The sequence below is a fragment of the Pomacea canaliculata genome, linkage group LG9 (assembly GCF_003073045.1).
Source record: "Pomacea canaliculata isolate SZHN2017 linkage group LG9, ASM307304v1, whole genome shotgun sequence".
Lineage (NCBI taxonomy): Eukaryota > Metazoa > Mollusca > Gastropoda > Architaenioglossa > Ampullariidae > Pomacea > Pomacea canaliculata.
Window position 1 is genome coordinate 26,402,272 of NC_037598.1, and position 144,179 is coordinate 26,546,450.

A 144,179-nucleotide genomic window follows, 5' to 3' on the forward strand; every position below is an offset into this window, starting at 1 on the left:
GTCAATGGGGTCCCCTTCAAATTTGGGCAAAGAACAGGGACCCCTTAAAAATCTGAAGTAGGGGTCCCTGGGACCGCAAAGAATTTAGCCTTAGTAGAAGCCCTGCCTGAGGCTGTTGTTAATACAGACTAAAGTGCTGCTGAGACAGACATTAGTGTTACTGCTGAGACAGTACAATGATAGTAGAGACGACAGTGCTGCTGTGGAGACAGACGACACTGCTAATGCTGACTGTGTAGTGAGGCTGATGGGAGCCGACCGCTGAGCACACTGCTCACCAACGTGTCCTGACGTGAGAGTCTGTGAGAGACGAACCATGGGGACTGTGTCACGTGTGGGTAGATTATACCACGGAGGCAAAGTCGGGATGTAGCAACATCTACAAGTCGTGGCTGCCATTCTCTCTCACCCTAAGACATGTTGTGACACGTCATTGCCAGACAAAGACGGAAAGTTGCGGACAATAAACCGCGCACGCACACACGCACACACGCACACACACACGCACACAAACATGAACACAGTGGAGGCTAATGCTGGACTTTGGTAGAAGTTGTTGTAATCCAAGCAGCGAGCCACACGAGCAGTATGCGGACCGGAAGTGCATGGTGCGGAGTGAGGCGCGAGGGTGACTGGGGAGGCATTAGGCCAGCAGCAGACCGGTGTAGGGGGCGCTAGCGGGCAGGGATCAATGTGATCTGTCTAATGTTTCCCTGGCCACCACTCTGTCGCGAGCAGGACTACCAGCCACCCACCCCATCCCCAGAACCTACCCTCCCTCTACCCCTGCGACTTCGGAATGAGAGACGAGTGTGGTGGTATTGTTGGTGGTGGTGGTGGTGGTGGTGGTGGTGGTGGTGGAGGAAATGATGAAGGTCCAGAGGTAGGTAGGGAGCTCTGTCAGGTCCGTCGTCAAGCATGCAGTTAACATGGACAACAGGACCACACACGTGAGGTGGTCACTGCCCCAACATCAGCCATTCAGCCACTCCCACACCGGGCACCTCTCATGTCCAGCTGTGTACAGCTGTGTACAAAGTAAAGTCTCAGCTGAGTATTTTTACCAACACCCCGGAACCTGAAGATGCTTAAAATCCAAGTATGGTTGTGTCCAATGTAAGTGCAACAATAGTATCACATAGAATGAAAAGCTGAAATTGAACAATCAAGCTCATCATAATCAATTATAATGAACAAATAATCACAGAAAACATGAGGCCCACACCGGACAGTGAGCCAACATACAACATACAACATACAACACTCGGACAAACAGGTCACACGATAGTGAGGCTAGGGCAGTGACAGCAGTACAGACTTTACAGGACAATAATAAAATAAGGTTTACATCAATATTGAGGCTTAAATAAGATAAGCTCAGCTAAGCAATCAGGCTTAAGATAACATTATCCAGCTTATGATAACATTATCCAGCTTATGATAACATTATCCAGCTTCATAATGACAACGCGCTCAGTTGTTTGACCCAAAGTCTGTTGTCACATGCTAGTGTGCTGCAGGTCACATGACTTCATTGCTCCATCATCCACACCATTGCTGTCAGCCTGACAATGGCAGCTCATCGTCAACAGTGGCAACAGCAGACAAGTGCCAGTCATGTGTACAGCAATGAAAGCCTGGTTACTAGGCTAGCACTGTGGCCATGATTATCGCAGGTTGTAGAGGTCTCAACATCGCCCACAGTGATGTCCACCCAAGCCATGGCGACCATAAAGCAGTGTGTGAAGCCAGAGTGACTACAGCAGTAGACATTGTGTTTAATGGAACACAATCCACATACTCCACGTGATGGGTGGCGTGGCTCGGCCAGTGCCGGACACCCGACTGTTAATATCTGTGGGTTAGCAGCCACAGCGCCTCAGTCGCCTCCTAACACAATCAAAGGCAGCCGGGGGGAGAGGCGAACTCTCTGCCATCGATTGGATGGTCGGGGGGCGAGATTGGAGGTCTTTACGGACTGGAGTCACGCCAGGCGAGGGCCAGACACAAGGACAGGACCGGCGATAATCGCTTGGTCTTCCTCCCTCCCTCCATCTTCGAGCTGCTTTCATTCCTTCACACAATAGTCCTACCATTCACATCAAAGAACTAACCACGCACACACGCACGGAGGCTCACACATACGTGGACATAGACTTACACGTGTAAATATGTAAATATGAAAATAAGTTTAAGAGATCTAAGTGCAGGAGGTTAATGGAGGTCAGTCTATAATTAGACATGTCGACGTGGCTATAAACAGTTCAAGATAGCTACATCACATCTATAACAGCCTCCACCTCGTCATGGTCTCGCACCACTCGGCATCAACTTTCGTTTCTTCAAAGAAAGGTAATAATAAATATTTCTGTTAGAGATTGGTCATCGTCATTACCATCGGCGTTATTCTCATGTGATGTGTTATATTACAAGTATTTTGTGGTTGATCTTTATCACCAGGTCGTTATTGTCAATGTTCCGTGTGTTGTCAATCAGCTGATTGCCAATTAAAATGTCGAATGACGAGATGTCATTGTATAATCAGCTAGTGTACTTTTTCAGTTGATGTGTTCGACTTGTAGTAGACTGAAAACGAGGCTGAGGAGCAGCTACTGACCGCGACACAGACACGAGGCTGACGATGAGGCTAACGATCTGTTTACAAACAATCAGAGATGAATTGCATGGCAGGAAACACGAGAAGACGAGTCCACCTGTCACAAGCAAACATTGTCACTGCTCTTGTCAGCCTGCCATCGCCACACCTTTCTACTACCTGGCTACCTTCTGTAGTCGGCTGCACCTGTCCTACCATCGGTATCTGTGATGTTATGTGTCGTCATTACACTTTGTTACACTTACCCCGTCATTGCTATAGTATAATTCCTGGGGTATCTTGGTGACAGTCATCTACTGGCACAGTATCAACTCATAGCTGTAGTCTGTGTAGTTATTGCTATAGTCTGTGTTGTTATTGCTATAGTGTATGTAGTTATTGCCATAGTTTGTGTTGTCATTCTGTCATTGCTATAGTCTGTGTTGTTATTGCTATAGTCTGTGTTGTTATTGCTATAGTCTTTGTTGTCATTATTATAGTCTGTGTTGTTATTGGTGTAGTCTGTGTTGTTATTGCTATAGTCTGTGCTGTTATTGCCATAGTTTGTGTTGTCATTCTGTCATTGCTATAGTCTGTGCTGTTATTGCTATAGTGTATGTAGTTATTGCCATAGTTTGTGTTGTTATTCTGTTATTGCTATAGTCTGTGTTGTTATTACTATAGTCTTTGTTGTCATTATTATAGTCTGTGTTGTTATTGGTGTAGTCTGTGTTGTTATTGCTGGAGTCTGTACTGTTATTGCCATAGTTTGTGTTGTTATTCTGTCATCACTATAGTCTGTGCTGTTATTGCCATAGTTTGTGTTGTCATTCTGTCATTGCTATAGTCTGTGTAGTTATTGCTATAGTTTGTGTTGTTATTGCTATAGTCTGTGTTGTTATTCTGTCATTACTATAGTCTGTGTAGTTATTGCTATAGTCTGTGTTGTTATTGTGTCATCACTATAGTCTGTGTAGTTATTGCTATAGTTTGTGTTGTTATTGCTATAGTCTGTGTAGTTATTGCTATAGTTTGTGTTGTTATTGCTATAGTCTGTGTAGTTATTGCCATAGTTTGTGTTGTTATTGCTATAGTCTGTGTAGTTATTGCTATAGTTTGTGTTGTTATTGCTATAGTCTGTGTTGTTATTGTGTCATCACTATAGTCTGTGTAGTTATTGCTATAGTTTGTGTTGTTATTGCTATAGTCTGTGTAGTTATTGCTATAGTTTGTGTTGTTATTGCTATAGTCTGTGTAGTTATTGCCATAGTTTGTGTTGTTATTGCTATAGTCTGTGTAGTTATTGCTATAGTTTGTGTTGTTATTGCTATAGTCTGTGTAGTTATTGCCATAGTTTGTGTTGTTATTGCTATAGTCTGTGTAGTTATTGCTATAGTCTGTGTTGTTATTCTGTCATTACTATAGTCTGTGTAGTTATTGCTATAGTCTGTGTTGTTATTGTGTCATCACTATAGTCTGTGTAGTTATTGCTATAGTTTGTGTTGTTATTGCTATAGTCTGTGTAGTTATTGCTATAGTTTGTGTTGTTATTGCTATAGTCTGTGTAGTTATTGCCATAGTTTGTGTTGTTATTGCTATAGTCTGTGTAGTTATTGCTATAGTTTGTGTTGTTATTCTGTCATCACTATAGTCTGTGTTGTTATTGCTATAGTCTGTGTAGTTATTGCCATAGTTTGTGTTGTTATTCTGTCATCACTATAGTCTGTGTTGTCATTCTGTCATTACTATAGTCTGTGTTGTCATTACTATAGTCTGTGTAGTTATTGCTATAGTTTGTGTTGTTATTCTGTCATCACTATAGTCTGTGTTGTTATTGCTATAGTCTGTGTAGTTATTGCCATAGTTTGTGTTGTTATTCTGTCATCACTATAGTCTGTGTTGTCATTCTGTCATTACTATAGTCTGTGTTGTCATTACTATAGTCTGTGTTGTCATTACTATAGTCTGTGTTGTTATTGCTATAATCTGTGTTGTTATTGCTATAGTCTGTGCTGTTATTGCTATAGTTTGTGTTGTTATTCTGTCATCACTATAGTCTGTGCTGTTATTGCTATAGTCTGTGTAGTTATTGCCATAGTTTGTGTTGTTATTCTGTCATCACTATAGTCTGTGTTGTTATTGCTATAGCCTGTGTTGTTATTGCTATAATCTGTGTTGTTATTGCTATAGTCTGTGCTGTTATTGCTATAGTTTGTGTTGTTATTCTGTCATCACTATAGTCTGTGCTGTTATTGCTATAGTCTGTGTAGTTATTGCCATAGTTTGTGTTGTTATTCTGTCATTACTATAGTCTGTGTTGTCATTGCTATAGTCTGTGTAGTTATTGCCATAGTTTGTGTTGTTATTCTGTCATTACTATAGTGTGTGTAGTTACTGCCATAGTTTGTGTTGTTATTCTGTCATTACTATAGTCTGTGTTGTCATTACTATAGTCTGTGTAGCTATTGCCACAGTTTGTGTTGCTGGTGTGTCACTGGTGTATATTGGAAGCACGTCTCCCCTGACGTGACAGGCCGGCCAGTCATACCTAAGCGCTATCGCGGCTACCGGTATCGACCCCCGGCACGTGGAGGGCTGAGGCTGAGGCTGAGGCTGAGATCGAGAACTCGTTCCGACAGAGGGCGCTCGGCGGCCAGGAGGTGATGGACGTGGTATTAGATACGAAATTAGATATAGCCTGGGTGCTACAAGTGTTTGCTCGCGACTGTAAGCGCCGCCAATACAAGCACGTGGCGCATTCATACATTGTCAATCTTCACCACCTAATGGCCGCCAGCCCGGCTTCTACACCTTGTGCTGCCCTCTGGTGGACAAGGACCAGCAACTCCTACAGGCTCACGTTTGATGGCGGGACGGTGGTGTGAGGGAGGACGCGATCAACCCGTGGAGCTCAAGCCTGGATTGCTGTGCACGCCCTCCCCGAGACATTAGGTGATTGAAACATATCCCCAACAAATTTTGTCTCTGTCCGGTCGTTCCCCGGGGGCTGATTGTGGTTGACGAATTTGCTGACGACTCGTACATTGAAGATTTTGTCGGCTCTCAGCCTTGGTAACCAGTCGATCAAAAAGTCGTCCACACGACGCTGTGGTCATTATTTTCCGCCTGCAGCAAGTCCCGGGGGATTTTTTTCCTTCAAATTGTCCACACCGCTCCGCTGCTCTTGTCTGCTCCACCTTCTCCATTTTAATGCAAAACAACGTTGAAATTTTCCACGACGCCGCAGAGCGACTTGCACAGAAGAGCAGGACCCCCGAGACTTTGTATCCCATAATATTCCAAACAAGCCTCCATCCTTCAACTGGCACATCAAGCCCTCCTCTCCCAGTGCTCACAGAACATCTTCATTCCACTTACCTGCTCCTGTCTGTCTATCCTACAGCACACACTGTGAGACGCCATGCATGTTACCTCTGTAGCCCTGATTACAGGTGAGACCTACCTGTGCATATCTCTTCATCCAACAGTTTCCAGGTACAACTGGCATACACACTATAGGAGACCCGAACCTCTGTATAAAAGGTCAAACACAATGTCGGGAGACAGACGAGTTGATATGACCTTGACCTGTGTGTGACATTGAGTCTCAGAAAGAGGCTCAGGTGGCATGACCTTGACAATAGGTGAAGAACAGAGAGAACAGCATTGACACGTAGAGCCCCACAGTAGTGCTGAAGGGTAGAGAAACACTGCCGCACGGCTCGCTGTGAAGGCCAGTGAGGACAGAGAAGATGTCAGAGCTGAGAGGCGGTGGACGGTCAACCACGTGACTGCCATCCACCTGCCCTCCACACCCAGTCTCCACAAGCAGACACCACAAGACGGAAAGGATAAACACGGAACGGGAACGTGAGCGAGAGAGAGAGAAAGTAAGAAAGGTATAAAGAGTGAGCACCGCTATCATGACAAGGGAAGTAACTGCCATGCGTGAAAGCATCCTGCGGTTGTTTGCTCACGAGACGAGAGCGAGGCTCTGGATGTGTTGACACAGGGTGAAGGCCGTCCCTGTGGACTGATGACAGATCCATCGCTCCGCCTCTCATCACTCAGCTTCCGCTGTCCACGTCTTCTGTTTGAGCATCTGAGCTGACCTGACCTTCCTGAGGCTGAGAGTTGTCTGCACAAACACAGACTTTGCCCACAGTCCGCCACAGTCACAGTCACAGTCACATGGAGTAGCATCCGACACAAACACCAACACCTACATCCAGTCCACCCAGTCGTACTGTCTAGTACCCGACTAAACACCTGGCCAGTCCACCCACTCGTCCTGTCTAGTACCCGACTAAACACCTGGCCAGTCCACCCCACTCGTCCTGTCTAGTACCCGACTAAACACCTGGCCAGTCCACCCCACTCGTCCTGTCTAGTACCCGACTAAACACCTGGCCAGTCCACCCCACTCGTCCTGTCTAGTACCCGACTAAACACCTGGCCAGTCCACCCACTCGTCCTGTCTAGTACCCGACTAAACTCCTGGCCTGTCGTCTATTTTCAGTTACACGCTGTTCGTAAACTCCATGTGAAGTATGTCTGAGACATAATGTTTTCCTGGCCTCATTAACAAGAGGCATTGTTGTTGTTGTTGTTGCTGCCATCACACCATCCTGTAAACTAGTTCTGCTTAACACTGTACTTCACGCCACAAACAATGTTGTCGCCTGTAAGTGGTTCACCGTGTCCACTCACCTTAGTAGCACTTGCTGCACGTGTTGACGGAATCACACCATCTTGCAAGTCATTCAATCGCTCTTACCATCCCTGGCTGCCATGTTCTGTCAGTCAGTCCTTTCAACGGGCCAGTGACGTACCACAACAACGTCACTCCATTCAGCTGTACACCAAATGACGTCAGCAGACTCCATGAGCACCAACAGCCACCACTGGTGTCGCCTGCTGACGTCACGGTGCTCAGACACCACACCTCCACTGCCGCAAGTTGCAAGACTTCCAAAATGCGATCCCAGTTTGCACCGCGAGTTGTAAGCTGCTTTATCCCAGACCCTCCCTCCTCCTCCCATAAAAAGTGTCATGGCGCGGATGTGAAAAGACTTTCATTGGTGTTGATGTAAAGGAGGGATTGGATGGTGAGCAAGGAGGGGCCACACCACAAAAACACACAGCTCTCAGCTCCTCGCTGTTTTTTCAAACTCGCAAACATGGGCCCGAGTCGGTGAAGGAAGGAGTGAATGGAATGAGATCTCACACATCGCCACGTCGCAGTGGTTACCTCCCTTGCCTCTGCTTATCCTTCCTTGTAATTTCAGGCAGGAAGTTATCAGGGAAATAGCAGGCCCGCTTTTAAGTGCATTCAATGCAGCAAATTGAGGGAATTGAAACGAGTGCTGCAATGGCGGCTTGGGGGGTGTGGGGCGAGTGGGGTGGGGGCTGAATGCAATCCTCCGAAGGGCAACCTGCTGGTGTAACGGTGGCCGGAAGTTGTAAAAACGTCGTCGGCGAAGGGCAAGTAGGGTCTGGCTTATCTGATTCTCTCCCTTGTTTACGGTCTCCACTCGCACGCACTCAGAACAGACCGGAGCGCCACCTTGATGCCAGCGCGTCTAAGCTTTCAGCAAATCAATTCCTCCCTCGCCCCCCTCGCCCCCCTCGCCCCCCAAAACTGCAGACCCTGATGATGGCCCTGGTCCTGACAGCGTGACGAGAATGTTCTGCTTCCAGTAGTCTGTTCTGACTGATGGCGACACCGTCTGCACCTTTAGCCAGGTGTGTCGTCATCAGTATAGAGTAGTGCTTCGTGTCTCCAGGTGTGTTGTCATCAGTATAGAGTAGTGCTTCGTGTCTCCAGGTGTGTTGTCATTAGTAGTGCTTCGTGTCTCCAGGTGTGTTGTCATTAGTATAGAGTAGTGCTATGTGTCTCCAGGTGTGTTGTCATCAGTATAGAGTAGTGCTATGTGTCTCCAGGTGTGTTGTCATCAGTATAGAGTAGTGCTTAGTGTCTCCAGGTGTGTTGTCATCAGTATAGAGTAGTGCCATGTGTCTCCAGGTGTGTTGTCATTAGTAGTGCTTAGTGTCTCCAGGTGTGTTGTCATTAGTAGTGCTTAGTGTCTCCAGGTGTGTTGTCATTAGTATAGAGTAGTGCTTCGTGTCTCCAGGTGTGTTGTCATCAGTATAGAGTATCTTCAGTGTGATAAGTAAGAACACTTCCGGCTGTATTGCAAAGACTAGAAAGAAAACGAGTTCCATCCATCCCACTGCTAGCCTTATCATCCTCCCCGTCAGCTCGCGCTCAACTGCAGAAGCAGAATGAGAAGCTCCGGTCTTTGTGTTTCGCAGTCCACTAGTTGGTCAGCAGGTCGACTGACGACTGAGCCACCACAAGGTCCAGCCCTCGCATGGTTGGCATGGCAATCACCTCGCCTGCCCTTGTGACGTCATTCACAGGAAACTTCCGGTGTGTCTGAGGAGCAGACAACTGGACCGGACCCGACACACCCTTGCTCCTGCGAGTGTTATCTCTCGTTAATGAAGCTGCGTGCGACATTACACAGCTGGTGTCACAGAGTCGCCTCATTACACAGCTGGTGTCACAGAGTCGCCTCATTACACAGCTGGTGTCACAGAGTCGCCTCATTACACAGCTGGTGTCATAGAGTCCCCTCATTACACAGCTGGTGTCACAGAGTCCCCTCATTACACAGCTGGTGTCACAGAGTCCCCTCATTACACAGCTGGTGTCATAGAGTCGCCTCCTTACACAGCTGGTGTCATAGAGTCGCCTCCTTACACAGCTGGTGTCACAGAGTAGCCTCATTACACAGCTGGTGTCACAGAGTCGCCTGAAAGACCAGAGGAAACTCACAGATGCGTTGGCAGCATCACAAGATGGCGGACAGCTGTATCAGGTAGCTTGCCGGCAAGTTGCTGGATGTCACGCAGACTGGAAGCTTCACTTGAAGATCCATTTTCACCTTTTATAAGGCTAATGATAGTAAGTGTCTGTGTCAAGGTCCACGTGGTAGTGTAGTCACTGTATCTGTCCATTGGACTCATGTTATAAGGCTAATAATAGTGTCTGTCTCAAGGTCCACGTGGTAGTGTAGTCACTGTATCTGTCCATTAGCACATAAGGCTAACTGCTAATGTAGCTAATTACATGTGTGAAGCCTGCAATGTTATCAGTTGACTGTTGAATGTAGAATGCAGTGTGACTGTTCATATGTAACTTGCGATGTTTACTTTATTGTGTTGTTTGTAAACAAAAGTACTTTAGCCTGTGAAGTGGGCCGAGTGCCTGCTCAGATGTCAGACATACAATTCTGTTTCTCTCTTAGTCCCTGACCCAAGCAGCCATTTTGGAGCAGTGACCTGGTGTTAGATATGCTGGGTGGATACAGTGGTGTCTGTCTGTCTGTCAGTCTGTCTGTCTGTCTGTCCACATTTACCGTGTGGCTTCTTGCTTCTGTCAGTCTGCAAACAGCCTCCCCCCTTCTCTCTCTCTCGTCTATGTTTTGCACCAACATGTGCATTGTCAGTCAGTTCCTCCAGTTCTTTGTATTGTGGACAGTCAATCGCCCTTTGACCCCGTGACAAACAAGCGGCCCAGGGCACTGGACACCACACTGCGGTCCCTGGTCACGACTGCTTGGTGACTGATGTTGTCTTGTCTCCCTTTCTGCCCGATTGCCGAGAACTGATCTCAGTCCCTGTGCGGACATCACTCCGGTCTGGTGACTGGCACATAAACAGTCAGGGAGGGGGACACTGGACAGACCTGTGATGGCACATTCACCTGCTATCCTCATGCACAAGTAGAGAGGCCACCATTTTGTTGTCGCTGTCACGTGATTAGTGAAAGACGAGGGTGGAGTGGGGACAGGGAGGAGAGAGAGAATGTGTTGTGGGGAGGAGGAGCATCCTCTTGTATCAAGTTGAACTCATTGTCAGAGAGAAACATCTGTAGCAATTGCCCTCTGCTGTCATGACAACCAGTCAGCCATCGTTTGACAACAGTGACACACATCCGTTGGCATAAAACAACAGTGAGGCTGAGAGTTAAATTGAGTGATTTATTTCTATGCAAAATAAACAAAATATGTAAAACACGGACTGTACAAACTCTGACTCGTTCTGTAAGCTGCTTGCTACAACTACTACAGCAATGTCTACAATGACCCTTGCATGACCCTGTAATACTGACAGCTCCAGCACAGACACTGGTGTAACAACCTTCGTCAGCACGCGTGTGAAGTGTGAAATGTGTGACAAGCCGAGGGTGAGTCTGCTGTAGGACGCTCGCAGGAGGAAGCAAGTGAACTCGCGAGGTGGGCGACACTCTAGCTAATGAAAGTCCTCCTACACCCGAGGTAAATGTCGGGGCTGCTAAACAACTGCTTATTTACCCTCGAAGATAAAACACAGATTTTGGGCCGCCATGTTTGGTCACTCTTGTGCTGAAGAAACAAAGTGACTCTGATGACGTAGGCGGCGCCACTGACAAGAAAAGTGTGGAGCGATGTTGAGACGGTGTCAGCAGTTGTGGCCCTGACCAGTGATGTGTGATGTGATGTGTGATGTGTGATGTGATGTGATGGATATATGTGATGTGTGTGATGTATTTGATGTGTGTGATGCATATGACGCATGTGATGTGCGTGACGCATGTGATGTGTGTGATGTGAGTGATGTGATGTGATGTGTGTGATGTATGTGATGTGAAGGCCTGGGAGGTGGCGGTCTGTGGAGAGGAGCGTGTGAGGGAGATGAGCACAGACTTGTGTGGCTGTCCTCCCCCTCCCCTTCATGTGCATGGCGCGTGCGAGCTGCGTGTGTGTGTGTGACAGGATGGACATGCTGTCTACTGTCGCTTCCTTCAGTGTTTAACGACATCCTGTTGTCACACGCACACACAGACTGCTGGCCCCACAACGGCTTCCATAACAACTGCCACAGGGAGGTGTGAGGTCAGCTACAGAGACTGTTTGTGCACCTTCTTCTCTGTCTCGCCATAGTCTCCTGTTCCTTCCAGCTTTTCATCACTGTGCTATTTCATCACTATAACATTTTCATCACTGTGCTATTTTCGTCACGGCACGATATTGCAGGTGGGCGTGTAAAGGACTTCACTAACAACTGACAGGTCCGGCACGTGACGGCTCAGTGACGTGTACACCACACGACGTCACGTCCTATTTCAACCGCCGCAGTTTCATCTTCCACACGCAACTGTAAGTAAACAATTGTTTTGCAGCCCGAAATTTGGATGTGACCTGATTGGGCACGTCACTATCTAGTACTGAAGCTCAGCTTGACATTGAATTGCTTGACTTGTACCTGTCATAAGCGACCAACTGTTTACGCGTCACGTGATCCAGGAGTTACAGAGAACTAGTAAAAAAGCGGCTAGTGCACACAGGTCACGCTGTAGTCTGTCTGGGGTCAACAGACTGAACCCAAACTGACGTGAAAATGACAGACAAACGAAGCCAAAGTGACGTCAAAATCCAAGCAGGACGAACCCATAATGACGCCATCAGTGATGAGGCTGATACAGTGACGTCATCAGTAAGTAGAACCTACTAGTGACGTATTAGGTAGATAAACTGGTCCTAGTGACGTTAACTACACGTCAAACCTAAGAAAGAAGAAAAGAAAGTGAACCTGACAGACTGTGGAGTGCGTGGACAGACACCCTTGTGCCACGTGTCAGTGGCAGAGACAATAATAAAGATGATGATAATGACGATAACGATGATAATAGTAATAATAATAATCATCATGTCTGCATTTGTACAGCGCTGTTCCCCACCTGTCCACAGTTGACGGCGATGGACGAAGCGACAGAAGGTGGCGGTCACAGGTCATGTGACGAGACAGAAAGTTCTAGCGAACAGCTCGAGTGCTGTTGAGTGAAGTGACGTGACGTGACAATAACATGTGTACACGTGACACAGGACACCATCTTTACTTGTATCGAGCCATGAGAGTGGTGTGTAAGCTCTGCTGACTCCAGAGTAACCTTACCCACCTCTATAGACGTTGCCAAGCTCTACCATCACAGTCTACCCTGTGCTTCACGGCGATGTCAATGATTGTCTTCACAATCACGTGTCCATTATCGTCGATCTCACGAGAAAAACAGCTACGTCACCACAATTGCTTGCTGATTACTATCATCATCGATGTAAATAAAACGCTGTGTCACCCAAGCTGTAAAAGCTCGCTTACTTCCACGTGGTTATTGCTACAGCAGTTGCGTCCCCTGGCTTGTGCACTGCTGCGCCGACTATGCAAAGGGAGACAACTTCCTCAGTCAGCCGTCACCCTAACAACGGTTGTCTCTCTCCCATCTCGCCCCCCACCTACATGTAAGGGGAGAGTTGTGGTACCTGACGACACCTGGCCACAGGCCGCACCTGTACACGACTAGTCTCCTGATCTCTACAGTCTCCTGTCAATCTACACGCACCTGTCTGTGCACCTGCAGACACTACCTTTGGCACAACTGTCTCACGCGCCTACAAAGCCCGCATTTCAACTTGTGTGATGATGATGGCGATGATGATGATGATGATGGCGATGATCCTGTGTAAAGAGCAATATGTCGACAGTAAACGACTCAATCACTGAGTAAATGACTCACTAAATGACGCTTGATGTGCTGTGTCCATGTCTGACAGTGCCAGATGACAGTGCCAGATGACAGTGCTGTCAGCCAGTGCTTGTCAGCATCACCAGTCATTACCAGAGAGAGAGAAGGAGCTACAAGCCGAGAGAGGCGAGGAGGGAGTGCGGGACCACTGTGAAGAGAAAGGAATGTTCTGGATTGCAAGGCCGCCAGGCCGCCAGAGGGCGGTAGCAGGCGAAACCTGATAAAGTCTGTGAGTCGTGGTCGTCTGCGGAATGACCCGTCCTCCGTGTACGAGCCCTGTGAGCGCACTGGTGGAGCTTCCATCTCCTCCGTAGACATCTATTTCCTGTTTGACTCCTTGGAGCGACAAATAGAAACCTCGACTGCGCAAGTCACTGGCTGTGTACTCGTGTCATTTTCTACCCGACTGTACTCTCCACCCGCAGACTGCGCGCCATGACAGATTAAAATTTAATGGCTTCTGGCGTGACCCACTCTCGTAATGAGTGATGAGTGAAGGAGTGAGGACGGGGAGAGAGACAGAGAGAGACAGAGAGAAGCTACAATCTTCCCTCTCGCCGACACCAAGTAGATCTGAGTGTCCGTCACGTGATGGCCGTGCAATGACGTTGGCTGCTGAGTGTGGCACGTGCACAAAATGGCGGCGGTGACAACATCCGGCAGCTGCTGGCTACAGATGACTACACAGTGAAAACCGTGAGATGAGGCGAGAGTGTGTCTGCAGCTGATTTCAAGGGACGGCGGTGGACAGCCTGCAGTATGTGTGGTGAATATATCAGTAGGTACACAAGCACTCCACAGTCAGTCGTCGCTGACAGGAAGTGGCACTGAGTATTACAGTCAGGTAGGCAAGATGGCCGCACAGACCCAGCGAGCAAACACAACCCTGAATGTCGTGGCCTCAACAAAAGATGAACGCCAACCACTCTATTATGCTCAAGTCTAATACAGCCGCCATTTTGTGCTCAAAGTTGCTAAAAATAGCACAGTAAAATGGCGTCAGTCGCAAATCTCTACACAGACGTCAGGACACGTTATGAGACATCCACAAGACTTCTCCCAGATGATGATGATGATGAAGGCGATGTTAGAGGTGATTTAGAAGACAACGATTTCTTCTGAAGTGGAGAGCGATGTCTGCTGGTAGGAGCGAGGTGTCGCCACCAGCATTGGGGTTAAAGTGCATGAGGGGGATGATGAGATCATTAAGAGCGAGCGTGGTGTCTGTGTATACAATACAACATAGTGTGCATGCTCTACAAACGTCACCGTGTGCACATCACGTTTGTAACTCATTCTAACACATCATTCTACCAAAACAATCTACACCTGATGTGGACATCTACACCTGATGTGGACATCAACACCTGATGTAGACATCAACACCTGATGTGGACATCAACACCTGATGTAGACATCAACACCTTATGTACACATCAACACCTGACGTACACATCAACACCTGATGTGGACATCAACACCTGATGTGAACATCAACACCTGACGTAGACATCAACACCTGATGTGGACATCACTGACGAGACACCGAGGCTGCGCGCAATACAAGAGCCTGCACACAGACGCTGGGAGACCACAACCATCTTTGCTCAAAAGGAGATGACATGTAATTTAGAATGTATTTCTCAAAAATACTATGTGCGCATTTCCGTTAATGCTTGTGACAGCGAACATTCACAACCGAGCGTGTTGGTAGAGTAGTCCTAAAATGGTCAAAAATAGCATTGAGATAAATATATGTACACAACCTGGTAGTTTCGATGTTACTGTCGCCCCCGATTGTGCTCACAACCATATCATTGCCTGCTGCGGTCATCGTGAAATAAGTGAAATAACGGGTTGCTTGCTGACCTGGCAGTCTGAGTCGCACCAATCAGCGTGGGGGAAGAGGTCAACCCCACCCCGTGTTCACGCTGATTGAAGTACCAGTGGACTGTAAAGGAGGGTAGTCTTCTCTTCACGGATGAATGCAGTTGTCTCGGAAAGGTCGCGGTCAACCTCCAAACGACTTAGAAAGAGAAAAGAGTTGGATGTGTGTCCATCTGATGCTCATGTAAATTTCTGTCAAAGGTAAAGTGGACACAGCTTTGTCAAACACTTCCATGGAGGGAAAGAAGTGTTGCCGGGGTGATGTCTGTATTTCACGGTGACCACAGCAGGTGAAGCAAGAGTCCGCAGCTGGCGCACATTACAATATCAAAGTGGAAATATAATTATCATGCGGCACAACCACTAGACTAGGTCACGTGTGCTCACGGCTTCTACTCAACCAGCTACAAGCTCATCAGTAACACAAAGTACAGTAGAAACAAAGAGGTGGCTGCTGTAGCAGACATATCACACATCTACATTGAAAACAAATATTTGGTAACATTTCACATTAACTCTTTCTTCAAAGAGTTTTATCTGCGGGACGAAGTAAATGGAGAATAAAGTAGGGAGGAACACGTGGCAGTCCGCTCCTGAAGTCCTGGCAGCTGTTAGAGCAGGCTTCAAAACTACAGACAAACAAACAAACCTTTACCTAGCTAATTCATGTACATTTGTTCATAGTGACAGTTATCTGAAAGAGACTACACTCACCTAGGTAGATACGCAGAGAGAAACGGTCCATAAAATATGGCAGCGACTTTGTATCAGAAATCTCGTGATAAAAATACTTTGAGTGTGACATGTGTGTGACATCACACCCTGCAGGACACAACCAACCAAAGGACGAGGAAAGAACTGGGTGAGGACATCAGAGGTCAACAGGGAGGTCGGACCTTGTGGGACAGACTCGGACCTTGCTGTACATTGGCGGCTACATACGGGGATGTGGTCACGAGGTCAGCATCGCACGACCAACACGTGACCTCACACAAGCTTTGCTTCAAAACACAAGAAGACAGAATGAGTATTTGTATCAGCAACAGTTCTCCATAAAACGAGTTGTTTGTAGGAGGCTGTCAGACAATGGCCAGCCTGCTAGTCTGGAACTACCTTCACAGGTCCTGCCAGACAAGCAGCCCCTAGTCTTGAGGGCAGCCCTTGCATGTCCACACGCTCGTCGCTCCTTCTGTCCTGGAGGAACATGAACTAAAACTCTTACAGCATAGCAAGTGGACAGGGCCTTCCTGCATAATGTGTGGAGAATGCATGTTTCAATCCATGAACACACCTAAAACTTACAAAATAATTAACATCTAATTGCTGTCTGCAGACATCAGAATATCATGCAGACAGAAAAACAAACTGTCATCTCGCAGTGATTTCCCGTCATCACGCACAGGTATTTAAAGCTATCTGTGTGGTGCTCATCAGTCACGTGACCACATACACTTCTCCCTTGTAATGAAGTCGGTCACGTTTCCACAAGCTGTCTTGCTATTGTTTCTCTCTATCCATACTCAGGGAGGCAAGCAGCAGGGAGCGGATACAAGTGTTGTGGAGGTCAGCAGCAAGTAGGATGACCGTTGGTAGACAGTCCTGCCGTAGTCTGTAGTGTCCACCCTTCAGACCACTGTAGCTGGATGTTACACCATCACTCTAGCTGGGTGTTACACCATCACTGTATCTGGGTGTTACACCATTACTCTAGCTGGGTGTTACACAATCACTGTATCTGGGTGTTACACCATTACTATAGCTGGGTGCTACACATCACTCTAGCTGGGTGTTACACAATCACTGTAGCTGGGTGTTACACCATCACTCTAGCTGGGTGTTACACCATCACTGTATCTGGGTGTTACACCATGTTTTCTCACTGTGATGCGATCTGGCAGTGGACATTACATTTTGAGACACTAGAGAGAGATGTAACAGCTTGCATGTTGTCACGCCAGGTCGCGACCATGTCCAGCAGGTCAGACAGGTCAGACAGGTCAGACAGGTCAGACAGACGTGTACACGAGCAAAGGGCAGGTCACAGCAGTCAACACATTCTGATGGCGTCCCTGTGATAAAAGTCAAGTAGTTCATGCATCATGGACACACTCCACAGAAAGCTGTTTACGCGCACAGCACGTGCCAAGTGAGCCTGGGCCAGTGAGTAGTCAGCAGTATCAGTAGATCAGTCGATGATGAGTAGATGATGACTACATCAGTATCCACTGGCCAGACGTGCAACATGTGTCTTAGTCCCCATTCAGGGGTCAGGGTCAGGGTTCACTGCCTTATGGACGTGACACGAAAGCAGGTCAGTAGGACACCTTCTGTACATGTCCCTGGTTTGTACAGGTGAGAAGTCCGCAGCACGTGCACACACACACACACTCACCTGTCTTCTCCATCTCTCTACCTGCTGTCGTCACATTCAATCAACAAGCGCGGTCAGCGCGTTGGCACGTGCAGGTACGTGCATCTACAGGTTGCACGTGCTGAGCTCCAGGGTAGCGGTGCCACTCCCACCCAAGTGCAGAAAGTGAGTGGAGAGACACCTACAAGTCTGAGTGCATCGTCAGTGTCACAAGCGGCTCAGCAAATCCGCTAATAGGCATTATTTCTGTGAATGAACACAGTGAACACAATGAACACCTTTTGCAATGAGCACCAGCTTTTCAAACTGATGAAACATACACGCACTCGCGTACACACACACACATACACACAGGTACACGTAGATGGACACGCAGGTGGATGTCAGTCATGGCAGTGAAGTGTCGTGTGACATGACAGTACAAGACATGAAGTTCTGTGCTTGTGAAGATGTCCGACAGCCGGGTGTGGCCAGTGAACAGTGTCAGAGCAGCAGATGAGGAATGGTTAGCATCACGAAAATCAGGAACAGCAACTGAGCTCCCAAAGGACCGATAACTCTGCAACACGCGAGGTGCCGAGTTGTCGCCCCGCTTTTGGCATCTCGTCCATCCAGTCTGTAGTAATAGCTTCCCCCTGAAACACAAGGACAGCTAGTCTGTTACACAAACCTTTTTATTTCCATGACTTTATTTATGTGTATAAACTCCACAGTCACTGATTGTTGTCATCTTTCTCTCTCCTCCACTCCTGCCCCCATCTGCAAGCTGAAACAGCCACAGCAGTTCAGTGATACAGCAGAGCATAACATACTACATCATAGGTACAAGCTAACAGTACAGAGGAACAAACAACCACACACATCATAGGAACAAACAGAGGAACAAACAACCACACACATCATAGATACAAACAGGAACAAACAACCACACACATCGTAGGAACAAACAGGAACAAACAACCACACAAATCGTAGGAACAAACAGGGGAACAAACAACCACACACATAGGAACAAAACACAACAGGAACAACAGGAACAACAACCACACACATCGTAGAGAACAAATAGAACAAACACCACACACATCGTAGGATACAAACAGGAACAAAACCACACATCGTTAGAACAAACAGAACAAACAACCACACACATCATGAACAACTGAACAACAGAACAACCACACACATCGTAGGAACAAACAGAGGAACAAACAACCACACACATCGTAGGGACAAACAAATTGGCGCAACCAGTAAAGGCTCGGGTACAAATAACAAAGAGCAACAGGACAGCCAGGTGTTACACAACGTCACACAATACACAAGCCACTACGACACTCCGAAGCCATCATTGACACAGGTCAAAGGTCAGCGTACGCCACGACACACTCTACTTTCTCTTTGTCCTCTTCTGGAAGCCGTTACTTCAAGTACGTTACAGACTGCGTTACAGACAAGCACTTACAGACTTCGTCATCAGGTTAACAGGAGGGCGGGAACAAGACCGCCTACAGAATACACATAGTAACACACAGTCCACAGTGTAACACACAGTAACACACAGTGTAGCACACAGTAACACACAGTCCACACACAGTAACACACAGTCCACACACACAAAGTAACGCAGTCCACACACCGAGTAACAGTGTACACACAGTGTATCACAAAGTAACACAGTCCACACACACAGTCTACACACAGTAACACAGTCCACAGTGTAACACACAGTAACACACAGTCTACACACAATAACACACAGTCCACGCGGTGTAACACAGTCCACAGCGGAGTACAGGTGGCGACAGACTCACTCACAGACCTCGTTGTCATGTTAAGCTTTGTCACTGTGTTCGCTTGTCTGTCTGCTTTATGTTTAGTTCCTACATGCACTGCATGCTCCCACCTCTCGTACAGTCACCGATTAGGTCACGTGACAAGGGTTACCATGGCGATTATTGCTGAACTTGAGGATGCTGCTGGTGGACATGTCGCCCAAGCGGTTTCTGGCCAACAGTCGCACCTCGTAGTCCGACACAGGATCGAACTTGTCCAGCACCACCAAGGACTTGTTCCAGATGTAGTCCACGGTCCGCCAGCTCTCGCTACCTGCACAGCGGGGTCAGAGGTCAGTCATCCAGCAGTCACGTGACAAGTGGCTACTTCAACGTGCTTCACTCTTCTGGCGGTATTCAAGTAGGTGTGTTTGCTTGTTCGCGCGTGTGTGTGTGTTTGTGTGTGTGTGCTTGTGCGTGTGTGTACGTGTGTATATACGTGTGTGTGTGTGTACTTGTGCGTGTGTGTGTACGTGTGTATATACGTGTGTGTGTGTGTGTGCTTGTGCATGTGTGCATACGTGTGTGTGTATCGTGTATATGTGTTTGTGTGTGTATATGTGTGTGTTTGTGTGTGTACGTCTGTCTGTCTCTCACCCTCCTGGCGGTACTCCAGCAGGTAATGTGTGTCTGTGTGTCTGTGTGTGTCTGTGTGTGTCTGTGTGTCTGTGTGTCTCACCCTCCTGGCGGTACTCCAGCAGGTAGTGTGTGTCTGTGTGTGTGTATGTGTGTGTTGTGTGTGTGTCTGTGTCTGTGTGTGTCTGTGTCTCACCCTCCTGGCGGTTACTCCAGCAGGTAGTGTGTGTGTGTGTCTGCGGTGTGTGTGTATGTGTGTGTGTCTGTATGTGTGTCTGTCTGTTGTCTGTGTGTCTCACCCTCCTGGCGGTAACTCCAGCAGGTAGTGTGTGTCTGTGTGTCTGTGTGTGTCTGTGTGTCTGTGTGTCTCACCCTCCTGGCGGTACTCCAGCAGGTAGTGTGTGTGTGTGTCTGTGTGTGTGTGTGTATGTGTGTGTGTCTGTGTGTGTCTGTCTGTGTCTGTGTGTCTCACCCTCCTGGCGGTACTCCAGCAGGTAGTGTGTGTATGTGTGTCTGTGTGTGTCTGTGTGTCTGTGTGTATCTCACCCTCCTGGCGGTACTCCAGCAGGTAGTGTGTGTCTGGCGCCTGGTCCGACTGCCACGTGACGTTGATGCTGGAGTTGACGAGCTCTGACACTCGGAGTCGTGGAGGGTCTGGAACTAAAGACAAGGACGACAACCGTTAAACGTCTGGTGTCCACACACAGTTATCTTAGCTTCTTGCTTGTGGTCGACTTACCTACACTAGTCTTTTGTCCTGCGTGTGGTCGAGATGTCAGGGACAGCAGCGCTTTAGTGTTAGCAGTGGATATTGTGTGGATATCGTGTGGATATCGTGTGGATATCGCGTGGATATTGTGTGGATATCGTGTGGACAAATAAAGTTGATCGTGGTTACTATTTATACTGACAGATGAGGATGCTAATTATCTACCTGTATGTTTACTGCTGACGCTTGCTATTTCTCACTCACACATACTCTCACATTTTCTCTCTCACACACAAACACACACACAAACACACACACAACACACCACAAACACACACTCAAACACACACACACACCACACTCAACACACACACACACACACACCACACACACACACACACAAAACACACACACAAACACACACAACACACACACACAAACACAACACACACACACACACACAAACACACACACACACAACACACACACACACAAAACACTCACAAACACACACACACACACAACACACACACCACAAACACACACACACAAACACACACAAACACCACACTAACACAAACACACACACACACAAACACACACACAAAACACACACAAACACACTCAAACATACACACAACACACACACAAACACACACACACACACCAAACACACACACACACACACTCACAAACACACACACACACACACACTCAAACACACGACACAACCACACACACAACACACACTCAAACACAACACAAACACACAACACACAAACACACACACACACACACACAACAACACACACAAACACACACTCAAACACACACAAACACACACACACACAAACACACAAACACACACACACACACACACACAACACACAAACACACTCACACACACACAAACACACACACACACAAAACACAACAAACACACAACACACTCAAACACACTCAACACTCACACAATACACACACACACAAACACACACACGCACGTTTGCCTCGCATGGTTCTGATCTCGGTGAAGGCCGTGTGCCCCCTGCCGGCGTTGGTTCAAGCCCACACGTAGAAGCGGTACTGGTGGTCGGCGTGCAGACCGGAAATGCGCGCACCCAGGGTGGAGGGGTTGTTGATCTGCGGCGTCAGCCCCTTCAGCTTGCCCACATCCTGCCGTAGGACTACAGACACACACACACGCCACAAACACACGCGAGCACATACATGCACACACAAACACACACGCGCGCACGCGTACACGCACACATACACACACGCACACACGCATGTCAGTACACGGACACGGACACGCACACACACACACACGCACCAGCATGTCAGTACACGGACACGCACACACTCATACACAAAGGCTGCTGCACTAACAACACAAGACCTGACAATGAGATGGGAGGAAAAGTAGAGATGCGGTGAGTGTGATCGGCTGTGACCTGTCGTCTGCTGCACGCATTCCATTCAAAGTACAGCAGCAGCAAGTGGTGTTCACATCACCGTTCACAGCCGCTGGATGGTGAACACGCGCTGTCAGGGCTACAACAACACCTCCCCCGCCCTGCAGTCAGCAAAAAACAAAATCTCTTTCTCGCCCTCGGCGTTGAAACTAATCAGGGAATCTGCCAAAGCCCGGGTAATGAAAACTGCAGACGTTTTTGTCGATGTTTCTTCAGGTGAGGAGAGAGAGAGAGGAGGTGTTTGCCGGAGCCGACATGTTTGCGAGGCGCACACAGCGGCCTGTCCACGACAGCCAGACTGGAAGGTTGTGATGACACACAGCAAACACTGGCGTGGATGACACCGACGCCTTCACCAACACCATCACCAACACCAACACCAAGCAGCCGCCATCCTGCAGCCACGCGCAGCACAACGGACAGCGACCGGCGGGTAGATGACGTCACAACTACCCTGACTGTCCCCGGCTGACCACTCACATCATTGTAACAGTGGGGCGCCGGGTCCACTGGCGGTTACAACGCCGACGAAGAACTGATTATTATTGCAAAGTTGTTATTATTATTGCAAGGGTTGTTTGACACTTACCATGGTGACATGGAGCAGTCGCTACTGCAGCAGTCGTGTTTACAACACATGGAGGCCATCATACGGGTACCCTGTCAACTTGCATACTGACATACCTCTTGTAACAAGTCTGCTGGACACAAGTGAGACACTACTGTCACCGAAGGACACAGTGTAATGATGCTGTCACTGACACTGTCACAGTGTAAGTAGAATGGCATGACACCACTCATACGGGTGTCTGACCATCAAGGGCCAAATAAAACTCACGGGTGGGGAGCGCCACTTGTGACAAGACAGAAATAATGTTTGTTGTTACAACCTACGTACACAAGGCGAGGAGAATAGAGTTCAAAACATTTGTGATGTTGGGTGGCGTGTCCCAGCAACAAGAGTGTCAACAAATACAACTACTTACTGGGCTGGTAGGCTATATCGTAGCCTTGTAGCAGGCCATTAGGTTGGTCGGGTGGAAGCCACTTCAGGAGGACGTACCCCACACCATACGCCTCCACGTGCAGCTCCCGCACGGCGCTGGGTGCTGTGACATAAAGGGTTAACACTGTATTGTTACTAACATTGTATAGTTGGTACTGTAATGATACTGGCTACCCCAGGGTATTGTCCACCCCAGTGTACTGTCACTGACACTGTATGTATTGTATAGTTGGTACTAGTATAATACTGGCTACCCCAGGGTATTGTCCACCCCACTGTACTGTCACTGACACTGACACTGTATGTATTGTATTGTTGGTACTGTAATGACAATCATTACAAGGGTATTGTCCACCCCAGTGTACTGACACTGTATGTATTGTATTGTTGGTACTGTAATGATACTGGCTACCAGGGTATTGTCCACCCCACTGTACTGTCACTGTCACTGTATGTATTGTATACTTGGTACTAGTATAATACTGGCTACCCCAGTATATTGTCCACCCCAGTGTACGCTGACCAGTGGCTATTACTGTCACCACCAGTAATGTCCTATTATTAGCATTGCTGGTAGTGGTGTAGACCTCTACCAGTGAAGTCTCTACCAGCACTAACATCGTGTAGTGCCATGTCTACACTGAGAGTGGTGACTGTACTGTACTGTCACGTCATGTCACGTCACTTCATACTGTGACTGCCATCTGCGTGAATGAAACTATAGTCGCTAACAGCCATGCTCGTAGTTCACGTCACGACCTATTGCACAATGTCGCTCTCTGTTCTCCAGACACAACCTTCAGAACTCTACGACAGCCTTGACCAGTCTGTAAAACTGACCTTTAACCCCTGGTGAAAGATGAGCTAGAGGAAGGAAGGACTCGGTAGAACACGTGACCACCCGACTACCTGACACTGTGCTCGGGTGTGACAATGACGGCGAAGGAGACATGCGCACAACTAGTCACAAGGTCGGGTGGCGATTGTAACTCACCTCCCTCGGGTGTGAAGAAGTCGATGGTCTGGCTGGGTGGACCGCTGTAGTGAGTGTTCATCACTGAAACCTGCGCGCGCAGTGCCGTGTAGGCGGGTAGGTCGGCCACAGCCACCCGCATATCAGGGCCGTGCTTCTCCCCTTGTCCGATGATGAAGTCCACCTCCTTCTGCTTGTGTCGACCCTCCACCGACTTCCAGTAGCGCAGCTGTGTACACAACAACAGGACAACAGTTAGAACTTGATCAGGATTGCAAAACAACAACAGCTGTGTACACAACAACAGGACAACAGTTAGAACTTGATCAGGATTGCAAAACAACAACAACAGCTGTGTACACAACAACAGGACAACAGTTAGAACTTGATCAGGATTGCAAAACAACAACAGCTGTGTACACAACAACAGGACAACAGTTAGAACTTGATCAGGATTGCAAAACAACAACAACAGCTGTGTACACAACAACAGGACAACAGTTAGAACTTGATCAGGATTGCAAAACAACAACAGCTGTGTACACAACAACAGGACAACAGTTAGAACTTGATCAGGATTGCAAAACAACAACAACAACAGCCCACAACAACAGGGACAACAGTTAGAACTTTATCAGGATTGCAAAACATACAACAGCTGTGTACACAACAACAGGACAACAGTTAGAACTTTATCAGGATTGCAAAAAAACAACAACAACAGCTGTGTACACAAACAACAGGACAACAGTTAGAACTTATCAGATTGCAAAACAACAACAACAGCTGTGTACACAACAACAGGACAACAGTTAGAACTTGATCAGGATTGCAAAACAACAACAGCTGTGTACACAACAACAGGACAACAGTTAGAACTTGATCAGGATTGCAAAACAACAACAGCTGTGTACACAACAACAGGACAACAGTTAGAACTTGATCAGGATTGCAAAACAACAACAGCTGTGCGCCAGTGTTGCTAATTAAGGCAGTGGCCAAACTTGTCTGTCGTCTGACTAATTAGTTTCTGTCATTTTTGCGCCTAGGAGACCTGTGGACGGCTTCTGAGTGTTGTTATTTATTATGGTATTATATTTCGAAAGACCACATGCTGATTAGAATTACAAAAGTTTCTTAGTTTAAATATGATGAAAAGATGTTTTTGCGAAAGTATAAAAGAATGTTTAAAAATGTGTTGGAGGAGACAGGAGGAAATGCAAGTGTTCATCATTACAGCGATGTTACAGTGGATACAGCAGCTCATCCAACACAGACGAAGCCGTTAAATCCAAGAGAAACACAAATTTAGAGAATCTTCAAAAGAGCATCACCACAGTTCAATATGGCGGTTTTATGAAACCTTGCAAAGCCTCTCAAGATGGTGTGTTATCCTCAGCCTTGCTAGAAGGTCGAGGTTAAAGGTTGCGAAGGGTCAATTCACTCTATTGTCATTGGGTACTTGTCGATACGAGTCGTGACTGGATACTGTTGTGACATGACAACAATACTGAGCAACAACAGAGGAGAGAACTGTCCCTTCCCCCATCTTACCTCCACCCCTCCCCGCCACCAGCGCCATCACGTTTGACAGAAACGCCCACCGTCGACAGAAAGAAAACAGAATTGAATCGCCACAAAATCGTCCACTGCAAGGACCGCTTGCCGTTAGGACCTTTGACCCCCACAGCACAGCAAGCCAGGGTTCAGTACTGCAGGTCACACCAGGACGCAGGTCACACCAGTTCACAGGTCACACAAGGACGCAGGTCACACCAGGCCACAAGTCACACCAGGACACAGGTCACACTAGGACGCAGGTCACACCAGGTCACAGGTCACACCAGGACGCAAGTCACACCAGGACGCAGGTCACACCAGGCCACAAGTCACACCAGGACGCAGGTCACACCAGGCCACAAGTCCACAGCCACAAGTTCACACCAGGACAACAGGTCACACCAGGACGCAGGTCACAGGTCACACCAGGACGCAGGTCACACCAGGCCACAGGTCACACCAGGCCACAGGTCACACCAGGACACAGGTCACAGGTCACACCAGGACACAGGTCACACCAGGACGCAGGTCACAGGTCACACCAGGACGCAGGTCACACCAGGCGCAGGTCACACCAGGTCACAGCCCTCCCACGAGTTACAAGACTGAACACAGAGAGTCCGCAATATGGAGGCTGGTTCCACTCCATCCAAACATCTCACTAGACTTCATCACGTGACGTATCTCACTGCACCTGCCGATGTCACATCACACAGGTTTCACAAACAAACAGCACTTGTCTCCCTTTACAGTCGGCCACTAGCCTCTTGTGACACGAGACCACGTGACACTTGCAATGACACGTTTGCTGTACAACAATCCGATGCAGACTTGTGTGTCAGGACACTTATCATTTCAGGACACTGAACTTACTCAGGCGCCATGCCACTGATGTCAAGTACAAGCGAGGTAAGAACTACTCCGGCCTTGCTGCATAGTTACGTCCCTTTCCACTGTGAGCCAGGGTTACCAAGGTTACCAAGCACAGAGCAAGACAGAAGGAGGAGAGGCTGTTTGTTGTTCCAGCAGTTGAGCTCCAGTGGCTGGCACCACACGGTTCACATCTTGCATGCGATCATCGCCGGCTGTTAGTGTAATGTGTGTAATGGATGTAATGCTCTGTGATCTCAGACATCTGGGAGTAGTTTGTAACCCTGGGTATTTCTTCCTTCTTTGACGACCTGGCATCCCGACATGCTTACAGAGGCACCACATCCATGGCTCCAGCAGCGGGGTCTGCATCCCAGTCGCCGGCCATCAAGAGGCGCCGCACACCGCCTGGCGCCTACAAGGCTAACTGCAGTCACGTGACAACGTGGCGCTTCTCAAACCAACCCAAATTCAAACTTATAAGGGACGTTAGAAAGTATTTGACTATTTGTATAATTAAAAAGTCATAAGCTCACAAATAACAACAAAACCTAACCCTAACCTATGGAGTATAAATGGCTGCTGTGCCCACCATTACAAAAATACTAAACAATAAACAATCATCACACAAATATAAACCTACATTCAAGCAGTCCGTTAGACGGGATCACGTGGGATCAGAAAACGTCCTTGTAAGGTCACGTACTCAAGAGTGAGTAACAGTCACACGGCGTCAGTAGACAAGTGCAAGCAGGTGTTGACGGTGCTTATCATGTCATGTGTCGTGTCATGTAACATGTCATGTGTCGTGTCGTGTAACATGTCATGTATCCTGTCATGTAACATGTCATGTATCCCGTCATGTAACATGTCATGTGTCGTGTCATGTAACATGTCATGTGTCGTGTCATGTATCCTGTCATGTAACATGTCATGTATCCCGTCATGTAACATGTCATGTATCGTGTCATGTGTCGTGTCATGTATCGTGTCATGTAACATGTCATGTGTCGTGTCATGTATTGTGTCATGTAACATGTCACGTCCTCTTCACTCGTCCTGTCTTCTGAAAGCCGCCCTCACCCTCGTGGGACTCGGCAGATGCTCGCTATGTCCGGTGGCTGCCCTGACATGACATCTGAGCTCGACTACGGTCAGTGTACTGACGGTGAGTGTTTCCTGGAACAACAGGCACCAGCGGCTGTTGTAGACCACAGGAAGTCAGACCACAACTAAACCCTGGAACTTTCACAAGAAGTGTCACGAAATGTAGAAGTGGCGTCAGACCAAGAGGCCGACCATCCAGTCTTCTGCATGTCACTGTGGCTCCGCATAAAGATCCCTCTTGACACCAACATCCTGTGGGCCAGACAACACAACGGGTCGGTTGCCTTATCGCCGCAAGCAGATGACATCGCGGAGAGAATTGTCTTCCAAGAGACGAATATGACAGGGAGGATCACGTGTTCCGCTCATTGAAAGACGTGACATGGCAAAGGTGGTCGGCAGTTGGCCGAAAGCAGACAGTAATGAGCAAATAATGTTTTCATCGGCAGGAGGCTGTGATAACAAGTGAATGTCGTCATCCGCACGAGAGTTAAGCGATGATGATGATGATGATGATGATGCCATCAGATAGTTCGCGCCGATCTGAACCAAAGAACGGTCAGTTGCAACCATTTGTTTTTTTTTCAGCCATTCCGGAAATGACCTTTTCCAAAACGATTCCAGCCCACAGAGTATCCTACCTTGTAACTATAGAGTAGCCTAGCTTGTAAGCACAGAGTAGCCTAGCTTGTAAGCACAGAGTACTCTACCTTGTAACTATAGAGTACTCTACCTTGTAAATATAGAGTAACCTACTTGTAACCACAGAGTAACCTACCTTGTAACCACAGAACTTGCCCTGCACGAGGTCCGTGGAGGTGTTGACGGCCTCCCAGATGAAGTAGGCCTTGTGCGCCTCGGGAGGATGGTTGGGGTTGAGCCTGAAGTCCTTGGGTACCACCAGTGGCTCTGGACAAAACGTTTTCATCACATGATGTGTCTTTCTCCAGCCTGCTAGCTACTCTGGGGTTAACGCTAACCCTAACCCTGAACTACGTGTGGGGAGGGGAGAGTATAGAACCACGTGAGACACTAGGCTAATGCAACAAACTGATGATGATGACGATGACGATGATGACGATGATGATGATGATGATGATGATGATGATGATGATGAAGATGATGATGACGATAAGAAAAGAATCTTCATAGCGCATCTACCTGCAGGTAAAAAACTCAGTCCGCTTAGACACTCACCTTAGCAATATCTCTGCCACACGCATGCGTACAAACACCTCGCACGCACACACAAAAACACGTGTACAGAAGAATGTCAAACACACTGACACGCACATATGACACACAGACACACATTGACACTGACATACACTAATGACAGATTTTGACACTGACACACACATGACACACAGATACATACTGACACTGACACACACATGACACACATACACACATTGACACTGACACACACTAATGACAGACTTTGACACTGACACACACATGACACACATTGACACTACACGCACACCCACAGTGGAATGTAGGAAAGAAAGAACTACGAGTTATCGTTTTCCCGGAGACGGTGGACGAGATGAGGTGGATGGCTGATGACGATGACGACGAGAACGAGGAGCCTACCCGCCTCTCCGGATCGCCCGATGAAGACGAATGCCGGCTGGTGCGACTCGCCGAGGTCGTTGGCGGCGCGCACCTGCACCTCGTACAGTCCGTACACGTCCGTCACCTCCTTGCGGAACTGCGTCTGCAGTGGGTCGTGCACCACCGCCGCCTCCCACGCCAGGCTGCCCTTGCGCCGCCAGTACACGTCATACCGGAAGCCGGGGCCGTTGAAGTACAGACGGTCTATGGGCTGCAACATGGCGTCCACAGCTTTGGCTACATTCTGACACACACGTCACGTGAAGACAGACAAGACACGTGTTTGTGCAGACAGACAGGACAGCCAACAGGTCGTAATGGTAATCTACGATACTGGTGTAAAAATAATTTACGATACTGGTGTAATGGTAATCTCCGATACAGGTAGCATAAAAATGGCGCCCATGCTATACCAAAGTTACTATCTACAAGGCTATGAGTAAGCTATTGCTGTACAGTGGCTACCACCTAGTGTTGAGTAGCTGTGTATGTTTTGTCACATGCTCTACTGTACTCTACATGCTACTGAATGCTGTTGGTGCCAAAGGATTTTCTACAAGGCGAGCCACACTAGGACAATGTAGTGTCTACAGTTGTAGATGCCATTACCATGACATGGTCTACTAGTGTCAAGCACTATTGTGGTAGTGTCATAGTGTCAAGTGCTACTGTAATGCTTGCCTGTAATGCACTGTAACATCAGACAGCTACAGTCAGTGCTGTGGAGAGCCCTGCCCCGGATGTCGTACTGTCCACTACAACTCCACTGCTGTCACATGACCGGCGGCATAACTGTAGGTTCTGTGGCGTGAGATGTCCAGGTGTGCAGTGTATGAACACATTGCTATACCTACCTGTTACACCTGGTCAATACACACTGTACAGTGTAGCAGCTGACGATGTAGACGTCAGCAGTGTACTATGTCCAGTGTTAGTGTATGCTGTACATGTGTCTGTAGGAGGACTGTGTACTGTGTACTGTGTACTGTGTGAGAATGAATGTGTAGCGATGTGTACGTTGTACACTATGTCTCTGTACGATGCACTTTAACCTCACGTTTCAGCTACTCCACTGCTACGTCACTTACGTTCCACTCCACAACCAACGTGTTTTTCACGTCCGTGCGCGTGCGTACGTTCTTGGGGTTGCTGTCTGGGCGGTCAGGGGGCGTGGTGCACTCCCTGGATGTCACGGAGCTGGGCTTGCTCACACCCACGTCATTCACGGCCTTCACCCGGAAGGAATACGTGCCCCAAGGTGAGAGGACAACCAAGGCTCGTCGTGACCCTGGGCACACACATGACCTCAGGTTAGTTACAGACTTGGCGACTTGGAAATACACCTCGGGTACCACACTCTTACTGAGCACCAGGTGAGATAGACAACACCTGTTAGCACACTTACTGAAAACACCTGTTAGCACACTTACTGAACACACCTGTTAGCACACTTACTGAACACACCTGTTAGCACACTTACTGAACACACCTGTTAGCACACTCACTGAACACACCTGTTAGCACACTTACTGAACACACCTGTTAGCGCACTTACTGAACACACCTGTTAGCACACTTACTGAAAACACATGTTAGCACACTCACTGAACACACCTGTTAGCACACTTACTGAACACACCTGTTAGCACACTTACTGAACACACCTGTTAGCGCACTTACTGAACACACCTGTTAGCACACTTACTGAACACACCTGTTAGCACACTTGCTGAACACACCTGTTAGCACACTTACTGAACACACCTGTAGAACACACCACACTTACTGACACACAATACACACACCTGTTAGCACACTCACACACTCAGGAAAGCATACAAATTAGAGTTAGAGCACAAACGTGAAGTTGTTAACTTTCCAGCATGAAAGATTTTGCTAGACAGGAAATTATACATTATACATTGATACAGAAAGTTTGATACAAGATTTCACTCGACATAAAATATAGAGACACTGATACAAAGAACTCTTGTAGGAGACATAAAGACACAGTTCACCTAACGTTAATGAGGTGATTATGGACACACACATGACACACAATAACACACATGACACACAATACCACACGTGACACACAGTAATACACATGACACACAATAACACACGTGACACACAATAACACACAATAATACACAATCACACACAATAATACACATGACACACACAGTAATACACATGACACACAGTAACACACATGACACACAATAACACACATGACACACAATAACACACATGACACACAATAACACACGTGACACACAGTAACACACACATGACACACAATAACACACATGACACACAATAACACACATGACACACAATACCACACGCTGACACACAGCAGTACACATGACACACAATAACACACATGACACACAATAATACACATGACACACAATAACACACATGACACACAATAATACACATGACACACAATAACACACATGACACAGACACACAATAACACACATGACACACAGTAACATACATCACACACAATAACACACATCACAGCCAAACAAAAACACTTCATCGATGTTAGCTGTGGACAAAGTGTTGAGCCTGGCTCTCGTCACTGTCACTCGTAGTTCAGCAGCACAAACACAAGAGGACAACAAAAACAAAACAAGAGGACAACAAAAACAAACACAAGAGGACAACAAAAAGCATCAAAACAACTTCGGAGGCAGCTCTGCCAGTGTGGGAGGATGCTCACAGCCACACCACCTTGTCTGCTTCCGCTGTCTTACAAAGAAAAAAGATCCCATCACATACTGACTTTCATGTTAGAGGACAGCGGCGACGATGTTTCATTGGTGGCATGCAGTGCAACCACACGTCAGGTGTTAGTAGGACATCACATCTATCATTAATGGACATCACACTAAACGTCAGCTGGGCGTCAGACCAAGCATGAGTGCGCATGCGCTCACCGGCAGGAAACTGCTCGTAGTAGTCATGCCAACGGACCGGCTCCACGGACGAGTTGAACTGCACGATGTAGCGCGTGACGGTGGCCCAGTTCTCGGGCCCCCCTTCCCACTGCAGCTCGGCGGTGTTTCCATGACAACTGGTGATCTCTACATTCACCGGAGGGCTTGGTGGTCCTGAGCAACAAAGATGAAATCACTGAGGAGTGCATTCCAGCTACAGACAGACACAAACATTCCCGAGACAACTCACAGTCTTGGCCTGGGGGTCACCCTCCCCACGTCATCAGCTGACGATTTGCTGGCTGAATGCACTCTGCTTGCCACTGGTGCTGACACTTGTAAAATGTCTGACGGTGTAAATATTTACAGACACATCTCTCAGACTGCATCTCGCCTGTATACCGAGATGACGACAATGTTACCGGGGTGTTTACACCTGTGTGTCATTGCCGTGGTCAGTGCACGTGACGCCAGGAGGCAGCATTCACTGTGTCCATGGCAACACTACCTGCAGGTGTGTAACATCTCTCCATCCTCGCCAGCAGCTAGCCTCGTCAGTCGACTGTTTTTTTCTCTCAAAGAGCAGTGGAGCCAAGCAAACTGTTCCACTTGCAAGGACACATTTCCCCAGGAACGCTGACTGCAATATACTCGCTTAATTCCCTTTATTCTGTTCTCGAGATACGCGTCTACAATCGTCAGCGCACAAAGGTCAGCAAGACATACATGTACAGAGAACTGTACAAACACTGTACATCGACACGTGAGTTGTACAGGCCTGAGGTCATTACACAGTTGGCACTTGTGCTTATTAGTACAAGCATGACGTCACGACTACGACTTTCACTACCGTGTGGTGTGTCGAGAGAGAGAATAGCATTGGGTGGATGTTGGTGTGAAGTGACCAGGACTAATGATGAGTCACTGAAGCTACCAGCCTTAGCTATGCCGTCAGAACTCAACCAAACTTGAGTAAAACTAGGAAGTGAGCTGCCAGTAGCCTGCTGGACGACATCACCTGACATTTAGCCACAAGCTTCCGGTTTGTTTGTGTGTTGTGACACAGTCGTGACCTTGTATCCTGTGACACAGTCGTGACCTTTGTGCACACAATGGAGCTCCCACCCTCATTGCACGCCACCACGAGGTGCCGTGTGCACGGAGCAATCAGTGGCAGCAGGTGACGAGTGGAAAGTCGCGGACATACACACATAAACACATACATACACACACATAAACACATACACACATACACACACTCACACATACACACACATTCACACATACACACACACATACATATACACATATACACATTCACACATACACACACATACACATACACACATACATATACACATATACACATACACACATTCACACACATACATTCACGCATACACACATACACACATTCACACACACACACATTCACACATACACACATACACACATACACACATTCACACATACACATACACACACACACTACACACATACACACACATAACACACATTCACACATACACACATTCACACATACACACATACACACATACACACATTCACACATACACACATTCACACATACACACATTCACACATATACACACATACACACATTCACACACACATTCACACATACACACATACACACATACACACATACACACATTCACACATCATCACACATTACACACATATACACATACACACATTATACACATAACACATTCACACATACATACACATTACACACATACACACATTCACACATACACAAATATACACATAAACACATTCACACATACACACATACACACATACACATAACACATTACACATTCACACATACACACATACACACATACACACACACATACACACATCACACATTCACACATACACACATACACACATACACACATACACACATTCACACATACACACATACACACATACACACATATACACATTCACACATACACACATTCACACACATACACATACACACATACACACATTCACACATACACACATATACACATAAACACATACACATACACACATACACACACATACACACATACACATATACACATACACACATATACACATTCACACAGACACACATACACACATACACACATTCACACATTCACACATACATCACACACATACACACATACACACATTCACACATACACATACACACATACACACACACACATTCACACATCCACACATACAATACACAACACATTACACATACACACATACACACATTCACACATACACACATACACACATTCACACATACACACATACACACATACACACATACACACATACACACATACACACATTCACACATACACACATATACACATAAACACATTCACACATACACACATCACACACACATACATTACACATTCACACAATACACACACACATTCACACATTACACACATACACATACACACATAACATACACATTCACACATACACACATTCACACATACACACATTCACATACATTCACACATTCACACATACATATACATACACACATTCACACATACACACATTCACACATACACACATACACACATTCACACATTCACACATACACACACACATACACACATACACACATACACACATTCACACACATACATATACACACATTCACACATACACACATACTACAGTCAAGACTACAGCAGTTAAACAAGTGTGTAGAGAAAGGTGAGCGTGAAGACAGCTCAGTGTGCACGTGCCACAGGTCGCCAAACCCTGCGACTCGCTGTCAACATGCAGCTGGAGGCGCTCGTCCCTCCGTGTGGATCCCCCTCAGCCCTCGCCGTGCGGAGGTGCAGGAGGCGAGTGGTGGCGACACCAGGGAAGCTGCAGCGAGCCCTGTAATTGTGGGGCTAATGGCGGCTTGTGGCCGAGCTGTGTGTGCTAAACCTTCATTTAGCGCCAGTGAGCCTGTAACTGCCGGCAACTGTGTCTTACAGCCCCTAATCCCCCCGTAATGGCCGCCACTTGCCTCCCGTCATGGAGTGGGGCGTACGTATTCATTCCTGACAGCGTAATGTCTGTCTGCTGCCACACACACACACGCACACACACACACACGCACACATACTGACACGCACACACACACACACGCATACACACTGACACACACACACGCTCACACACGCACACACTCACGCACACACACAAACACACACACGCACGCACACGTTATATGCCCCATGGGCGCGTGTGAATAAACTAGAGGCTGCTGTGACGAGTTGACAAACAGATCATCGCATGTCATAAAGTGTGAGGCCTGCTGTGTCAGCCGCGGGCTGTCTATAGGGCACCTCACCTGAGACAGCTTGTAGCGACACTCACGGCTTGTAACAGTCTATGGGTGCTGGTCTCACAGTGTGACAGGTGCTGGTCTCACAGTGTGACAGGTGCTGGTCTCACAGTGTGACAGGTGTTGATCTCACAGTGCGACAGGTGCTGGTCTCACAGTGTGACAGGTGCTGGTCTCACAGTGCGACAGGTGCTGATCTCAGAGTGCGACAGGTGCTGATCTCACAGTGTGACAGGTGCTGATCTCAGAGTGCGACAGGTGCTGGTTTCACAGTGTGACAGGTGCTGGTCTGTCAGTGGGAACGTGTTCACAGCCGTCACAGCTGATTTCACAGCCTCACCAGTGTTGATCTCTCGAAAACACACAGTCGCCTCATGCGTACTAGCAAGACCCCAAAGAATTTAGCCTTAGCAGAAGCCCTGGGTCTAGGTGACAGGTGCAACTGCCGCAGGTGCTATAAGTGTTTGAGAAGCAAGGTCCGCTGTCCACTCACGTGGCGTCCATTGTCGGCCCCATTGTAAGGAGTGAAGTCTGATTGCTTTATATTCATTGCTTCACGCACAAAACGCTATGTAACCTACAAATGCAAAATCACAGGTAAGCTAACTGTGATGCAATATGCACACGTGTGTGAAGGGATGCTATTATTATCACAAGAGCACTTACAGATTCACACAGACACACACATCTGTCAGCAGGGTACCTCCTGCTGACAAAGAGTTAAAATGTTCTCGTCGTCTCAGCGTGAAGCGATTGAGTCGCTTCCATTGCAAAGCGAGGAAAATGTGGAATTAATTTGCAGGTGCTGTCTTTTAGTGACGTGAGGAAAGCCTCCTCCACCTCGCACAATCGCAGGTGTCATCAATCCCTGCAGTAATTGACCGCTCTCCTGCCTGTCAGGCCTCAGTGCCGTGCGCAAACACACCGGATATTGGCTGGCGCTACGTCACCGGCCTCCCTCCTCAACAGACCACGGTCGGGTGATGAAGCGGCGCAAGGACAAAGGTGTGTTACCTGCTATGACTACAGGTGAGGAGGGCTGAGGGGGACACGTCAACTGTCTGCACCGCTGACAACAGTCGTCTCCACGCGCAGCAGCATCTTCACACAAAAGTGCTGAAGCCACATCACTGCACCACACCAAGCACCACCACCACTATGGTGGTGTCTACAGCTGCGACCGCATCACACCACGCTCACACAGCGCCAGTAACACCCTGCATTACACTACTAGCATTACTTTCAAAGTAACGGTCACCTACCCCAACAGTCCTCTATGGCAGTCATTACTCTAATACTGACAGCAGTCGCTAGTGTGGCAACGTGTTACCATGTAACACTTGGCAACGTGCCGCCATTACTGTACTGGTAACAACCATTACAGGTGTAATTACACGCGCTCACTTGTTTATTTAACTCTAGTCAGCCACACAACTAACAAACATGTTTGTTGACAACAGTGCCGTGCAGTCAACTACAACCATGACATATCACCCTTTACCTTTGACCCGCAGGTGAGCGCTGGCCATGTCTGTATCGTCCCCCACGGCGGCGATGCACGTGTAGACGCCCGAGTCCTTGAAGCGCGTGTTCCTGACAATCAGAGTGTGACGGTTGCGCTCGGCCTTGTACACGTGCTGACCTGACCCCTGGTCCGCATCGTTACGCTCCACCGTCAGAAAGTCGCCATTGTGCTTCCACTGCACGCGCAGTCGGCTCTCCTCCGCCGGAAGTGTCCGGACCTTGCAGACGAACTTTGCCCTCTCACCTTCAAGGACTTCCACGTTCTGTAGAGGCTCCTCGATGTGGACATCTCCTAGCAAACCACAGACAAGTGAGAAAATGTTTTCACATCGGGTAAGGACAGACAACTCTTTACTACAGGAATTCTACGGGAGACAACTGCGCACACGTAGGATCTGTGAGAACTGCGCGCACCAATGAGCACAGAGACGAGAGAGCACGTGACCAGACATTAGGTGAGGCTGGGAACATGGAGAGTAGCAGTCGTGGCAGTTGGGTGATGAGTGAGTTAATGACAGCGGAATCCACGTTCTCCGTGTTGAGCCTTTGACAATAATTTAGTTTGATGTTTGTAGTCGCCTACAGCCTCGCACACTGCTGCCGCCGATGTGAATAAACTTTGAATTACAAGCAACTGTTTGTTCTTTTTGGCTGGAAACTGGTGATTTGGCACTGCGAGGTACTGCTTGTAAGACTTGTAGTATTTACGTTTTTATTTCTTGTCTTTGTTTCCTGAAATAGATGGCCGCCTTCAATTTTTAAATAGGCACAAATTACTAATTCACAAAATTTCGAATTTTCATAAGTCCAGTTTTTTCCGAGTTTTGAAATCAATTCTTTTTCAAATTCTCTGTAAACTCTTTTTGTAATGATGCCGGTTTCAGCGGCGAGGGTAACATTATTAGTTCGTGCTCATTGTTAGTTCATGCTCAATGTTAGTTTATGCTGAATGTTAGTTCATGCTCATTGTTAGTTCATGCTCATTGTTAGTTCATGCTCATTGTTAGTTCATGCTCATTGTTAGTTCATGACTGCCAAACCTATCAGCTCGTACTTATGATTACTGACCTTCACGACCCTCTATTTCACTTGCTTTGCGATAACAAAGATGATAAAATTAATGCAAAGCTATCAAGCAGATGTCTGGAGTGCATATGAGAGCTTTTGTGTGCAAACACTGATGGCAATCGCACAAAAAATGTTTGCAATGCTAGGAATGACATTGGGGACAAACCCTTTGGAACAGAAGCCGGGTGGACACCTGAATATATTGAATTCAACGCTTGCTTGAAGAAAGAGGACATTTCCTGCCACATGAAAGTGTTAAAATAAATATAAAATAAACATTAGTTTTATCTCGGTCACAAAGAAGTCTATCCAGTGACAGAGTGAACACAGCCGACCTCTCTTCAAATACTTCTAGAGAGCTGAAGGATGTGTTGAAGATGTCAGTGAAGACAGAGGAGAGCAGGTCGTGCAGTCTGTCAGTGTAGAGGCAGACATCATCAGCACCTGCTGCTTCCCCACAGCTGTGTACCCGGGATAAGCTGCGCACCACGTACCCACTCGTGACAATGCGCAGCCCGTGTTCACTTGTCAAGTTGCTCCCCGTGTTCACTTGTCAAGTTGCGCAGCCAGTGTTCACTTGTCAAGTTGCGCCAGTGTTCACTTGTAACAACGGGAAGTGAAAGTGGGGACTGAGGAGCTGTAGCGGTCACTGAGTGGCACTGTGCCGGTCACACCGACTGTCACTGACACAGTGTGACATGCAGGACTTTTTTTGCACTGATGCCTTTTATTCTCTCAGTGAAAGCGCCACCTAGCGGGCATGCACGTCATTCTTTCCGTTAAGTGTTAATCATTCCGTCTAACTGAAAGTCAGTTGAGAATGTAAAGTCTTTCTCTTTCTCTCTGAACTGTTAGTTGTTAGAGAGGTCTGAGGTACAAGCCGGGTACATTGCTGAGAATGTGAGGTCTTTGACTGCTGGCTGTTAGTGATTTCTTGGGTACCTAGTGAATGTCAGGGTTAGAGTTCAAAGTGGCTAACCGGTAAATGTCATGATGTCATAATTGGTAAATGTCAGTGAATGTCATGATGACAGTTGAAAGTGACTAACGGGTACCTAGTGAATGTCATGGTGAAATTAGAAAAGAGGTTTAACAATGCAGGAAGAAAGAGGAAGACGACAATTTTCCTAATAAAACCCAGGAGGGATGTGGAGAACAAACAAAAATAGAAGAGGGAAAATTGCCTCCCCCTGGCATCGACTTAAGACAAAAGAAGAACAAAAGAAAGGAAAGAAGAAAAAAGCTTGCCACCACAAAAACCGCGACGAGAGGTGTCTATAAATAGCAGCATGGTGAAACAAGCAAACTACTTGGCGAGCAGCTGTCAACATTCTCCATCTCAGTGACTGTCCACTCTCTGTCCTACCTCCCAGTGTAACGCACACACTGACTACAACTACGACAACAACAACATGTCGGCGTGGTGTGATGAGGGACACATAAAGCTGCGCACTTTCCCATGGCGATGAGACTCGACTGTTCGTCACACCACGTGCGTCCCTGAAATAGCTCTGCATGCGAGGCTAACTGGCACTCGGCACGAATGACGCAATCAAGCCAACTGCATGTCACGGCCACAACTACCCCGGGTGCTCCAGCTGTTGACCCACAAGCCACGTTCTCAGCCAACACACGCTGATGACGAGCAGCAACGGGGAGGACTTGGCACGCAACACCGCACATGAAGCTGAAGATACTGTTACGTGCTCCTCCGGCGGCACACGCCGTCACTGAGTGGCATGTGACGTGTCCCGGGGTATACACTCATTGAGTGGTGTGACGTATTCTGGGTATACAGTCATTGTTTGGTGTGTGACGTATTCTGTGGTATACAGTCATTGACTGGCGTGTGACGTATTCTGGAGTATACCGTCATTGTGTAGTGTGTGACGTATTCTGGGGTTAGGGTTAGGGTTAGGGTTAGGTGTGGTATGTGACGTATTCTGGGGTATAAAGTCATTGACTGGCGTGCGACGTATCATGGGGTATACACTCATTGGGAGGAGTGTGACGTAGTCTTCAGCGATGCCCGTGACATGATAATTATCTGTCACGATTTGTTTACATGTTTTTTGCCCGGATTCTCGCTGTGACGATGCTCTGTCATCACCTCCCCCGCCCCGCTCGTACCTCCCCTCCTGCTGTGCAGACCGGCTTCTCCTGGTGTGTCACGTGACGCTTGCAGGCTCGTGTTGAGCGACAGACGTGAGCTACGGCGATACCATGAGGGTTGTGTAAGACCTCAGTGACAACACTTGTGGTGGTGTGAGCGACTGGTGTCGACTGGTGTCACAAGCCACTCTTGTCCGCTCCCTTAGTTCTCTCTGCTCTCCCCCCTTTACACACACACACCTAACGTATCCCCCTCACACACCCACACAAATCAAACTCAGCCCGCGCCATCTTATTTGAAGGTGAGTGCGTCCGTGCAACCAAGACAGACACACAGACAGACAAACAGACAGGCAGTGGCATGGAATGGCTCTGTTTCTCTAAACTCATCAGACAGTTGAACTCTTCGCTCGCGGGCCACCGTTCCTTTCATGTTTGATGATGTGCTTGTCTCCCCTGAATTATTGCTGATGCAGTCACGTGGACACGCCCCCGCATCCAGCCCCCACCCCACTGACTGCTGACCCTCCCCGTCCCCCCAGCACCGCGCTGTGCTTTTCCTCGGATATCTGTCTTCGTTTTCTTTCTCGGTCGGATGAGTTTGCTCCCCTGATCCGCCATCAAACTTGTCGGCGCTCGCCGGTCACCGATCATTGGCCACCCTCCTGCACTTGCCCACCCTCCCGCCACACCCTCAAACCGCTCTCCCCTTTTTAGAGAAACGTGTCACGTTCACGTGACAAGTGTCATGGCGCGTGCTTTAATCGATATCGAGGCCCTAAAATATTTGCTAGAATGAGAGCGAGGCCGGAATTGTGGGAGGGAAAAAGTGACAGTTGGTGAGTCACGGAGTGGGTACTTTAATGTGCAATAACTAGCGGCACACAAATACCGCCACCCAGTCAGCACTCACCCTCCCCTGCTCACCACTCCACCGTGCCGCCATGAGTTCTGCAACTTTCTCCATGGCTGACTTCATATTTCTGTTCCAAAGGTCAAAGGTACGTGCGGGGGGATGTCGTAGCTGTGACTGGCTAGAACCTGTCAGATGGCGAGACCATGGTATGCACCACGGAGACTGAGATCGTGCGGTGTCCCACGTGTCCACCCAGTCATGGCTGCTAGTCATGGCCTGACAGCCACAACCTGCTGAGAATGCAAACGCTGGCTTTGAGCAACTTGGCAACACTTACTTTCTGCACTTTAGTCTGCGTGTCCCTCCGTGGCTTTCACAATTCACATCACACACACATGGATTTATCAGCTCGCCTACTCGTCCTTGGTCACCAGCAATGGTTTGGACAGGGGACTGGCACAGGGACCGCGTGCTAAGAGGTTGAAGCACCGTTACAGAGACTGGAGTCAGCAGTTCTCGTGTCTCCACGCAGCGCGGACAAGGGCGCGATCACCATGGTTACTAAGAGTGAAGCAGCCAGGGAGAGGCTACAGGAAGTTGTCTTCCATGGGAGATAAGTGTCTTGGTTGACACCCAGGGTAAGCTGGACACTCCGCTGCCTTGCATGAGTCCCTGGGAAAGCCACGCCACCAGCAGACGGCTGGTCATCGCCTCATCGTTTTATCGTCCTCCATTTCTGACGTCACCCACTTTCCGGAAGTAGCTTTAAGGCCCACCTCCTTCCGCCTCGTCGCATCGCCTTTCGATTGTCGCCCCTGAAGGTCTGAGGAAATGCTGATGATTCCAGGCGAGCAGCAGACAGCACGACACGTGCGGGGTTGTGTGAGCAATTTAACCGCCAGCAATTGCGGGGGCAGTGGGAGGGGAGGGCAAGGGTGAGCAGTGACCCCACTCAGGTCTTGCAGGTCGGAAGACGGGACGAGTTGTCTGGCTGTGGCTGACAATGCTAACGTGTGGATTAGACATTTAAGTTAGTGAGGGCATCAATTTTCATTAGCTATGTATGTCACAACTTAGCGATGTGGGTCACACATTGAGTGGCGAGGGTCACGATGTTAATTAGCAATCTGCAATTTGAGACTTGGGACAGTGGGAGAAATCAGCGGCACACAGACAGGCCATCAGTGACGAGGAGTGTCCACCAACTGCTCCACTACTTCAAAAAAAAAAAAAAACGAAAAAAAGACGGACATGTCACGACGGGAGGTCACTGTCCCAGGGTTTTTCATCCATTAATGTTTTGTGTGCAGACCTGCGGGCACGACGGCTGTGACAGACGGACTTGTAGCGACAGGGGGCGCTTGACTGTCGCAATGCCCAATGAGTATTGACATGTCAGTGCACGCGCCATCTTCTCGGAGAAGATGGAGTGAAGAGAGTCGCAGACCCCACAGGAGGCGGTTGGCGGGGTTTCAAGCTGCAGCCCCTCCTCCTGGTCCTCCTCCTGTCCAATCATCTCAAAGCTTTATCCAGCTCTCACTAACATCAAGACCATCACCACAAATTCAGGAAATGTTCCCCCACCCGACAACCCCATGCCACCTTCGGGTTTTGTTGTGTGGTGATGGCACATCATGTCAGTAGTGTCATGACACGTCTGGCCCTCACACTCGCAGACCACCGAGCCACGGCTCACTTTATTGAAATGTTTCCGACCCCAAGAGTCTGATAGTATGAGCGACAAAGACTGAAAATAAAATGAGCATTATCACACACCATACCACTTTCATCGGGCTTCCAGTCTCCTGTTTCTCATCAAGCATCTGCTGATGACAGGCAGCTGTACAGCTCCACCCCACAGAGCACTGACACCACAGAAGTCTGCACTAGTCAAAGAGTAGATGGCATACAGCACTGACACTGAACGGGCATCAAACGGATGTCTTCTCTGCTTGATAGACAAGTTACAGCTGTCAGTCACTCTATCACAAGAGACAAGTTACAGCTGTCTGTCCGTCTATCATCATAGACAAGTTACAGCTGTGTGTCAGTCAGTCTATCATCATAGACAAGTTACAGCTGTGTGTCAGTCACTCTATCACACGAGACAAGTTACAGCTGTGTGTCAGTCAGTCTATCATGACAGACAACTTACAGATGCACAGAGCGTGTTGTTTATCACAAACAAAATGTCCGTGGAATGAAGTGTTTGTTTACAATATACAGGCCTAACGTTTTCTAAGGTCAGGCCGCCATGTGTCCAGCTACGTCCGCTACCCGTTAAGGGCGACAAGTACCACGTATTTGGGGTAAAAAACAATCCAAAAACAACCCAAAACAACAACCCCCCCAAAAAACAACAACAACAACAACAAAGCAACCTGTACTCCTTTCCCCTCAAAAGCGTGATGTTGCAAGTGCAAACACAAACAGAATAACCGTTTTAAGAGACAGCAATGATCTCCAAACAGCCAATCGTGTCACGAATGCCAAAGGTCGTTCAATAGGGTCAACATTTGTGACATGTCGAGTGTTTTTCGTGTCCATTCCTTTTGTTTGAAGTCTTTGGAGCATGGGAAACAGTCTTGAATGATGGACGCCTGAAGTGTCCGTCTTCAACACCTGCACACAACAGTTTCTGCGAGACTGGCACTCAGCCTCCTTCTCGCCAGCTGCCTAGGCGACTGCATCCCTTGTTCACCCTTTTCTTTGAATATCCAAAAGTACTCAAGGTTTTGCTTGGTGATCCATGACCCTTTCTTGCCTGCTGAGTGTGTACAGCACCTGCACTGAAGGCCTGCCACCAGTACACAGGCAGGTGATGCTCTTTACACCGAGGTCAGCAGTCGCCACGTGTGTCATCAGCTGTGACAAACAACTTCAGCTGGAAATACCCACGTCATGTCAGTGGCACTCGCTGTATCGACTATGTGTGTCAGCAACTGCGTGCTGACAGCCGCAAGTGTCACGACAGGTCAGTATGATGACACAATCATCAGCTGTAAGACTCATCATCATTGCCAGGCTCTAACCCTCGCCCAAAGCCATGTTGTAGCAGAAATTCTAAAAGTTTTACACTTGAAAGCTTTTTGGCCTCTTGTGTGAGCTCACATGGCATCGAGGATGTTTGATGTTTGATACATCACCTTTGACCTTTAGTGCGCATGACAGTTAGGTTAGAGTGAGCTTAGAAGGTATGCTACACAGATTTCTCATTTAAATGAATACAATGAAGTATGAAGCCTTTGTGTGTGACGGCATGGCTGACTGAACACGAGCAAAAGCCGCTCAAATGCAGTCAAGCGAGCGAAAAGACTGGCTTACTCGATTGTCTCAGTCTCTCACTGTCAGACATGTTGGCAGCCACTCCTGCACTTTTGTTGATGCTGACTAAAACCTCGTGAGCCTGCTTCTCAAGCTGTCTTTGTGATATTTATCAGTTTCGCTATTTCACACGCACAAACACAAGTGAATTACTCCTTTTTGTATGTTTAGAAAATAGCAGTTGGCGAGAGTTTTTCCCGAGAATAACTCGATTTACGAGGGTCCAGAAAAGGAGGAATTGAAGGCTTTGGCGGACTGGAGGTTGCAGATCAACAGAGGTGCCGTGTGTTTGGTCGATTCGTGTTAACATTTAATTGAGTCTTTTCTTTCTGCATGTAATCAGGCGGCTCAGCACCGCCAGCGCCCTCTACAGTCGCGCATTTCTCCAGGGGAATTTTTTACAATAAAAATTGTGTGACAATGGAGAAAACCAAGCAAGGCAAAGTATTCACGCCAGATACGTGGCTTAAGAAAATCCTGTTAATTACATTGCCTTTCTCTCATTCTCTCGCATTACTCTCCACTTTCTTCCTCCTGTCGCTCGCCACGTCCACAGTTGTCTGCCCTGATACAAGCTGAGACAACTGAGTGGTTAGTACAAATGTTAGTACAAATGCTGGTTAGTCTACTCTGACCATGTTATCTCAAATGTCAGACAGATTTGTCTGTCTGGTTGTTAATGTTTAAATACTATAGCTCACGGTTTATCGTTTTGTAAGTTTTTACCTGTCTACACACGCACCTGTGTTCTTTCCATTTATTTTATAGTTAAAAGAGTTGAAGTGTGCTAATGTTTTGATAAGTAAATGAGAGAGTGCTTGCAAGTCATTGTGTGAACTCTGAATGTCTAGTGATAGACCTCGTGTGCCCCAAGTTCCCATCCTTGAGCACATCCAGCAGTCTGCTGTTCTCTGTTCTCATCACGTGCAGAAGTCTTTGAGTTGGTTTTTCCCTGGGAAGGTGGAATCCGCCATAAGCTGCCTGACCTGCGGGTGCCGGGCGCCAGACATCAAAGCGTGGACTCATGCCGCCAAATAGACTCGATTAAAACCCTGATTTCTGGGGCTTCCTTCACCAGGCACACTGGGAAACATCGAGCTGGTCCTGGCCGTCCACACCCTCAAGTTTGATGAAGGTCCTTCATGTGGTGTCTCGGGAGAAAATGAAAACCCAAAGCTACGATGTGTTAGTCATCACCTGCCATGAGACTTGTGTGTGGGTGGGGGAGGTTTGGGGGAAGGGGAAGGGAGGAACTATTGCTGACCTCCCTCGCCAGAGAGCAGAGAGAGGGGAAGTAATGTCACTGACCTGCCAAGCCCAATAACTCTGAGGATACTGGAAAGGAGGGAGAGCAGTCAGTCAACCGTAAATTATGAAATCGTGCGCGTGGTAGACGTGTACGTTGATGTGTAATAATTATATGATGCTATTTAATTAAAGTTTGTGGTAGACCTACATGTCATAATTATAGGATCAGCCAGTCTCAGGTAAGTGAGAGGACAGGCTGACTTTTAAGACTCACTGTCAGACAACTGGTCATAACTGGTCATAACTGTTTTGACTGAACATTACTGGTCATAACTGGTCAACATAGGATACAGCTCTAGGGTGGGAATGGCATGCCGACAGGTGCACAGCAGTTGATGCAACAGCCACGGATAGACTAGCAGCTTAGGGAACAGCTGTTGGCTGGGGTTAACACAGGGTTAACAGACACGGAGCTGCTCGTTACCACTCACGAGTTCAACTGATGGGACTGGAGGTCTGTCAGCACGTTCTGGAGAGTACAGGAGAGAATGTTCCCGAAACACGATGTTTATATGTTACAGGATTCTAGGAATATAAAAATTTAGGAATGCGAGAAAATGGGAATATAAGAATGCAGGAATATAGGATACGTGATTATGGGAATACAGGATTATAGGATTATAGGATACAGGATTATAGGAATACAGGACAAAATGAAAAGACACGTGAAAGGATTGAGTATGACACAAGTGTCAAGTGGTGTCAGGAATGTGGTGTCAAGTATCGTAAGGACGTAGTGTAGCCTCCTCGTAGAACCAAACCCTGACAGCTGTAGAGTACTGGCTGTAGAGCGAGGAACCCAACGTGACAGGGTATGTGTGACACGTCAAGCGGTGGTGATGTGACATTATTACACTTGTTATTGTAAGGAAGTGCGGTGAGTGTTCAGCCCGTGACTGTCAAGAGGTGTACAATGTGATGTCGGGTTTTTGTGGGGTCCTGGCCAGTCACGTGACTCAACCACACTAATTAGTGCTGGCGGGCGTCGCGCGCAGTACACAGTCCACCGCCAGTTGACCAAGTCCTCCACTTTGCATTGGCTTTCACTGAAAGCTCCAAATCTTGTGACTGCCCTCCGAGACAAGAAACCACGCCCTTAGCCAGGAAATGAAAACTGAGATTGACGCTTTCACTGGCGGCCCTCTGAGTGAATTCACAACACGACCCCTTGGTTAGATTGACCACTCCCAACACAAGTCAGGGCCTGATCATCAGATGAGACTGACTGCTGCAAACAGGCGGGTGGCTGGTGGAGAGGAGCACGCAGCCCGGTCAGGCACAGAGGATGTCAACTTGAGGCCTCCTGGCCCTTGGCTTGTCGCCAGCGCCGACTGGACTTGTAAGTGACCATTAGTCTGTCACACAGACACTCAGCCACTGGCTTCATCTCCGCCTGTCTCCTCCTCCCGTCACTCCTAACACCAGTCATCCTCTCACCTCTCTTGTCCCGTCACACTCTCCCACTCTACACCCTCACACTCTACATCCTCATACTCACACCCTCACTCCGTTACACCCTCATACCAGTCACACCCTCACACTCTCCCACTCTACACTTTCACATCCTCACACTCTCACATCCTCATACTCACACCCTCACACTCTCACTCCGTTACAGCCTCACACCCTGAAACCCTCACACTCTCCCACTCTACACCCTCACACTCTCACATCCTCATACTCACATCCTCACACTCTCCCACTCTACACTCTCACATCCTCATATTCTCACATTCTCATACTCACCCTCACACTCTCACTCCGTTACACCCTCACACCAGTCACACCCTCACACTCTCACATCGTCACACTTAAGAAGAAGTCAAAGATGGAAGACCAGGCTGTGCGTGTTCGCCATGTTTCACTGTTTTACTCTTGTAAAAGGAAGGTCGCAGGTCAAAAGTTGTATAAAGTTTAAGGTCACATGATCTACAGGAAGGTCAGTGCCAGCGATGGTTGACGAGGTCACGTGCTGGTCATTTGCATCTCAAGGACGGTCCTCGGTCATGGAGGCTCCCCGAGCTTGATGACGTCATCATACAGGTATTGGTGAAGTCAGACCCACGTGACACGACAGGAGCGATTGCAGACACGTTGAACATCCATTATACAAACGTTTCTAAGTGGAGCAGGTGGAGAGACTCGATACTTGGGTTCTTCCTGAGTTGACAGACGATCATTTGCCGGCGCCTGTAAACATCTGTCATCTGCTCATCAAATGGGACGATAGCGATCCTCCGCGACTGATAGCTGGTGATGAGAAGTGGATTGCTTACAAACAATGTGGTCTTGGTCCCGACATGACGACTGGCTTCAGACGATGTGGAAAGCAGACATTGGTCAGAGGAAGGTGATGTTGTCGCTGTGGTGGGATGCTTTAGGCGCCATGTTGCACGAGCTGCTACCTAGCAACCAGTCAGTGGCAACGCTTACTGTCGGCAGGTGGACAGTTTCAGCGAATTCGTCATCCAGAAACTTCCAGACCTCGTTAATCGTAAAGGAGTCGTGTTTCATCACGACAACATCAGACCACACAAACACATTTGATCTCCTGTCAAAACTTATTGGAGCTCGGGTGGGATGATTGCCCCACCCGCCATGTCACCTGACCTTGTGACCTGCTTCGCTCCTTTGCAAACGCCTTGTGTGGTATGAGGTTCAACCCCTGGGAGGCTGTAAATCACAACCTTGTGTACTTTGTCGCCGAGTCTTCTATGAATGAGAAATCATGAACATCACTGAGAGATGGCGAGAGGTTATCGATCAAAACGGACAACAGCTCATTGATTGATCTTTGTCTTTTATATGAATAAATGTCGTTAGAAAAACAGAAAATGTGTCACGAGTTTTCTGACAACCCCACTGTTGCAGTGATGTGTTGAATTCCCGAGGGCTGTACATGTACTTGTCACTGAGAAACAAACTGCTTCCTACAGCGATCTGCTTCGTGGACCGCTTACTACCGAGTATATTATTACAGCTTACCTCTGGGTTAGTGGCAGTCACCGTCTTTCTGACACGTGTATACTGGCCCAGTGACGTGCACAACGTTCTGTTACAGTTTGTCACGACCTGACTAGACGTCACACCAGGCAGAGATGAAGCAAGTGGCTCAGTGGGCAGGGCGCCATTAATCAGCACCGAGACGTGTGAATCACCAGGCGCCCCTCCGGGCCTGCCTGCTCCTCCTGCGATCCTCCTCTTGCCCCGTCCTGCCTGCTCCTCCCGATCAAGAAGGGTTTTATCAGCCATCTCCTGTCACACGCCTTCTCAGGCCGCCACGGACCCGCCACTGCTTCCACATGAGCTGCGACCTGTTGGCCATTATTCTCAATGTTTTTGTGAAACAAAATCCATGAATTCTGTCTGCAGGAGGCTTGCACATCGCTAACAGCGGCCATGCATTCTGGCTTTCAAACACTTGCTATCGCCATGCTGTGTGCGCGCGCATTGAGGGGAAGGGGTGAGTGTATGTGTACAGATGTACATATGTGTAATGCTTGTAAGCTGTATACTCTGTACATCCACACTAACATACGTGACGTGTGATGTGACGTGAACACACCTCTACCACCTACCTACTCAAAGACATGCTGTTTGTCAACAACTCATTGCTGTTGTCGCCATGCGGGATATTGAGGCGGTAACATGTCCTCCATGAAGTAAACTAACCTGGGGTTAGTCTGCCTCCAGTGTATGTTGTGGTCTTACTCGTCATTACCTTGTCACAGGCCAGCTGGTCATGGGTGACACCAGCAAGTGATCGTGTAGCGACGTTACAGTGACCTTAGAGCGCTAGTGACGTCACAGTGACCTTAGAGCGCTAGTGACGTCACAGTGACCTTAGAGCGCTAGTGACGTCATAGTGACCTCAGTTGATGTCAGAGCGCTAGTGACGTCACAGTGACCTCAGGACGTTGTTGAGAAAAAGATTGTGCTGAGGCGTGAGACGCGCTGTGTGCTCAGTGACGTCAGACCAACACGCAACAAGAAGACGACGTACTAGTAACTCTCACGTCAGGACAGTTGGCGAGAGAGGTGACGTCATACAGCAGGGGGTGATAGTGACGACAGCAGTCGCTACTCAAACCTTTTGTCGCTTGAGTAACACGTGACCTCGTGTTTGGCACATTTGTAGCAGACAGCTGGTCAGCGCCTGCCTCAAGTAACGAACTTCTGGTGACGAACATCTCCACACGTGACGCTCCTGCTACTTCTGACATCTCTGTCCGTGTCCTTAACACATCGACCTTAGTCCTACTTTATCCCTATCAACACACTGACCTCTGTCCTACTTTATCCCTATCAACACACTGACCTCTGTCCTACTTTATCCTTATCAACACACTGACCTCTGTCCTACTTTATCCCTATCAACACACTGACCTCTGTCCTACTTTATCCCTATCAACACACTGACCTACTTTTGGCGGCAAGCTTGCCATAGTGTTGGACGTTGCGCGCGTTTTGTTGTTGTTTTATTTATTTTTTAAGGCAATTGACGAATGTTAATCAAGAGCTACAAAGCTGTAGCGGAAATGATTAAGAAAATCGAACCCTTGAATTTTCTGGACACAAAAATATTATTTAGAAAAGAATGGCAAAGACGACCATAAACTTTTGGCTTAAAAACTGGATGTTGGAGACGATTTTTGCTGGCTCTGACATTTTTTCTAAAGATAATCATTTCTGGAATCAACACTAATAACTTCCACATTGCACGGATTCCGCTGTCAACAACCTTAAAGGGCTTGTCTTCTACTGGTAGATCGGAAAATGGCGACCTGCTTAGCGGCTGACGGTAATTAGAGTAACTTGTGTTAAAGCAAACTTCTTCTACATGTCATAGTGATTACACTACACTTGTGTTAAAGCAAACTTCTTCTACATGTCATAGTAATTACACTACACTTGTGTTGAAACAAACTTCTTCTACAGGTCATAGTAATTACACTACACTTGTGTTCTCTTCTACATCTCATGGTAATTACACTACACTTGTGTTGTCTTCTACATGTCATAGTAATTACACTACACTTGTCTTAAATCAAACTTCTTCTACATGTCATAGTAATTACACTACACTTGTGTTTTCCTCTACATGTCATAGTAATTACACTACACTTGTGTTGTCTTCTACATGTCATAGTAATTACACTACACTTGTGTTGTCTTCTACATGTCATAGTAATTACACTACACTTGTGTTCTCTTCTACATGTCATAGTAATTACACTACACTTGTGTTGTCTTCTACAGGTCATAGTAATTACACTACACTTGTGTTGTCTTCTACATGTCATAGTAATTACACTACACTTGTGTTAAGTCTTCTACATGTCATAGTGATTACACTTGTTTTGTCTTCTACATGTCATAGTAATTACACTACACTTGTGTTGTCTTCTACATGTCATAGTAATTACACTACACTTGTGTTGTCTTCTACATGTCATAGTAATTACACTACACTTGTGTTAAGTCTTCTACATGTCATAGTAATTACACTACACTTGTGTTTTCCTCTACATATCATAGTAATTACACTACACTTGTGTTGTCTTCTACATGTCATAGTAATTATACTACACTTGTGTTTTCCTCTACATGTCATAGTAATTACACTACACTTGTGTTTTCCTCTACATGTCATAGTAATTACACTACACTTGTGTTGTCTTCTACATGTCATAGTAATTACACTACACATGTGTTCTCTTCTACATGTCATAGTAATTACACTACACTTGTGTTTTCCTCTACATGTCATAGTAATTACACTACACTTGTGTTAAGTCTTCTTATTATCAAAGTAATTATACCACACTTGTGTGTTGTCTTCTACATGTCAGTAATTATTCTACTTTTGTATTAAAACAAATATATTTTACATGTAAAGTACCAGGGTCATCCGAACGACTTGCCCTTATGGTAATTTCCAAATGCTGTAGTTTTTATCCATTCACTAGAAGAATTATTCGTGACATTTTGTAGAATACCGATGGAAAGGGGGAAACATTCCACGTCCGCCCGCACGCCATTGTGGTGAGACAGAAGCTCTGTTGACCAATTAAAGGGACTTAAATTGTAACATGAACCTTGAACTTGACGGCGTATGACTGGAGTAGATGACAAATAAGTGGACAAGTGTAGTGTCAGCACACGTCACACTAACCCTGACACTATGTTGACCGCCGTGACACACTATGTTGACCGCCGTGACACACTATGTTGACCGCCGTGACACACTATGTTGACCGCCGTGACACACTATGTTATCCGCGGTGACACACTATGTTGAAACACTTTCTAAATTGTTTGTGTGGGAAGCTGCTGTACACAGAATGTATTCATACGACCGTTGACTACACGTCCACCCTGGGTGACGCCGCTAGAGGCGCTGCTGTAAGGCCTGGGTGGCACTCACAGGACTGTCACATCCGTCTTACTCCACTAGATACTGCCGCGTGATTTCCTGTCCCTAGGGTTCTCTCACTACTAACCACACTCGGATTCTGTTCATCTTTAGAACACTAACTGCCAATATACATCCCCCACACACACACTTTCTGCTGTCTCCTCCACCAACCAACAAGAGGGTCCCTGGTGTCCACCTCCCCACACCCACAACTGACCTGCTCACGACGAGCCTGAGGTCTGACAGCGTTCTCTGGAACACCCTTCCCTGTCATCTCCAAAGAACTACTTATTCTGCTACCCTCGTCAGTAAAGATTTCCATCGTTCAGTGTTGGTTGTTGTCCACTTACCCAGACAGAAGCTGCTGGCGGTGAACAGCATGAGCAAAAGGCGAGGAAACAATCGTGACAAGTCGGCCATCTTGTCACATCTTCAGGAGGTTCCCTCGTGTGCGCCTGGCCGTGGGTGTCGCCGATCTCCTCGTGAGAGTCATCAAGCTTTTGGTGATGGTGTGAACACAGGGGTCAGTGAGATGAGACCTGACAGACATACAGACAAAACGTGTTCACACCTGCTAGACAGGTAGACAGTCAGCAACTCATTTGACACATGGCTTGTGCACAGGGCAGATTCTTAACGACTAATTCTGTGTCTGTGTGTCTATATATGTATACATATATATATCTACACACGCATGACTTGCTGTGGACAGTACTTATGTAGCTTGTGACAGTTGCTGTACACTGTGTTCACTTGATGTCAGTTTAGTCAGTGGAATGTGTACAACTGTCAGCGTAGTTTGGGTGTGGGAGCCACGCTTGTTTTCACAGCTACTATCAAACACATGCACGCCTGCACCTTCGTACACCTGTCAGCTAATGTCAGCTAATGTCAGTGTGTACGTGTCAGCTAATGTCAGTGTTGAGTATATGTCAGCTAATGTCAGTGTGTACGTGTCAGCTAATGGCAGTGCCCCTGTGTGCATGTCAGCCAGTGTCAGTGTGTACATGTCAGTGTGTACATGTCAGGTAATGTCAGTGCCACTGTGTACATGTCAGCCAGTGCCACTGTGTACATGTCAGCCAGTGCCACTGTGTACATGTCAGCCAGTGTCAGTGTGTACGTGTCAGCTAATGTCAGTGCCACTGTGTACATGTCAGCCAGTCTCAGTGTGTACGTGTCAGCTAATGTCAGTGTCAGTGTGTACATGTCAGCCAGTGTCAATGTGTACATGCCAGTGTGTACGTGTCAGCTAATGTCAGTGCCACTGTGTACATGTCAGCCAGTGTCAGTGTGTACGTGTCAGCTAATGTCAGTGTCACTGTGTACATGTCAGCCAGTGTCAGTGTGTACATGTTAGTGTGTACGTGTCAGCTAATGTCAGTGTGTACATGTCAGCCAGTGTCAGTGTGTACATGTCAGTGTGTACGTGTCAGCTAATGTCAGTGCCACTGTGTACATGTCAGCTAGTGTCAGTGTGTACCTGTCAGTGTGTACGTGTCAGCGAACCTGTCAGTTTCATCAATCGTGAGCATGTCGTCCCTCCTGCCTGCCACTGCCCTGCTGGTCCTGTAGGAGCTGGCAGTGCCGTCACCTCGCCTGTCATTGGCGGGCTGTCCCCCGGGATCCCCCTGTGATTACTTTGTTTTTGCCGGAGCGATAGGGTCTGGTAACGAAAATTATAGAGCAGGCCCTGACAGGCAGGGTCATAGTTAGACAAGGGTCAGTGCCACATGCCGTTCACACTAGCTCCCCCACTGACACAATCAATGACAATCTGCCAACCTAATCAATAACCCTGACCAGATCAATAACAACCACTGGCTTCATCAACAGCAGTCACGTGACTGCGATCAATGAGAACCCCATGACCTGCTTCATGTCTTATGTTATTGATCAATAAAAACCTTGTGGCCTAATTAGCAATCACGTGACCAACAACAGGCTCGTGACTTGATTAACAACCATCACAAATCCTCATCACTAGCTATCTAATGAGCGGATCAATAGCAGTCACGTGATGTGATCAATAGTTATCTAGTGACCTGATTACCAGCAATCTCGTGACAGTGGTCAGCAAAGGTGGTGGTGGAGGGGGGTATGTAAGCAGTATGCCACCAGTGCAGATAGGTCAAGGACATGCTAGCCCTGTGACCCCAGGGAAAATGCGCCAAAGAAACAGGAAGTGCTTGCTACATACACTCCTGTCTATGTTACACACACTTTACACACGAGTCACGTGTCCACCAATGTACTTCCATATTTCAACTAAGCTCCAAAGATGTTCTTTGTGGCAGGTGTCCAAGTCCACAGACATGTCACTGGCAGCACTGTTCTACCTGCTGTAGTGTCAACCAGGGGGACTTGACCCTCTGACCTCTTGTCTACAGCTCTGCCTCCTACTTCACGTACTTCCTCCATCCACAGTCACGTGTACGCCAAACATGGACAGCTGCATGTTGTTCTGTGACCATCACCGCCCCGCACTACTACCACACTACGACTACCACTACACACCACAGCCACAAGTCAAGACGACGACAGTAAGACGACGACAGTCAAGACGACAGTAAGACGACGACAGACAAGACGACGACAGAAATGTTTGGGCTCTGGCACTGCATCTCACGTGATGGCATTCACCTTCTTCTCGACATCAGTAAGTACATCAACCCCGAAAACAACTGACTCCTTGTTTTGCGACTATTATTATTATTATTATTATCATCATTATTATTATCATCATTATTATTATTATTTCTTGTCAAAAGCTTTAAGCTAAGCTTTGATGGTAGGGTTAAGTGCTTTATAAATATCAACATTATTTTTATTTCTGTACAGTTACAGGTGGCGTTAGTAACTAGCACACACACACACACACAACCTTTTTGCACTCCCACGGCAGTCCAGATGTAATATGTATGTTATACATATATATATATGTGTGTCTAATATGTACGTAACCTATATATGTGTGTAATGTGTATGTAACATACATATATGTGTGAGATACAGGTAGTGCTAAATTAAGAACATTTTTAATCATTTCATGCTGTATGCATGTCACCTAATAATAATTACTAATAATAATGTGAAGCGCAGACGCACTGACCACATCCTGGGCTATACAAGATGATGATGATGATGATGATGATGCAGCTGTGTGTTACTACAGCAGGCACAACAATAAAATGATAAGATGTTGGCGGAGGGTATGTGTGTGTCCCCCAGCCTGGAGTCTGGAGGGACTTCCGTGACGCCAAGTGTGATGTAGGAGCCCAGCGCTCGCGGGGAGCAACTCTCGGTGCACAGAAACTTTTGTAAGAAAAAAAAAATATTCCACGGCGGTTTTTCTTACGAAAGAATAGCGGTTCTTAATCCCTTCTCAATTATTGGGAAAACATGTCCAAAACTGAATTCACGTCGGGCGATTTGGCAGTTCTCTCCCCCCTAATGCCCACTCGGCCTCACGGGAAGGCACTGCACGTCACGTGGCCGGCCCTGGCTGTGATGACGGCTTTAATAGCTTTGGAAATATACGCTACCACGTATGATCAAGAGATCGATGATTTGTCTCCCTCGGGGCAAAAACTGCGTCTTGTATTCTCAGCCCCCAACCAGTGAACACCAGTTCCATTACAAATAAAAAAAAATCACCTGGGTTGTGCCCACATTACTTCCCTTGAATCCTTTGGCGGCAAAGAGCGAGAGGTCTGAGGCTTGCCTCCCTTTTACTCCACGTGACGTCAAGGAAGGTGTAGGTTAGTTCTGTAATTACACTCCAGATTACATCCTCCCTGGTGGCAGCTCCACCATTTACCCCAATCTACCAATGGGTTTCGCTATCATGAGTTATGTACCCCAGCATCTATTTTTATCTCCATATCGCTAAGACTGGGAGACACCAACCGCCATCTTGCTGTGAGCTCAACGCTCGTGCGTTGTGAAACACAGGCTGCACGTGCTGCCTGCAGGCTTCGTGGCCTGTGAAGACGATGAACAAAACATGGCTGGTCACGTGACAAGAGAAGAGTGTAGGTGAGCAGCGCCGTCTACCACACGCGGCTAGCCCTATATACTCTACACAATGAAGGGGATATCGATGACCGCTTGACATCAGTAATGTGGGATTATATTTCGATGATGAAACTTGTATCCTAACGTACCCCGTTGTCAGTTTGCAAAATCCCATCGTTCTTGATCAGGGGAGGGCAATTAATTTTCCCAAGGGGCCGCATGAGAAATTGGGATGGTTTTAGAGGGCCGGACTAATATAGTTAACTTAGTTTTACCCAATACTGTATATACAGTATATATACTGACAGGCGGGCCAGCGGGCGGGCCGGTCAGAGACAGGAGGCGGGCCGGCCTTTGCCCAGGTCTGTTCTTGATGTTAATAGAAGAAAAATGACAAAAATATTTATTTGTTATACCTGGCAAAGGCAAGGGATTTGAACATAACATGTTATTGAAAGAGACCCCAGTGTCACTGTCATGACACTCGCTGTTCTGTGTGGCACAGTAATGAAACTGTTACCTTGGCAGTGTAACATTCACATAAAACAGACCTGCTAGTTCACTTGGCATTGTGGACTAGCCATCTAGTGAACAAAAGTACACACCTGCTTGTTTATGCTAGTCTCTCATAGTAAAATCCATCTCGTGCGCACTGTTCGTACGACCTGTTGTCGGGGTCTGTGGGGTCACTTCAAAGGTCACGCGTCGTCATTCCTTTCCAAACCTACACAGAAGCCCGGCTAGTCAGGTCACGTGGTAACAGGGCTACGGGTAGCCTGGGGCTCTCCATCTCTAACATCCGTTAATACGTGCGGAGTGGGACCGGAAGACTGAGGTGCTGACGTCAGCGAGTAGAGCTAAGAGTGCACAGGGCCCATAACTCTGACAAGAGCAAGCGGATGTGGTGTGACGTCATCACCGGAGTGAAGAGTGAGTGGCTCCCCGATCTAAGCAGGTAAGCCGACATTTTGTGGGCTGTGAACAAAGCGGAAATGGAAAGGATCAAACGATAGTACTCGGAAATAGAGAGTGACGGCCCTTGTGTCTCTGTGAATTGCTGTGAAGTGCAGGCTGACAGTCCGGGGTCACAGGCTGACCTCTCTTCACAGTTAACTTTGTGTGTGTGTGAATGTTCATATTCAGCCTTCATCGTCACATGCTATACTATAAATTACTTATTACTTACAAGCACATAAATGTCTGACGTGGGTGAGAGTGAGGGTCGCTGGGGTCACACGACATGCGTATCTCACAGACGTACACCGTCTCGCTCTGTCATCTGAGACTAGCCCTGTACCCTATCGTCAACGTGAGTGATGGCTGTGAGTTTTGCCTGCCTCTTTCAGTTATAATCCATTATAATTTTAATTACAAACAATTTAATTGAAATGCAGAAATGCAGATGCATGCCATGAGAACGCTGTCCACCCTGTGCATTGTGACAGACACGAGAACCCCACAGCCAGCGGTAGAGCACGTGCTGTGTCGCCACTGACTGAGATACATGCACATCGTGCTGCAGCGACAGCAGGAGTGGGGTAGGGGTGAGGGGTGATGGGATGCTGGGGTCAAATCTGCGGCCTCCTCCGGTGGGTGTACATACAGGCGGCTGCACCTCCAACGATAAATCTCGGCGCGGCCGGCGGGTGGCGAGAGGAAGCAGCATGGCGACGGACTTAAGACTGACTTAAGCTTGCAGTGCCTGCCCCCGCCGGCGCGTGACGCGACTCCACAAGAGGGCGTTAACGTCGCCATCCTCCACACGCCACTGTCGGGTGCGCAGCACAAGGGTGGTGTCGCGGCCCGATATGGCGGCTAATAAATGTCATCCCAGCAGCGGACACAACCACCAAGCCCCTCACCGTGCCGGGAGGATGAGAGGAGAAGACAAGAGAGCACGTACACCGCCACCCTCTCCCTTTCCTGACCCCTCCCTGACCCCCTCCCTCACACCGGATGACGGCTGCTGACGACAGGGTGCACGTGTGGCTCGCGTCACGAGCTTGTGATCGTATCCCTCCTGAGTGCTCACACTGCAGCTATTGATAGAAAACTGGCGCACGTGTCAACCGTAAAGAAAAAGAAACTTCCAGTAGCCTCCTGTAGACTTGTGTATCCTCCAGTAGCCTCCTGTAGCCTCATGTACCATCCAGTAGCCTCCTATAGCCTCCAGTAGCCTCGTGTAGCCTCGTGTACCCTCCAGTAGCCTCCTGTAGCCTCATGTACCCTCCAGTAGCCTCCTATAGCCTCCAGTAGCCTCGTGTACCCTCCAATAGTCTCCTGTAGCCTCGTGTAGCATCCAGTAGCCTCCTGTAGCCTTGTGTACCCTCCAGTAGCCTCCTGTAGCCTTGTGTACCCTCCAGTAGCCTCCTGTAGCCTTGTGTACCCTCCTGTAGCCTCCTGTCGTCCCCGCCCCCTCACCCTCCCTCCTTCCGTCTTAAGAGGAAACAAAACAAAAACCAAACGCAGAAAGCACGAACATGCAAAACAAAAGTGAGTGTCTGTGCTGGTGTAGGAGTGACAGAATGTGGGAGAGACGTGCACAGACACAAGCGAACTCAGTGATGTCATAGCCTTATAAGCTGTGTCAAGACACAAGTGAATGCAGTGATGTCATAGCCTTATAAGCTGTGACAAAGACAAGCTGACGTAGAAATCTACCTCACTCGCTAAGTCGGGTAGCTCTGCACAAAGTAACGGATTATGAACATGGAGTCCGACGGCCGTTAATGGAGGCTCCCAACAGCGTCCTTCAGCGCCATCTTGGCAGTCGGACTGTGTGAACTGTATAGTGAACATGCCGGCCCGCGGTGTTTAACCTGTTATTTAACCTGTGCAAACAACCATCCCACCCCTCAGATCATTAGAAACCAAATTAGCAATAGCACAAACGGCCATTTATTTCATTGTGACAAACTGTTCTCGTCACCGTCATCTACAATAACGGCGCCGTGTGCACTCGCTCCTTATCTCGGGCAGAGCACGAAGCCAGGACTAATAAAAGCCTTCACCTGCGATACGGCTCGCTGGTTTTCATGGCTCTCTGTGAAGCTGAACCAGGAACCTGCTTTGTGTGGCTGAGCGAGTCTCTGAGGTCTTTTAGTTGACGCCGACAGAAAGCTTTGTGGTGTTCGAGCCCAGTACCTCCTCTACTATTTTTTCTTTTTTTTTATCAGTCGATGCCGACTGCCTCTCTGGCCTCCCCTGACGATGCAGCAATCTTCAGAAACAGCATCCGGGCACTTCCTATCTGCCTTGGGCTTCATCGTGCGCCCTCCGCTCCGCAGTTCCCCTCCCCCTACCCCTACCGACCTTTCCGCGTTTCTCCTGGAGGGTCTCGGAGGGTCTGACCACGGGCACGAGACTGCTTGTGGCAAAACGTGGACATGGTCCTCCCAGTCCGCACAAACATGGAAGCTTGGCGGCCACTAGCTGTGATCGTGTCCTCCATAACAGCACAGGAATACTTTTACACCTTTCCTCCGGCGTCTGCCTCCTTTATTGGCTGCCAGTGAATGGTGAACTTCACTGTGGTAAAGCTGTGAAGACCACTGTAAAGCTGTAAAGTAAAGCTGTGAAGACCACTGTAAAGCTGTAAAGTAAAGCTGTAAAGACATCTGTAAAGTAAAGCTGTAAAGTAAAGCTGTGAAGACAACTGTAAAGCTGTAAAGTAAAGCTGTAAAGACATCTGTAAAGTAAAGCTGTGAAGTAAAGCTGTGAAGACCACTGCGAAGTAAAGCTGTGAAGTAAAGCTGTGAAGTAAAGCTGTAAGGTAAAGCTGTGAAGACAACTGTAAAGCTGTAAAGTAAAGCTGTAAAGACATCTGTAAAGTAAAGCTGTGAAGTAAAGCTGTGAAGACCACTGCGAAGTAAAGCTGTGAAGTAAAGCTGTGAAGACCACAGTAATGTAAAGCTGTGAAGTAAAGCTGTAAAGACATCTGTAAAGTAAAGCTGTGAAGTAAAGCTGTAAAGTAAAGCTGTAAAGACATCTGTAAAGTAAAGCTGTGAAGTAACGCTGTAAGGTAAAGCTGTGAAGACAACTGTAAAGCTGTAAAGTAAAGCTGTAAAGACATCTGTAAAGTAAAGCTGTGAAGTAAAGCTGTGAAGACCACTGCGAAGTAAAGCTGTGAAGTAAAGCTGTGAAGACCACAGTAATGTAAAGCTGTGAAGTAAAGCTGTAAGGTAAAGCTGTAAAGACATCTGTAAAGTAAAGCTGTGAAGTAAAGCTGTAAAGTAAAGCTGTAAAGACATCTGTAAAGTAAAGCTGTGAAGTAAAGCTGTGAAGACCACTGTAAAGCTGTAAAGTAAAGCTGTGAAGACATCTGTAAAGTAAAGCTGTGAAGTAAAGCTGTGAAGACCACTGTGAAGTAAAGCTGTGAAGTAAAGCTGTGAAGACCACTGTGAAGTAAAGCTGTGAAGACCACTGTAAAGCTGTAAAGTAAAGCTGTGAAGACCACTGTAAAGTAAAGCTGTAAAGTAAAGCTGTAAGGACCACAAGACTAGCATTGGATGCTCCCAGAGTCTCAGGACGTCTAAAACTTTCATTGCCGTGTCTTTGAAGTCGCAAGTACACCAGCGACACCATCAAGTCAACCCAGTGCCCTGGAGGGTCATCAAGTCATCATCCACGTGTCTACAACAGTCATCACTCATGTCTGAGCCACGTGACCTGTTCTGCCATCAGCCATTTACCCTAGAGTCTAGACAGTTGTCGGCTAATATGTCCAGCCACATGTAGTCATGAGGCGAGTGTCATACACTCTTCCTGCACGTGTCGTAAACTGTCCTGCACATGTCGTAAACTGTCCTGCACACACATTAGTGATATGTCGTAAACAGTGTGCTGCACGTGTCTCCGACACACATTAGTGACATGTCGTAAACTGTCCTGCACACACACTAGCCACCTATCCTGGAGTAGGGGCTGAATAACTATCGTATGCCATTATTTATTGCCACTTAGCAGAGTGAAGGTGGGTCGCTAGGGGTGTAGTGAACAATGCACATTTACACATGTACACGCATTAACCTGCAGTGTGACGTCACGGCTAGCAGACAGGGGCAGTCGGGGCACTCGACCATCTGTTTGAGGCGACAGTAATATGAGCATGACCTTGTATCACTGGACTGCTGGCGGACGACGTTTTTCCAGTTAACTACTAAAACGAGGCATTAGACGACAAAGCTTCCGGTTTAGTCACATTCTTTGTTTGGGCTCGCCGAGACTAACAGAGTCCTGCAGTAAGCCCCTATAGTGCTTTCTGGCAACTTGGCAAGAGGCTAAACGTTGCTCTTGACAGACAAACAGCAGTCCACCTCTACACTTCCATGATATGAGTCATTGTTATTGTTGTTGTCAAGACTACTGCATATTATCTATGTCAGAACCTCATCTACTATTTACTGTCGTCTGCCTTGACAGGAGCAGCGTAGACAAGTCATTGTTTATGACAGATGCTCGCTGAACGCAGCTCACGTTGCCAGCTGGACCGTCCATTCAGTCACGAGAAGTCACACGCCCCAGTGATTGATGTACAGCTGTCTTGCAGCTTCACTGTGTCACGATATTGTACTGTCTTACATACAGCTGTCTTGCAGCTTCACTGTGTCACGATACTGCATTGTCTTACATACAGCTGTCTTACAGCTTCACTGTGTCACAATATTGTACTGTCTTACATACAGCTGTCTTACAGCTTCACTGTGTCACGATATTGTACTGTCTTACATACAGCTGTCTTACAGCTTCACTGTGTCACGATATTGTACTGTCTTACATACAGCTGTCTTACAGCTTCACTGTGTCACGATATTGTATTGTCTTACATACAGCTGTCTTACAGCTTCACTGTGTCACGATATTGTATTGTCTTACAGCTGTCTTACAGCTTCACTGTGTCACGATATTGTACTGTCTTACATACAGCTGTCTTACAGCTTCACTGTGTCACGATATTGTACTGTCTTACATACAGCTGTCTTACAGCTTCACTGTGTCACGATATTGTACTGTCTTACATACAGCTGTCTTACAGCTTCACTGTGTCACGATATTGTACTGTCTTACATACAGCTGTCTTACAGCTTCACTGTGTCACGATATTGTACTGTCTTACATACAGCTGTCTTACAGCTTCACTGTGTCACGATACTGCACTGTCTTACATACAGCTGTCTTACAGCTTCACTGTGTCACGATATTGTATTGTCTTACAGCTGTCTTACAGCTTCACTGTGTCACGATATTGTACTGTCTTACATACAGCTGTCTTACAGCTTCACTGTGTCACGATATTGTACTGTCTTACATACAGCTGTCTTGCAGCTTCACTGTGTCACGATATTGTACTGTCTTACATACAGCTGTCTTACAGCTTCACTGTGTCACGATACTGCACTGTCTTACAGCTGTCTTGATATGCAGCGTCGCTGTGTCGGGATACAGCTCTGCCTTGCGTACAGTTGTCATGACATGTGTCACAACAGAGGTGGAGGACTGGCACACCTTATCTTAACTGGATTGTAACAAGAGGATGTCATGTCGACTGTCAAAATTACTCTTGTGACAGATTTTTGGAACATTTGACGTGAGCACGACAATGGCAGCACGTGACCATGACCTCTGACTCAGAAGTCTGTTAGCCTTATTTTCCGTCATCGGCAGCATCCTTAACTCTTGTCAGTGACAATCAATGGGTGTCAGCACTGACAGCTGTAGCCACTGACTAGAGACTACTTACAGTAACAATCTATTTTTAGCTCCGTAGCATTCATACCTTACCAGTGACTGTACCTACGGTCCATCCATCATCCATATCTTACCAGTGACTGTACCTACGGTCCATCCATCATCCATATCTTACCAGTGACTGTACCTACGGTCCATCCATCATCCATGGCTCATCTCCAGGAAAGCTCAGCTGGCTGGCTAGCTTAAATTCCTGGAACATTGCAGCAGCACGGGGCAGGCCCTAGGGTGTCATCCACACACATAATGAGTTTAGTTACGAGACAAAAAGAGATGAGGCCAGGGGAGAACAACTGTCGACATCGGTCACAGGCAACTCCAGCTTGTCTCCCCCTTCCACTGCACTCAGTTGTCTCCTCACGTCGCTCGCTGATCCGTTAGAAAAAAATTCATTTCATTTTGGTGGTGAGCTCCCCTAGGCGCGCCTCACCGAGTCCTGCAGTAAGCCCCTATAGTGCTTTCTGGCAACACACGGACAGCAAGACATGAGAAGAGACAGGAAGACAGGCGATAGGTGTGTATAACAATCTTTGTGTCTTGGCTAAATTGGATTTTCCCTTGTCTCAGTTAAAAAGCCAGAAAACACAAAGTCGGAAGGCCCGAGAAGGGATCGTCTGACAGTCATCTGCTTTTTCCCTTTCTCTCTCTCTCTCACACTGACACACACACACAGACACGCGAACGCACAAACGTACGCACATACACGCATGCAGAATACGGGGAGATGTACTGCAGTGTGTGAGTCCTGTGCCTGTAGACGCTGACCTTTAAACTACAGTTGCCAAGCAAGGCACGCGGCCACGTGACGTCAGCACAGTACCGAGCTGCAGAGACATCAACGAGGAGACAGGACCGAGGACTGTCATCAACGATGATATAGGGCCAAGAACTGATGTCACCACTCGGGGCCGAGGACTGTCATCAACGATGATGTAGGGCCAAGAACTGATGTCACCACTCGGGGCCGAGGACAAGATTTTTCTCCCTCAGTCCACAGAGAGTGCCAAGCAAAACGCTCAGAAGCCAAAACTCTTGATGTCGCAACAAGCCAGACACTTCCTCAAGTATTTCTTTTGTACTCGTTGTTATACACAATAAACACAATTATTATACACAATAAACAACATTGCCATTGTATGATTCACAATACTTAACAGACGAGCTAGTTATGTCTCAAATCAATGGAAGATAAATCAGTGTATCAAAACATCCGCCGCTGCACTACAACGGCCCATCAATATGAAAATACCGAAGATAACAACCATAGTAACAAATGTACACAACAAATCATGGATTTTGATTTCTTTAATTTCAGAACGAACGAACGAGCGAACTCTGCTTAAATTTGTTTTTTGTTCTGCTGATTCCTGTTTTGCCCTCTGTCTTCAACATTGCCAACCATCAAACTGACTTTGTCTTCAACTGACGCTGACCCTGACCTTATGTCTCCACCGGAACCACGCCCAAGGTTTGTCTTCCCCTAACCCTAACCCAGACTTCATGTCTCCACAGAAACGTCCACCCCCTGTTGCCACCCCCACGGGCCCCACCCCACTTCACTCCTTCAAGCGGCTCATCACACGGAAATGAGGTCCTCGGCAGCGCCCGCGGATTGCCCGGATGTAGTCACGTGACTGCATGCATTTAGGCACGATACATCACGAGTCGGCACTTGTCACAGGTTTTGAGCCCAGAACCCGAATGCAGCCGTTTGGTCTTCTCCCTCCCGTCTCTCCATCCTCCCTGCCCCCCTGACCCTCCTCAAAGTTGATGCATGCCCGCCTTCACGGGCTGAGATTGGCTCTCGGCTGTTGGTCAATAACACTCTTTCAGTCGCTGGCCCCCGGGGCTGTGCAAGTGGCAGTTAGCAGGTTACCCCCCCACACACAGACCTGCTCACTGCGCACGTCACAGTTACGTCTTTCTCCCCCCTCACCCCGAGCTGTGCAAGCGTTTAGTTGCCTGACCTCTCCACCCACCCCCGCCCCTGTCTGCCTAGTACACGTGGCATTCAGCAGGCGGCCTCTCCTCCGATCCTGATGTGCAGCAGCGTTTAGCGTATTCAGCTACGTCACACGAGTGGTTTAGTAGCATTTAGCAGACTAACACTACGTCACACAAGTGGTGTAGTAGCATTTAGCAGACACAACACTACGTCACACAAGTGGTGTAGTAGCATTTAGCAGACACAACACTACGTCACACAAGTGGTGTAGTAGCATTCAGCAGATACAACACTACGTCACACAAGTGGTGTAGTAGCATTTAGCAGACACAACACTACGTCATACAAGTGGTGTAGTAGCATTCAGCAGATACAACACTACGTCATACAAGTGGTGTAGTAGCATTCAGCAGATACAACACTACGTCACACAAGTGGTGTAGTAGCATTTAGCAGACACAACACTACGTCATACAAGTGGTGTAGTAGCATTTAGCAGACACAACACTACGTCATACAAGTGGTGTAGTAGCATTCAGCAGATACAACACTACGTCACACAAGTGGTGTAGTAGCATTTAGCAGACACAACACTACGTCATACAAGTGGTGTAGTAGCATTCAGCAGATACAACACTACGTCACACAAGTGGTGTAGTAGCATTCAGCAGATACAACACTACGTCACACGAGTGGCGTAGTAGCATTTAGCAGACGCGACGCGACAACTTTACGTCACACAAGTTCATGGCGCACGCACCTTCCTGCAGTGAGTGATGAAGATCTGATAACAAACATTCTCTCTTCCTTCCGATGTCTGCCGTCCGTGTATCTTACGGTGAGTGTGTCACAAGTCCCCAACAGTGTGTCTGTGTGTGTGTCTTAGGGTCCGTAACAGTGTGTTGTGCATGTGTGTGTGTGTCGTGATCAGTCACAGTGTGTGTGTCTGGGGGTCAGTCACAGTGTGTGTGTCTGGGGGTCAGTCACAGTGTGTGTGTGTCGTGATCAGTCACAGTGTGTGTGTCTCGGGGTCAGTCACAGTGTGTGTCTCGGGTCAGTCACAGTGTGTGTCTCGGGGTCAGTCACAGTGTGTGTGTCAGGGGGTCAGTCACAGTGTGTGTGTCAGGGGGTCAGTCCCAGTGTGTGTGTGTGTCTCGGGGTCAGTCACAGTGTGTGTCTCGGGGTCAGTCACAGTGTGTGTGTCAGGGGGTCAGTCCCAGTGTGTGTGTGTCTCGGGGTCAGTAGCAGTGTGTGTGTCAGGGGGTCAGTCCCAGTGTGTGTGTGTCTCGGGGTCAGTCACAGTGCGTGTGTCGCAGCTGGCAGTATGCAGGAGGAGGGAACAGGTGTGGAGAGTAAAGCAATCAGTTTTTGTCTTCATTTCATGATGAACACTCAGATCAGGCGACTGACTACACAATCCCTAAAACAATCCTGTAATACAATCCTGTAAACACTCCTAAGACAATCCTGTAAACACTCCTAATACAAACATGTAAACACTCCTAAAACAATCCTGTAAACACTCCTAAGACAATCCTCTAAACACTCCTAATACAATCCTGTAAACACTCCTAAGACAATCCTGTAATACAATCCTGTAAACACTCCTAAGACAATCCTGTGATACAATCCTGTAAACACTCCTAAGACAATCCTGTAATACAAACCTGTAAACACTCCTAAAACAATCCTGTAAACACGCCTAAGACAATCCTGTAATACAATCCTGTAAACACTCATAAAACAATCCTGTAATACAATCCTGCAAACACGCCCAAGACAATCCTGTAATACAATCCTGTAAACACTCCTAAGACAAACTTCCAGACTCTAATTTCACGAGGAGACAAACAGTTCAAACTCAAAGTCAAGACCCTGCTGAAGATTTAGCGACTAACTGGACGAACAAATAAAGTTGTTTTCTTCTCCTGCTCCGCCATCCGTGACACGGAAGTGCCCCAAGTGGAGCCCTGGTCACGTGAGAAGCAGCAGGAGGACATAACTTGTCATCTGTTATCGTTTTGTGTGTCATCTGTCCAAGTTAGGTGGTCATTCCTCTGTCTTACTGTCATGAGCTCACGTGACCACAATTTGCAAGCAGAAGGAGGTTTATTTTATGGCCATTAAGTTCACGGTCACCTGATTGTTTGCTTTGATTGTTGAGTTTGTCATCAGAATGTGTTTCTCCAGGTTGGATTACATTTCTTCACCTTCCTGCTGGAAGCGCGTTGTGTCAATATTTGGATAATTACATTTGAAATGGATCATCGTGCGAACACACACGCGCACTGTCACACTTCTGTTGATCTGCACCGTGAAATGTCCATCCTTCTGCGACAACTGGAAGTACTTGTTTACAGACATGTTTACAGACATGTTTACAGAACTAACTGGAAAATTGCATGCCGGTATTGGAGTGCACAAGTCATGAAAGGTCGACAGCAGGTGTTTCTGGAAGTGTGTGACGTGTGTAAACGTATTTCTGAAGTTGTGTGACGTGCGTGTGTGGCAAGATAGGACTTCTCGCCAAGAATCGAACTCCCAGCGAGGTGTTGTAAGGACAGAACCGAACTCTCAGCGAGAACCAATGGTCTGTGCATACTACAAAATTAAATTTAACATTAGAGAAACACATAAAACTTTTAGGTTCAAATAATTACAGCTTGCAAAGAGATGTGTATAGTGGGACTATTTTCTTTGATATCACTGCGCGAGTGGGTGTTTGATCGTCTGCTAAGGAGTAACTACAAGTAACTACAGTCAAATTTATATAAAAAAATAACATGAAAAAAGCTAAACACATACAACTCACGCTTTATTTTTGGTTTTGATAAAAAAATACCACGAAAATGTCTGCTAATCCATTCAGCAACACTAGAAAATACAGCGTCTGCATACCTCAAGGGACTTCGAATCTTGACGCTAGGTCCTATCTTGCTACACGTGCAGGTGCTTCTGGAGCTTTGTGACGTGTGCAAAGGTGTTTCTAGAGTTGTGTGACGTGCGTGCAGTTGTCACTGAGGTCAGATTGTGTGGTTGACACCGATGATCATCATACCATCCAAATTGATGACAATAGGGTCAGATGACGTACGCGTCACAGCTTGTGTCTGTCTTAGAATTATGAACATTTATTCTTCTTACTACTCAGTTCAGTGTTAATGTCATCAAAGTGTGTGACGTCACACCCGGTAATCTCACACTCCTGTAATTTGGCGGATAGGAGAGTAGCTTTGTTATCACACTTCCTCCACTACTCTCTCTCTCTCGCTGTGTGTCTGTGTGACTGTGTCTGTGTGTACTGTGTGGAACTGTGACTGTGTGTGTATCTGTTTGTCTGTGTGACTGTGTGTCTGTGTCTGTGTGACTATGTGTGTCTCTGTGTGTCTGTGTGACTGTGTGTCTCTCTCTCTGTGTCTGTGTGACTGTGTGTCTGTGTGACTATGTGTGTCTCTGTGTGACTGTGTGTGTCTCTCTCTGTGTGTCTGTGTGACTGTGTGTCTGTATCTGTGTGACTGTGTGTCTGTGTGACTGTGTGTCTGTGTCTGTGTGACTGTGTGACTGTGTGTCTGTGTCTGTATCTGTGTGACTGTGTGTCTGTGTGACTGTGTGTCTGTATCTGTGTGACTATGTCTCTGTGTGACTGTGTGTGTCTCTGTGTGTCTGTGTGACTGTGTGTGTCTCTCTCTCTGTGTCTGTGTGACTGTGTGTCTGTGTGACTATGTGTGTCTCTGTGTGTCTGTGTGACTGTGTGTCTGTATCTGTGTGTCTGTGTGTCTGTGTGACTGTGTGTCTGTATCTGTGTGACTGTGTGTGTGTGACTGTGTGTCTGTGTGACTGTGTGTCTGTGTCTGTATCTGTGTGACTGTGTGTCTCTCTCTCTGTGTGTCTGTGTGACTGTGTGTCTGTGTCTGTATCTGTGTGACTGTGTGTCTCTCTCTCTGTGTGTCTGTGTGACTGTGTGTGTCTCTGTGTGTCTGTATCTCTGTGACTGTGTGTCTCTGTGTGACTGTGTGTCTCTGTGTGACTGTGTGTGTCAGTGACGTGCAATGACCGTGACCAAAGGACTCCAGTGCAGGCCAATGGCGCGGCAGCAGAGATTATTGCGCGCTACGAGTGTTGGTGGCCTAAGTGTTCTCTAAAAAGAAGACCGATGGGACAGAATCGATTTTCACATCGTCAATTTTCAAATTCTTTTTCTTCGTGCGCGAGAAGGTCTGAGTGATAAGGGAGGGGGGCCAACAAGACGAAGAAAATTGAGATAAAAAGGAAGGAAAAGAGAGGGATGCATACAGCGGGATGACACAGATGATGTGCAGTAAAAAGAGAAAAATCAGCTTTGGCCTGAGATTTGGGGAATCGACCCTTGACACTGGCTGTGGGAGCATCCTGTGTCCTTGGGACCTCGTGACAGCCGTTGCTGGCCAGGTCCTGACCACACCCACCCCTCCTTGTGAAGTAAGTGGCTGCAAGTGTAACAACAAGTTGCTTTAGTGTAGCAATCTCCTTTCATCGTCACTGGCAGTTATCTTGTGGACACCTTGTGTGCAGCTGTCGCATCTCTGTCTCCCTCATCGTCTCTCTTGTCGATAAAGTTTGTCGTGCACGTCACTTCCTGACGTAGTTACAACCGATGTCTCACAGCTCGTCGGTCGTGCGTTGTAGCGACGTGGTGATTGTCGTTGTGGAGGTGGTGGTAGTGGTCGTAGATGTGATGATTTCATCGGAATTTATTGGAGGAGGTCGGGAAGGCTAGAGATGACTAGTCAGAAGGGAGAGCACTCTAGGGCGCTGTTACCACAGGGCGGAACTGTGATAGAGACAGGCGGCTCGAGCAAGCGTTGGTGCGGCAGGGAGGTCTAATTGCTTAATCAGCTCGGGGCAAACACCAGCACGGCCACAATCAGGGGCCGCCACTCGGCGTTTTCTAACTCAGTGAACGTCACGCCCGTTGTGATCACTGTCCCGCTGACTTCTCTCCCCTGGCCGCCCTCTGCAGGGGCGATCCAAGTTAATCACACTTGACTGTCCCCTCCCTCTTCCCCCCTCGACACACGAGAGAATGGGAGCACACAAGCACGCATGCGCACTGGAGCGTGAACATTTTGACTCCAAAGGACGGATCGATGGAATTTTTGTGTGGAGCCAAAACAACAACAACAACGAGGGATTAAAAAACAATAAAAACAGGAAGCTGCGTCAGAAGGTCTATGACGTCACCGCTAGACTAGTGACAACGGTTACGTCACTGCTGTCACTCCTTCTGTCTTGTCATTCGCTCTCTGCGTAACTTCTCTGTCACTCTTTCTCTCTGCCATTCCTTCCGGCACTCGTTCATTTCTAAATACATCAGCGTCGCGGTTACACGTCAGACGACGACTAAGATGCAATGTCCATTAGACACTAATAGACACTACACTGTAGCCAATGCCTTCTAAACACTAGACACTAATAGACACTACACTGTAGCCAATGTCTACTAGACACTATAGACACTACACTGTAGCCAATGCCTTCTAAACACTAGACACTATAGACACTACACTATAGACAATGCCTACCAGACGCTATAGACTCTACACTATAGCCAATGCCTGCTAGATACTATAGACACTACACAGTAGACAATACCTACTAGACACTAGACACTATAGCCAATGTCTACTAGACACTATAGACACTACACTGTAGAGTGTAGACACTCCACTATAGACACTATAGTATTAGGAGGCTGTGGAGTATGCTTACGAGCGCTTGTCCGCCACGTGCGGCCAGATGCTGTGACAGGACGATGTAGGGATATGTGGACGGCTGGGGTGCTGCATGCTGGGGTGCTGCTGGGGTGTACACAAGAGAAGTGACAGTATCCTTGCCCCCCAACCCCACCCGACTGTGTCCTCCTCGGCCGCATGCGACTGGAGCAGCGCGCGACATGAAATATTCACGCCATCGATTGGCGGCGTGCACTGCAATCAGTCTCCGCCTCTCCATCCCACCGGCAAGATGGCCGCTCGCAGCAAGGTGCTCGGCTATGACAGTTTGTAGTCGCCCACTGACAGTCGCTCAACTTCCTGCTAATCAGCAACTATAACAGTTCGCGTGCTCGCACACACACACAGTCACAAAAATGCACGAACACACGCACGCACACACACTTACTACGTGGGAGGAGCGAAGGACGATAACAACTGAGTTCATTATTTATTGTGAACAACTCCGTGAGAACTCTTTGATGTTTTTATTTTATTTTTTTTACTGAGTTTGATTATGTGTTCGCTGTACAGACCACACACACACACCGGTCAGGATGCTGGATGCGGGTGGTCTGTGTCTCTGTCTCTGCCACTAGCGCCACCAAGCGTGGCCCCCGATGTGTTAGAACTGAAGGAAGAGGAGGGGCGGGGAAAATGATCCTCACCAGCTATCAGCTGCTTGTCCACGTGATTGTCCTCTGTGTCAGCTGGTCAAGACTATCAACTGTTAAGTTGGTTAGATGCACCTGCTAGCATCCCATGATCAAGAGACCATCAAGTTTTACCGTAAACCACTGGAAAGTTGAGGTCAGGCCAACATAAACACACGTGTCACCTATCCTCCACATTGTACTTAGTCCATGTGCACTGTACATTTGTATACACACATATACATCCATATATGTATACACAAGATAACTATTCATAGACACATTAAAAATACAGAAGATCAACTTAAAGGTGGTGTTTATATACAGACATACTTGTACACAGCCAAGCTTTATAAACAGACATTTGTACACAGATATAGACACATGTATATACAGACCTCCCTTTAGATATAGACACATGTATATACAGACCTCCCTTTAGATATAGACACATGTATATACAGACCTCCGTTTAGATATAGACACATCTATATACAGACCTCCGTTTAGATATAGACACATGTATATACAGACCTCCGTTTAGATATAGACACATGTATATACAGACCTCCCTTTAGATATAGACACATGTATATACAGACCTCCCTTTAGATATAGATACATGTATATACAGACCTCCCTTTAGATATAGACATATGTATATACAGACCTCCCTTTAGATATACATGTAGACACATTTGTACACAGACCTCCATTTAGACAGCTGGTACTTGGCGTCAACTGCCACTTTCTGAGTCACGTGACACCAGACAGTCATATGACACAAGTCTAAGCCTGTGACATTATTTCGCACGAACTATTCACACACTATAGTATGCCCTTAATAATTCATTATGCCACTACAGCATCTGTAATCAAAGTCCTTGTGTCATCAAACTGTCATGACATCATCTCCCATAATTTGTCTTGTGGTGAGAAGCTTTGAAGCCGTTGCTGGACAGCTCAGCAGGTAGCAGCATCTCCCACAACACCATTTCAGAAGCCGACAGACCCTCACAAATGCCAGGTTTCAAAGTTTCTTACGCGCATGTGTCTTGCGCACATCAAAGGGTGAGGGAGGGCGGATGGAGTGACAGAAATCAACTGCAGCCCAACCCGAGTGTTGCGCACCGTCTGGTCCGCCAGGGTCGCGCCATGCCATCAAAAATTCTGCCAGATGAAAGGCTGTCAGCTTGCAGCCCAGACTTTTCCTGCACATCATCACAGGACCCAACGATTCAGTCCACCTTTGTGGTCTGCCCTCGCGCCCACACCAGTCACATGTCACGCCCACACCTCCCGTGTTCCTGGGAATCCTGCGAGTCACCACAGACTGACCTGCAGCTGACCGCCCTTTGTCGTCTGCTAGATGACAGCAGCTTTACCACCACCACCACCACAACCACCACCACCACCACCACCACCACCTTGTGCTTGGGTTGCTGACGTCGGCTACACCAACAATTCCTAGTCGACTTTGTGAGAGTTGAACGAACTTATTTCAGATTCTCAATGCTCGTCACCATGCCATGGTTCCGTCACTCTAGCAGACGACAGATGAAAGGCACAACGAGCAGGAAAGTAGTCTCTCTCTGTCTCTCCATTTCTCTCCTTCTATGTGTCTAAAGGATGCCCAAGGGTTGCTCCATTGTCCATAATGCGTCTGGAGTTACTAAACTGACCACACATCTGGTCTCAAAATCAAAGCAAAAGCTTGGAGTACAGTGGCAGTGTTTGAGGTGTGTACGTCACTTACCAGAACAGTAGACTCCAGTGTGCTTTGGTGTCTGAGCACATGTTGGCTATGTGCTTGTTTTTCTGGCTGTCAATTATTAGTTCACACACATTCACATACACACATACACACATACACATACACACATACACACATACACACACACACATACACACACATACACACACATACACACATACACACATACACACATACACACATACACACATACACACATACACATACACATACACACATACACACACACACATACACACATACACACATACACACATACACATACACACATACACATACACACATACACATACACACACATACACACATACACACATACACACATACACACATACACACATACACACACATACACACATACACACATACACATACACATACACATACACATACACACATACACACATACACACATACACACATACACACATACACACATACACACATGGTTTGTTGTGGAAAAAGACCGTTACTTTTAATAAACCATTTGCGTGAGACCCTTCTTGATTTGAAAACATGAAAGGCACTCCAAAAACCTGCACAAATACACCAGGGTCTTGTTCATGCTCTCATCAATACAGAAAATCAATCGTATGGGAGGCAACTTTCTTTCTTCAAGTCCGACAACTCCGGCAGTTGACGCTCAGTTGAGAGAGAAGGGTGCCCTGGGGGGCGGGCGGGGGCCATGATTTAACCGAGGACGAGCAAAGATGGGGAGACAGATAGGTCCTGTGTGACGTCACATCCCCTCGCGTTTGTCTGTCTAATGATGTTCCTGGGCAAACAGCCGTAAAAAAGACGCGATGACAGGGTTCCGAAGACGCAATGCACAGAAGAGAAATCATTTGCTTTCCGCGAGAAAGGTTCCAACCTAATTTTTTTTTTTCTGTTTCTGACAGTGACGAACCCGAGCCCATATGCCCCCTCTCTGGGCCTTAGAAAACTAGGACCCCCCTCCTCTTCTTCCCTCCCCACAATGTAATCACCACCCCCACCAGCCTCCTTACATGTCCGGTCGGTACACGGATAATGAACTGTTAATTGATTTATTGACAGATTTACGGCCGCAATAACGCCAGAGTGAATCGCAGTGGATATACAGAAAAGACAGAAAATACAGAAAAGACAGAAGATCCCGCACTGTGCTGCTCCCCTTCCTCGGCCTTTCACGTACCCACGCTCCCGACATCGTCGCTCCCTGGGCTGGCATCTCTTGCAGCAGCATCAATCCCAGGGTCCTTTGCGTAGGTCTTGTGTGACTCAACAGCTGCTGACCCGGAAGTGAATGTACCTTAGGCGGCTGTTGGGGGGCATGATGCAATGTGCTTGGTTGTTACACGTGTACCCAGCATGCAATGTGTTTGGTTGTTACACGTGTACCCAGCATGCAATGGTCTTGGTTGTTACACGTGTACCCAGCATGCAATGTGCTTGGTTGTTACACGTGTACCCAGCATGCAATGGTCTTGGTTGTTACACGTGTACCCAGCATGCAATGTCCTTGGTTGTTACACGTGTACCCAGCATGCAATGTGCTTGCTTGTTACACGTGTACCCAGCATGCAATGTGCTTGGTTGTTACACGTGTACCCAGCATGCAATGTCCTTGGTTGTTACACGTGTACCCAGCATGCAATGTGCTTCCTACACGGGTTGCCAGTACCATCTATGTCAACTCCAAACTACTGTCATCATCATCCTCATCATCAACCCTTCACCATCCTCATCTTACTGATATTAGGATGCGCACATCTCCCTCTCTATCCAGATCCCTGGTCGGACAGGACTGTTTGACATCGTTTGTCTTACAATAAACATCGAATCCCGTTGGAGAGGCAAAAAGAGGGAAAGTGATTCAGCGGCAAAATATCTGCCTGTAACTTGCCCCCTGTATACAAATCTTGTTACCTCCTGCGTTTCTCCTCTCTCTCTCACATTTTTGGGCCAGCGCTAACAGTTTCCTCTTCTTTTTTCTACTCACTCCTTAAACTTGTGACTCTAGCCCCCTCCCCCTGTTCCCGCCCACAGAGTTGCCAGAGGAGGTCCCTGCTCCCTCATATGGTCCCCCTCCTCCACTGCCCCCTCCCTTTCTGTGTTTGGCTCTGTTCAGTTGTAACACATCTGATGCCACAGAAACCCCCACATGTAGGGAGATCACCCTCCTCCCTGGTGTAGGAGCCCCCCTGCCTCAGCGGTCCATCGATCAATCCCAGCATCCCCCGCGTCACCGGCCCCTTCGATTGCTTGTGCGTGAAGGTCCCGCGAGCGTCCTCCCCATCCCTCCTCCCCAAGCAGTGCTGCCGTCTTGCGTTTTCCGCTCTCAACAGACAAGACACAGCCCGCCATGCTGCCCACCCCGTGCAGAGGGCGCTTGGTGTGCCACTGTCTATACAACACTCGCAGCCCCTCCAGTGAGTAGTGAGTAGCTGCTCTCTTCCCTGTGCTCCACGTCACGCCACCAGCGCCACCAGCATTTCCAGTGGTCTACGTCACGCAGGGGATGCCGGGAAGCTTGTGGCTGCTTACTGTGTGCGTCGACATTTGTCTCTTAAAATTACAGCACACACAGACCTGGACAATACACAGACCTGAGACAACACACATACAGACCTGAGACAACACATACAGACCTGAGACAACATACAGACCAGAGACAACACACACACATACAGACCTGAGACAACACACACAGAGACATGAGACAACACACAAACCTGAGACAACACACAGACATGAGACAACACACAAACCTGAGACAACACACAGACATGAGACAACACACAAACCTGAGACAACACACATACACACCTGAGACAACACACACACAGACCTGAGACAACATACACACAGACTTGAGACAACACACACACACACAGACCTGAGACAACACACAGACAGACCTGAGACAACATACACACACAGACCTGAGACAACACACAGACCTGAGACAACACACACACAGACCTGAGACAACACACAGACCTGAGACAACACACACACACAGACCTGAGACAACACACAGACCTGAGACACACACACACAGACATGAGACAACACACACACAGACCTGAGACAACACACAGACCTGAGACACACACACACACACAGACCTGAGACAACACACAGACCTGAGACAACATGCAGACCTGAGACAACACACACAGACCTGAGACAACACACAGACACACAGACCTGAGACAACACACAGACCTGAGACAACACACACAGACCTGAGACAACACACACACAGACCTGAGACAACACACATACAGACCTGAGACAACACACACACAGACCTGATGAACTGTTGATGAACCGATAAAAAGGTTGACAGAAGTAGCGATAAATTTAGAAAGATTGAAAAATCAGTTTTCTCTGACCTCAACATCTCTCTCTCACGAACATCCACTACACAGATGGCGGGTGACGTCAGGTGACGTCGGGTGCAAAAGCTGCAAATGTGTAGACTGTAGACAGTAGGCAGTCTATGGCGATAGTCGGTGTGTGACGAAGTCAGTCTATGGCTGAAGTCCGTTGGTACCGGAGTGAATGTTTGACGTAGGTCGAGTTCATTAGTGACGTACATTTCTCACTCTCAGTATTTCTCGTAGGACTTGTAATAAACTAAGCCTGCTGTCGTGAAGAACTGTCAGGGATGCCCCCCCCCCCATACCCTATCCTGGGGGCTGACGGTTAAAGGTGCACTGTGAACCTGGCGGTGACGTCTCGACATGCTCGCTATTATGTGACGTATGTTGCATACCCATACGTAGGAGACGTAGTTTAAGTCTGTGTGTTGTAGCCCCTTTCCCCTTTCCCCCGTGTCTGACAATGCTCTGGATTCAGTTCTGCTGAGCTGCTTTCATCCTTCCCTGACGTCAGTCAGAATTTACTGTTTTTTTTACTTCAAAACTGAATCCAGGCTGCTGACTCCGCCTCTCGTCAAGGCCTGCGCTGGTCTCCGAGATACAGCCCGTCATTCCTGACCCCCAGTGGTGTCTCCTCTTTGTCCCCCCTGCACTTGTCCACGTGACTACAGTACCTGTGTGTTCCCAGCGAGTATCTAAATTACATTGTCAAGGTGTGTGAGTGGTGGTTGTGTGATTACTGTTGTGTGATTACTGTTGTGTGATTACTGGTGTGTCAGTACTGGTGTTAGTGCTGGTGTATCATTACTGGTCCTGGATTCATGGTGGGGGTCAAGGGTCATGTCTTTGGCGAGTCGATTGCTCTGTGCCAGCTCTAGAATTACTTCCCTGTCCTTTGCATCTATTGGTCAACTTTAACTAACGCTGCCGTCCATTGGTGGCAGGAGTGACGAAGTGGGCAAGTAAGACGAGAAAGTCTTGTCTGGGTACTGTCTTTACATTGGACGAGGCTGCGAGTAGGACACAGCACTACAGCCGTCACACTTGTAGTATACTAACGATGTCACAAATATGTCACGAGTCCTACGAGACACTAGTGCCACCATATCAGACTGTTACACTGTCAGACATTTGCCATGAGTCCTACAAGACATTATTACAACGGAATATGTCTCACAAGACATTATAGTCACTATAGCCGCTATAGACAGTATAGGCACTACACTACAGGCACTATAGCCACTATAGTCACTACAGACACTATAGTCACTACAGACACTATAGCCACTACAGACACTATAGTCACTATAGCCGCTATAGCCACTATGGTCACTACAGACACTATAGCCACTATAGTCACTACAGACACTACAGACACCATAGTCACTATAGCCGCTATAGCCACCCTATATACACCATCACGCCACACTCTGGTGATAATTGCTAACCGTATCAACGGCGTATATAACGCTGTGATTGCACTGTCCTGACCCTATCACACTAAGAATTCTGTTTGTTGTTGTTTGTGTGTGGACCCGGACTTGACGAGACAACAAACAGGTTTCCTCTGTGGATGGTCAACACTCGGCTGCGTGCAAATGACATCCAGAAACAAACAAATAACATCCCACAGCAATAACAAACTCACCCTGGACCACAAACACACCCTGATGTGCAAGTGCAGACTAACCACGGCGGGTCAGGAAGACCATCAGGAGTAACATCACATATGCAGTAACATCACACAAACAATAGTCTATCGACTTGTACGGAGGGAATTCTCGTGTTCCAATATTCCCGAAGAAAATGCAAACTGCAGTTTACACATTGTAATTCTCAGTAAACTTCTTCCCGTCATCGGATCATTCCACTCGCGCTATTATCAACTCCCAATAAATCCACCCAACATAAAACAACTTTTAGAAACACGATTACAGCAACGATGTGACGTACTCACACTGTCCGTCTCACGCCTTTATGCAAATAGAGGGGTCAAAGGCTGCCCTTCAAGATCCTGTTAGGAAATCCTCGTGACACAATCCAGTCATATTCCGTACCTTTACTGACAATATCGGCAACACGTCACGTGACGTACAACCCACTGCAACCATATTACATATCTCACTGACAATGTCGTTAACACGTCACGTGACGTACAACCCACTGCAACCATATTACATATCTCACTGACAATGTCGGCAACACGTCACGTGACGTTCACTATATTACGTCATTACTTACAATGTCGGTAACATGTCACATGACGTACAGTATATTTCACAATTATGTACTTTGTGACTAACACGTGACGTGACGTACAAGACACTGCACTCGTATTAGACTATTATTGTGTCAGAATCACGCTAGATGTCGTACGTGACGTCACGGTAGACTATTATTAACTTTACAAGTCTCAAAGGACAATGAAGCCATGCTAGGCAATGGAGTGCACTTAAAGTGATGTAAGCAGTGTGTTTGAGTGAGTGCGTACGTGTGAGTCCCTGTGTCTGTGTGTGTAGGTCACTACATTGTGTGTGTATATGTGTATGTCACCACATTGTGTGTGTATGTGTAGGTCACTACGTTGTGTGTGTAGGTCACTACGTTGTGTGTGTATGTGTAGGTCACTACATTGTATGTACATGTGTAGGTCACTACATTGTGTGTATGTGTATGTGTATGTGTATGTCACTATCTTGTGTGTAGGTGTGTAGGTCACTACGTTGTGTATGTGTGTATGTCAGTACATTATGTGTATGCGTATGTCACTACGTTGTGTGTATATGTGTATATGTCACTACATTGTGTGTATGTGTGTGGATGTATATGTCACTACATTGTGTGTATGTGTGTATGTCACTACGTTGTGTGTATATGTGTATGTCACCACATTGTGTGTATGTGTGTAGGTCACTACATTGTGTGTATATGTGTAGGTCACTACATTGTGTGTATGTGTATATCACTACGTTGTGTGTATATGCGCATGCCACTACGTTGTGTCTATATGCGTATGTCACTACGTTGTGTGTATGTGTGTGTATGTGTATGTCACTACATTGTGTGTATGTGTGTATGTCACTACATTGTGTATGTGTATGTCACTACATTGTGTATGTGTATGTCACTACATTGTGTATGTGTATGTCACTACATTGTGTGTATGTGTGTATGTCACTACATTGTGTGTGTGTATGTCACTACATTGTGTGTATGTGTGTATGTCACTACATTGTGTGTGTATGTGTATGTCACTACATTGTGTGTGTGTATGTCACTACATTGTGTGTATGTGTGTATGTCACTACATTGTGTGTGTATGTGTGTATGTCACTACGTTGTGTGTGTGTGTGTGTAGATGTCACTACGTTGTGTGTATGTGTGTATGTCACCACATTGTGTGTGTAAAGTGAGAGACAGCTGGTGCGCCTAGTGTCACTGTATGTTGACACATCTTGGCGCCTTTATCAGACGGAGGAAGAGAGCGGCGTCACGCGGCCCTCCACTAAGAAGACTGTCGGCGTGCGCCATGAAAAGCGAAGTGATGAGGAATGCATGGGGGCAAAATCAATCAAGCCCATGGCTTCCCTCGAAATCAGATAATTTGATTTAAAGTTTCATCTTCTTGGCGTGGAGTGGATAGCGAGAGACGCGCCGATTACTGGCAGTGCCAACCTCCGCCAGCAAACACACAGCCTCTTGCCGTCAACTACCTCCGCGCCCCGGACAGGGAGGGCACAGTGAGGGGCCGGGGTCACAGTGTGACGTCAGTGTCTCCATGCTCTCCCCATGCATGACGTTACATGACGTCAGTGTCTCCGTGCTCTCCCATGCATGACGTTACATGACGTCAGTGTCTCCGTGCTCTCCCTATACATGACGTTACGTGACGTCAGTGTCTCCGTGCTCTCCCTATACACGTGACGTGACGTCAGTCTCCCCGATCATTGCCAGCACGCCTGTACACACAATTGTCAATAATAACGCTAGTTAGGCGGAGACGACCTGCCCATCACGTGACTAACGTCTCGGCTGGCCAGTCAGACAAACTGCAAGTCGACACCATGAAGGTCAACTGAAGGGTCAGGGAGGAGAACACACGCAGTGGTGTGATGGACGTCATCGTCACAGCGATCTCACTCTCTGGTGGACAGTTTGCGCCCAGTGATGTGATGGACACCAGGGTGAGTGGTTCACCGGTGTGACTGACAGCTGTGTAGGAAGGCGGCGCTGTCATGACGCATTCACAAGGTAGTGTGGAGCTGTGACGGATTATTTTGTGAACTCATTTTACCGACACCACTGCTGTCCTGACCATGCTCTGTCACGAACAAATGCGTTAATGCTGAATGCCAGAAGGTTGTGTCGTGTTTTTCTACTGTCCTCACGCGTGTTCGCACTTTTCTTACATGAAATCCAGTTACACGCACCGCAGTGTGGTCCCCCAGCCATTCTATATTAGTCCTCTCCTTTACAATGGATAATCGAAGTGGAGAGAATAACAAGAAAACAAGAATCTGTTGCTTGAGGACACCCTGCTGTTGATCTGTCTTTGCTACACAAGACCAGCGCCTGGCTACAGCACCGTGTAGTCGTGTAGTCTGGAATAATTCCTGTCGTCTGCCTCCTAGTCGTGTCCACTTCTGACAAGCACGACAGCAAGAGCCTGAAGACCAGCTGATGCTTTGTGTTACGAGGCAGACATCGGTAGATATGGGCGACAGAAGCTTACCTGTACACTCCATGTTGACCTCATGTTGTAGCACACACAACGACACAACGACACAACGACACCTCACTATCATACGTCACGCGGCGTGTTGACCACATGGTGTAACACATACACACACACTGACACACCTCACTATCATACGTCACGCGGCGTGCTGACCACATGGTGTAACACACGCACACACACACTTCACTATCATACGTCACCCGACATGTAACACACACACACCTCACGATCATGGTGTGTGAAGTCTCTATGTGCATAGAGCAGCCACTGCGCATGCTCTGTTAGTGCGGACTTCCGGTGAGTTTTGAGGTGCAACGCCCCCACCCACGAGGAGGAAGGCGGCCACAGATGTGTCGGCACGTGGAGCTTTATTAGTGGCGGGTGCTCGCTGGCGGTGACTGGGAGGAGGGGGAGGTGAGGGGCGGAGGGTGAGAGCATCATGGCGAGACCTCGCATCAGTTGCAGTGGCCTCCCCCTCCTGTCGGCAAGTTCCAAGCCCTCCACGGCCGCCAAGCAGTGTTTTCACGTCATAATCAGAGGCGAGACCCGGGGACCGGCAGCCATTAGAACCTAGAGCGGGGCGCTTCACGCATGACTGACTGCCACCCACAAAGTGCCGTTCGCTGTTCCTCCTGAAAACTGCCATCGCGGGCCGGAGAGTTGTGTCCCCTTTTGTCTACAGGAGGCCAGTGAGACACACCTGTCCGCTACGTGATATTCAAACATGGCTACCTTCACACTTCTATGTATGACACCTTTGCTATGCAAGTATTCCAGACCATGTAGTACACCCCGCAAGCTATACGTGACCACTAGCTCTGTACACAAGATATACGTGACCACTAGCTCTGACTGTCCACAGTAATGAGGGGAGCAGTCTCGTCACGAACCTCTATCTATATATATACTGTGGTATATATCTATGTACATCTGTGGTCTCATGTTGTAGTCGCTTGGTTAATACAACTTCTGTACATAAGACAACACGTGATGTCAGTTTTCTACACCAGTCCGTGTAACGGCCACCTGCAGTCCTGTTGGTCAGTGCTGAGCTACATGCACTGTGGCTGTAGCTTGGTGACCTTTGTCTATTCTTGTCTACAGCTGATAGACACAAGCCACACTATCAAACTGTAGATGACTACTTCTGATGACGATGACTCACTGATGTAGGTAACAAAATTCAAAGAACTCCGGAGAGCTAGTCCCCCTTCAGGCCGGTAAGGCGACAAGACATCATTCTCCAAAGTATCACTGTCATCTGTAGAAGCATTCTTACTGGGTGTCATCTGTAGGAGCTTTCTTTCTTACTGGGTGTCATCTGTAGAAGCAGTGTCACTATCATCTGTAGAAGCTTTCTTTCTTACTGGGTGTTATCTGTAGAAGCTGTCACGAATGTCATATGTAGAAGCTGTCACCGAGTCTCATATGTAGAAGCTGTCACCGAGTGTCATCTATAGAATTTGTCACCGAGTGTCATCAGAAGAAGCCGAATCAGTCCGATCTGTAGAAGACGAACAGAGAAGCTAAGCTGGAAGACGTGTCTCCTCTCAGGTCAGATGTAATTTTCTGAAGTATTTTCTCGAAATTCACTGGTGCGTCGATCACGTGACGGGCTGAATGTCATGCGCACAAGACGTATGTCACATCAGGGGCAATAATTCCAGACGCCTGAACTAATCATCCAGGCTTTTCCAGTTTTCTGTTGACGCTGCTTTTAAGAACAGGAAAGCGATGTGAGCCTTCAAAAGAGGATCGATGACAGCAATATAGAGTTTCTTCATCTCGGCCTTCAAGTCCTTTGGCAAACAGTAAGGGAGGCTACTCGCACGTCCTACTTTCGTAGTTTTACAGCCACCACAACCGCCAACCCGTCCTCAAGGTCTGATTGCTTGCCAAGAACCACAACACGATATGAAAGTTTGGGAAGCCATGCTAACTTTCCGCTAACATCAGTTGCTAAACAACAGACAGGTGTGAACCTCACCAAGGTGGTGCTCTACCATGTGTAGAGCAACTGTAGTAGTCTGTAGGGAAATTGCTTACTTATTATACTCACTTCCTTAACTACAGGAGAGGACATCACATGACACCACTACAATACATTAAAGTTGTGTATTGCCATAAACTACATTAAGACAGCGGTTTATATGAGTACAATACTTTACAGGTGTAAGAATGCACGTGGCTACACCTGCATATCATGCGTGTCACAATACAGAATACAGGTGTAGTCAAAGACTCAAGGAAGAGTAAACCAATTCCTACTTTATTCAAAAGTCTGTCTGTCATCAAACTACAGATGTTGACAGCTGTAAGTCTCTGGATTAACTCGAGGTTTGACATGTTGACAGCTGTAAGTCACTGGATTAACTCGAGGTTTGACATGTTGACAGCTGTAAGTCTCTGGATTAACTCAAGGTTTGACATGTTGACAGCTGTAAGTCACTGGATTATTTAAAGATTTGACATGTCCTGACCTGCGATGGTCATCTTGTCTCTTGAGCTTCGTGTCACCTGTGTCACCGCACGCTTAGTGTCACTACTGTATGCCAGTGCTACCTGTAGGTCACGTGTCACTCTAAACTCACCTGTTGAGCCCAGACAGCGGGTGATAACCTTTGTACCCTGATTGTACCTGGCTGTAATGCTGTGAGTAACTTGCCCAGTGGGTATTATGTAATGTTACATATTTACTGACACCGCGCCCTTAACGACCAACACAGGTGCCAGCCATGCAGTGTCGTCCTTATCACAGAGCCTGACATGTCTCCCCCCTACACCTCTACCTCTACCTCTACCTCTCTTAACTGTCATCAGTCGTGGGGAGGGTGGGGGTGTAGTGGATCGAAACCTACGGGCAGGTCTAAACCTCTGGGTATAGTCTGCGCATGCGTGGGCATTTAAGTGACGATTAAGATTATGGTTATTATATGTATTTTTATTTGAACAGAACTTAAGTGGCGATAGATGAACTATGTGATTATGAAGTATGATGTAGATGTCTAGACCGTACGGCAACAGACGGACTTTGTCACTAGTCAATGTTGTCATTTCAACACAAATATTTCGTTGTTATCGTCTTCGTATTGTAGTCACTTAGCGAAACTCGGAAGGAGTGACAAAAATTAAACGTGTTCAGACCTGCTACAGTCACTTAAAAGTTGTCCTTGTGAATATAAATCGCTTCATGCGCATGCGCAGACTGTACCCGGAGGTTTCGATCCACTACAGGGAAAACACCGGCATGGAGAGCTGACGTGACAGTGTGACATGTCACGTCACGTGGTCAAACACAACACAATCGTGCACGTCGTAACCTTATGTCACATTCCTTAACACATGTCAGCCTTCATACGACACTTAGAGAATTCTGAGTGCTGCCATGTTGTGTCACTGAGTGCTGCCATGTTGTGTCACCGTGTGCTGCCATGTTGTGTCACTGAGTGCTGCCATGTTGTGTCACTGAGTGCTGCCATGTTGTGTCACTGAGTGCTGCCATGTTGTGTCACCGAGTGCTGCCATGTTGTGTCACCGAGTGCTGCCATGTTGTGTCACGTGTGCTGCCATGTTGTGTCACCGTGTGCTGCCATGTTGTGTCACTGAGTGCTGTCATGTTGTGTCACCGTGTGCTGCCATGTTGTGTCACCGTGTGCTGCCATGTTGTGTCACCGTGTGCTGCCATGTTGTGTCGCTGAGTGCTGCCATGTTGTGTCACCGTGTGCTGCCATGTTGTGTCACCGAGTGCTGCCATGTTGTGTCACGAGTGCTGCCATGTTGTGTCACTGAGTGCTGCCATGTAGTGTCACTGAGTGCTGCCATGTTGTGTCACCGAGTGCTGCCATGTTGTGTCACCGTGTGCTGCCATGTCGTGTCACTGTGTGCTGCCATGCTGTGTCACTGTGTGCTGCTATGTTGTGTCACTGAGTGCTGCCATGTTGTGTCACTGAGTGCTGCATGTTGTGTCAGTGTGTGCTGCATGTTGTGTCACTGAGTGCTGCCATGTTGTGTCACTGAGTGCTGCCATGTTGTGTCACTGAGTGCTGCCATGTTGTGTCACCAGTGCTGCCATGTTGTGTCACTGAGTGCTGCCATGTTGTGTCACTGATGCTGCCATGTTGTGTCACCTAGTGCTGCCATGTTGTGTCACTGAGTGCTGCCATGTCATGTCACTGTGTGCTGCCATGTTGTGTCACCGAGTGCTGCCATGTTGTGTCACCGAGTGCTGCCATGTTGTGTCACCGTGTGCTGCCATGTTGTGTCACCGTGTGCTGCCATGTTGTGTCACTGAGTGCTGCCATGTTGTGTCACCGTGTGCTACCATGTTGTGTCACGAGTGCTGCCATGTTGTGTCACCGAGTGCTGCCATGTTGTGTCACCGAGTGCTGCCATGTTGTGTCACCGTGTGCTGCCATGTTGTGTCACTGTGTGCTGCCATGTTGTGTCACCGTGTGCTGCCATGCTGTGTCACTGTGTGCTGCTATGTTGTGTCACTGAGTGCTGCCATGTTGTGTCACCGTGTGCTGCCATGTTGTGTCACCGTGTGCTGCCATGTTGTGTCACCGAGTGCTGCCATGTTGTGTCACCGAGTGCTGCCATGTTGTGTCACCGAGTGCTGCCATGTTGTGTCACCGAGTGCTGCCATGTTGTGTCACTGAGTGCTGCCATGTAGTGTCACTGAGTGCTGCCATGTTGTGTCACCGAGTGCTGCCATGTTGTGTCACCGTGTGCTGCCATGTCGTGTCACTGTGTGCTGCCATGCTGTGTCACTGTGTGCTGCTATGTTGTGTCACTGAGTGCTGCCATGTTGTGTCACTGAGTGCTGCATGTTGTGTCAGTGTGCTGCATGTTGTGTCACTGAGTGCTGCCATGTTGTGTCACTGAGTGCTGCCATGTTGTGTCACCGAGTGCTGCCATGTTGTGTCACTGAGTGCTGCCATGTTGTGTCACTGAGTGCTGCCATGTTGTGTCACCTAGTGCTGCCATGTTGTGTCACTGAGTGCTGCCATGTCATGTCACTGTGTGCTGCCATGTTGTGTCACCGAGTGCTGCCATGTTGTGTCACCGAGTGCTGCCATGTTGTGTCAACGTGTGCTGCCATGTTGTGTCACCGTGTGCTGCCATGTTGTGACACTGAGTGCTGCCATGTTGTGTCACCGTGTGCTGCCATGTTGTGTCACCGAGTGCTGCCATGTTGTGTCACCGAGTGCTGCCATGTTGTGTCACCGAGTGCTGCCATGTTGTGTCACTGAGTGCTGCCATGTTGTGTCACTGAGTGCTGCCATGTTGTGTCACGAGTGCTGCCATGTTGTGTCACTGTGTGCTGCTATGTTGTGTCACTGAGTGCTGCCATGTTGTGTCACCGAGTGCTGCCATGTTGTGTCACTGAGTGCTGCCATGTTGTGTCACTGAGTGCTGCCATGTTGTGTCACCGAGTGCTGCCATGTTGTGTCACGTGTGCTGCCATGTTGTGTCACCGAGTGCTGCATGTTGTGTCAGTGTGTGCTGCCATGTTGTGTCACTGAGTGCTGCCATGTTGTGTCACTGAGTGCTGCCATGTTGTGTCACTGAGTGCTGCCATGTTGTGTCACCTAGTGCTGCCATGTTGTGTCACTGAGTGCCACTGTGTTGTGTCAGTAACAGCTGTTGGTCCTCTACCACATGTAGATTGTGACGTGTAACAACCACGTAGCCCAGTGTGCTGTTGATGTAAGTAACTCGTATGTTGACATCACGCTCTGCTGTTGATATTTACTAGTCTACATATTTACTAGTCTACAGTCACATGCTCGTGTTCATGTTAGCTGCACACTACAAATCTCTACCTTCCCTCTACCCTGACGTGTAAGGAATAATTTGCATGTAGGGATGTATATAGATATGTATATCTTTGCTATTCTCGTGATTTATACACTAACGTTCAACTCACGATTGTTGGTGTGTATGGAAGGAACCCTTGTGTCCACACCAAGGAACAGTGAACCTTAACTAACCTTGACACGTATAGTAACCCTGTTTGTAGGTCAGTGCACTGACCACGGTGTTAACCAACTTGTTTATTTGCTGACTAGCACTGGTGTCTATGACAACGAGGCTCGTGACGTCTACCACACCCGTGGTCCTGCGGGTCTATGGCTGCCCACAGGTCTATGGATTTCCCTAAAGCTCAGCGATTTGCCAGAGAACAGCAGTTGCCCCCACTCCCCCGGACTCAGCCCCTGTCCACGTAATGCATATTAGCCAGACTCTCCATTTAACACTCGCCCCTCCCCTGGCAAAGCATCGATCAAAGGGAGATCACTATTGACGATAGCTATTGTGGGCAGCAGCAGTTAGGACTGGAAGCAGCTCGGTAAGTGGTGGCTGGGTGTGGACACGAGTGGCCACCCTGCACTGGATGTCGCCACGTGCACAGGGGGCCACCTCTTACGGGGAGAAGTTTGAAATTAAGATTAAAGCAGCGCAGAGCCTTTCAAACACCGGCACTACATCAATGTCAAGAAGGGTTTAGTCCTCGCTCACTCACAAGTGAGCACTACAGGCTTCTGAGACCACCCACAATTACACCAAAGCAAGCATCACACGGCTAGAACCTCATCACACGGCTAAAACCTCATCACAAGGCTAGAACCTCATCACAAGGCTAAAACCTCATCACACGGCTAGAACCTCATCACAAGGCTAAAACCTCATCACACGGCTAGAACCTCATCACAAAGCTAAAACCTCATCACAAGGCTAAAACGTGCTGCAAGTTGACATCTTCGACAAGTGTAGGTCAGTTGAGGTCTGTATATAAACACTTATCAAAATACCAAACAATTTTGATACGTCACAAATAAACAACTCCTGAGAGTAGACAAGGACAAGCAATCTCTCTCCGGCCGCAGTATCCAACCTGTTAGACATCCTTCTGAGACTAGTAGTTTGTCGGACATCCTTCTGGCCCCGAGACTGACAGTCAGTCGGACATACCTGGCACTCTGAGTGCTATACAGCTATCAGCACTGGAGGATAGCCAGCCAGCCAGCCAGCCAGCCAGCCAGACAGATCGATTAACTGGTGGGTACACTTGATGACGTATCTCTGCTTGCAGCACGTGCTCGCAGTGAATAATGCTTTTGATGTTGCACCCACACACCACAGGTCTGACCATCCAAACACTCACGTGCAACACACCGCGGAGTCTGAGTAATGTGTCTCGTGCACATCAAGTATGATGAAATGTGCACAGAGAAAACAATATTGACAAGAAACAGTCAAAACTGGAGATAAACAATAAGAAGGTTGGTGAAGACATGAGAGGCATGAAGAAAGTTAACAAGAACACATTGTTGGTAAATATTTCCGCTGTGGACAGACGATGGAACGACACTAGACGAATGAAAGGAAGGCTGATACTGATAGAGGAAAGACTGGGCTGACGTGTGTCAGATAGACGAGACATGCACTGACTTACTTGCCAAGTTTCCAGGCTCAGCTGACGATGAGGATGCTGGGTCCAGCAGGCGACTGGGAGACAAAGCGCCACTAGAAGCCCTCGGCGGCCAGCACTTGTCACGAGATGGGAGGAGAGAGAGAGGCGCAGGCCTGAGTCTGGGCGGTCACCACGCGGTGCAGGAAGACACAAGTGTCCGGCAACACCTCGCCTTCATTCCGACACCGCTCCGTCCCCACCCCTCCCCAGCCCCTCCCCCCCACCGCCGACTGCTTACAAATTCAAATTCCAGAGAGCGCGCCGCCCGTCCCCGGCTGTCTGCTGGCCTCACTGCCCGTTGCTGCTGCTAGACAGGGTGGAGGGGATGCTGGGGGGCGAGGGAGGGTCACAGGCACACACACACACAGGCAAGGCCCCAAGGTCTTCGAGGAGGAAGAGGAGGGTGGGAGGGGGGAGGATCGTCAACAGGGTACGGGAGTTGGGACCCCCGCCGTGACCGCTGGCACCACGGGCACCACAGGCAAGGGTGCACACTTGCAGCTGCCGCGCCGCCCGACCGCCGAGCTCGGGCCCTCGCGACACAAGGGCTGAGGGCCGGTGGCTGTTGAGGGCGCACACAACCTCAACGTTCACATCACGTCACCAGGATGCTGCACGGCTTCCATGTCGTAATGTCAAGGGAGATAAGCGGCGAGAGTTACCTTCCTTGGTAAACATGAACTCTAGTGCCACAAATTGTCTGCCCTTGGTACTGTCACTTCTACCTGTACACAAGGTGTGTGCATATGCGCTTGCTCGCTTGTGTGTGTGTGTGACAGTGTGGGTATGTATGTAATTTATGTATTTAATTCCAAAGGAGAAGAAATGTGCGAGCAACAGAAAGGAAAAAGTCCGAGAATTCAAAATTCATTGTCTATGTGTTACTGTTGTGTGTGTGTGTGTGTGTTTAAGATGCTTTTTTATTTTTGTATATAAAATTTCTTGATCTGTTCTCATTTCAAAAGCGCTCTCTCCGACATGTGTGTTCACACAGTAATGTGTTTCTCAGACCATTCAGTTGTGGATACGGAGGCTCTACATCTAGTGCACCTTAAGCCATTCTGTCTCGTGGAAAATGAAGTTATAAATTTACTTACTTCTGAATTGTAACTTTATGCGCCTATTATTAGCAGCGGCCAAACTCCGATCAGAGGGTCAGCAGTGACACAGGACCCAGGGATGGGATGGTGACTACAGCAGAGCCACACCACCACACAATGAACTTTGTGCACCAGACTACACCAGAGTTTACTGTAAACACTGCAGGACAGACGGCACCTCCCTTGTTTATGGCTCGTGGACGACAGCTGCAAGCGATGCTGACGATGGTGAAGTGAAGAGGAACTGGCCTGGCATCAGCGCCGGCACGGGGAGCCACTGAGAGGAGAGGGCGGCGAGGGGAGACCACTGGTCCGGCCTGAGTCTACAAGAAGCGACTGCCTGCAGATCAATAGGCGCTGGGACAGCTGCGACGGTAACTGCACCAACGCCAGCGCCACCACCAACAGCTGGCCTGTTGGCTAAAGCCCACCCTGTTTCGTACATCAATTGCCTCAATTTCCCTTCCATCCTCAGCTGAGCTCTAGAGATGGTGGACCACTCACAATGCCCGCACAGTCCTTTGGTACCGACCTGGCCGCCAGCATCTCTCCACCCGACCTTTGAGTGAACGGGAGGTCGTTGTGCGGGTCAAGGCCAACTTCATATGTACACAATAACTTTGTGTGAATGTACAGGTCACTTTGGTATTACATAATAATAATTGTGTGTGAATGTACATAAGTTTGGTATTACATAATAATAATAATTGTGTGTGAATGTACATAAGTTTGGTATGTACACAATAACTTGGTGTCAGTGTACAGACCCGTATGCACACAATAGCTGTGAATGTACAGACCAGTTTGCTATATACATAACACTTGTGTGTGATATGCATATAACAACTTTGTGTGAATGTACAGGTGATGATATTTCACACTCTAGTTCGCTGTGCGTGCTAGGAGCTGGGTGTCACCTCACAAACTGTACATTTCTCGTCAGTTCCTACTTCCCAGCTTCGTGTACTTGTAATTCTAACATAATGTGTACACTTGTATACATGCAAACACTGTGTGAGTGTATGCCACACAACACATTCTATACAAGCTGTGCGTGAGTGTGTGAGTGTGTGAGTGTGTGAGTGTGTGAGTGAGTGTGTGAGTGTGTGAGTGTGTGAGTGTGTGAGCGGCCTGTAGTATGAGAGCCGCTCACCATTGTCTCGCTCTGTCCATACACCTGCCTGCGGAAACAAAAGAAAAACAACAAACCCTGACATTTAATACTTGCACAGTTGTATTCTACCAACAGCAGTATAAACCACCTTTCGTGTGTTTGTTTATTGTTGTTACTCTTGCAGACTTTGCTGACAGCCATTGAAGTTATTCGCTAAACCGGAAGCGTTGTAGCAAGTAGCCTCGTTCTAGTAGTTGACTGAAGCAAATCGTCTGCAAGTAGCTAGAGATATTAGTTCTTGGTGTGATTGTATACCTCCCCCACTGTCTGAATGTACTCCAGCCTTTGTGTGACTACAACTATGTGTGTATGGGGTGGACAGTGGCGCCTGTCACCAGTATCCAGGGTGGCTGTCTGCCTCACCTACTCACGATGTTTGTCACCATTCAGCACTTGCTATATAGGTGATTTGTCCTAGTATAACAACAACAACAACAACAACAACAACAACAACAACAATAATGAACACATTCACAGCAATGGCAATGATTTGCTCAGCGCCCTGTACACAGGTGAAAGACAAGCCCATCCACATAAACGGAGCCGCCAACATCCGTGCATCCATCTGATCCTGTATTCACATGTAGCAGACACATTCACTTAGTGACTTAGTTGATGACAGCGTGAAGCACTCTCCACGTGATTGTACAGCAGACAGTGAAGATGAAATAATGTAGACGCTAAACAGATTAAGTACTGTGGTTGTACAGAAATGTAAACAAACAATGTAGACGGTAAACAGTTTTGTTGACTGCACAGGCACAGGTACAGTCACAGTCACAGTCACAAGCATAGTCACAGACACAGGCACAGGTACAGTCACAGTCACAGGCACAAGCATAGTCACAGACACAGGCACAGGTACAGTCACAGTCACAGTCACAGCACAGGCACAGTCACAGCACAGTCACAGTCACAGTCACAGTCACAGGCACAGCACAGTCACAGTCACAGTCACAGTCACAGGCACAGGTACAGTCACATTCACAGCACAGTCACACAGTCACAGTCACAGTCACACACAGCACAGTCACATGCACAGTCACAATTACAGGCACAGTCACAGTTCACAATTACAGTCACAATCACATGCACAGTCACAATTACAGTCACAGTCACAATTACAGTCACAGGGACAGTCACAGGGACAGACACAGACACAGTCACAGTCACAGTCACATGCACAGTCACAATTACAGTCACAGTCACAATTACAGTCACAGGCACAGTCACAGTCACAATTACAGTCACAATCACATGCACAGTCACAATTACAGTCACAGTCACAGTCACAATTACAGTCACAGGGACAGACACAGTCACAGTCACAGACACAGTCACAGTCACAGACACAGTCACAGTCACAGTCACAGTCACAGACACAGTCACAGTCACAGTCAGAACAGGCCAGCCTCAAACTTTCCCGTCGTGCAAAATCATGGTGGAGGTCAGTTTTGTGAGTTTGAGGCTGAGTACAAGACACCCACACCCGGGTAACCACGCTAGCTGTCCCTCCTGGGTAGGTGGCGCAGGAGCTACGGCGCCCGTCACTGCGAAGGTTGACTGTTCGTTTGGGCTACGTCACCTCTCTCGGACGTCACGCCTGCTTCTTTTAATGACGAGGAGGCATTGAGGCATTGAGGCATTGCTGGAGAAGGAGATCTTGCCTTGAACTTCACCCAAGAACTGTTCACTTCACTAGACCTTCACCGTCACATGTGTGTTTATGCCTGCTGCTCATCAACCAGGTGAAGTGTTACATTTACATCATCAACATCATCAACAGCTACACAACTCGGACCTAAAGATAGTCGCCACTAATGGCCGTGCTTATGACAATTATATCATGAACTTTTACAGGGTTACACCTAAATATAGACCACTTATGGCCGTGCTCGTGTGCAAAGGGTTGCCATGGCTATCGCTCCTCCACCATCAGCACACCAGCGATGCAAACAAGGAGAGGGGACACCACGTGACTACATGTTAATGCCAAACTTCTGCTGACACCAGCACAATAACTGTGAAAACCTCAGGGACAGCTTTTACGGGCAGTCCACAGGGAGGGTGATGGTGGGTGGGGGAGATGATTACATTCCGATGCGACTGTAGACGTGTTTAGACCATCTCTGGAACTGCCATGAGACGAGAGTGGAGAGCCGTGTGGTGGAGCGCTTCACGCTTGGCTGACTCCGCCCAGGTACTGACGGCCTCACGCACGAGCGGCCACCGACCACCCACGCCCCACCCCCCCACCCCACCCCCCATCCACCTCACCCACCCCCACTCCACCCACCCACGTGGACTGCGGGACGGGTGAATGGCTGCTTGCCAATAACACTGCTTGTCGTCGTCGCGGCCTCGCTGTCCTCCACACCGTGGCATCGATCTCTCTTCAGGTCGATGACAGATTTTTGCGATTAATAGGTGCAGGCTGTCAGCATGTCCCCTGCTGACTTGAAGAACTGTTGGCGGTGTATTGACATCCTGTGCACCTCTCACAGGGGCCGGGGTTTGAAGCCTTCTTACACACCAGCGCTAAACCTGCCGTAATTATGGCCCTTTATCCGCTAATGTTCACCAAACCACAACCCTTCACACAGCTCGTGCAGTTCATACACCACTCACACTGCACGTTCAACACGTATTGATGAACAGGCCATCAGCACGAGCACAGCGCGCGCACACGCATGTATATGTACATACGTACCTTAGCACACACACACATAAGCAGCCACGCACACGCGCATTCATTCAAACTATTTCCAAAGTGTTACTGTTTTTATACATGTGAACAAGTTGTACTTGTTAAGTTGGCAATATTGTCAGTGAGCTACCCGACAGACACGGTGTTCACGTGCATTTCCCGCTACAGGTTAGTAACCAGTCAGCTTGTTTGTCAACACACTGAACGCATTCAGTAGGTAGACATCATTGAACATAGCTGTTGAAACTGTAAATAAACAAAGTCTTGCACTTAGAAATACATTTCAGCAAGCTAAGACACGAACACACTTAAAGGTTTGAAATATATAATCCTAATACTGCAGTCCTGTCTATCTCACATACTAATAAACTGAAATGCAGGGCTGGGATAATCCTTTCATTAATATTTTGTGCACGCTAGATAGCAGTGTACTACCATAAACTGTAACTAAAAGAAACCTTTCGAAACTAAAATAGTTATTTATGTTTTAGCGAAATAATGTTTAATGTTGTTTTGTTGAGAGGTTTGCAGCATCCTAGAAACTGGGTGAGTGTTGAGCTCACCACTGCAGTACTCAGCAGCAAGAGGCTGTTAGAAGTCTACAAAGTCTACATTACAATAAAATATCTTCCCTTACTCCCGCTCGCCTGCATCTTCTCCAATCAATCTCACAACACGCTTCAAATGGCGACGGGTATCTCAGACCAGGCAGATGGCCTGACACCACGTGACGCACGAGGGACAGGTTGTTATAGGGAGAAAATAACAAGCCCGAGGGCGGGCGGACAGACGGACAGGCACACAGACAAAGAACAAGCTGTTACCAAGAATATTGCCTCAGATGCTCCACCATATGAGCGAAATTATCTCAGAGGCGCTATTTTGTTTTTAAAGGAGGTTCTGACCCTCCGAAACAGATTAGAACAATTTTTTTTAGGCAGAGACAGGGGCCAAAAAAGCCAGATCTCTAAGAAAGGCAGCTGAAACCAGTAGTTTTGACAGGCTTCACATGGAACTTTTCAGACTGAAGAAGGGTTCTGTCATTGGTAGGTCAGATTACTGCCATTCTGTCCAGCTGTTCAGCCAGTCATGAGTGTCAAAGTGACAAATGGACTTTGCCAGCACAGCTACTGTCTGGTGCCATGGTATCAACATGACTTTTAGATGATACTTGCCTTCAGGATGACATAGCATGTGACATGTGCCATCACACTATGGACAAGAATGTGATTCAATGCCATCAGAGTGACGAGCTGCTGACAAAGTCTCATCAGAATGAGTGGTACATGACACCATCGTGATATATAATGCAGTGTCATCACTTTACTGTTTGACACATGTAACACATGAAATAACATTATATATGACAGGACAGTAAGATTATATAATAATAATAACAACAATAATAAGTTTATTTGTATAACACTGTTTTCACTATTAAAAGTGAGCTCAATGTGCTTTATTGAAAAGAAAACACAGAAACACAATAATAATAATGGATGCTGCTCTCAAAAACAATCACTGACAAATAGTCAAATTCTAGCAGTCAGAAAATCATCTTAACTTTACAATCACTGAGAAATCACCAGATTCAGTTTGAGAATTTCCGGACTATAATATTGCAGGCAACCATCAGCATGTAGGGTTAGTCACATGACAAAGGACAATCACTCTTAGTATTTGACACAGTACTATCAAAGTACATGACAGAGTATATCACAGTATCTTAGAGGGCATCTCTATTAGTATTTGACACAGTACTATCACAGTACATGACAGTATATCACAGTATCTTAGAGGGTATCTCTATTAGTATTTGAAACACTAGCTTGACATTATATGACACAGGACAATCAGTATTAGTATATGACACAGTACTATCACAGTACATCACAGTATTATCAGTGTATCTTAGAGGGCATCTCTATTAGTATTTGACACACTAGCTTGACATTATATGACACAGGGCAATCAGTATTATTACTTCAGTACCATTACAGTATATGACAATATATAACAGTATATTATAGTATATCACAGAAAAACAGTACATTATAGTATATCACAATATATATCACAGTATAATAGTATATCATAGTATATTATAGTATATCACAATATATATCACAGTATGTAACAGTATATCACAATATATATCACAGTATCATAGTATATCATAATATGTGACAGTATATCACAGTATGTTACAGTACATCATAATGTATGACACTATGTCAGAGTATGACAGTATATCACAATAAAGGAGGATACATGACATAGTATATCACATGGTTATATGATAATATGCCACAGTATATATAGACAGGTTACCTAGATGTTTTCCAGGCAGAGTTACATGACAGTATATCTCAGTATATGACAGTATGTCACAGTCTATAAGAGTATATCACAATATATGACAATCAGGGCCGTGCTTAGGGGCAGGCGGACGAGGCATCTGCCTAGGGCCCCGCGCTTCAAGGGGCCCCGCGCTTTTGATTGTAACCTATTGACGAACGTTACAAATAAATTAATCGTAGGCTTATGTTGTAATGTGTATCAGCGTGCTGTCAATGATAAAAGACGAGATATCCCTGAGGAAAGAAGTGACTTTAGATCCCAACTAAAACCGTGTGATCGTGGCGTGAGGGCCCCTCACATGCCCTTTGCCTCAGGCCCCGCGGGGGCTAAGAACGGGCCTGATTGTATATCACAGTATATGACAGTATATCACAGTATATTAATAACAGCAATCACTATTAGTGATGTAGTACCATATATACCATATATGTATATGATTGTATATCACAGTATATCACAGTATATTAATAACAACAATCACTATTAGTGATGTAGTACCATATATACCATATATGTATATGATTGTATATCACAGTAGATCCTGTTACATCAAAGTATATGAAAGTCTATCACAGTGTATCACAGTATACGATAGTATATGACAGTTTTAATTTCTGCTGCAAAGCTCGGTAGTAATCAGGACTAGATGTGAACATTTACAAATTGGAGTGAACGTGCAATGCTAGTTATTTATGTACTTTGTCTGGAATGTAGGGAAACAGAGCTTACATCATTTAGCACAGATAACAAAGGTTGGGTGGGGGTTGGATTGTCTTACTCAAACCAAATATAAACAAAGAGAATGTGTGAAGACAATTATGTGTAACATTCCTAACAAACAATGAAAACTGCTATCTAGTCAAGTTTGTAGCCATTCAGTGTCTAGAGAGCACATCATTGTCAGCCCCCTAAAAGGCCAGACAGCTATAGTGCTTTTCCCAGAAATCTTTGACAGAAAATAAGGAACCACCTAGCCACAAAAACCAAACATCTTTAATCCATGTGACTACAGAAGTGATTCATAAAGAAACCACGAAATTAGTGGACACTAAACTTCTATATAACTAACTAAACCTATAACTGTGTTGCTCAATGTTTGCAAACACCATTGTTTTTATTACTGTGTACTTCTCTGAAGCCTAGTCAACATTTGGGTAAACAACACAACCATGTTGACTTTACTAAAAGTGAACAAAATAATTAATTTCATTAGTAATGTTAAAGTTATATGTAGTAACACGTTGAAAGATGGTTATAGTTTCCATTCAACAGATAAATTACATGGAAGGATTCCATAAAACAAAGTTACTAAGCTTGAACTTTCTGTTCAAGCTTTTCCATTCCTTGTTTCTGTTACAGTTTGTTTACTTAAAATCCCTCTAACTTTATGTTGATGTGTGATACAGGCCTAACATTTGGTTGAAGGTTTTTTTATTTTTACATATTTAAACATTAAAGGGAGAGCTTTTTAAAAAAATAATTAGTGGTTTAGAAGTTACTAAGCTTTTACTTTGTTGTGCCTCGCCTTTTCAGTTTCTTGTTTTAGTAAGCTTGTTTAGTTCAAAACCTGATAACTTTATATTTACATGTGAGGGGTGAGGGGTGGGATGGTGGTTTTTGCCATGCCAGCAACTATGGCTATATTACAGCCAGCCCTGTAAACAGATGTCACGTGCAAAGAAAGAACAGCGTGCCCGAGACGAGAGTTGACCCAGGACAGCCAACCTCACTGTATTGGTGACTGGTGCTAACCGTTGTGCCACCGGACCGCCCATATATATATATTGACATGTAATATAGACCTGAAATTTGATAGAGGGTTTCTTTATACACATGTAAACATTTAAATGAGGGCGCTTTGAAAAAATATTGGGTAGTTTAGTAGTTACTAAGCTTTCCGTTTTTCTTTCCATGTTTTCTTAGTTTCTTGTTTTGGTTAAAGAATGTTTACTTCAAAAGGATAAAACTTTATATCGACAAGAGATATAGACCTGCGATTTGGTTGAGGTTGTCTTCATACAAATTTGAACATTTATTTAAGGGCTTTTAAAGAAATGTTCAGTAGTTTGGTAGTTAGACCGTTTTAAATAAAAATTTCTTAAAATGTAACATAGTGTTTTACAAAAAAATTCCTAAGACGATTTTGCAAAATCTTTTCCCATAGAAATGTAGACATGTCTCTTAGGTAACTATATTTCAAACCGAATTTTGAGTCTACTCACAAAATTGATGAAGTAATTATAAGCTTTTTACAATTTTTGTTTGAATCGTTTCCATGGCAACCGATAGTGTGTGACGAGTGCAGTAAAACCATTTTTCGAAACTTCATTCAAGGGCTAAATAGGTGATACAAAATATCCGCGCTAAAAAAAATTTTCGCGCGGTACCAGGCCCTGAAGCAAGTTTGCGCTCTTGTGCAGGTGACTGACAGCGTGAGTGAGGGAGAAATAGTTGGTGGTTTGAAGGAGAAACTAGCAGGAGAGACGTTGGTGGGTAGCTAGAGGCGGGTACTGCTAGCATGAGACTGACTGTCCACCTTACCTGTACTTGCAGGGTGGACTCAAACTGACCGTGTGCCACAACCAAATTACTGAGGTGACCAGACGTTTCGGGGGCGAAAGCGGGACACGTGTCGATGATGGTGTCGTCACCGTCAAAAAATGCCGAAAAAAGTGGGGGGGGGGGTGGCTTCGATTTCTAACTCTGTTATACTTGATAAAATAAATTTTTAGCAAATTAAGCTAGACTGGCTTAAAAAAAGTGAAAACAAGTGCATTTTACATTTTGGCAGACGATGCCGATATAAAAGGCATCCACAGGCCGAACTGAAGCCCACTCCTGGTATAGAGTTGTAGACTAATGTAGTTTGCTTGGTGATGGAGAGACGGGAAAAGAAAAGCATTCCAACACAGACAAAGTAAAAAGATAAAAAATAATAACAGGCTGACATGTCTGATGGAGTCAATAGAGGGCAAAGGGGGCGGCTGCCTTCAAAGGAAAGTGAGCGACTACAAACAGCTTCACTTTACACAACAGGTGAAAGCCATTGTGTACATTGTGTACTTGTTGTTCATTCCATTATCACTAGGTTTGGTGTGAAGTCACCTGCTGGCGTGGGGTTCGGGTAGGGATCACCAAGACAACGCCATAAGGCAAAAGCCAAAACCAAAGGCACGGATGCCAATCAGCGCACGGTATTCAGATTTTAAAGACAAGCTGGACATTTGATGGACTTGCCACAAAGCCAGACAGCGGGACATTGGGCGTCCCTCCCGATGAGCAGGCGGACGCGAGGTCAAAAGCGGGACGTCTGGTCACCTTACATAGTACCCTGTGTACAAGATGCTAGACAGCGCTGAAGTAAGGCAGACAACTCTTAATGCCTAGAGGGAGCTGATGTAAGGCAGACAACTCTCAATGCCTAGAGGGAGCTGATATAAGGCAGACAACTCTTAGTGCCTAGAGGGAGCTGATGTAAGGAGACAACTCTCAGTGCCTAGAGGGAGCTGATGTAAGGCAGACAACTCTCAGTGCCTAGAGGGAGCTGATGTAAGGCAGACAACTCTCAGTGCCTAGAGGGAGCTGATGTAAGGCAGACAACTCTCAGTGCCTAGAATCAGCCAAGCGAGAGCAGTGGACTCTGAGGTAGCGGCTGCCGCCAGGTGGCAGGTGCGGATGTCTATGGATGAGGCACCCGTCGCGACGGTTGTGTCTGACGGGTGGACAGAGAGAAAACATCCCAGGTCATGTTACAGTTGACAGCACGCAGACAAGTTTCTGCTCCACCCGGCCACCAGTAGGCGGGGGCGGGGTTAAGTCTTGTCATCAGGGAGTGGGAGGGGCTTGCTCATTAGCACCGTACCCGGCTAATGGAGAAGAGAGCTTGAACCTTGCTAATTGCCTCATCACAAGCAGCTACCACAAAGTAGGCTGAGAGCTAGAGGAGCGGCGGTAACAACTGCCACAACTACGTGGTTGTAAGAGAGGATGGTGGTCACACATGTAACACTTGTAACACATGTAACACTGGTTGCACGGACACGACACCCACGTGATGCAGCCAAGCGCGTGAGCAGACGGTCACACATACACAGGGGAAGTAAGCGTGCTACAAACAGTTGTTGACGTGGGATAATTTTAGTAGAATACGACGGCAACCACTCGATTTATCGTGCATGACGAAGATGACGACTACTTCAATACAAGTGTAGCTTACTTATTATAAAAGTCAACAAAAAATTAACAAGATGCGCAAATACTCATTTAAGACCGTGGTTGATTTGTAAAATCAATTTATAAATTAAATCATCTTAATTTGAATTTTTATGCGGGAATGAAGGTGAAAGAACACAAAAAGCAATGATATACTAAAAGATTATATAAAAAATTAAAAATAAATACGTATCATACTGTAAAGTAATAAAAGCAAGTCAAACTGCACATAAAAGTAATGAAATGAAATATCAAGCAAAAAGTACAAGGAGATACAAGATGTCAGGCATACCAGCAAATACAAACCGTTAACCTTGCTTGCATTTACTCATTGAAAGGTTAAAAAATATTTTAATTGTAATAAAAACAAAATAGTTAAATTATCGAACGTAACTAACAAATAATGCAAGTAAGTAAAATTATTGTTAAGAATAATTAAACAGGTCAGGTCAGGTCAGTCCCATGCCCGGTCCGGGCGTAGGGGGGACCGTCCGGCAGCAGCAACAGACAGAATTTTCCACCCGGTCCTGTCTTGAGCAGATGAGAGCAGGTCTGGCATCTCGCGTTCGGTCCATTCTTTAATGTTGGTGACCCAGCTTTTCCTCGGACGACCACGACGACGGCTCCCTTTGAGGGTTCCTTGTAGGATCGTCTTGGACAGGGTGTTGTGGCGGTGACGTGACCGAACCAGGCGAGCTTGCGCCGCTTCACTGTTGTCAGAAGGGCTCATGTGGGCCCACGAGGGAGTACGGTGCTCCGTACGTATGCGTTGGTCTTGTGTTCGCGGTGCGAGATGCGGAGCAGCTTTCTCAAGCACTTGTTCTCAAAGGCCTGGAGCTTCTTTTCCGTTGCGGCAAGCAGCGTCCAAGTCTCGCAGCCGTAGAGTAGGATTGACACTACGAGGACTTGTACAGCCTGTGCTTGGTCCTGAAGCTGATTGAGTTGCTTCGCCAGATCCTATCCAGCCTGGACATTGCGGATGTTGCCATAAATCCTGATACGGATCTCTGCTGTACAGCAACCATCTCTAGTCAGGGTGGCACCCAAATACTTGAAGCTGTTGACCTCCTCCAGTTTCTGGCCGTTCATGACGATGTTGCTGCTGCTGTCGGTGGTGGAAATAATCATTACTTTGCTTTTTTCTGAGCTTATTTCCATGCCATAGGCCCCCGCTCGCCTGGAGAGTCTGTCCGTCAAATCCTGAAGTTCGTTGTTACTGCCTGCAATAATTAAACAGTGAACAAGAAAATTATATGCACACGTCAGACTTAAATTTTGTCATTTTTAGTCTTTAAAAATAATGATTTTACACTCTTGGATGCAGCTTAGTTTAGATTGGTTCTGTGAGAAAGTCTTTAACAAATTTCCTTGATGGTAAATACGTCAGGAAAGATAACTGTCGTTGACGCTGTAGGCATGTAGTAGTCGCCTGACCTTTGCTCAGCCAGTGACGTAGCTCACGTTGCCATGGCGCCACTGGTTGCTGTAACTCAAACTGGACGATGACGACGATGCACGTGGAGGCTGAGGGTGGCCAGTAACATCAGACGGCTTTCCGGACTCACTGACCGCCTGGGAGGCGGACCGACCGCAACCCTCGGGTCTCCTGTGTCCCTGGTCACGTGGCGCGTGCCTCGGGGCCCGTCCGTGTGTTTGAGGCGCGTGCTGATGCTGCGGACAGAGACATCACCGGGGGGGAGGGGGGATGTGAGAGGAGAAGCCGTGATATCTAGTCCAGCCTTCAGTTAATTTTCATGACAGAGATGCTGAGGCGTCCTGCTTGTCCTGGCCGCCATCTGTAGGTAGCCGGACACACCTACAAACACCAGCTTCCATGGACTGACATCCTCCATCCTCTCCCTCCCCTCCACCCCCACAACCGACAACTGGTCCAGCTGTCTACTTCCCTGATACCGTCTTACATGGGGGTAAACACACACGTTGTCACAGGCCGGGTACATACAGCTTTCAGGTATGCAGCATACCCTAACAGGTACACGGTATATGACACACCCTAACCCAGGGTTACAGTATATACTGTGCTCTCATCCAGTGTAAAGTACACGGTATATGACACACCAGGGTTACAGTATATACTGTGCTCTCATCCAGTGTAAAGTACACGGTATATGACACACCAGGGTTACAGTATATACTGTGCTCTCATCCAGTGTAAAGTACACGGTATATGACACACCAGGGTTACAGTATATACTGTGCTCTCATCCAGTTTAAAGTACACGGTATATGCTGCACCCTCACCCACACATACCTATACTCTAACCCAGGGTTACCATTTACTCTAACTTGGGTACAAAGTGTACGGTAGACGCTACCACAGGTGTGCTAATACGAGTACAATAAGAGTACAACACCCCACCAACAGTTTAGAGATATCACTGGCCTAGAGAGAGGCACAGAAGGAAAAAAGTAGAGTGTCAGTGTCAGTGCCAGTGTCAGTGTCAGTGTCAGTGCCAGTGTCAGTGTCAGTGTCAGTGCTAGTGTCAGTGCCAGTGCCAGTGCCAGTGTCAGTGTCAGTGTCAGTGTCAGCGTCAGCGTCAGTGCCAGTGTCAGTGTCAGTGTCAGTGTCAGTGTCAGTGTCAGTGCCAGTGTCAGTGTCAGTGTCAGTGTCAGTGTCAGTGCCAGTGCCAGTGCCAGTGTCAGTGTCAGTGTCAGTGCCAGTCACAAGTTTGTAGCATGGTAGTAGGCAGCCCCGAGCATCCAGCGCTGTGCAACCACCATCACGAGCGCCATCCATATCATTATTATTATTTCAATTATTTGCTATTGACTGTCATGGATTAATTATTATGGATTTTGTGTAAGGTGGGCTTATTAGTGTTAATAATTAGTGCGGATATGACCTAACGACCGACACCAGGGAAATGTATTTTCTTGGTTAATGAGCTCAAACACTGACTGTTCATGAGTACAAATGATGATTGTCCAGTGTAAGTTTTGATTGTTTTTACAGCCTTTACTGGTGTAAAACTAAAGGTAGTTGGCCCCATGGTTCACTTCCTGAACATCAGCTACTTGCAGACATTTTTGTCTGGCAGCCATTGTTCTCGGTCTTTAACCGCCTGCCGCAACACCTGGATGGAACAATCATCTTACCTGCCCTTCACAAACAGAAGCAAGAGGCTCACACATTGATGATAAGATTGACATTTTCATGAAAATGATAAAAATAACAGAAATGTATCATATACATCATCATCATCATCATCATCTATTGAAATGCTAGTGACTGCTGTTCACTCTCACCAGCCCTAAAGTGAAGAGGCCAATGTGACATGAGATTGTCCTGTGAAATGTGTCTCAACATCTGCTCACAAGTAATGAAAGTATGGAGACGAGGAGCAAAGAGAAAAGCTCGTGCTGGCCACAGGCTGATGTTGAAAGTGAGGAGGTGTCCGATGACTGCAGGGATTTGTGTAGTGTCGGAAATGAGCCACTCCATATTTGTCCGCTTCTTCTCTCAAGACAATAAAAGTCTTCAAGCAGACGTCTGCGATTTTCAAGTAATATTGACTAAGACGAAAAAAAAAAAGAAAAAAAAAAAAGAAAAAGCAACAGAACAAACAATATTTCATGACACGTGAGACACAGATAGCCTGGCGCCATTTAAAAGTTCTTCTATCCCGTCCCTTGACTGTTTACTTTTAAAAATCTCCTTCATTCTTTGAGATAATGTCATAAACGTTGGCAACAAGGCAGTAAACTGTAATTGTGAGGGGTTCACCGTGTCTAGAGAGCAGTAAACTGTAAGAGTGAGGGGTTCACCGTGTCTAGAGAGCAGTAAACTGTAAGAGTGAGGGGTTCACCGTGTCTAGAGGGCAGTAAAGTGTAAGTGTGAGGGGTTCACCGTGTCAAGAGGGCAGTAAAGTGTAAGTGTGAGGGGTTCACCGTGTCAAGAGGGCAGTAAAGTGTAAGTGTGAGGGGTTCACCGTGTCAAGAGGGCAGTAAAGTGTAAGTGTGAGGGGTTCTACATGTCTAGAGGGCACTAAAGTGTAATGTTTAATCGTGGAAATGTATCGCTAGATACTCTGTCTAGTGGAACCTTTACCCTGCGTGTAGCTGAATGTCCAAGCAGACAAAGACTGAATGTCCTGCTCTGTCCAATCCGACCAAATGTCCACGGTGGGCTGACAGTGCTGATGGAGGTCCTGTTTACTTGAGATGCTCCCAATGCCCACAAACTGTGCACTTTTCCAGGAACCTGTCCCCAGCCCTGCGACACACCATTGCAGACAAACTCCAATAAGCATCGATGTTTGCGTTTAATTTGAAACAGGTTTCACATGTCTGTACAACATGGCTTCACACTCCGAACTACTTGTGACCCAGTGACCCAGGCGGTATAAAGATGGAATGAACAGCTAGACTCAATGTACGACTAAAGACATCAGGACTACATTGCAGGGTTGGGCCACCCGGCTGGTAGATGGGGTGCACGCTCATTTCTCAGAGACCATTACTCTCCAGATTCTTCGTTCTTGGTGAAAGACAAATGAAGCATGAAGAGTTCATTCTCTCTCTCCAGACGACCGCCATGATGACAAGAAGGTGCAAACAGCGAGAGTGAGAGGAGGTTTGATTAGGGGCGGAGAGTGTGCACTGATTCATGCCCCCATTGCGTGTGTCTCGGTGTGTGCTCCAGATGCCGACCCCACCAACACGCAAAGGTTACATCATTACCGCCCCTGGCGCCGCCATGTTTTGGAGTAGGACTTCCGAGGCTTGCCAGAAAAACTTGTGGGTCAGACAATACGTTGGATGGCAGGAAATGTTAGCAGATCAACACATAGACAGAGAAAACAAACTACATTTTCTTGTCTAGACGTTCATCAAATCAAGGGACTGGGTCAGACAAATTCTGACCAGGCAAGCCCAGTCAATCAATAGACTAGTAAGTGGCAGCCAACCAACATCCCATAAAAATGAGAGGTGTCGACTGTTCAGACCAACAGGTGCTGAGTGTCGTTCATTCGCAGCCAGACAAGTATAATCATGTTTTGACTAAACCCTCTCAAGATGACACAGCAGCTGACCGTCCAACTTCTTGTTGAAGTCTTCAAGAACTGTCTTCCTGATGATGGAGAGCTGTGGTGGCTACGACCACAATTATTTGCCGACTTTAATGTGTTTAGGGGGTCAGTGGGGGGAACTCAATGTCTGACAATATTTCCCTGCATGTGAGTTAATATCCCTCTTGGCTGTCGAGATGCTCGCCTACACACATCCCCGTGCACAGAGGTCTAAATGGTGAACTCACCTTTCCCTCTCTGTCTCTCTGTTTCTCTGTCTCTCTTGCTGCTGTTGTCTTCTCTGCACGTGTCTCCACTGCGCTGTTTCCCTGTCACGTGGGGCGAGGCTATGTTTTGCTGTGAGGTAGGGTCAGGCCTCATACTTGGTGTCTAAGTGACCAGTAAATGTCGTTTCCCTTGTTCAGGCTTGGAGAAGATAAGTACCGTTTGAAAAGCGATATATAATATATATTATATGTACATCCATGTTTTCTTAGTGAGAACGTAGCTCTAGAAATGCGGTAAAACATTGAAGACAACAACTTCAGTCAGAATATGAAGTGACCCTGACATGACTGGTGACATTCTATACAGGAAGTGACGTACACACTATGCTGTGTTGCCAAACCCCAATGCCGTCCATTGCGCGTGTCACGTGTCGCGTTGCTCAACCTTTTGCCTGAGGTCAAGGTGTGATATCTGTTCTTATGAGCTGAATATGATAAAGATGGACGTTGATATTACAATGGTGTTTGACACACGACGGAGTGTCAGAGACTTGCTCCATCTCTGTCACGGGGTAGTCGGGTATGGCAGCACCTCCAGGATCGGCCCACCCCGTTCTTGGGTATCAGTCATATCCAGCGTAAATAAAAAAACGCAAGTCTAATGGCCGCAGCTTTGTTTGCGCTTAGCTTCGTCGTCTGACCCAAAGCAAAATGTCCATTGAACTTCGTCAACAGTTCTGAAACAGATGTGGCGCATATAAAGGTCAGGGGAGAATGCTATATGCTAAGAGAATGTTTTATGCTAAGAGAGTGTTTTATGTTAATGAGACGCTAAATGCTAAGGTGCTACATGGTAGCAAAGATTAAAGCCCATCAGCTACATGCGAGTGTTTGTCATGTAGTGACAGTCCAGCTGACAATGAGGTGTAACTGTTCACGGTGCCATTCAAAGACCTCATGCACAGAGGTAATTTCTCCCCCTCTCTCTCTCTCTCCAGTTGTCCGAGGTCAGCAGCAGGCGAGTCCAGCAGCAAGCTCCACTGCCTGCCATGGACCAATTGTGGCCACCAAGCCTCACAACAGCCTCAAGACGGAGGAGGCTGAGTGTTTAACGTTTCACAAATCAGCGCTGATGGCATTGAATGAAATTTCCATTTCCTTTGCATTCACTTTGTTTGCAGTCTCATGCAGTCTCACTCACTCTATCTTTTTCTCTCACCATCACACACACACACACACGCACACAGACACACACGCTCGCGCGCGCCCACGAGCTGATAGAAGATAGAAGCAGACCCCAGACCAGCAGAAATCACGACTGAAAAATACCACACATGTCATGACAGGGTGTGGATACTTTTTGTTAGTGTAGGGGGGAAGTAGTGCCATCTTGTCATGCTTGCGATGGGGGAGAAAGTTGAGAGGAGACACAAAGGTATGGAGGCTGACATGCTCAGACCCGCTACTGACTTTCACCAAGTTGCACGTGGAAGAAAGTGGACAAGGAGGGGGACCACCTTCACAGAATACAAATCTAATCAGTTTCCAGGCCGAAAGCTTGCTCACGAAATTATCTTTTTGCCCTTCGGGTCAAATATGCTATGAAAGCCAGTATTCGTGTGGGGATGCTATGCTTCCTTCCTATGGGCTATGGGATGGAACTAAGTGTTCACTTACGGAGGAGGAGGAGGAGGAGGAGGAGGAGGCGAAAAAGAAGTTGTTACATGTAATTTCTCGAAGCATTTTATCTTAGGTCACAAATGCGTGAATACTTTCCAATCGTTAAATTGTGAAAAGCAGCAATAACAAAGTTACTATATCAAGCCATGTGATCCCTTACATCACGAACTTGTATCACTGGATGCTGGCAGACGACGTTTTTCTAGTTAACTACTAAAACGAGGCATGATACTTCAAAGCTTCCGGTTTAGTCACATTCTTTGTTTAGGCTCGCCAAGACAAGAGGCTAGGGGATGGTCTCGGCAGACAGTGTCCACCTGTACACCTCCTTGCTCACATTGTAACAATGAAGTGTCGGGTCTAGAGTAAAGTGAAGTGAACACAACTTTGAGAAATGATCACAGACTACTGTAGTGGCTTCGTACACCAAACAAGAAAGAGCCTTGCAACTAGTGAAATTACCAAATTAACCTTCTCCATTTAACATTATATACCATAAGCTATGCTACACTTGGGTGCGTTGTTCTTGTCGCTTGGTTACACCTGAATTCTAGGTGTGAAGGGGAAGCTACCAGTCACCTGTACACCAGCCACAGGTGTGCACAGCCTGGTGTCGAAGGACATCGGTGACGGCCTCCACTCCTGTAGGATGTGCTCCATGTTTTGCTCTTCATCCCCACACGGGCACATTGGAAATGTCACCAGATGTCTCTTCTAATATAGCTTTTTCTAATGATTTCAATATAATTTACAAACATATTAATTTTGTACATTAGCTGGCAGTAGTAGAACATGTGTTCATGGCGTTCAAGACCTTTTAAACATTATTTATGTGTGTGTTTGTATAAATACAACTGTGGAGTTGGAGCAAAATACAGCAGCCAGGTGGTAATTAATAAAGCCTGTGATTAGTTTCAGTTTTATGAGTTTAATTTTGGCATCTGAAGTGTAGTGGGGCCCTAATTGTGTGCAAACTGTGGGGCAGTTCTTGACCTTGATGTTTTCAATAGTACATAAAATGTACAAGCCGCTCGTAATATAAATAGAAACTATACAATATCGTTCGATGTACAGGTTATATTCAAGTTCATGATATAAAGATGTACATGCCATTTACAAGCTCATGTATACATACAGACTTACACTAGGTACACACGCTCGTCATATGTACAAGCTCACAATATATACAAACGTAAGCAAACACAGCATTTTAGTAAAGACACATAAATAGTAACAAACACATAAATAAGGGAGAGCATTGCTTTCTCACAAACATAGCAACCAGCCCCTCTAACCATGTCACTGCGTTACCACGTCACCACCTCACCACGTCACCACGTCACCATCTCACCACCTCACCACGTCACCACGTCACCACGTCACCATCTCACCACGTCACCACGTCACCACCTCACCACGTCACCAAGACAACATCTCACCACGTCACCAAGACAACATCTCACCACCTCACCACGTCACCACCTCACCACGTCACCACGTCACCATCTCACCACGTCACCAAGACAACATCTCACCACCTCACCACGTCACCACGTCACCACCTCACCATCTCACCATGTCACCGGGGTATTAGTGTCCTCTTGGTTGTAAGACGAGAAGGAAGAGAACACAAAATGGCAAACAGCACAGTCAGTTGTGACTACAGAGGCTGAATGGCTGCACAGAGTTGTACTCAGTCTACATTTACATATCCACAATGTCGTCGCTGTTGTTATCCAGTCCCCCACTTTGTGGTGTTGCAGCCCTATGTGGAGGTGTGTGTGGGGGGAATCGGTGTTTTACGCCGTGCCAGCAACTGAGGCTATATCACGGCAAGGCAGCCAGCCCTGTAAACAGATGAAAGAACAGCGTGCCCGAGACGAGAAATGAACTCAGGGCAGCCAACCTTCACTTTATTGGTGACCGGCGCTAACCTTTGCACCACCGAACCGCTACCCTGGAGGTGTAGCGAGGAACGAAGTAAGTCAGTAAACATATGCAAGTATGTGTGTAGCCTAAACCTAAATCACTGTAGTGATAAACTTGACGACACTTATATGTTGATATTTATTATTAATATTATTTATGATGCTGTCCAAACACATTCAACATGAATTAATTCTAAACGCAGGTGTTTGGTACTTTCTTTTTATTGATCATAGACAGTGACACATTATCATTTAATACATTATTTCTGTCACAGTAATATTTGTTGCCAATACTCTGTGTACTTCTCTAACATGTCTTGAGAATTCATAACTGATTGGTTCTAATTTATCATGATTAATTGTTAGTTGGGATGTTTCTTCCAATCGTATCCTCTATTCCGATTGGTTGCTGTGTGTATCAGAACTTTGACTTCGGAGTGAGAGCCTGTTGCTATGGTTGCCTCCTGCCTGTGTGCGTTAGACCAGTGGTTCTCCAAGTATTTCGGACCGCGGACCACTTTACTAAAGTAAAACTATGGCGGACCACCAAGGCCTAAAATCACTCTGTACTATGAATTTCACATTTAAATTGCCGCATTTGTTTCATTACAATTCAAAACTAAATGTCCTCTTGTGACAGTAGCATAGTAATAAGTTGACATAAAACTACCTACCTCGTTCTTTGTAATTAAAATGTTAATGCGAGGAATGCACCACTTTAAACATCACTTTGCTGACATCTGACGACTGTCAGCCGCGGACCACCTGACCTATGTCCGTGGACCACACTTTGAGAACCACTGGTCTAGGGGACCAGATGTATCCCCAGCTCCTTTATTTCGGATGGCATCCGTCACTGACCTATCTGTGGGACCTCATGTCTATGAGATTACTTTTCTTCTTGCATGGCGAGCACCACAGTTTTCACATTCTTTGTTTTTGTGGCCGTGCTTGTCTTCGACTTTGAAATGTCCAACTGTTGTGGTGCAGATGGCAAAGCGGGACTGTATGTCTTCCAAGGAGGAGGATTATTACAGGGGACCTGGTTCTCTACTTCTGAAGGCAGTCGCTTGTGGAGTTGTTTCCGCAGTTTGTGTCTCACGAAGCTTGTTTGTGAACAACCCTGTGCTGAGCAGCTAGCGTGTGTCACCAACACAGTGTGGATTGGTTCTCCTGGGTTCCGACCTCGTGTCGCGCACATTCTTCTTCCTGTCTTGAGAAAAACACCAATGCCCCTTCCTCTTCAAGGGTTAAACCTGCCTGGAGACAGTTGTGTGTGACTGCCACTCCTTAGAATGATTAGATGGCCTGTGTTGTGCTTGTGCTTGGTGGAGGTCCTGCAGCCTTGCACTCTCTTGTCATGATGAGAGAGGATTGACTACTTTCATCTGCTCACAACAGAGGTTGGTGTTGTTGGTGTTGTTGGTGTTCTTGGTGTTGCTGGTGTTGCTGGTGTTGTTCTCATAGTTTCATTTATTATCCTCAGTGATTGGCTCTAGGCTTTGTCCAGGGTCAGTTAGTGTGGCTGCCATCATTGCGGCGCTTGATCCATGCTTAGTATAGAAATTGACTACTGACATTGACACAGTGACATTGACTACTGACATTGACACAGTGACATTGACTGACATACACCGAGTGACATCGACTACTGACATTGACACAGAATGACATTGACTACTGACATTGACACAAAGTGAAACTGACTACTGACATTGACAAAGAGTGACATTGACTACTGACATTGACACAGTGACATTGACTACTGACATTGACACAGTGGCATTGACTGACATACACCGAGTGACATCGACTACTGACATTGACACAAAGTGAAACTGACTACTGACATTGACAAAGAGTGACATTGACTACTGACATTGACTAACATACACCAAGTGAAATTGACTACTGACATTGACACAAAGTGAAAGTGACTACTGACTTACACGCAGTGACATCGACTACTGACATTGACACAGTGACATTGACTGACTTACACGCAGTGACATCGACTACTGACATTGACACAGTGACATTGACTACTGACATTGAGGTACACAGAGGGAAGTGGACGGAAAGTGTTGATGACAGTCCATGTCAAAACAACCTGAGGACTGTTGTCTGTCAGTCCACCTGGTGAGAGACATGACAGACTGTCAATCACGCTTTCAATATCCACAGGCAGAAGTGAGTGGCCCAGGGTTTCTCGTCAGCGAGCAAGCAATGTCACCACCACATCATTAAAACAATACCTACACAGCCTACAGCCTACACAGCCTGTAACGAGTCAACAGGGGCTGGGAACCCATTCAATCTATTTCCCTTATTTCTGATGGGAAAACTGTTTCGGATAACGAACATTTCGGATAACGAACAACTTTCCAGGACGGATTGTGGTCGTTAACCGAGGTTCCACTGTATCCTTCCAGTAAACCAGATGCTAAAGAACTATTTCCAGGGGAACTACTACAGACAACATGAGATCCCTAGATACAGGCGGCAGGTAGAGAAGGCATCACGTGACCTACTGTCTAGTGTCTAGTGTCTAGTGTAACATTTGCTGACCATCGTCACGATCGTTTATCACTTTACTGTACCAGCCACACTAGCGACTGTAACCTCGTCATCATCATCATTGATGTCACCATCATCAATAACAAAGATAACAATAACAATAACAATAACTTTAGTAGTCCCAACGAGCAATTAAAATGGGAGGTGTGCTCTGTTTCCAAAATATATGTATATGAATGAAAAAAAAACAGCAACATGCACACCTACACACACACACACAACCACACACATGCACACCTACCTATCACACACACACACACACACCGCTGATAGTTCATCTGTGATTGAGTAGCTGGACTGCTGATGGCACAAAGGATTTCAGATACCTGTTGCTCTTACACACTGACATGGCATTGTGTTTACCTGAGTTTAATAAAACAAATTCTGCCGCTAGCACATGTTCAGGTATGGACAGAATGCGGGAAGCTTTCCTAATTAATTGTTGATTACAGAAGGAAGTCAACTCCCTCTGTTTAATACCAATTATCTTGGAACAGATGTGGACAATGTTATTCAAACTGTTCCTGTCATGAACAGAGAGATTGCGAAAGCAGCAAACAAATGAAGATGCCCGTGGTAATGATAGTTAAAAGAAATAAAACAATAATTACAACACTTCATCCAAGTCACCATCTGTCCTTCAATTTTGTGTGTGTGCGTGTGTGTGTGTGTGCTTGTGTATGTGTGTATGTGTGTGTGCGTGTGTGTGTGTGTGTGTGCTTGTGTATGTGTGTATGTGCACCCGTCTATGTGTGTCTGTGTGTGTGCACCTGTGTGTGCACCTGTGTGTGTACCTGTGTGTGCGTGTGTGTGTGTGTGTGCACCCGTGTGTGTACCTGTGTGTACCTGTGTGTGCCCCTGTGTGTGTGTGTGTGTGTGTGTGTGTGTGTGTGTGTGTGTGTGTGTGTGTGTGTGCCCCTGTGTGTGTGAGTGTGTTCCTGTGTGTGTGTGCCCCTGTGTGTGTGCATGTGTGTGCCCTGTGTGTGTGTGTGTGTGCCCTGTGTGTGTGAGTGTGTTCCTGTGTGTGTGTGTGTGTGCCCCTGTGTTGTGTGTGTGTGTGCCCCTGTGCGTGTGTGTGTGTGCACACATGTGTGGCATCTGTCCCTGATGTATGTCAGACATGGTCATCTTGCTCAGGGGTCGGAGGGTACAGCAGCTGAAGGTGGCGGGGTCTCAGTGAGACGTGGTGAGGTGGTGAGGTGGTGGCCGGGGGTAAGTTTGAGGCTCTTAGCCTGAAGTAGCGGAGACAACTTGCCTCATGCTGGAGGAGGAGACAACTTGTGGTGGAGGCGAAACCCGTTTGTATTCAGGGGCGATAAGTCTCATGAAGTGAGAGACCAACTGCCAGCAGCAGCTCAGGCCACACGAGTGGTAATAACACAGAACCAATAACCCTTCCTTGCTCTCAACCTCGCAACCTACAACAGTCATGTAGCAAGCAGGACAGACACTCTACACACATCACAAACCTCATCTACCTTTATCTACAGGTTAAACTGTCAACAATTTAACGTGTGGATGGATTACAGAACCCTGTATCACAACATAAGTCAACAAATATTCAATGTAAAGGAACAAATTGACATTTATTGTTCAAAGACTTGTATCCCTCAGACTGAAAAGATTTATTTCAGAAAGTATGTCATGTTTATGTCGATGTTTATGAAGGTTTTCATTCTTTTCACTCAGAAGTTTTCTGATCCTGATTTATTCTGGTCTATGTTGAAGAAGAAACGTTTCTGTCTTTAAACCACATAAACATGTTTTCATGAAAGTGGCTGATGGTTTTTTTCCTAAACTTCTTAAATATGTACCCGGCGATAAACGTTTTCTTCCTGAAATAAGGTTTTTTTAAGAGCTCCTTAAATCCGACCTTAGGGCACTTGAACAGATGTTGCCAGTATTTCTATCAGTTTGACAGTTAGATTTTTACAGTTTATATCCCGTATCTTATCCCAGTATCTCTATCAGTTTGATAGTTATATGTTTATAGTCTTGATAGTTATATATTTATAGTCTAGATCTTTTATCAGGCCAGCAAGAAATGTGCAAGTGTTTTAGCACTAACCCTAACTGTGACATCAGACGACCAGGGTTCTATTCCCTGTATGTCACTAGAGACTTTACTAGTTCCCTAACATCTACACTTGGTCTCTTGTGGATGTCAGTAAACACCTGTGCACTTCACGAGGCCCCATCTCCCTATCAACCGCCAATGGTAGACACAGCAGACACCGGGGCGCCGGTAGTGTTGTGGTCAAAACACTTGCTTGTCAATGCGTGGCTCAGGGTTCGGATCTCGTTTCGGTCTATATGGGGGTTTTCTCCGGGTACTCCGGTTTCTTCCCCCATCCATCTTCCTACCCCCATAGTGCGAAATCACCTCAAGGTGAAAGCACTTTCCTACTGAATAAACCAACCAACCAATCCACAGCAGACAGGAAGAGAAGCAGCGCAGAACACGGATGAAGATAGAAGACAAGAATAGGAGCAAGTCATGTGTACCCTGAAACTATCCTGCATGCCTCTCTCAAGTCCTTCATGCCTCCCTCATGTTGTGTATACACTGAGACTATCCTGCATACCTCCCTCATACCCTGCCACGTGTGCCCCACGACTCTCATTCTACCCCCGCGCAACACGTTGCCTCCCCCTGTGAGAACTTGCGACACTTTATGAGGCCTCTGTAGCTCTCCTTTGTCATTCCTCATTCTCTCAAGTGTGTACACTTTTCTTTCATCTGTAACCATCCTGCAGTCTTCCGTTATCTCTCATATTTATCTTGTAACCCTCTTCCTGCCCCTGCTCCCCCACCCCCTACCCCATTCAGACACATTCTCTCCTCCTCCCTCTTCCTTCCTCGTGTTATTTCGTTTCCAGTAAACCGTCGGCCTTTTAAACATCATCGACATCACCACTTTGCTGCTATCTTTTCCTCCCCTCAGCTAAAACCTTGCCCCCATCTGGTCCACTTAGGGTGGATAGGATGTTATGGGAGGAAGGGAGGTATGGATAATTTCCTGTATCAAGTTTGACAGCGGAGTGCTCACACCTCGCGCCGCCTCACAATTCAATATCATCTCTATGCAGATTGAAGGCATTTGAAGGGAGGGCACCCGCATTCGCAGGTACTAATCAAGTGTGTCAGTGTCGTCTGCTTATGTTGATTGTCTCCCCTCTGGCAGGAGCAAGTGTAATGACGTGGTATTGATCTGGTGCTGGCACGCCAGGACAGGCGGCACCCGGCAACAGCATCTCCACATCCTCCCGCCCCTCCACCCTCCAAAAAACTCGTTACTTTCCATCGTGTGAAAACTTTCTTCCTCCCGCCCACACCCACACCCTGGCCTCACCGCGTGCATCAGGGCGTGTTGGGGAGGAGGAGGGGGAGATAGACAAGGTCCCACACCCAGGGGACCTGTAGGTTTGACGAGTTTCCCTTCCCTCACAAAGAGTAGCATTCGTTAAGGTTTTATCTCATGTTTCCTCCATCTTCAACTCGCTAAAGCCACAAGCACTTCTGTAGCCACCGGCTCGCCGCATCTCCTCATCCCAAGATTTAGCGGAATGTGAACCACGTGACTAGTAGCTCCACCGTGCGTGTGAGGCCAACAGATGGAACTCGTCAAATGTTGAGGTGAAGGCCTGAGACAAAAACTGATGTCACCTGTCCTTCTTCAAGGTCCACTGATCACTGCCACTGTCAACTGTCTACAGCATGTTTTTGACCTGGGAACTGTTTTGATTAAATGGACTCTGAACACTGAACACAGTGTCACGTGGCCAGCAAAGAACGTACCTTTTGTGGAAGTTAAACAGCTTCTCTGTTAGCAGAGCAATTTTAGGTCGTTTTTATCAATCTTTTATTGAGAGTCTTTTATCCTTCTCATTTGTTTGCTGCTTTCATAATCTCTCTGTTCATGACAGGAACAGTTTGAATAACATTGTTTACATCTGTTCCAAGATAATTGGTATTAAACAGAGGGACTTGACTTCCTTCTGTAATCAACAATTAATTAGGAAAGCTTCCCACATTCTGTTCATACCTGAACATGTGCTAGTGGGGGAATTTGTTTTATTAAACTCAGGTAAACACAATGCCATGTCAGTGTGTAAGAGCAACAGGTATCTGAAATCTTTTGTGCCATCAGCAGTCCAGCTACTCAATCACAGATGAACTGTCAGCGGTGTGTGTGTGTGTAGGTGTGTGTAGGTGTGTAGGTGTGCATGTGTGTGGTTGTGTGTGTGTGGTTGTGTGTGGTTGTGTGTGTGGTGTTTTTTCCCATATACATATATTTTGGAAACAGGGCACAGCTCCCATCTAAATTGCCCGTTGGGATTAATAAAGTCGGTTGTTATTGTTATTGTTATGTCTAGGTCACATCTAGAGTCTAGAGTCGAGACTACAGCACGCTTAGAGTTAAGTATAGAATGTCTAGAGTTAAGACTACAGCATGTCTAGAGCTAAGACTACAGCATGTAAACAGTTAACATTAAGAAGTGTCTGGAGTCGGGACTTGACCATGTGTTGAGTCGGGACGAGGCCATGTCTAGAGTCGGTGAACCATTTAAGTGTGATGTAGCTGTCCGACTGCTGTCACCCGGATGTGGGCCAAGTATTCATTGGTGCCTGCTGTGGGCCCTCAGAACCACATGCCAGTCAGCTGTGGGTTCAAACCTCAGGGCCCGTGAGGGAAATGTACAAACACATGGAAATCCTCACTGTCGACTGGCGGTAGTGTGTCACTGGTACGAACAGTATGGAAGACATCCAAACAGATACGACTGTCATCCTACAAGACAGGTGAGTGTGTGTTTGACATGTGTACATGGCAGTGACAGCTGAATTCTGTCAGACACAACATCTGTACCCTACGATACACAACACGACTGACATACACAGCCACACGTGCCGTCAGACACAACATGACTGAGCTGTATTTATAGCACAGTGAGAGATGACTGAGATGTATTTATAGCACAGTGAGACATGAGATGTATTTATAGAACAGTGAGAGATGACTGAGATGTATTTATAGCACATTATGAGATGTATTTATAGCACAGAGAGAGATGACTGAGCTGTATTTATAGCACAGTGAGAGATGACTGAGCTGTATTTATAGCACAGTGAGAGATGACTGAGCTGTATTTATAGCACAGTGAGAGATGACTGAGCTGTATTTATAGCACAGTGAGAGATGACTGAGCTGTATTTATAGCACAGTGAGAGATGACTGAGCTGTATTTATAGCACAGTGAGAGATGACTGAGCTGTATTTATAGCACAGTGAGAGATGACTGAGCTGTATTTATAGCACAGTGAGAGATGACTGAGCTGTATTTATAGCACAGTGAGAGATGACTGAGCTGTATTTATAGCACAGTGAGAGATGACAGATGTATTTATAGCACAGTGAGAGATGACTGAGCTGTATTTATAGCACAGTGAGAGATGACTGAGCTGTATTTATAGCACAGTGAGAGATGACAGATGTATTTATAGCACAGTGAGAGATGACTGAGCTGTATTTATAGCACAGTGAGAGATGACTGAGCTGTATTTATAGCACAGTGAGAGATGACTGAGCTGTATTTATAGCACAGTGAGAGATGACTGAGCTGTATTTATAGCACAGTGAGAGATGACTGAGCTGTATTTATAGCACAGTGAGAGATGACAGATGTATTTATAACACAGTGAGAGACGAGATGTATTTATAGCACAGTGAGAGATGACTGAGCTGTATTTATAGCACAGTGAGATGACGAGATGTATTTATAGCACAGTGAGAGATGACTGAGCTGTATTTATAGCACAGTGAGAGATGACAGATGTATTTATAGCACAGTGAGGCATGAGAGGTATTTATAGCACAGTGAGAGATGAGATGTATTTATAGCACAGTGAGAGATGAGAGGTATTTATAGCACAGTATGAGATGTATTTATAGCACAGTGAGACATGAGATGTATTTATAGCACAGTGAGAGATGAGATGACTGACTAGTTACAAGACAGAGAGGGGTGACAACTATCTACAGGTGCCTTGTGGATACGGGGTGCAGTGGAGGAGGTGGGACTGGAAGCTCACCCCCACTCAGCCCAACATGGCGTGCAGCAGGAGTGCGACATAATACGCACCACGGGGAAACTTTTATCTAAAGATGTTCTATAAATAGATACAATAGATAAATAGATAGTCATTAACTGTCACTGTCACTGTCACATTGTCACTATCACTTTCACAGTCGCTTTCACTATCTCTCTCACTGTCACTGTCGCTATCACTGTTACTGTTACTGTTACTGTCACTATCACTATCACGAATACATGTGAAATGAATCCACTCATGAGTAACCGTGTGTGTAAAGACACAGTTGTGCAAATGTTTACTGACAATAGTTCAGTCTCAATGTCTACTGACAATAGTTCAGTCTCAATGTTTACTGACAATAGTTCAGTCAATGTTAACTGACAGTGGTTCAGTCTCAATGTTTACTGACAATAGTTCAGTCTCAATGTTTACTGACAGTGGTTCAGTCTCAATGTTTGCTGACAATAGTTCAGTCTCAATGTTTACTGACAATAGTTCAGTCTCAATGTTTACTGACAATAGTTCAGTCTCAATGTTAACTGACAGTGGTTCAGTCAATGTTTACTGACAATAGTTCAGTCAATGTTAACTGACAGTGGTTCAGTCAATGTTTACTGACAATAGTTCAGTCAATGTTAACTGACAGTGGTTCAGTCTCAATGTTTACTGACAATAGTTCAGTCTCAATGTTTACTGACAGTGGTTCAGTCAATGTTTACTGACAATGGTTCAGTCTCAATGTTTACTGACAATAGTTCAGTCTCAATGTTTACTGACAATAGTTCAGTCTCAATGTTTACTGACAATAGTTCAGTCTCAATGTTAACTGACAGTGGTTCAGTCTCAATGTTTACTGACAATGGTTCAGTCAATGTTTACTGACAATGGTTCAGTCTCAATGTTTACTGACAATAGTTCAGTCTCAATGTTTACTGACAGTGGTTCAGTCAATGTTTACTGACAATGGTTCAGTCTCAATGTTTACTGACAATAGTTCAGTCTCAATGTTTACTGACAATAGTTCAGTCTCAATGTTTACTGACAATAGTTCAGTCTCAATGTTTACTGACAATAGTTCAGTCTCAATGTTTACTGACAGTGGTTCAGTCTCAATGTTTACTGACAATAGTTCAGTTCTAACTAAGAGAATGTTCAGTCTACAGACTGGTCAGAGTGATCAGGACAATGTAAAGTTTGTTGAGATTTTTAAAAATTTTATCTTTTCTCCACTGTTTGTCTTGTAGGACGTGTTTCGACATGTTAAAGAAACTGTTTTCGTGATAAATGCTGGATGTAAGATGCTGGCAATTCATTCAAGGTTTATCGTTTTATTAATGCCAGTTCAAAACGGACTAAATGGGTTCTTGTCCATATCACAAAGAGCAATAAATCTTTATTTCTGACTGTTCACATCTGATTAAGTGCCCCTTGAATTAACAAAAACCAAAAAAGTTTTGTTTTGGACCCTATCCTTTGATATTTCCTATTGTGGTGTATTTGAGTGCATGAAGAAAATTAAGTTATTTAGATATCTAAAATCAAAGGCAAGGACCATGGATACGGCATTGCATGAGCGCTTGTCACATTTCAGTGAAAGTACTGATGGAAAAGATAAGAACTAATCGAAGGAAGGAAACTGTGTCCTGACTGTAAACACTAATGGTAAACAAGTATGCAGGTGTGAAGAGTGAAAGTTTGTTTGTAAACTATACTATGTACAATGTGGTTTCACTGTTTGCTAGAGGACACCAGCTTGTCCACAGCCTCGCCTCCTCCTTTCGCCTCTCTGTGAGATGAGACAAGTCTGGTTGCCGGAAGATGGCGCTGAAGTCAACTGCTCTCCATCTTTATTTACATTCTCAACACGACTCCGGCTGTGTCAGTGCCTCGGTCCCTCCATTCAGCTGAGCGAATTCTGTTATCGCTGGCCTCCCATACAAGTACAGGCAGACAGACAAGCAGGGTCCTGGAAATCCCGAAAATTTTGATCAAATTTAGATGGGAGGAAAAAAAGTCAAAGCGGGCTGCACCTAGCTCCTCCCGAAAATCGAGTTGTCCAACTCAAGGTTGGGGGACATAATCCAATCTTTTTCCTGCATAAACGAACTTTGTAGCAAGAGGCCGGACCTCGCCTGTTCCCCGGCCATTCCATTTCCCTGACACGCACGTAGACATACGGGGGACGGGGGGCACACGGCACGGTCCTCAGCCTCCCGATAATATGATCACGACTTTTCAAGGAATGGCAATAAGGGGACATTAATGGTGTATGCGTAGTCTTCCCACAACTCCTTCATGTTTTGCGAGAGGGTTGTGGGAGACGCAGAGAGTGAAGCTGGAATAAAGGGAGGCGACTGGCGGTACTGGGCCTGGACTAAAGCCTAAATCGTGTCTATGAACATAGCCGCCAGGGCCATTTGGCTGGACTCACAGATTCACATCAATTATTTCGCCTTCCTACCATAACAGTTGACTTATCTCCCCTTCTTCCTATCAAAGTATTTAACCTCTTCCTCTTCGCTTCTCTCATCGCTTTAAGTGGCTTCCTCCCTGCCCAACGCCTCCCATCCACCCCCATACACACACTCTCTTCTGACTGGCCCGTACGACCTCGTCTACCATAGCCTCGTTATCAGCAAATGTCTTGGCTCACCCATCGCCACCAGTCGCTATACACTCTGTAGATGTCTTCCCTCTCCCTTAGTTATGCCCCACTCCCTGTATGGTCAGTAGCCAGCAGTCTTTAGGGCCCACACTTCATGTCGGCCCCTGTGGACACAACGTCCACTGAGGAGATTGTCCTTGCTGTATGCTTCCTTCACATCCTTGTATCCTCCACGCTGGCCGGCCACCAACTGTCATTTGTCAGCTGAAGGCATTTCACACTTGGATAATATGAGGGGAGACTAGTCACAAACAAGTTATTGCCAGAAATGACAAGCTACAACTAGATGACAAATAAAGAGAAAATGTTGACAGAAGACTGCAGGATGTAATTATCTGACAAAACTCCAACAGACTTTAGCGGGACAGGCGTGGCCTTCGTCATGGATGACAATTGTGTAACCACGTGTAACCCTTAACACTTCAGGAACAGTGTGTAATCACCTGTACACTCTACATGACACTTAGAGCAGCCTGTAGACAAACCATGTCTAGATAACTGTCAGCCTTTTGACCACTTCTACAGCACTGTCAGCCACTTGTGTAATCACCGTATCTTCCCCACCATTAAAATCTACTGTATAGTCAGTTGTCACATCTTGTGTCACTGTATAGTCGGCTGTCACACCTTGTATCACTGTATAGTCAGTTGTCACACTTTGTATCACTGTATAGTCGGCTGTCACACCTTGTGTCACTGTATAGTCGGCTGTCACATCTTGTGTGACTGTATAGTCGGCTGTCACACTTTGTATCACTGTATAGTCGGCTGTCACACCTTGTGTCACTGTATAGTCGGCTGTCACATCTTGTGTGACTGTATAGTCGGCTGTCACACTTTGTATCACTGTATAGTCGGCTGTCACACCTTGTGTCACTGTATAGTCAGTTGTCACACTTTGTATCACTGTATAGTCAGTTGTCACACATTGTGTCACTGTATAGTCGGCTGTCACACATTGTGTCACTGTATAGTCGGCTGTCACACTTTGTATCACTGTATAGTCAGTTGTCACACTTTGTATCACTGTATAGTCAGTTGTCACACCTTGTGTCACTGTATAGTCAGTTGTCACACTTTGTATCACTGTGTAAGCCAGCTACACACCACTTTGCAAGCCACTGGTAGATATAAAGTCTCTACACCAGTGATGATGGCAGGAGTACAGGAGAGAGAGATGGAACGTCACACTTCTCTGTTCTGTTTGCTCTTTACTGTTACCTTTCTTGGCTGTGGGCCCGGCTACTGGTCTTCTATTGTCTGTCTTGGCTGCTCTCTCTCTCCTGTCTGTCTTGGCTGCTCTCTCTCTCTCCCGTCTGTCTTGGCTGCTCTCTCTCCCGTCTGTCTTGGCTGCTCTCTCTCCCGTCTGTCTTGGCTGCTCTCTCTCCCGTCTGTCTTGGCTGCTCTCTCTCTCCGTCTGTCTTGGCTGCTCTCTCTCTCTCCCGTCTGTCTTGGCTGCTCTCTCTCCCGTCTGTCTTGGTTGCTCTCTCTCTCTCCTGTCTGTCTTGATTTCTAGCTCGGCTCTTTGCAATCGATTCAATGGACCTTACAAGACTTGCAGAAAGCCACAGGACTTAACAGGCTTGACAGTGTAGAGGTACCATGGGAGCTGATTGACTGGTTAGCTAGACTACCACATCCTACACATAAAACAAAAACAAATAATGACACTACTACATCCTACGAATAAGACAAGGTAAATACAAGAAGGGGATGATGTTTACAGTGAAAGTACAATCTCTCCTACCATCCGTCTACAGTCCACGTCACAGACATGTCCGTTAAAAATTCAGATGTTGTGGTCAGGCGCAGTCTCCTGCAGGATTGTTGTGGCTGTTGTCATGACACTGTTGTTCTTGTGACAGAAAGGTTCCACTGCCTCCGAAGCTTTCCCCGATAGGGAGACTGAGAGAAGCACGACTGAGACGTTTTCACTAGCTTCCGCCAGACATGCGCATACAGTCCTTACATTTGTTTTGTTATCGTGTCCAATGAAAATGCAGTTCTTAAAGTAGCTTGACTGGTCACTGCTTTCCCTGGCCTGGCCTTCGCCCAGTGGATAGAGAGAGAAAATTGCAGGGGCTAAGGATACTTTCTTTCTTTTATAGACTGTGTTTTACTTACTTTTGATCAAATGATCGCGGACATTTTAACCCTCCAACTGTCGGAGCAATACTGACCTCTTAGACTACCTACAGAGCCTCACAACGAATTTTCCGTTGATACATTTATTTATTTCTAGCTTGTAGCCATTTAAAACAGCCATTAGAATACTGTAGGACAACAAAGAGACGATAACCACATATGTATGAAGGAGGTTATTCCACCCTATCGGAAGGTCCGGTACACAAACACAGGACAAGCAGGAAGTTTGACCGTTGGGTCATCGGCTGAACCAAGACGGACACATGACGTCATCGACAGATGGAGACGACTACAGAAAATACAACTGACCACATCAAAGTAGCCGCAAGTGTCGCTGATTATGTATCAGAACCAAACGTGTCCATGTTGTTTGCTGGCCGTGCTCTGTCATCGCCATGTTGCTGTGAGTCACGCTACATCATTAATCCCTCGCTGGACTTGCAATGTGACATATCGATGTGACAAAAGCTTGCCACAGTCTGCGTCTTCATTTCACATTTTGCTACAAAATCCCATTTTCATCCGGCTCCAGCGCCATTCATCCCTGGCGCATCGTGTGCTTTCAGCCAGGAGCCCAGACCCTCCCAGGTCGGTGTCAGCGGAAACGGTCTGGCTTTTGGTGATCACCTGCTTGGTGTGATTTCCACACAAGACACTCAAGCCCCGCCTGTCCGCCCTGTCACGTGCTTGCTGCTCCTTGTCAAGAAACACTCGAGTCACAGTCAGCTCCCTCCACTGCATGATTAGGACAAAGCAGTCATGGTCTCCTGTTGACATGTTTGTGACAAAACACCCGTGTCCTCCTGTTGACATGTTTGTGACAAAACACCCGTGTCCTCCTGTTGACATGTTTATGACAAAGCATCCAACAAAAAGAAGGACGCTACATGTGATGCGGAGACTGTCAGCGTGTGGCAGAGAAATACATGTGGTGCGTAACATTGACACTCACACATATGGTGTGTAGACAGTCTATAGACACCGCCAGGACATGATAGACAGGGTGCGTAGACAGTCTCTATAGACACCAGCAGGGCTTGATACATATGGTGTGTAGATTGATATAAATACATAATATATATATAGACATGGAGACAGTCTCGTTAGACACTGGCAGGGCGTGATACATAGTGTGTGTAGACAGTCTATAGACACTGTCAGGACATGATAGACAGGGTGTGTAGACAGTCTCTATAGACAGTCTCTACAGACACCGCCAGGACATGATAGGGTGTGTAGACAGTCTCTATAGACACCGCCAGGACATGATAGACAGGGTGTGTAGACAGTCTATATAGACACCGCCAGGACATGATAGACAGGGTGTGTAGACAGTCTCTATAGACAGTCTCTACAGACACCGCCAGGACATGATAGACAGGGTGTGTAGACAGTCTCTATAGACACCGCCAGGACATGATAGACAGGGTGTGTAGACAGTCTCTATAGACACCGCCAGGACATGATAGACAGGGTGTGTAGACAGTCTCTATAGACAGTCTCTACAGACACAGCCAGGACATGATAGACAGGGTGTGTAGACAGTCTATAGACACCGCCAGGATGTGCCTGAGCGGCGTAGCTTTGATTCGCAGTGAGACTAGTCGCCCATCGACTAAGGGTCGACCAGAAAAGGTTTTCATCCACGCAAATGGATTTCGGCTGTCCGCTGAAGTGCGCCCTAATGGCTGCGGATTTCTGTCAACCATCTCATACACATCCTTCTCGGATCACGCTTCGCCACGATAACACGGCCTCCTGACACTTGGGGCAAGGGTGGGGACCAGTGAGAAGGGATGGAGGGGGGAGAGAATGACAGAGAGACTAGAAAGCTGTAAAATAACTAACAGTTACAGGAAAGTTGAAAATAACAGTTACAGTAACAACTGGCAATAACAGTTACAGTAATAATTACAAGGAACTTGACAATAACAGTTACAGCAACAATAACAACTAACAATAACGTAGCCCAGGGATGCACAACCTACGGCCCGCGGGCCATATCCGGCCCGCGACGCGGTGCCATCCGGCCAGCGAAACTTCTGCCCACAGTGTAGGAAATCGGCATGTTAGTAATAATAATAAAAAAACGAAAACAAACGAAAAAAAGGGAAGAAGAAGTATTTATCCCCACGTAGTGGCGTCTCTCAATCTTTTTTTCGATGGACGAACATTTCGATTCAGTGCTCCGACTTGGTGTCTCTACGATGAGGCCGGACATTCAGAAGTTGGTTTCGGGAAAACAACTTCAAATATCCACTAATTACTACATAATTAATGGTAAGTACAACTTGTTTCTAATAAAAAAATGGTATCTGCTCTATTTTTTTTTTCCTTTTTGTATTTTTGTGATGAAGTGGCCCGCGACACGGCTGTCCCAAATGGATATGGCCCGCAGGCCGAAAAAGGTTGGGCATCACTGACGTAGCCAGTCGTGGAGCCGGGTGGCGTTCCTGCCAGTAGCCTGCTGGAATGTTCTAACCTTTGTCCCTATTTTCTCTTGTTCCCGTGTTTTCTCTTCACGTCCATTTTTTAACTATTATTTCACGTCTCAGTATATTGCAAGAACACAAATAGCAGTAACAAAGCTCACGCAAAAGTAAACAACACAATAGCAAAAAACAAACAAAACACTCCCACCTGCCTCTCTTTCTCAGCAAACGGCCACCATCAATGCTCTGTAGATAGATTATTAGACAAGGTCCACAGACGAAATGTCTACACCTTCAAACCTAACCCATTATTATCGCCATGAAGTGGTTCAAGTCATGACAACCCGTTTGTCGGTATTTAATCCCTGTTCTCCTATTTCTCTTAGCAGTAATATTTAATGCATGATGTACACAGACTCGTACATCAAAACATTTTAGCGATAGACTCAATATTGGAAGTTAAAGACAGACGAAACAATAAAGGACACACCCTGCACACACCAACTGACACCAGGGCCAGGCAGGCACGTGACTGGAACCTTCAGGGGAAGAGGAGAGTTGGGAGACCGAAGCAGACTTGGAAAAGATCAGGAGAGAGCGAGGCAAAGGACGTGGGAACCACCTGGGCCCACCTGGGCCCACCTGAGGTGGCTGTCCTATACCAGGTCCGCTGGCGAGGTGTTGGTGCGGCCCTATGCTACTCTAGCAGTAACAAGGACTAAAGCAAACACTGTAGGAAACACTCTATCGTCATCTAGTTCTGGGTTTGCCATTAGTTACATTCTACCGTAATGCAATGACAAAGGTGTGAACGGATAGATTTCCAATGTTGATCACAGCTTGCCGATTCCATATTGAAAGTGTGGATATTTCCACTTTCCTTTGTCTGTGTAATGTTTGTAGAAAGACCTCCTCACATACAGTTCTTGTTCTGAATCTGCATTGGTATGTAAAACATTGCCATTACTATCTGTCACATTGTTACTTTGGTATTGTCTGTCACATTGGTACGTTGGTATTGTTCACGTCACATTGATACTTTGCTTTGTTCACTTCACATTGTTACTTTGGTATTGTCTGTCACATTGGTACGTTGGTATTGTTCACATCACATTGTTACTTTGGTATTGTCTGTCACATTGATACTTTGGTATTGTTCACATCACATTGTTACTTTGGTATTGTCTGTCACATTGATACTTTGGTATTGTTCACTTCACATTGTTACTTTGGTATTGTCTGTCACATTGGTACGTTGGTATTGTTCACATCACATTGATACTTTGGTATTGTTCACATCACATTAATACTTTGGTATTGTTCACTTCACATTGTTACTTTGGTATTGTCTGTCACATTGGTACGTTGGTATTGTTCACATCACATTGATACTTTGGTATTGTTCACTTCACATTGTTACTTTGGTATTGTCTGTCACATTGGTACGTTGGTATTGTTCACATCACATTGATACTTTGGTATTGTTCACTTCACATTGTTACTTTGGTATTGTCTGTCACATTGGTACGTTGGTATTGTTCACATCACATTGTTACTTTGGTATTGTCTGTCACATTGATACTTTGGTATTGTTCACATCACATTGTTACTTTGGTATTGTCTGTCACATTGATACTTTGGTATTGTTCACTTCACATTGTTACTTTGGTATTGTCTGTCACATTGGTACGTTGGTATTGTTCACATCACATTGATACTTTGGTATTGTTCACTTCACATTGTCACTTTGGTATTGTTCACATCACATTGATACTTTGCTTTGTTCACTTCACATTGTTACTTTGGTATTGTCTAAGTTGCTTGTAGTGCCATGATATTCCTGCTTTTGCTAATGCCAGTCTGTATCATGTCATTGTTTTGGTGTTGCTAGTGTCTATCACAGTATTACACTTGTCTATCACATTGCCATTTTGGCATTACTCTTACCAAGAGCAACTATAGAATGTCAAGGTCTTTCCTTGCTTTGGTCGAGGGTCCTCTTTAGAACGAGTTCCCAGTGAATTGGAAACTAGTTTTTCTCCGGAGCTTTAAAGTGACCTCGGGTAGCTGTAAGCATTTCTCGGGTAAAGTACTTTTACCCTAGTACAAAGCCTTTCAGGTTCTACATGTACTCAAAGTACCAAGTGATGACCTTTCAGGTTCTACATGTACTCAAAGTACCAAGTGATGACCTCTCAGGTTCTACCTGTACTCAAAGTACCAAATGATGACCTTTCAGGTTCTACATGTACTCAAAGTACCAAGTGATGACCTCTCAGGTTCTAAATGTACTCAAAGTACCAAGTGATGACCTCTCAGGTTCTACCTGTACTCAAAGTACCAAGTGATGACCTCTCAGGTTCTACCTGTACTCAAAGTACCAAGTGATGACCTCTCAGGTTCTACCTGTACTCAAAGTACCAAGTGATGACCTCTCAGGTTCTACCTGTACTCAAAGTACCAAGTGATGACCTCTCAGGTTCTACCTGTACTCAAAGTACCAAGTGATGACCTCTCAGGTTCTACATGTACTCAAAGTACCAAGTGATGACCTTTCAGGTTCTACATGTACTCAAAGTACCAAGTGTTCAGCTGACTCCACGGACTACATGAACATGAGAAGTGACTGTGTGTGTCGTAAATAACTGAAAATATAAATTACTCATTTCAGTACATAACCTAGAATGTAAAACTTGATTAGTATCATTACCAATGTAATAAAAATACACTAGCCGTGTTTGTTTCTCCTCACTATTCCCATCTTCTTCTCCTCACTAGTCCCATCTTCTTCTCCTCACTAGCCGTGTTTGTTTCTCCTCACTATTCCCATCTTCTTCTCCTCACTAGTCCCATCTTCTTCTCCTCACTAGTCCCATCTTCTTCTCCTCACTAGTCCCATCTTCTTCTCCTCACTAGTCCTGTCTCTCCAGTCCAAGGACAGGGTTAGCACCAAAGTCTCACTTTCCCGCTTCAAGTCGAGAATTGAGGGAGGGGGTAGGAAGTCCTTCCTGCAGCACCCACCTGATTGGAGAGTAAGGAACACTACTGACTCTCATTTAGAAAAGAGAGCAATTTTTGTTCTTTCCTCTCAGGAAGCGATTGTCTGCTCCTGGTCAGACAACTTGCAGAGAAGCCCTATTCTCAGGCGCTGGGGTCAGGGCGCAATTCCACGATGTGGCAGGAAAGTACCAGCATCCCCTTCCCTCCAGCACCTTGTCTTTTCTCTAAATCACATTTTTTTAAAGCAAAGACTAGTCATGTGACAGCGACGAGGGCCTAGGCGTCTAGACGTGTGGTAAGGACACGATGGCATGCTGCTGGTGGGAGAATTACCCGGTGTCATGTGACCGTGGCATGCTGGAAGTTGGTAATTTATCACATGTCAAGAAGTCATGACAAGCTAGCAGCATGTGATTTATTGCGTGTCATGTCATGCTCGCGCAGTTATCACGTGGTGTGTCACCCAAGAGTAGGTATTACTGACCGTAGGCCAGCCATTGCAACAACACACCGGCGTGACGACCGTTAGTGACCACGTGATGTGTGTTATCCACGAGTTGCTGACCGTCAAAGACACGTAAAAAAATCACGCACGCATAGCAACCTTCGCGCACGCACACAAACACACATTTTGACAAAGAAAAAGATAAGATTTTAGAAGCATTTGAAATAAGAGACAGCAAGTTACCGGCGAACGTGGAGTGACAGCTCGCCGAGACTAGCAGCAGAGAACTTGGCAAGAGGCTAAGTGTTGGTCTCGGCAGACAGACAGCAGTCCACTTCTACACGTCTTTGGTGGAAGGGCAAAGGTCAAAATACTGTAGATAGGTGTGTGAGTGGCCCAGACCTAACCTTTATTTTAAAGTGACTGCCTGAATGGAAAATCCCCTTTTATGTGATTATTGTTTTTAAACGGAGCTTGTTTTACATAATGAACTACTTTCCTGGATACCGCCATTACAAACATTACAAACATTGGCGGCGCAGTAGGTGGGGACGACGACACGGACTCTTACATTAGTCACGTGTCTGTTTGTCCCCCTCTGTTATGACCTCTTCGTGACGTCACGCCGTTCACCATCCTCGTGACGTCACGTGACCTTCTCCGTATAGCCCCTTCCCCACCCAACCTTCCCGCCCGACCGTGCAGGGACTGATTACCACCCGACAGGAAGAGCAACTGCGCAGCCTCCGTCACTTGGGTGTAACACCGGACAACGAATGCAGTGAATCCAGTCCCTGGCCTGAAAGCCTCGGTCTGACCTCTGCCCCGAAGAGGACGCAACACGTCACCTTCCAGAAAGGCGATGAGAACACCAAGAGGGCTGAGTACCGCCGAGGTAGTCGTGCAGATCACTTCTAAGAATTGGTTTGTAAATTTATTTTACAGTGAACAAAGTTTGTAAGCAGCAGTAGTTCTTGTTCTTTCGTTTGCCATACTTGTGTGCCACTCAATAAAGGTCACAATGACATGTCACATGTCATATGTCAAGTATAGTTCGTCCCGTCTTGTGACATGGGGCAAGTGTGTGAGGTGTGACCTGCCGCTTATTGCCACCGAAATGGTCGACAGTCAGGTCCGATGTGGTCTGATTAACCGGAACCGACTTTATAATCACTTGCCTCCACACAAGTATCAGCGCTGACACACACAATCACACAAGCACACGCACACACGCACACGCACACAAACAAGCACGCGCACACACACACACACAAGCACACGCACACGCACACGCGCACACACACATACACACACAAGCACACGCGCACACACACACGCACACAAGCACACACAAGCACACGTGCACACACGTGCACACACGCACACAAGCACACACACACAAGCACGCGCGCACACACACACACACATACACACACAAGCACACACACACGCACACGCACATTTCTTGCCGTTTTCATCCGACTACCGTTTCCATGTTGCCAAACTGTCTACCGAGTGACAAACGCAAGAGGAAATTAGGAGAAAAGGTCTTAGCAAACCCCATGGACCCCAAAATGGCTGAGTTGCACGAGATGATGGGACCTACGCGTGATTCTCGTGTCTATCTACAGCACAACATGTAGAAGGTGGAGTTGTCTTGTAACCTTTTGACCTCCGTGCAGGGTTTAACCTTAATCCTAACCCTAACCCCCAGCGAGTCTTTTAGTCACCGACCAGAAGAGTCTTCTAACCAGCGACCGCTTGCTTCAAGTAACATCGACAAGTAAAACTACTTGAAACTTTATTTGGTCAAAATAATACTTTTAACATTCTTAGGGATTATTTAATCCACTTAATCCTGCCATACCTGAATAGTCTATCATCCAATCAGCTGTCAGCTTAACTGCACAGACACCTTGACAAGATGTGTTTATCACAATTATCTTCTCGGTGCACACGCAATGGTCAGCAGTCTGTCACACACTAAAGTAAACAATCAAAGAAAAGCGTGTGTAGCTCTGCAGTGAATGTAAACAGTACACAGAGCTACGGTTGTCAACAGTAACAAACCCTGTAACATTCTTTGTCAGTAAAATCAAAAGCATACTGCACAGTGTTGATCAAGAAATAATGTGGAAGGTCCGTATGTCTTACTTAATATGATACCTGACGACGACAGCGAGGTGACCAGACAACGAACCCCATGGCACCGGAATGCTTGTGGTCCGAAGGAAGTGGCCCACTGCCCATTCTCACCTGACACACCTTGACAAGGTGAGGAGACGGCAGTGGTGCTGTCACTGAATGCTTATCACACTCACCTTTCACCTCGCTATAGCAACCAATACCAGGTGCACGTGCTGACAAACCTGCTCCACCCTCTCCTCCTTTCAGTGGTGAGTCACACGACGATGAACTGGCTTACAGAATGACAGCAGTGGTGGTGAGGATGACAATGGTGGGAAAGACAGTCATCATGAGGGTCATCGTGGTCAGAGTTAGTTCTAGTTGTAATTCTTGGTTAGCTTTAGAGTTTCCCAGATATGTTTGTTATCCTCGGTTAGTTAGGCGAGGGCTGGCCATTTCTATTTGTCATCCTGGATGAGGGTTAACGTTAGTCAGTGGTGTTTGTCAGTCTGTCTCGCCTGCTTGAGGACCTGTCGTGATAGTTTGGTCACGTACTTGACACGTACCCTTTTCAATATCATTCTGTAGTCTGTTTTTTAACTAGACTCCACAATTTTTTTTCACCTCCGTGGTGAGTTCATGCAATTAGCTTTCAAAGGTCTGTGTGACCCACAAGTGTTGGAGCCAACCCGCCAGACAGGTGCGCGGAGTGTCACCTGGTCCAAAAACATATTTTTTTGCGGTGTACCACCTGGTTGAGAGCAACCTGAGCAGCAGGCAGGTATGCACTGTGATCTGGCCAACAGTACTGGCCTCAGACAAAAGGGTGCAATAGCATCCAGAAACTATGGGGGCGCTACCGGCCTCTAGGACAAGTGGTATAATAATAGTTGTAGTATGACTGGGATCTTGGACATGACTGGAAATGCGTTTGAATACTTCTGGCAAGTGATTGAGGGATGAGGTTCGCCATCCGCCCTCCACTCATACTCACACCCACCCACACCCACCCACACCTATCAATATGACGGCTGCAGGATTAGGTAGAATCTGGAAATGGGGGAAGTCCGCAGACAGCTGATTACATGCCCCGCGGACATTTGTGACATTGTAAGTTGACAGAAAACCTGGAGGCAAGATTGACCGGTTCTCTGGCTGCTCTTCTGGACTTGTCTGGCTTCAGTCTCGCGAGGCCCAGCTATTCTGTGCTGGCAGTGACAGGCGGACAGTCATCTGCTTCATTTAACTACACTCTTTCAGGAATCACAGGATACCTTCGCGACGGTGAAGAGTTCAGGACTCCTGTGGTTAGTGCCCTTGATTGCTATACGGAAAAGTCTCCTTGTGCACCCCTGATAGGTACCCGATTGACTGGGCGAGATAAAATACTGTATAATATACAGCAGTGACGGGTAGCTGGGTGAGATAAAATACTGTATAATATACAGCAGTGACAGGTATCTGGGTGAGATAAAATACTGTATAATATACAGCAGTGACGGGTAGCTGGGTGAGATAAAATACTGTATAATTTACTGACAGGTACCTGGGTGAGATAAAATACTGTATAATGTACAACAGTGACAGGTAGCTGGGTGAGATAAAATACTGTATAATGTACAACAGTGATACACCTGGGTGAGATAAAATACTGTATAATATACAGCAGTGACGGGTTGCTGGGTGAGATAAAATACTGTATAATGTACAACAGTGACGGGTAGCTGGGTGAGATAAAATACTGTATAATATACAGCAGTGACAGGTAGCTGGGTGAGATAAAATACTGTATAATATACAGCAGTCACGGGTTGCTGGGTGAGATAAAATACTGTATAATATACAGCAGTGACAGGTAGCTGGGTGAGATAAAATACTGTATAATATACAGCAGTGACGGGTTGCTGGGTGAGATAAAATACTGTATAATATACAGCAGTGACGGGTTGCTGGGTGAGATAAAATACTGTATAATATACAGCAGTGATACACCTGGGTGAGATAAAATACTGTATAATTTACTGATAGGTACCTGGGTGGGATAAAATACTGTATAATGTACAACAGTGACAGGTAGCTGGGCGAGATAAAATACTGTATAATTTACAGCAGTGACGGGTAGCCGGGTGAGATAAAATACTGTATAATATACAGCAGTGATACACCTGGGTGAGATAAAATACTGTATAATATACAGCAGTGACAGGTAGCTGGGTGAGATAAAATATTGTATAATATACAGCAGTGATACACCTGGGTGAGATAAAATACTGTATAATTTACAGCAGTGACGGGTAGCCGGGTGAGATAAAATAATGTATAATATACAGCAGTGATACACCTGGGTGACATAAAATACTGTATAATATACTGATAGGTACCTGGGTGGGATAAAATACTGTGTAATGTACAACAGTGACAGGTACCTGGTTGACTGGGAAGGTAACCCCGACTGCATCATAGAAAGCAAGAGACTCGCATTCTGCTTACTTCCCCTGGCTCTCATGCACGTGTCTGACAGACTGCAACTACTGACATCTGTGAATAACATACATAAGCACTGCGATGTTAACAATTTAGTTTTCACTTGAGAATAGCTTGTATAAGCACAGCATGAAGTTAGCTGGCATCTAGTGACACACCGACATGAAGTGACAATGACGTCAAGTGACACATCGGACCTAGTGACACACCGACATCAGCGACACACTAACGTCTAGTGACACACCGACATGTAGTGACACTAACGTCAAGTGACACATCGGACTTAGTGACACACCGACATCAGCGACACTCTAACGTCTAGTGATGCACCGACATGTAGTGACACTAACGTCTAGTGACACATCGGGCCTAGTGACACACCGACATCTAGCATGTAGTGACACTGACGTCAAGTGACACATCGGGCCTAGTGACACACTGACATGTAGTGACACACAAACGTCAAGTGACACATCGACATGTAGTGACACTGATGTCAAGTGACACATCGGACTTAGTGACACACCGACATCAGCGACACACTAACGTCTAGTGATGCACCGGCTTCTAGTCACAGACTGGCATCTAGTGATACACCAACATCTAGTGACACATGTGCAGTAGTCATACACTGTACACGTGTCGCTAGATATACTACACACATATATATATGTATGTGTGTGTATGTGTGTGTATGTGTGTATATGTGTGTGTATGTGTGTGTATGTGTATATGTGTGTGTATGTGTATGTGTATATGTGTGTATGTGTGTATGTGTGTGTGTGTGTGTATGTGTGTGTATGTGTATGTGTGTGTATGTGTGTGTATGTGTGTGTATATGTGTGTATGTGTGTATGTGTATGTGTATATGTGTGTATATGTGTATGTGTGTGTATGTCTGTGTATGTGTGTGTATGTGTATGTGTGTGTGTATATATATGTGTGTGTATGTGTATATGTGTGTGTATGTGTGTGTATCTGTCATGAGGAGACAAATGAAGGCGCCGCTCATTTCCTTCTCTAGTTCCAGAATCTGACAGGCTCGTACTCATCACTTGGCATCGTGTCGACCTTTCATGCTTTCATGAATGCCTTTAATATGTACTTGTATCATCATCATTATCATCATCATTATCATCGTCATCATGGACATTCATCTCTAGACTACTACCAGCTGAGCGTCTATGCTGGTCCTCTGGTCGTCGGGAGCATCTGGAGGTTGTGGGTTGATGCAGTGGTTGACAAAGTGACTTCGTCAACCTTTTCTCATCCTTCCCCCCCTTCTCTCTCTCTTTCTGCACGTCTACCTCGTACAGACTGTGCACTTTGTTCTTCGGATTTCTCTACTTTTCACTGAGCTTTTAATTCTTATCTTACAATTAGAGGTACAGCTAGCATTATGAATACAGACAGTGTGTGAGGCTTGCTCATATCTACTTCTGTAACTTTATTTGCGTACAGACATGTCTTGCTACAAGGACAAGGAGATATATATATATCAGGTTTTGAGAAAAGCATTGTGCCAAGTATACAAATCTATAGTCCATGTCTTGTCTTTAGAAAATGGAGACTTTGAGAGGGTCGGGGGAGAAGTCAACAGAAAGACAGTTAAGCCCTCAGATGTGACGTCAGATTTGAAAGCGCAAGAGGTGTGAGATATGGCAGAGGCCCTGGATGTTGGTCTCGCTCACCACTCTAGCACCATGGTGCCATTGCCGTCTGCCAGAGCACGAGACACAAGACACAAGCTCCAAAACTGACGTAAAAAGCAAGGCCTGCGCCCTGGTGCTTTCAATCATCGACCACGTGATCAAAAGGCGAAAGAGCAAAAGCGAGAAAGCTCTTTTGGTCCAATACTTAGTTACACGAGTAGATGAGGGCTGGGGTAGAGGGGATAGAGGGTTGGGGTAGAGGGTGGGGTTGATGCCGCACTGTGAGGACGGTGGTGGTGGGGGAGGGGGACGGGGCATGAAGAAGTAGGGGAGCACCAGGCCAGTCAGTCTTCAAGGGCAGAGGCTTGGTGTCGGGGGCTGGTGACAGATTGAAATTGATTTTCACACCAGGGGCCATTGATTCGCTCGGCACTTTGCTGATGTTTGCAAATACCGTTACTCTTGTCCCTGACGATGCGGCGGTGTGCGGACATGTTGGCGATGGCGACCGTTGGGCGCAATGGCTGGTGCTGAAAGCAGTCTTTCCCTGTGGGCCTACATGGAGGCCCTCATAGCATTCCAACACCCTTCATCACATATTCATTGTGCTGCAACAGGTTTGAATGTTCGGCCAACTTGCTGTGCAATGTGAGTTTGCTGACTCGTGCTAACAGCTGCCCGCAGGCCGGCACCGGAAGCATGTCGTACACAGGTGGACGTGGTGGCGCTCGCTGGTGGAGCTCCTTGCTGGTCTGCCTGCCATGTTCCACACACCATGTCTTCCTGATGTCGCTACACCAGGAGTCAAACTCAGTCCACTGCTGTCATCGCTGGCTGCTCCTCTCTCCCAACTCCATTTTAGTCATCCATGGAAGAGGGCATCACTCGTTGCCCCACGTGGCGTCAGATTACTGACACTAACGGTTTATTATTGGCCAGGGCGTCAGCACGTGACTGTAACGTACTGGACAGGCCTGTGTAAGATGTACCCTTTGTGTCACAAACCTGCTGTGTTATTTTTTAATGTTTTTTTTTAAGCCTGGAAGGGGACAGGAAACGTAGATGGAGGGTGTGTGTGTGTAAGACAACAATTTGTGTGTTTGTCGGTGTGAGCAGTCTGTTTGTCGGCGTGCCGCGCCCGTGATGGTCGGCCGGCTTTTTTAATCATCTAGTGTTGATAGATTGTTTCTGAAGAAGAACGAGGGGAAGAGTGTTGGGGTGTTTTGGATGTTTGCTGTGACAGTTTTTACTTGACGAGAGCGGGGAGAAGTGCAGTCTGCTCGGTGTTGTCAGTTCGTCCTGAGCGGACGTTTTGTCCTGAACCGACTGGGTGTTGCAGTCCTGACTGGACTGGGTTCAAATCCTAACAAGATTTGTATGTTATGTAACAAGTCCTGAACCGACTTGGTATTGTAGCCCTGACTGGACTGTTATTGTGTGCAAATCCTGACAAGATTTGTATCAAGATATTAGTGTAACATTGAACCTGTCGAGGTGAGTGTGTATTTGTGATGATTTTCGGTGAGTCTGTGTTTTAAAGTTGGAAGAAAGGGGAAATTTCTGTATTGGATGAGTGTGATATATATGTGTATATTTTATGGATATAGTTAAAACTAGGTATTGCTTGAGTGAGGGAGGGAGAGTTCAGTTTTGAACTTGCCGTTTGTCTAAAGACTGATCATTTTTTTCTCCAGGTTTTGTGTTTTTTCTGTTTTATTTGTTCTTCTTTCGTTCATCTGAGGGTCGCCGACCAGCGCTGAATGAACACTAACTTCAGGAATGGCATCGGTACCTGTAGAGTGTAGAGTGTTAAGTGAAGGTGAAGCCGAGACTGTGATGTGAATTTTCAAGTGAAGACTTTGTAGGGAACTGCATGGTCGGAAAAAATATTATATATTTTAAAACTGCGGAAAAAGCTGTGTTCGGACTGTGGGTTGGGAAATTTGGATTTGTTTTGTTTTCTTTCTCTTCAAATTATGTTTATTTTAAAATTTAAATTGTTGTCATAGTTTTTATTTAGTTATCTTCCTTGTCTGAAAGGCCCTGTAGAGTGCAGGTGACACTTCGTCTCACTTAATTTGTGGAATTTTGCACATTACCTGCAGTGTACCTTGTAACAGATAAAATAAAATCATTCAAGGGGAGAATGTGTGACTACATAACTACAAGCCATAGGTAGTAAACACAGTTTGCCTGCTTGTGAAAATTAATGTGTTTGTGTAAACAAAACAGCGGACTTTGCTTGCCGGCCACTGAATGAGCAGCCTGCTCTGTAACCCATTGGGTCTGGGTGTGGACTAGGCAAGTTTCATTCAATTAATCTGGCTTCATTTAATCTCACCGCCAAGACTTTGTGTTATTTTCTCCCGTTAGGGGATGAACATCTTGCTGTTAACTGTCGATTAATGAAACTTGAAGAGAGTGGTATTATTTCTCTGTATGTGGAATCCATACAATTTATGGAGAATATTAAACAATCAAATCTCAACTTCCTGACAGTACTGCTGCCTGCATTGCATATCTCCTAGACATTTCTATACACAATACATCTCTATTGAACTTTGATAATTTGTACATCAAATCCTCTCATTCTCCCACGAGGTATGTAGAGGTACATTCAAACAACAAAAGGCTATTACCATACCAATTTTTTTTCAAACACTTTTATTGCAGAAATCATGCATATATTGTTATCCTGTAAAAATTTCAAGACAAATAAAAAATAGATATGTACACAATGAACCTGCTGATATTTACGTAAACAAATGGACAGATAACCGTGTATTTGCTTCCCTTTATTCTCCTTTTCTTGCGCCACTGCTGACTCTTCTCTTCATCAAGCATCCGTCCTTTCATTCAAAGTCTGACATACTACCGTAGCTACCTTGGTCATCCACAATACAAACTCAGCTTTGAATAGTAGTTTCTCTAACATACACACGATACCAATATATGTCTCATGAAGGACTGAAGTCTACTGAAAGCAATATGATTTAAACCATTTTCGTTGATAACGCGTGTTAAGCTCATAGATGTGCCCTCAGTCTACTCCTGTCATCAGATTCAAGCTGACATTTTGTGAGTCTTCAGAAACTTTAATGTATTTTTAATATTAAAACATCAAATGATTAAACATGTATGTGTGTAAAACACTGCATACTGGTACACAAGCACTGAAGTACATTAATAGTGGTACACAAGCACTGAAGTACATTAATAGTGGTACACAAGCACTGAAGTACATTAATAGTGGTACACAAGCACTGAAGTACATTAATAGTGGTACACAAGCACTGAAGTACATAAATACTGGAACACAAGCACTGAAGTACATCAATACTGGTACACAAGCACTGAAGTACATTTATAGTGGTACACAAGCACTGAAGTACATTTATAGTGGTACACAAGCACTGAAGTACATCAATACTGGTACACAAGCACTGAAGTACATCAATACTGGTACACAAGCACTGAAGTACATCAATACTGGTACACAAGCACTGAAGTACATCAATACTGGTACACAAGCACTGAAGTACATTTATAGTGGTACACAAGCACTGAAGTACATTAATAGTGGTACACAAGCACTGAAGTACATTTATAGTGGTACACAAGCACTGAAGTACATTAATAGTGGTACACAAGCACTGAAGTACATTTATAGTGGCTACACAAGCACTGAAGTACATTTATAGTGGTACACAAGCACTGAAGTACATTAATAGTGGTACACAAGCACTGAAGTACATTAATAGTGCTACACAAGCACTGAAGTACATTTATAGTGGTACACAAGCACTGAAGTACATGCATCTAAGATAGTCTGTGTGTATGTGCGTGTGCGTGCATGAGTTTGTGTGTGTGTGTGTGCCTTCCTATGGATGTGTATGTGGAGACATATTGCCACGCGAGCAGCTTTCGTTAACCTGGCGCGTGGTGGCTGACTGGAGGTGTAGGTACCTCCAGGGTAGGTGTGAGATGAAGGTGTAGCGGCCGCAAAGATCGGTTAGAGTAGAGAGGTAGACAGCTGCAGGGCTGGACTGTAAACATTGCAGGTGGGACGGTAGGAGCCGTCCTCTAGACGCTAACATGTCAACTGATGACATGACAACAGCAGGCTGCTAACATGATGACATGACAACAGCAGACTGGGATGACAGGGAACGCTGTTCCCCTCACCGACTGTAACAGCAGCGCCATAGCTGTAAGGTGTGGACTCGCCACGACTAACCCTGTGTGTTGAGTGTCGGCGCGCCGTCTCTCTGCTGATTACTGTGTCCATGCTTGGTGTCGTTCAATCTAGATTTTCCTTCCACATCACGGCTTCTCCAGGGAACCCCATCTCTTTCTCACGGACTAGAAAATACTTCCAAATGAGATGTGCTGAGCTGGCAGAAACCGTCTCCAATGCCATTTTTTAAACATTCTTCTAAATTCCTTCTCGTCACAAGATACTAATGGACATGCATGCTTCACGCACTCATAGAGGGACCTCCGTAAGCATGTTTACCATATTCCTCCCACAGTATACACACGCACACACAAACACACGCACGTAAACACACACACACACACACACACAAACAAACAACCACACAACCACTATCTTACGCGTCCAGAGCTTCTGACGATGTCTTTGGCTCCGATTTGTGTAAAGATTCGTGTTAATGTTTGACTGTGATCTGTTCATGTGTTCATGTTGTGTGTTCATGTTGGACTGAAAGCTGTTGCAGCGGATGACTTTAGTCAGCATTCAGTATTTGCTGGTTACCATGGAAAAGCAATGTCAAATAATTCTGGCGACAACAGTAGACTGACATTCAACAGGAAGGCTTCCTAGATACATTAGGAAGGTGATGTGGTACAGACAGGCAGAAGACCGAAGATAAACATCAGTTAGGGGCAGGAGGAACATGGAGGCTGAGTAAATAGAAAAGAATATGCAGAAAGGAAAGAAAAAATACCAAAAGTGAAATTCCTTGCATGCAGCGCTACATGACCCCTGACATTTGGAGCCGGCTGCTCGGCTGATACCAATGTCCCAGGGATAACACCGGAGAGCCAGAGGGGGGCAGGAAGCAGCTGTCTTACCAGCAAGTGGTTGGCAAGCCTCTACTCATGGCCGACTTGTCGATGTTGTAATCCTAGTGTCAAGGGTCTGTGTGGTGGAGGACAGACACCCGAGCAACCCCACGCCTGCAGGCAAGAAAAACGGTTTTCGCCTTAAGTCGACCAAAGGACGTAAGCTTGGCGTCAAACGATTGCATGGCTAAGACTTCAGACGACCAAACGAGATGACCGTTGTATTAGAATAAATGTTGGATGTATGGCGACCAGCTGACGTAAGTCCCATGTCAGACAACACGACAGTAGATGTACACTGAATGTAAGATGACAAGAGGATTGAGTTTGACAAAGGTTGTTTAGACGAGACCAGACGCGGAGAAGTGTCTGTACAAGCACAGGGACAACAGGTTCGTGCTCCTGTCTTTCGGTCGTCTACTCTTCAGTTGTCTGTGACTGAACCCACGTGACCTTGTCGATGTTGTCGTAATCATGGCGCTGCTGCAATGCAACGGTACACTCGAGCAGTAAATCGTTGTCGTCCTCTGCTGCCCTCTAACGGATATTCCTAGCAAACTGATAAGGCTATATGTACAGAAGATGTACAACGCCTACGTCACTCTAGGTACAAAACACATTGCAGAATGGCATGGCCACACATATACGTGCTATTATTTATTATTTCTTACAATTTTGGTTAGTTCCTTTTTGCTTTCCCACAGCTTCATTTTCGGGTGGCCACACGGCGGATCTTTCGGGTGCGTCAATGACGAACGGGTATATTCTTAAAGGATAGTTATCTGTGTGTGATAGCTACAAGAGGTCCATGTGTCACAGATATAAGAGCTCCTTGTGTCACAGTTACAGGAAATCCATGTGTCACAGATACTGGAGGTCCAGAGTCACAGTTCACTACGCTTACAGAAAGCAGATTATAGAAACTGTTCTTTGTTCACTCTGGTTAACATGACATTTATAGCTGTTGTGTTAATCATATTGCACAAAATAAGCTACTGAAAAGTAGTAAAATGATTCATTTAGGTTATTGTCGCCTGCGCCATCGTTTGAATGCGGAGCGAATGGCTGTATCGAACTGAGCACGATGTGTATCGTGGGGATGGCTGTACAGCTGTATCTTGTATGTTCTGCTACAAAAAGCCGCGTTAATCAGGTTCCAAAGCCGCATTAATCAGGTGCAAAAAAAGGAAGATGTGTTTAGACGCATTCTGCCTGCTGGATACAGTTAACGGAGTTAATGAAGGAAAGCTTTTTTCTGATTGATCGTGGAGACTGACAGCCATCAGGAGGGTACATATGAGCAAAGACTACTTGTCTACTAGTCGGTCTCACTCCATCCCACCCTTGATACCCGCCAGGCCACATTATGCTAAGTGTCAAGTGATTAGTCGGGGTCAGGGTTAGTATTAACTGCTACGTCACATCCTGTCTCAACCTGTGGTGTGCTGACATAACTGTGACCTTTCTCAGAATGACAGGACAGAGCAGACTATGTCTGTGCCACTGGTCATCGACTCACCTGATGACTATACAACTGACCTTTCATGGACTAAAAATGTAGTAGGTGTGCAGGAGGCAACAAATATCACAACTTTTATCCGGTTGTCATGTGTACAAAAGGTTTTACTTCGCGTGGATTCCAATCGGACGTAAAACATGCGCTCTTGTTTATTTTACATCCAGAGAATAACTGGAAGTAAACTACGGCAGGTAATGTAATCATAATCATCATCATCATCATCATCAGAAGAAGAAGAAGAAGGATGAGGAGGAGGAGGAAGAAAAGAAGAAGAGACTTATAAATGAATATAAACCAAATGTACTGAGTGTGATTAGGGCAACAGGGAATCGGAAGAAGATATGGGAGAACGGAGTGGAAGACACTTGTATGGGAAGACATTGACTTGGTAGTGAACACCTGTAGATACCGGAAGTCAGTGCAGTGCAGCAAGGAATGATGTCATCACTTGTTTCTGTTTCCTGACAATGGGGTGGGCAGTGTCAGTGCTGTTGTTTAGAACACACTGAACAACTGTGTGACACTTCAACACACTAAACAACTGTGTGACACTTCAACACACTAAACAACTATGTGACACTTAAACACTGTGAACAACTGACACTTAAACACACTAAACAACTGTGTGACACTTAAACACACTGAACAACTGTGACACTTAAACACTGTGAACAACTGTGTGACACTTCAACACACTGAACAACTGTGTGACACTTCAACACACTAAACAACTATGTGACACTTAAACACTGTGAACAACTGACACTTAAACACACTAAACAACTGTGTGACACTTAAACACACTGAACAACTGAGTGACACTTAAACACTGTGAACAACTGTGTGACACTTCAACACACTGAACAACTGTGTGACACTTCAACACACTAAACAACTATGTGACACTTAAACACTGTGAACAACTGACACTTAAACACACTAAACAACTGTGTGACACTTAAACACACTGAACAACTGAGTGACACTTAAACACTGTGAACAACTGAGTGACACTTAAACACACTTGAACAACTGTGTGACACTTCAACACACTGAACAACTGTGTGACACTTAAACACACTGAACAACTGAGTGACACTTAAACACTGTGAACAACTGCGTGACACTTAAACACACTGAACAACTGACACTTATGTAAGCTTCTTGTTCGTATGCTTGCTCTCATCCTTGTCCCTGTGGTGGACTGTTCCTTTGACCGTGGATTTTTGTTTCTCGCGATTTTCAACTTTTTCGTCTAACGCCATAACGATTGTGTCCCATTGACTGCAAAATTGTTTTCTTAATTTTTTTTTTTTTTACTTTATTCTTAATGTTCTCCCGTTCACAGCACACGTCAATCACGTGATCACTGTCGGTTGTCTTTCACCGGCAAGGCCTCCTGGATGACAAGGGCATCCTGTTCTCGTGCACGACTGTCAGATGGCGTTACTACGTGGGTCTAGGTACCTGATGTACCTGATACCCTGCTGGGAATCATAGCAGTTAATGGGTCATGACAGCACCTGTTTCTGTCCTTCTCTCATTCTTACTGCAGAGGCTCTTGTGATTCCGTCACGTTGACTGTTTCACAGGGCTACTGCAGTGTTGCTGATGCACTTCGTAGTAGGATAATAATAACAACAATAATCATAAATACATCTGGGAATTTACCGCTACCGAAGAAAAAATTTCAAAAGACATTAAAAAAGGTGCAGTTTTATGTAGTGAGTATTTGAAAAATTCTCCTATCAGTGCATCAGGTCCAGGTGTCTTTTGCTGACTGCCCTGTGAATCTCTTCTGCTGTAACTGAATTGTTTAATTAGTCACTTTCCTCATCACTAACAGCATAAGTTCATTTGTATCATGTTCCTGCGTGTAATCTGTATTTGGTAAGTTGAAAACGTTTAAAAATGTCATTGCCATTTCTCCTTCGAAATATTATTTAAGTAAGCTTCTTCCCTTTATAGAGACTTTAGTTTGCTCCAGAATGATTTCTGATCATAAATTGTCATGAAGAGTCCAAATGGTGAAACTATCTACTTCTTGTTCATACCTACATGCTTTTCATACACTGACCATCTAATCTTAGTCCTTCATTAAATTTATCTAATGCAGCATCGACATTCACAAGAGACACAGCAGCAAAGCACGTACTGACCTCTATTGACCCTAAATTATTATTGAAAATGCAGTCAGAATCAGCAGATGAATCTAACCCAGATGAATTTCTCAGAAGTAAAACCATTTGATTCTGTTGGTAGAGGCTTATCAAGGGGAAAAACTAACTCCACCGGCATGTGTTTGGAATCAGTCATGGGTGTAAGTTGAAGCTCCCCACATTTACTTATCGGAGACTTGGAAAGAACACAACAATCAATTACACTACAACCACAACTTGATACATGTGTCACGTTCATAGTTGAGGTTCATCATAATGGACCATTTACAATGCAGACTTGACATTCATTGCAGACTTGAAGAAGAAAAGAACTTCACTTACTGTAGAATCCACAGACCTACGACTGAATTTACTGTCTGTCCTTATCTCTATTGTCATTGGAGTGGCACAACTCTGTCAGCGTGGATTATTTCCCACACCGCCGCCATTTTTGAAGACGTCACAGCCACAAGACGTCATATAGCACGCACTGAATGACGTCAAGAGAAGATGACGCCGTGTAAAGACTCGCGTGTGACGTGATGGTGACGCCGTGTCGGTGGTAAAGGTTTGTACACGGCGGTGCAGACGACCTTGCGATGCCGTAGACACGAAGCACATCTCATACCGTTGCTGCAGCTGGCCTTGCTGGTGCTCCCCCTAGTCATGGATGAGACGTGGCCGTCACTTGCACACCCCGGGCAACTCATAGCCGCCGCCTTGGTGATGATGATCATTTTTGTCTA

At 46.5% G+C, this 144,179-nt stretch overlaps 1 protein-coding gene and 1 pseudogene across 5 annotated transcripts; one reads left to right on the plus strand and one right to left on the minus strand.

Annotated features, from left to right (window-relative positions):
• Positions 1–15,561: 15,561 nt before the first annotated feature.
• On the minus strand, positions 15,562–90,242 carry LOC112572429 (neuroglian-like). Of its 5 annotated transcripts, none has more exons than XM_025252105.1 (14): positions 89,722–90,242; positions 53,665–53,848; positions 52,506–52,694; positions 37,047–37,361; positions 32,170–32,343; positions 30,304–30,503; positions 29,195–29,426; positions 28,377–28,507; positions 24,083–24,290; positions 23,069–23,191; positions 21,609–21,791; positions 20,442–20,555; positions 19,432–19,593; positions 15,562–18,119 (listed from the first exon to the last, which is right to left on the minus strand). In XM_025252105.1, exons 3-11 carry the CDS (start codon positions 52,573–52,575, stop codon positions 21,667–21,669), a joined length of 1,578 nt encoding a protein of 525 aa, XP_025107890.1. In that variant the 5' UTR covers positions 52,576–52,694; positions 53,665–53,848; positions 89,722–90,242; the 3' UTR covers positions 15,562–18,119; positions 19,432–19,593; positions 20,442–20,555; positions 21,609–21,666. The 5 variants fall into 5 exon arrangements, with proteins under 5 accessions (XP_025107890.1, XP_025107891.1, XP_025107889.1 ...); XM_025252106.1 differs by lacking the exon at positions 89,722–90,242 and adding an exon at positions 88,607–88,802; XM_025252104.1 differs by lacking the exon at positions 53,665–53,848.
• Positions 90,243–105,867: 15,625 nt separating this feature from the next.
• LOC112573018 lies at positions 105,868–106,049 on the plus strand (annotated as a pseudogene).
• The last annotated feature ends 38,130 nt before the right edge of the window (positions 106,050–144,179 follow it).

Excerpts from the sequence above, each read along its gene's own strand:
- LOC112572429 (XM_025252104.1), bottom strand. The coding sequence starts at position 52,575 with ATGGCCGACTTGTCACGATTGTTTCCTCGCCTTTTGCTCATGCTGTTC. Across the intron at positions 32,344-37,046 it reads CGCTCACCTGCGGGTCAAAG|GACCACCAAGCCCTCCGGTG; the intron begins GTAAAGGGTGAT and ends TTTGTTGCTCAG. Across the intron at positions 28,508-29,194 it reads CGGGCGATCCGGAGAGGCGG|AGCCACTGGTGGTACCCAAG; the intron begins GTAGGCTCCTCG and ends CGTTTTGTCCAG.